The 144,179-nt window shown below is 41.8% G+C and overlaps 2 protein-coding genes across 3 annotated transcripts in view; both read right to left on the bottom strand.

The window, feature by feature from the left end:
• Positions 1 to 14,631: 14,631 nt before the first annotated feature.
• LOC147611420 (Flavin containing amine oxidoreductase family) lies at positions 14,632 to 81,771 on the bottom strand. The gene is made up of 9 exons (XM_086784517.1): positions 80,993 to 81,771; positions 51,309 to 51,494; positions 51,091 to 51,175; positions 50,722 to 50,869; positions 32,119 to 32,199; positions 31,830 to 32,001; positions 15,882 to 16,041; positions 15,379 to 15,482; positions 14,632 to 15,157 (listed from the first exon to the last, which is right to left on the bottom strand). The coding sequence occupies exons 1-9, from the start codon at positions 81,500 to 81,502 to the stop codon at positions 14,855 to 14,857; spliced, it is 1,749 nt and encodes a 582-aa protein (XP_086640643.1). The 5' UTR covers positions 81,503 to 81,771; the 3' UTR covers positions 14,632 to 14,854.
• Positions 81,772 to 142,385: 60,614 nt separating this feature from the next.
• Positions 142,386 to 144,179, bottom strand: part of LOC147611421 (cation/calcium exchanger 4-like) — a 2,727-nt gene continuing 933 nt past the window's right edge. Inside the window, exons 1-2 of one of the 2 annotated variants that reach the window (XM_086784520.1) lie at positions 144,101 to 144,179; positions 142,386 to 143,452 (exon numbers count right to left, since the gene is read on the bottom strand). The exon at positions 144,101 to 144,179 is cut by the window's right edge and continues 933 nt beyond it. In XM_086784520.1, coding sequence (XP_086640646.1) covers positions 142,527 to 143,452; positions 144,101 to 144,179 — 1,005 coding nt within the window. In that variant the 3' untranslated portion in view covers positions 142,386 to 142,526. Of the gene's footprint in view, positions 143,459 to 144,100 lie in introns of both variants that reach the window. The other variant, XM_086784519.1, reaches the window with a different exon arrangement.

Genomic DNA, 144,179 nt, shown 5'->3' on the forward strand with positions numbered 1-144,179 from the left:
ATGAGGAACTTGGCATACCAGTCTTAAGCACACCAGTACAAAGCAAGAGAGATATGTACCTCCACATGCTAGAGTGATAGGTGTACAAAGTGATCCACAAGATTTGCAAAGATCAAAGAGAGTCAGGTATCCAGTTGTTGACAGGTTGACATACCATGGTTTTGCTATGCACTATGCATATATGACATCTTTGGTAAAGCATATGGAGCCTACATGCTATGCATAAGTTATTGGAAAGCATGTATGGGAAAAGGCAATGGATGAGGAGATGGACGCATTGGTTCATAATGATACTTGGGATTTGGTTACCTTACCAACAAGAAGGCAAGAATGTCATTCGCTATGTAAATGGGTTTATAAGGTGGAATGCAAGTCAGATGACTCGATTGAGCATCATAAAGCACACCTGGTTACTAAGGGTTATGCACAGACCCAAGGCTTGGATTATGATGAGACTTTTATTCCAGTGGGCAAAGATGGGAACTGTGAAGTCAGTTATTGCCATGGCTACGGTGGCAAATGGTTGGAAAATGCATCAAATGGATGTCAAGAATGCATTTCTAAATGGTGATTTGTAAGAGGAAGTCTTTATGGAGTAGCCATAAGGTTATGTACACCCAAGGTACCCCGCTCATGTATGCAGATTGAAGAAAGCACTTTATGGGTTGAAACAAGCACCTTGTGCTTGGAGTGATAAGATAAGCCGATATCTTATCTCTATTGGGTTTCAAGTTTCTGTGGTAGATTCTTCACTATATATGAAGAAGGCAGATCATGGGATTGTTGTGGTTTTCATCTATGTGGATGACTTAATTCTGACAAGTGATTATGCTACAGATATTATGCATGTCAAGAAGGCATTGAGTGGGCAGTTTGATATGAAAGACGGGTGATTTGATGTATTTTCTTGGCATTGAAGTGGTCAAAGATCATGCAGGAATATGGCTAGTTGAGCATCAATATACATTGGATATGCTGGTTAGATATGGCATGACTGGGTGTAAACTCATGAGTACACCATTGGAGCAAAATGTGAAGTTGAGGGATGATTTTGGTGGTGTTAGAAGATCCATCTATGTACAGGAAGATGGTTGGTAGCCTCATTTACATGACTATTGCATGGCCATACTTGAGTTATGATGTGGGGCTAGTGAGTCATTTTATGCAAAGCCCACGAAAGCCTCATTTGGACGCAGTGAGATGGACCATGCGTTATGTAAAGATCACTGCACATTATGGTCTTCTTTAATGAGCATGGTAACGTCACCTTTTTTGGGGGGGGGGTTGCGTGTTGCATTTTTTGCATATTAGCAATCTGTATTTTGATGCTTCGGGGACATAATAATGTCCAAAATGTCACATTTGGCCTCGAAATTGTGTCCAAATCGTGTCCTATCCATGGGGGCATGTTCTAGGCACTTCTGGGCGCCTGTAAGGTCTCAAAATTAGGTCCAAATTTGTACATATACTTGCTAGGAAAGATAAGCATGTCCATGAGCATCGGGATTAATGGATGCACATGACATCCCCTCTTGGGAGCATTGGGGTACTCCATACACCTTTGCTCTGATTCTGTTGCGGTTCAATTGAAAACTCCACTTTATATCCTTTGGCTCGATCCCCAAGCTCTCTGACTTGGTCTTCAAGTTCTTTGGCTCGGTATTTGGATCTTCTGAACCACATGTAGTCTGAAACGCTTAGATGTATATGGCTACATAGATGCAGATTGGGCAGGTAGCTCTTATGACACGAGATCTACTAGTGGTTATGCCTTCACATTTGGGAGTGCAGTGGTGAGTTGGAGTAGCAAGAAGCAACCCACTGTTGTTTTATCTAGTACTATAGAGGAGCAGCCATAGTTGCATGTGGAGTATGGTTAAAGAAACTCCTGGCTAATTTGGGTGAACCTATTAAGGGCAAGGTTGTCATACATTGTGACAACATGAGCAGCATACAGTTGGCCAATAATCCAATTTTTCATGCACGGACCAAGAATATAGAGGTCCACTATCACTTTATTTGGGAGAAAGTATTGGATGGTACAATGGATTTGAAGTATGTGAAGACTGAAGAGCAGGTTGCTGACATATTTATGAAGCCACTTGGGAGAGAGAAGTTTGAGTACTTCCGTACCATGTTGGGAGTACATGCGATGAGCTCAAGGAGGAGTTTTTATAGCCCAAGCTCATCTTGTAAATCCTAGATTACCACACCTATATTCCAAGCCTTATACGCCTAATGTTATAAAGGCATCTTATGTCCAATACCACCTATTCCATTCTTTCATAGTTGGTATTGAGGGGGGGTATTAAGAGACTAAGGTTATGTAGAAGGGTGAGAGAAGGGTGTGAGTGTGAATGGACTTGAGGTCCACTTGTTCACCTATTTAAAGGTGAGGCCATGAGGCATTTTGTATGAGAGCAAGGCCTAGTTGTATGTATAAGCAACTTAATAAGCAAGATATTATTCTTGTATTTTGTGAGTCTCTCCTCTCCACACACTTGATCTATCATGAGATAGGTACAATATGATGGTGCTATCCACCCGTGCACTCTAGTGTAGAGCTTAGATGGTAATCTAGGTGCTATCCACCCATGCGCTCTAGTGTAGAGCTTAGATGGTAATCTAGACAGACTCTAGATGGAGGGCATACTAAGAGTATAGGGAATATATGCTCACAAGCATTGGATGCCTTTGCTTGTGCTGCCAACTATGTCTATTTATAGTGCCATAGGTAGTGCGATGGACACATCCAAGATGTGGGCGGCTACACTACATTGACACGGCTCACTGCTGCCCGTGTATTCATAACGCGTCCTCACCGACCATCGGCCACTAATGATGAACTTAGTACCTAAGGGAATATTCCTTATACTACCCCGGACCCCACCTAATGCTTGTACCCCTCATCATCTCCTAACCATCAAACGGTCACAACTATGACCTCATTCAGCATCTAAGCTGGGGTTCCCACTAAAGATATGTGTACCAATTGCTTCTCCTCATAATAGGGGCCGTACAAATGTGCACCACACACATCAATGTGAGATACATGCTGAGAGGCAGGATATAAACATATACTTACACCACCCCTCATCAATGTCCACCCGAAGATGAATTAAGAGTTTCTTGGCGGCCTAATACCGAGCCCTCCATGAAGATGTCGAGTGAGCTGGTCCTTCCCAAGAGCTTTGGTGAAGATGTCGTCCCGCAAATCTACTCCGTAGTAGAACAATACTCTAGCTCCACAATCTCATCCTCGATCAACTCCCACACATAATGATACTGAATCTCAATGTGCTTTGTGTGAGCATGAAACATAGGTATCTTTGCAGTGGCCATGCAACTCTGATTGTCGCATCGTAAGGTCGTGGTGGCTAACCTCACTGGAACTCCCATATCTACTAGAATCCTCCTTAACCATACTGCCTCATAGGCAGCAAAACAAGCGGCCTTGTACTCTGCTTCAGTTGAAGAAATTGCCACTGCGGATTGCTTCTTACTAATCCAAGAGAACACACCGGATCCAAGTGAGAAGAAATATCCATAAACTGACTTTCTGGTGTCACAATCTCCAGCCCAATCTCGGATTCACAATATCCCACTAAGGAGTTACCAGATATGTATGTAATTCCATACTCAAGAGTACCTTTGATGTATCTGAGCACAGGCATTGCTGCATTCCAATGACTTTCCCTTAGTTTGTTGGAGAACTTGCTCAACACACCAACTGCATAGAAAATGTTTAGTCTAGTATTCCATAAGAAAATCAAACTCCCAACTAGCTTCCTGTACATCTTGAGAATCAGCGCACAATGCCGGCGCGGCAGCACGTTTCGCAGGCACCACTTTTCAAAAGGAGATTTGAGATTTCTTCCAGCTCAATTGCAATGGCTCTAATTCCTCTTAGCCCAAGGTGTTTTCAAGCATGCTCTAAAGGCTGTTGAAGACAGAATTCAATTTCATCAAGTCTACAGTGAGATCCAAGCTCTTCATCAAATCTGCAGGTGACTTTGGTAAAACAGAGATTAAGCTTTCAATATTTGGTAAAATCTTATGTTTCTTGGCTTAATCCTCTACTAGACCATTGCTATTGATGGTTTTGAAAGCATTTGAGCTCATTTGAAGTCTAAGGCACCAGATCTGGACTCCCCGCATACTCTGTTTTTTGCACACAAAACATTAGATTAATTTGCTAATCAGTGACTAATCAGTGCTAATCACTATATTTTGGTGCAATTGAGGGTTCAAATTAACCATTAGGTATTTGATACAGATCCCTATAACTTCAGATTACAATTCAGAGTTGGTTTGATACTCCAACCATTCCGTACAAATTGGTTACCCTTGATTTAATGTAATTTTTGGTGATTTTATGCTAATAAATTTGTTGTAATCATCTCTTAAACACCAGATTGAGTTGTAAAAGGGTAGACACTACCCTTGAATCTTATCGGATCAAGAAGCACTCAAAAGCCAAGGAAGAAAAAAGTACTCCACAACACCGTCCATAGGAAATAGCCAAATTTAATGGGGAGCAATTTTACACATCATCATGAGTACAGCACAGGAAATAGCCAAATTTAATGGGGAGCAATTTTACACATGGCAGACAAAAACCATGTATTTGCTCATGAGGAAAAATCTGTGGGGGCTAGTTGAGGGAAGAGAGGAATGTCCAGAGAGAGGAAAAAATGAGTGCAAGAGCAGGAATGAAAAAGCATTGGGACTTATTGCACTCAGTTTAAATGATGAAATCATTCATCACATCACAGGGATACAATGGGCAAAAGATGCATGGGATGAACTCAATAAATTATTTGGCACACAAGCAAAAAATTCAAAGATAAATCTGTTAATGCAATTCTACAAATTGAACATGAAGGAAAGTGAACCTTTAATCACACACTTAAACAGATATAAAAGCATTAAGCAACAACTGGCAGCTACTATTGGCAAAAAGGTAGAAGATGATGAGGCACTAGCAATGCTTCTGAAGAGTGTGGACAAAGGTGAATATGAAAATATTATAGCAACACTAAAGAATGTACCTGAATTGAAGCTACACGAGATAAAAGCAGCTCTACTAGAGCAAGAGAGCAGAGGCAAAGAGAAGAAATGGCTCGACTCAACAGTAGGAGAAGAAAAAGCATTCTTCACCCGAGGAGAATTCTCTCGAGGAAGGACGAGGACGAGGAAGAGGCAGAGTAGGAGGAAGGACCTTCACTTGCCACAAATGTGGAAAGCCAGGACACATGGCAAGAGACTGCTACACCAAACCCAGTGGAGAAAGCAAGGTTGCTTTCAAAGACGTGAAACGGATTTCACGTCGTTAATTTATTTTTTTTATTTTTTTTTTTACGTGAGCATGTTTCACGATGTGAAAGTGTAGGGTTTCACGACTAAAAGTGCAAGGTTTTATGACGTGAAATGGGTGTTTCATGTTTTTTTAATTTACGGAGGGGCTTGTTTCACACCGTGAAGCAAGTGTTTCACATATTTTTTTAATTTGTATTTTTTGCCTACGGACCTGTTTCACGCCTATAAAAGTTCACGCCGTGAAATGGATCTCATAGATTTATATAATTTATTTATTTATTTTTCTTGTTTCATGACATGAAACAGGTGTTTGACAAAAGTTAGTTCACGACATGAAACAGGTGATTTGCAAAAAAGTTTCTTTTTAAGTCTAATCCATAATTAGAGATTAATTAAACTCTTGATTTTAGTCTCTTCTCTTTATGCAAAATTAAGCAAAAGAGATAAATTCCTCCAATTGATAAAAAAATTGATATAATTAGGTGTTTTGACACATTTAGATGCTCTCAAAACACTAAAAATACTAATTTCGACCTCTTACATGATCAATTTTGACCCTCAAAAACACATTTTCTAATTTTTACCTCTTAAGCTCGATTAATCACCCTCAACAATCAATTAAGAAAGATTAGTCAATTTTAAGAGTCTTTTAATGTTCCTAAGAAATTTTTTAAATGATTAAGCTATTCCTAATACTTGCTAATACTCTAATGCATACAAATCAAACAAAAAAACACACAAATTAAATAAAAAATAATGATTTTAGCTCTATGTTTAACCCTAAAGAGAGCTAAAAGTCACTATGCAATGGAAGCAAACAAAGCCTGATACACTCTATGTGCATACTTAACAAACACTAAAAACTAGATTAAAACTAACAAAGCAACACATTTAAGATAAAAATTTATTCTTTCAAAAACAAAAAAGAGAGCTATTGTTCACAAAATCACACACAAATCTCCATCAAAAGTACATCTTTTTCATGGGAAACCACTAATCCAAGAAATGGGCAATGGGTATGCGTAGATTAGAGAGCAAACAGTGGAAAAAGCCGACGCGGACAGCGGTGCCAAAAATGTTATAACTCACTCAAACCCCCTTCAAAACACATCCAACAAGAAGATTACCTCTGGTGAATCCGCAACTATCATGAGGATCTTTCCATTGGCTAAGCTCGTAACCCTTGAAGTCTCCAAGCTCCACAACTCCTTGAAAAGCAATTCCATTGCACCTCCCACGAGCGTTGTCACTCCGCCGCGTTGTACTACATGTACTCGTCCCTTGAAGTCTCCAAGCTCCACAACTCCTTGAAAAGCAATTCCATTGCACCTCCCACGAGCGTTGTCACTCCGCCGCGTTGTACTACATGTACTCGTCCCTCCTTTCACCTCACTTTACTCAGACACACTCACTAGCATAGATTAGAGAGAGATTAGTAAGAGGATTAGCAAGAGCAAGAATCTATTGCACAATGGGAGAGTTCTTTGTATTATGAGAGATTCACTTATATACATAGCCATAAGTGGTCACACTCACTTAAACTCTGGCCAACCAGACACTTTAGGCTTATAAGAGGCCTAATGTAATTACAATGACTACTCTCATAACATATCCATGAAGTACATCACTTGGGACTTCATCCTAACCTACTACCATACGCTCTTACATATTCCATCGGACCATTACGGGCACCCGTCCAAGTTGTAGATTTGGACACCGTTACTTCATATCTTGAATGTATGAGCTTTTGGTGTGTCTACCTTGACTCCTTGATGTAAGATAATGGCAGTAGATCTTGTTAACCCCCTAGGAATGGGTTAACACTATGCTGCTGAAGGTGATGCTAAAAGATGGTTGTAGGCATGGAGAGCCCAGCTAACCCAAGGACTAACATATGAGGAAATTAAGGTGATTCAAACTACAAGCACTACAAGCACAGTGATTCCCGTGATGTCTTATGGTGGCGGGAGATTCAAAACATAAAGCATAAATTATTTGATTTTTTTGACAGGTTTGTAGATCACTTTGAAGATTTGTGGGGAAGATGAGACAAGTCCCTAAGAACATAGCACCCACTAGTTCTTCTAAAAAAGGGTATGTCCATTCAATCTTTTCATGATGATGCAGGCCTAAGAGAGAAGGTGGAACTAAAGAGGCCAGTGACTTTTGAAGAAGCTTTGAGGATTGCCAAGGAAAAAGAATGGAAGTTGCAGAGGATGGCTCAGAAGTAAAGAGAGGTCCAAGCAGGAGGAAGACCAATCATGGTGGCGGGGAGAAAGAGCAATCATGGTGGCGGGGAGAGAAGAGCAAAAGAAGGAAGAGCTGCTCCAGTGGTTCCAGTAGTCAAACAGACCAGCTCATGCAGGGAATCACTCATCTAACTCAGTAGATGAACAATCTGAATTTGAATCTTATGCAAGGGGGTAAGAATGCTCCCAGGGTAGGAGACATGGATGGTCCGACAACAAGGAAAGAGGAGGAACTAATCTGAATATATAATGCTTCTTCCAACTGCATGGAGAGAGGCCATATTTCTCCTCACTGCCCATATCCCAAGAGGATGGGAGGTGACATTTACCCTTTTCCACCTAGGAGAGAGGGAGGAGGAGATTTCAAACAAATAGGTACCACAAGCTCCACAACAGCCAGGGAATGGTCCTAGATAGGGAGAGATGAACCTGATTGGGGTGGATGTAGAGGCAGATATCTTAGCTAATAAGAGGACTAGAGGGACAGAGGTTGAGGATGAGCCAGGACCTTTTAAAAGGAAGAAGGGGAAACATGTGGGAAGATCATCCCAAGGAGGGGAAAAGACCAGAGCCAAGAGATATATTGGTATGCAAGACTTCCCCTTAGGTGCTCAAGAGGAGGCTTATGATCTGATGAGAGATCTTCAGAAAGGACCTACTTTGACCTGGCCCCATCTCTTACAATTATGTCCGGACTTAGGAGAATGTGGAGTAATTTAGTCAGCACTAGAAGCTCCATGAAAGATAAGAAGGGAGGAAGCCAGATTAATGTGGTGAGAGTGAAATGAGATAAAGACTATTTGCCAATGATGGATGCTTGGGTGAATAACCAGAGAGTTCCAAAAGTGTATATAGATGGTGGTGCAGAGGTATGTGTAATGACACAGCAGACAATTGAAGCCTTGAGATTGAAGGTAGATACACCTTCTAAATTCAGAGTCAGAATGGCTAACATTGCTAAGGTCAGATATCTAGGGATTGTGAAAAAACTATAAGTGAATGTACTGGGACGACAAGAGGCTAAATTAGATGTACATGTGATGCCAGCCAAAAGTCAGAAGCTTACCCACTTATCCTTGGGAGGCTATGGCTAATTTCTATGAGGGCAGGACAAGACTGGTGGAGAGGGAACTTGATTTTGGGGCTGGACCACCCTAAGGAGGCAGATTAGGTATGATATGGCCAAGGGAAGAGATCTGATTCAGGACAGCAATACATCAGAGAAAGAGGATGAGGAAACAAGCTCTACAGAAGATTCAAGAACTAAGGAGAGTAGCTCAGAAGATGATGGGGAAGAGGTCCAATTACTAGAGCCAGATTCAGACTTTTTGTGCATGATTGTGTAGCTATGTGAAGAGGTGGGGCTAGAGGAGCCTTATGTGTGTCTATCGAAAGAGATGCCCATGGAGATGAAAAGCCAAGTGATGTTGTCAGATTATTTATCAGGGAGTGGTAACCATGAGATCAGTGAGAAAGATAGTGAGGAGATGCATCTTAAGGCTATGTACAAGAATTTGTACACATGCTATGAGGATGTTTATACAGGTGTTCCAGGCGACCAAGACACATATGAGAAGTTAAACATACTTTTGGATAATGCAGTGTCAGAAGAGTCTCCTGGGATTATGAGCCATCAGCCTTCACAGGTTGATGTTGTTTTTATGCATTTGGATAGGATTATGTGTGACGAAAGTATGGTGGAATAGGTGAGGGATGCAATATGTGGATGTGATGTATGGATTGCACTCTTGTTTTGTGTTTGATCCGGGTGGAGGGTCATATTAAAGCAGATGATTGTAAGAAAAAGCGAGTAGGAGAGCTGGAGCTGATTGCCGTGTCCGAATAAGTTTTTTGCCACATTGTGGTTGAGCATGAATGCTCTAACAACCAAGGGGGGTTGGGCAAACTATAATGCATCCAGTCCTCCCTAGTGCCCAAGATGCATTCCCACTAAAACCCAGAAATGAGAATAAGTCCATCGGGTATGGGTAGAACCTTAGAAAATAAGTGGTTGTTGCATGGCCGTCTTCTAAATAGAACTAATTGGTCAAATTCAGTTAAGTGAAGAAGAAGCTTTTACATGCATGGGAAAATCGAGAGTAGTTGTTGGGAGCAATTGAGACGAAGATAGCAGGGAGTGTGCATGGAGAATAGGAGCCAAGATGGAGCATGGCGACCAAGAGAGAACATAGGAGAATAGAGGAGAATTGCAAAGAATAGTAGAGAGGGAGACGAGCGATTGTAAAGAAGCTCTGTGAAAGCTTGCGGGTAGAGTTTTGTTTGGGAAGAAGATACAAGAATAGAGTGAGAAAGCTTGGGTCTGTCGTCCAGAGAAGAGGGTGCAAGGGAAACAGAAGATCTTGTAGGAGGTTTAGATGCCCTAGGATCTCTGAGAGTGCAGCTATGTTAGAACTTGGATAAATCCAATGTTTGTCTAATTGTGTCAGCTAAAGGACAGATCAGCTGAGTAGACTGGTACTCTGGATTTGTGTTTTTTTTGGTGTAGTCTATAGTGTCCCCCCTACGATGGTGTGTTCGGACGAGCTATACAGGCAGACTTCCCCGACACATCAACATCACATCAAAGCCACGGGCCCATGTCCCAACGAGAGACACTAGTCAGACACAGCGATCAGAGTCGCACAGCGAGCAACACACCGTCACCAGGAATCAGTCGATGGGAACAGTGACAGCAGACGACCTGACGCACACCGTAACTAAGCAGCACTCGACAGCAACAACGACAACGACAAGCAACGGACGCCGACCATCGACAGCCCCAACGGCACAACTCACGACCGTCACCGAGGCATGGGCGTCTCCTCAAGAGATGTAAGTAAATAGCAGGCCTTTTTTCCCCTTATATCCCTCTCGCCAAGAGATAAAAATGCTATGTGAGATTAAGCAAAGGCTACGTGGCAGCTTGTGGTGAGTGCGAGAGAAAGAAAAAAAAAAGAGAACAAGAAGAAGAAGAAAGAAGAAAAAGAGAAAGAAGAAGAAGAGAAAAGAAGGAAAAAGAAGAAGAAGAGAGGAGAAGAAGAAGAAGAAGAAGAAAAGGAAAAGAAGCAGAATAAGAAGAGAAAGAAAGTAAGTAAGTAAGAAGGAAAAAGAATAAGAAGAGAAAGAAAGTAAGTAAGTCAGAAGAGAAAGAAATTTATTTTATTTTACTTTTTTTTAAAGAAAAAGAAAAGAAAGAAAAAGTGATTATCATCAATGTCGAATACATACTCTGACCCTCTCGTTGATAGATATGTGGGTCGCTCTGGTGGCATCATACCAAGATCCACCCAAGCGTCGTTATCCTCTCATCATTTAAACGTTGGACTTAATGACTCCATGTGCCAATAGATATGCATGGATTCGAGACTTAAGTAAATGTCATAATTTATGAAGACAATAGTCTTGAATTTGTGCATGAGAATAAGCATGTTGTTATGTGTGGTGTAAGCATGATGTGTAGGTTATATCAATGATCCCTACCATGGAGCCATGTTGAGTTTCCACGACAATTATCATCTCAACTTACACACGATAAGTCCTCATCTTTGTCGAATAATTACGCTTTCAATTATTCAAAAAAAATTAAATTCTCCATTTTTCTTAACTTTCTCATTTTGTAGCCAACAACACATCAAGGTAACACTCTCTTACTTTTGGATTTTATTTTACATCATCGAGTTTTATTTAATATGTCATTTAAGTTTATTTCACTTGGACTCTTATGATCGATGATTATTAAAAAACAAAGACTACCACAAGACGACAAAGGATAACATATTTATTTAATTATCTTTACAATAAATTTTATTTAAAACTTTTGTAAATTTCAAGCAAAGTTCTTATGCATCAAAGGTAAAACTTCTTGGAGGAACTACCCCTTCCATCTTGAACTATATTTTATAAATTTTTCACTATGTATTAGTCTTGTGGTATGAGAAGATTAATCCTGTGTGAAGTACTCTGATGCATACTTATCTCTAGATTTGTGTGGAATAATCTCTAATAGTATGAGACACTAAGATTTATTACATATAGAAGTCCTTGATACAATGTCTCTTTTACATACCTGTGATATTTATCTGTGACAGATAACTTAACACAATTAAGTATTGAAAGGGTGACCCAAGTTGGTTGTGAGTGAATCCAACCAACTGTGACATGTGTGACACATGTTAAAAATGTGAGTTTGATTCTGAGTCAATCAAACTCACACATGTAAGAAATGTATGAGTTTGATTCTGAGTGTAAGAAAGGGTGACCCAAGTTGGTTGTGAGTGAATCCGACCAACTGTGACATGTGTAACACATGTAAGAAATGTGTGAGTTTGATTCTGAGTGAATCAAACACACATGTAAAAAATATGTGAGTTTGATTATTCTGAGTGTAAGAAAGGATGACCCAAGTTGGTTATGAGTGAATCCAACCAACTGTGACATGTGTGACACATGTAAGAAATGTGTGAGTTTGATTCTGAGTGAATCCGATCAACTCTTTCTTCATGAGGATGACCTAATATGGTATAAGAATTAAGAGTGAATTTGATTTTTTAGAGGATAATCTAGTTGGTTGTGAGTAAATCCAACCAACTGTGCCACATGAGGATGACGTGAGTTTTTTATTGTGACTAAATCCGATCAACTCTAGGACATGTGCGACGCGTGTAAAGATTATGAAAGTTTGATTTAAAGTGAATCCGATCATCTCTAAGACATGTGTGATGCGTGTAAGGGTTCTGAGTTTTATTGTGAATGAATCCAATGAACTCTAAGACACATGCGATGCGTGTGAGCACATAAGGAGTGAATCCAAAGTGAGAGTGAATCCAATTAATTATTGTGAGTGAATCCAATATGGAGTTAATCCAATAAATTCTGTAAAGACATTGTGAGTGAATCCAATGTGGGAACGATTAAAGTGTTTATTCTCCTGTGTGTGTTGATAGTTACAACCAAGGACGATTGTCCCCTCAACCGAGAGAACCTTCACGAGAGTAAGATTTTTGAAATATTTTATTATCCAATTTTTTGTGAAAAGAAAGCTTGTAGAGCAAGCTTGGGCTAAAAATAGCCATGTAACCTATTTTTGAGGTAATAAAATCTATACATACTCAAGCAGAGATGCTTTTGGCACACACTTGGAGAGGCAATTAGGACCAAATTTGATGGTTCTCTCGTGCCTGCATTTTTCTATTCCACACGCTTCTCGAGGTCTTGCATCTTCCCGTTTCAAGATGATTTTGATGAAGTAAATGGAGAGGTATAACATTGAATAGACTTGTTGAAAATTCTTGAAAATTCATTGTTTTCAATTGATATGTCTATGTAGTACGCACAATGGTTGTTATGAGCTTTGGGAAAGGCATGTACTTCCATGGAGCAAAGACAAGGAGCTGATTTGGGAAGAAAAGAAAGCCATGCAAGAGTTGCATACTATTTTGGAAGATCTTATCCTCTGCATGCTACATTCGCATTTGGATGTAAGGAGACGACGTGTTCTCCATTATGTTGCACCCAACCCTTAAGATTATGTGATTCTAATCAAAGGTTTTGAAACCATCCGAGTGGAGACTGTTTGTATGAAGAGACAATAATTGGACAATTAGCCGTGGACTGAACATGTATATAAATAATGGACCCTAAGGCCATGTGAACACAACATGGACAACATACTTGAGATAGGGGAGATGGGCACTTACCTTTTTGACAATCATTAATACAAATCTTGAGCCCAAGCTCTTGGCTATGGTGGTATTCTCATTGAGTGCATGTGTTGCACTCCACTCGAGTGCATCTCTTAACCTAACCCTAATGTCTTTCTTGCAATACTACCTAGGAGTAGAGCTCTCCAAGGTCCGCAAAATAATTAGCAAAGCACATCGTATCTAATTTCAATACTCTCATTTTCTCCAAAAGTATGGCAAATACTAGATGTTGACACAAGCAATTAGTTCACTTTAGGAAGAAATAGCTAAAGTGTACCTTATCAAACAGAGTAACAATCATGCCAAAGATATATACCTTATCTAGAATAAGAAAAAGGGGGGTGGGGAGGTGGGGAGGCGAGGGGGAAAGGGGAGGGAGAAGGGGAGCGGCCATAATATGCCACTTGTGTATCATCCATGTAGATTTAGATGGAGAAGTACTATTATAGCTTAGTGCTATAGACTCGTTCAGATACCAAAAAATCATTAACTTCAAAAAGTTTTGAGGATAATCATTTACTTTTTTAAATTGAAAAATCATTAACTTCAAATAGTTTTGAGGATAATAATTTACTTTTTTAAATTGAAAGTCAATCACAACATCATGAGTATCACTCATTCACTTATATCATAAGTATTCATGTTTTACCTTCTACAATATACAACCCTTCAAAGGAACATGCATTGCATCTATTTCACGAATTGTGTTATGCCTTCAAAGAATCAAAACTTTGTGAAATGTATATGACTTCTTTTGGATGCAAAACATGAGTTACAATGTGAAATGGTTATGACTTCTTTTGGATGCAAAACATGAGTTACAATTTTATGTTGGACATAACAATAGCATTTCCATTGCCACCCACTCAAATTTCATGACCTACCCAAGGGCACTTGTGTCCAGAAACAATAGCACTTCAGAAATAAACCTCAGTTTTACTTTTGATCAAGATGAGGTGGAAATTTGACAACCATCCCAAAATGTGGACCATAGCCCTGCTATGCAGTGGTAACAAGGGTGAAGAGCACACACATAACGTTTCGTTTGGCCTTCCCACTGTCAAGATTTCAAGTAAGAATCGGATAGACTTTCTTTCAGTCTACTAAAGCTGCTCCAATACTACTCCCCATTCCATCATGGTCAAGGACCATGGGTCATGGGGGGTAAAATCTGGGCCATGCAATTGACAAGTCTTCTTCTATGGCAGATCCATACACATCAGCAAAGCTGGATTGCCTTACAAGGTCACTTACATGGCAGAGCTGCAGCACATCACAAGTTGGCGCTGGGTTGGTGCTTGTTCTTACATAAGAGCATTTCTGCCCTCCACACTTTCCATTCCATAACTATGTGCATAATTAGGCTTCAAATAAAGATTTTGATTGATTAGATACCAATGCAAGCATCTCTTTCCAATCCTCCCATGATAACGACTATGCCGCTGCATGACAGGAAGGGGAACATTTTTATTTCCCCTCCTTTTCCTTCCCATCATACATAAACAATGGTGAACTAAGCTGGAAACCATGGCAAAGGCACCAGGGTTGAGTTGGATCATGATCCATTTATTCAGAAATTTATTATCATATATTTACAGATGCCTTCTTGAAGTATTGAGAAACGGAATCAGCACACTCATATGCACCTTCAACACAGCGGCCAAGGGCAACGCCCACAACATAATTTCCACCTAGAAACAGTCCCTCTAAACCTGCATTATCTAATGCCTTGCGTGCATCATTTAAGATATCTAGATGACCTACTTCAAATTGTGGAATAGCTCGAGGCCACACTCTCACACCCAGCACCTCTGGACTCGGGGCATCAGGTTTGATCAACATCTTCCGGACATCCTTGTCAACCTGGCTGACAATCTCCGCTTCGCCCTGCAGTTCCAACACTAACAATAAGCTTCAACAAAGCCAAGTTGCCATTTTCAAGCCTTCATGTGTATTGAAACTTGTCACCTGCCAAGAGCAAAAGTACCCCCAATTTCTCTTCACGAAGATTCACACGATGCTTTGTTATGCTACAATTTTGAATGTGTTGACATAAGAGGAAACAAAGAGGGTTATTTCTTGTGTAAGAGTTTTTTTTTTAAGCGTACTTTGTCAGTGATCTCTGGGTTGGTAGCGCCACCAATATAGTTCAGTAACAACACACGGCCAGCAGGAGCACGGCCAGGAAACAAAGATGAAGAGTAGATGGTTCCTGCAAAATTAGTCCACATTTGAGTCTAGATCAGATTCGCAATTTATCTGATTGATTTCAGTTGCAAAATCTGTTGAAAACCTCAACAATGCATTGTTTAACATAACGTGCCCGCGCGCACACGTGTGCCCATGCCCATGTGCACTACTGTAAAGTTATAAATATGCTCACTTGTGTGTATGCATGATCTAGCATGATTCACACATGTGGATATATCAACCATGCCTGCAGACTGAGTACATGAGTGGCATGGGCATGGGCATGTGCCCCAGCATGTAAAATTACAAATATGCTCGCTTGGCATAACCTCCAGTATATAGCTCTGGAAATCTTGTGTTGAACAAGAATCCCCATCTTATTTTCCTCTCAAGAAAAAACTTAAATCTTTGAGTTGCTAACCTAAGGTCTGAATTCCTTGACTGCGAGGATGCAGCTGTCCAAACCCTTTGAGGTCACCATCAACAAGACGGTCTTCCCGTATTGCAGACTTGGGGTACGAGATGGTAACAGCTGCAACTGGAGGATAATAGAACTTCGCAAGAGAATCAGCTGCACTTTGCTGCACCATCCATCAGCAGAGCCCGGAAAAAGAAACATTACTCTCTCTCTCTCTCTCTCTCTCTCTCTCTCTCTCTCTCTGGCTGAGTTTTGGATAGAACTTAGGTTTTAGATGCAATGTTTCAGACCAACACATAAATATACCATCTACAGCCTTGACAGAGATCGCCTCCCGCCCGAGACTCGCACTGGAGTCCTCCAGACAGCTTGCACAGTGGGGACAGCGGAGCTTCTGGTACCCCCACATCACTAGATTCACAAGGCCTTCAGATGGACAGTTTCCCCCCATTTGATTACAGCTTCGGCAGACCACTCTTAGATCTCTCACATCAGGTAATCGAACATATCATCCACCTTGACCTGACTCGGCTTCACACATATCGGGCCCTACCAGTATTTTACAGAGAACACATCCTACGAGTCATTAAGGATGGGTTCATTGAGAGACCTGGCTATCTCCACCGACACAAAGTTAAGGGTGCCCTCTTATCAACTTTGGATTGAGACAGGGAGGGCAGAGAGTATTCCACGGGAGGAGCACATTTGCCGATTCTTTACATCTGGGAAGATAGAGATGGTTGTCCCTACAAGCGCTCCCCACAGAACTCCGGTAAACAGAGAGCATTTCTTACAAGTCACTGAGGATGGGTTTATTGAGAGAGCTGGCTATCTCTGCCGACACACATCTCATGCCATAGTTGAGGGTGTCCTCTCATTGCCTTCTGATGGAGGGAAGAGGGTATTCCACAGGAGGAGCACATTTGCAGATTATGTACATCTTGGAAGGTAGAGACAGAGGAGCAGTACCTACTGAGATGCTCAATCTACTATACAATCCACTGCCACTCCAGGGAGGGTGTGCACCACAGACCAGAGATGCCTAGGTCTTCACTTGCTAAAGATGCATCGCTACAGAGAGACTCTACTGAGCTTGCAGAGAGGGCAGCAAAGTCCAGCATGATATTTACCCAGACAGCTATTATTCATTTCTTCAGCTCCCATCTGATGACAGTCAACACTCCTGGGCTACACCCAGCTCTTGAGAGCCTCCCTTGACCCCAATGGGAGAGTACTCTCTACAACCTGATAGGCGCTCACATGAGGAATCCTCAGAGAGAGAGAGAGAGAGAGAGAGAGAGAGAGCGCACATATTCTTCAGAGGGCTAGACGCCCTTGGTCCTGAGATCCGGACCCTCCTCTTGCTAACTCCAGATCAAGGATATACTACAGCGTGATAGAGAGGCACTGCCACAAGTGACAAGAGGTCATTGTACATGCAGGGCTCACATAGTACATCAGCCCTGTTTTTGGGATACTTAGCTTTCTTACTTTCATGTTTTGTTGACATTTAGTCTACTCGTGGAACACATGTACTACCTTTAGGTCTCATAGAACCTTTGGATATTTAGTAGATGTTAATAAATGAAGAATGCAAAATTAGCCAAAATTCGAACAGCTCTAGCCAAAGTTCAGGCAGCTCAAAAAAAGGCAAATGGCTAGTCTGTTGGTAGGGCAGAGCCCTCGTGAAGGATTTCTGCAAACCCAAACTGAAACCTGTCATGTGCACAGTGGGTATCTACCGTGTGCTATACGCATGCAAGACTAGTTTCGAGGCTTGGGGAAGCTTGGAACTAGTCAGGCTGATTGACGAGCTGAGTTAGGGATATACTAACCTTGACAAAAATGGCTAGATTTTTACCAACCCGGAAGACTATTACAGCTACGCAATTAGCTCGGCAGTTTATCGAGCAATTGTTTAGACTGTACGGGTTACCGCAGGACATAGTCAGTGATAGGGACTCTAAGTTTACGAGTGATTTTTGGAAACTTGTTTTTGAGAAGTTGGAAATAACTTTGATTTTGAGTTCCTCAGATCATCCTCAATCTGATGGCCAGACTGAAAGAGTGAATCAGATTTTGGAAGATATGCTTCGAGCATATGTATCCAAAAGACAAAGTTCATGGGAGGATTATCTTCCTATGTTAGAATTTGCATATAACAGTACTAAGCATATGAGTACAAGGTTTAGTCCTTTCATGCTTATGTACAGTTTTCAACCAAGATCACCTGTTACAGTAGGATTCTCAGGACTTAAGCATGATGCAGCACGTAATTTTTTGCAAGATATGGAGGAAATGGTACAAGTTGCAAAGGAATCTATAAGAAGTGCTCAAGACCAAGACAGGTTTTATTCTAATAGACATCGTTCACCTAGAGAGTTCTCTGAAGGAACGATGGTGTATTTGCGAGTTCCGAAAGATTCTGAGACTTTACGGACAGGTAGATCTCCGAAATTATCCCCTAGATACTGTGGACCATTTCGTGTTACACGACGGATTGGTTCAGTTGCATATGAATTGGATTTGCCTTCTCATGTGAAAGTTCATCCTGTATTTCATGTCAGTAGACTTAAGGAAGTACTGGGTGGAGCAGATTAGTTAGTTACTCCTCAAGAAATTATAGATGTCCAGGATATGACATTTGTTCCACACGAACCTGAAAAGATTCTTGGATTTCGTGAACGAAGATTGCGTCGTACGCTTATCACAGAATACAAGATCAAGTGGAAGGATCGTGTTGAGAAGGACGCTACATGGGAGACATTGACTTCTCTTCAGAGAGATTACCCTGGCTTTTTAGTGAGCTCAGGAGTGAGCTCTTAGAGGAAGGGGAGTATGTCATGTGCACAGTGGGTATCTACCGTGTGCTATATGCATGCAAGACTAGTTTCGAGGCTTGGGGAAGCTTGGAACTAGGCAGGCTGATTGACGAGCTGAGTTAGGGATATACTAACGGATGGGCACCCAAGTATGGACGAGCGGGCGGCCAAGTGTGGACACCCGATGACCGGCCAAGAGCCTATAAAAGGGTGGCCAAGGTTAGTTATTGGAATATAGAGAGTCTCGCGAGTTTGTGAGAGCTCTATGGTCTTGGAGCCTGGATCTAGTGCAGACGTGCACCTGCTTTATGCAGCCGAGACCGGCAGCAATCTCGAGGCCCGCGAGGACAGCTTCGCGGCGGTATGGGACGTCGCGAGGAGGAGATTGGTCGGTACGTCATCCTAGTTAGCTAAGCTCGTGGCTCGGTGGGGACAGCCAAGACTGTGGGCTCGCCCACGGCTGTCATGGTTGGGAGGTGAGTCAGGCATGCATCCCCTTTGTTGTTTGTTGTTCGTTTGTTTGCAGGATTCGAGTTTCGAACCAAGATCGATCACAAGGGAAGATCCGTGGGGTTTTGACAAAACCCAAAACAAATTCCTTTTGAGGTGAATGTCTTTGATGCCCGCCATCACAGCCCACCTAGCTCATTGGTAGGTTCTTTCTTTTTTTGAATCATTTCCTTTGCTAGCTCAAGACCTTCATGGCCTTCATGTTATGTCTTTGGTCTCATGGGTCATTTTGGCCTTTCACAGACGTACTATAGTTCTCTCTCTCTCTCTCTCTCTCTCTCTCTCTCTCTCTCTCTCTCTCTTCCAGTTCCAGTTTCATTTTCCAGGTGCCAGTAGTATCATCTTTATTTTTTCATTTTCTGGTTTTTTATCCAGACATTGTATCAGATCCACCATGATGCCTCATAGGTCATTATGGCCTTTTGAAGACGTTAATATAACATTTCTCATCCTCTCTCTCTCTCTCTCTCTCTCTCTCTCTCTCTCTCTCTCCACCTCCCCCTTCCTTGACCTTTCACTGCAGGAGATCAACCGCATCATCTGTCTTGCTCTGACTAGACTCCATATAGACTGGACATGGATATCCCTGGCTAAGCTTTCTCCGCACCTTCAGTCCTACAGAGAGCATTTCTTGAGGGTCACTGGAGATGGTTTCATTGAGAGACCCAGTTACCTCCATTTGAATATTTCCATTGGTCAGTTGAGGGTGTCGTCACACCGCCTTCGGATTGAGACAGGGAGAGCAGAGGGCATCACACGAGACAGACACATAGTAACCTGGACCGGCAGAAACGGTCGGTTCGGACCGGGTTGGAAACGGTGTTTCCGAGTTTCCGCGAGGTCGGAAACGGCAAGAAACGGAGTTTCTTTTGAATTTATTTTAGACATGTAAAAAACATGCATAGAGACATCCTATTAAATAAACTTATGTCAAGAGATGCAAAAAAACATCCATAGAGACCTCAAACAAGACACATCAAAGACTCAAGTGGACATTAGAATCATAACACCGAATCATAACACTTGAAGCCTTGAAGAATGGGCTGCCCGGCAGCCACCTGTGAGACTGGAGAGCAGGCTGCTGCAGAGTACAGGCCTTGGGGCCTTGTGGGGGCAAAGGCTTGAGCCTTAGGGCCTTGGCCTTGAGCCTTGGGCCCTTGTGGTGATAGGCGCAGGGTTCGCAGAAGCGCAGGAAAGGAGGAGCGAAATGAAAAAATCGCACGCAGCCCCCCTGTTCAACCTGCCAAAAAAAAATGTACGGAAACGGCGTTTCCGCCGGTCTGCCGTTTCCGGAAACGGCCGAACCGTTTCCAGGGGGCGAAAACGCCGTTTCTGGTTACTATGGACAGACAGGTATGCAAGCTATGTAGAACTGGGGAGATCGAGTCTGAGAAGCAATACATACTTAGATGCTCAGTTTACTACGAGGTATGCACACACTGCTACTTTCTGTTTAGGCAGGGATTTAGGCCCTTGTCACGCGTGAGTCATGATGCATTACAGAAATCAGAAATGCTTGGGACTATACCTACTGGAGCTCAGGCACCACAGAGACAAGCTATTTGACGCAGAAGCCCGAGATGCAGGATACTGCACAGACATCTATCACTGACTTCTTTGACCCCCAGCAAAGAACCCCAACTAACACTTAGCTTGCATGAGGTTCGCCAAGACACATAGACTTGGACAGAGCTAGCCATTCCCAGCCAGTGAGCACCCTCCAGAGTCCAAATCTGAGGCAGGATGGCATCATGCACCCTTTGCAAGAACACACAGTCCCTCCACAGAGCCAGATGCCCCTGCTCCCGGCGACCCAGACCCTCCAGTGAAACAAATCCCGTCAAGTGGGAATAGACTCCGTTGGACACCCACACGCGTAATAGCACAACTTAATATCACAATTTGAAATGGACAACTTAATAACAACTAGAATTTGAAATGAAATAGATGGACACCAGCACTGGGGCCGGAACTGGCCGACCCCCCCTCAATATATGATACATTTATTGGAAGTATTTAACAAATACAATGCTCCATGGGTTCAAAGAACCAGATGATGTCCATGTACAAATGAATACAGTACCAAACAAAAGGCTCGAAGTCAACGTTCGAAGTAGAACGACCACTAGCGTGGTCTAGTCTCTACGGTCCTGTGCCTTCACTGGACTCCGCGGAGAGCGCCCCACTGGTGTTCCAAGACCACGCACAAATAGGCGCTCTCGTACTAACGCCTGGCTCTCCCAATCTCAGCACCTTTGACCGAGGTTCTCCAAGAGCTTGGACTACCCGGCACCGAACGGGTGTTGCCGTGGAGAGAGTCCCTTATCAGATTTATCACAAAGTACTCTACTTAAATCTGAAAATTCACTTACTTGTGGATGGCGGATGGAAGACTAATACCCAAGGTATCTGTGTGCAGTTACTTGAGAGGAGCACCAGGGCGCAGCAGCCTATCGAGGAGAAGGAGGAGAAGCTACCTGTGTAGATGGTGTAGCCACCTAGGAGGTGCAAAATCCACTTGTAGCCGCCTCTGGAAAGAAAATGCAACCTCTTGCAAAAAGGGGATGGAGCAACCACCTTGGAAGAGGTAACGTCTGGCTGTAGGAACACAGCCGCCAGATGAAGAGGAGAAGGAGGCGCCTGCAGTAGACAAGTGCAGCCTGCTAGAGTTGGCACATGCCGCCTCTGGAGAGCAACAACGCAGCCTTGTGGAGGTGGCAGCCGCTTGCTGACTCGGCAGCACCGGTGCCGCCTGTATGGGAGAGCACACAGCTGCCTGTGGAGACAGCGCACAGCCACCTGCAAGTGGCAGCCGCCTGCTGATTAGTCAGCGCAGCCTACTGAAGGTGGCAGCCGCCTTGTTGAGAGGTGTGATGCCTGGCTGCAGCCTGCGCAGCTGCCTGCTGTGTAGCGGGCAGCCCACTGGATAACCTGCACAACCACCAGCAGAGGGTGCAGCCGCCTGGGAGCAGAAGCGTAGTCTGTTCAGCAGCCGCCTAGGAAAACACGCCCAGCCAGTTCAGCAGCTGCCTCGGAAAACAGGCGCAAAGATGGTCGCCTGATTGTCCTCCTCACGTTAGAGGTGATGGCTCCTTTTTGTAAACGTTGGAGTGGAGTTTAAACTATTTGATTTGGCTGGCTCCCCACGTTTGCATGTGGGCGGCCAGTTCCATGGTGGTGTGGGTAGGTGACCATGCACCCACCCCCACACACACACAAGATAAGTGAGGCTCCCCACCTTGGCCCCTAAGTGGGTGCCCACTTTTAAGTGAGTGTGAACATATAACCTTATAAAATGAAAGGTTAGAGATTAAAGTATTAAACCAACATGTGCAATACACTTACCACTTGTTCACATGCACCAAAACTCGTCAGAAGATAGAGCAATCTTCACGACTCACTGGCAAGCGTCCCCGCTCAGTAAGTAACAAGTCAAACAGGCAAACACAAAAATACATGTCATGCGAAAACAGTTTCAAACATGCAGAACATGAGTGCATGTGCAAATAGTATCATGGACATATCTCCCGTTCATGTAACAAGTACAAAATATCTGTCGGCACAAAAATGGCACGACATAAAACATAAATCCTGGTCTTCCTATGGAGTGACAGTCCCATAGGTAAAACACAGTTCCAGGCACGAGCCTCCCTATGGAGTGACAGTCTCATAGGCAAGACACGGCACGAATACCGGCTCTTCCATGGCGTGACAATCCCATGGATAGAACACAGTCCAGGTCATACACGGGTGGCACCAATCTGGCTCCCGTCCATACAACACCTTCCTGCTAACACACGGGTGGCACCAATCTGGCTCCCGTCCATGTCAAGCAAAAATACTCGCCTCTTAACATGGCCTCAAGTGAACGAGACACAAAAACTGGAGATGGACCAAATGGTCGGCCAATTGGTGACATCCCCCCGAGCTTCTAAAGAGTTGTCCTCAACTGACAAGCCTCAAGATATGCCTGCAACAACCATGGGTAATCAACAAAATAATCCTCATTTACTCACTTTGCATCAATAGGCAAATAATTCTTAAACTTCACAAGGTATCTCTTGGAAAGCTTTCCTGCAGGTAGCTTTCGCTCCTTGTGAAAAACAATCTGTTCTGGCTGGAGGATCTCCTCAAGCTCATCACTCTCGGGCGGATCTTCTCTAACAGGCTCGTCAGGATCTGGCCCCACATATTTCCGAAATAGACATACATGAAAAGCATTGTGAATCTTCCAGTGACTAGGTAAAGCAAGCCTGTAGGACACTTCATTGATCTTGTGAATCACCTTGAAGGGTCCATAATAGCGAGGAGAAAGCTTAGGATATGATCCTTCTCGTCCTGGTCTCTTCCGAAGCCTGGCCTTCTCAAATTTCAGCAAAACCCAATCACCTTCTTTGACTTGCATGTCCCGTCTATGCTTGTTAGCAGCCATTTTATGCTTATCTTGAGACCTTGCAATGGCTGTCCGTACCTGACCAAAGGCTACATCCAAGTCACGAACATATTCATCAGCTACAAAAATCTCATCCTTTGTACGAAGAATGGGTGGCAATACCACTCTGCCATAAATAATCTCAAACGGAGCCTTTCCCATGGAGGCATGGATTATATTGTTGTAGGCAAACTCAACAAGTGGAAGATACTTCTCCCATGCAGTCTTTTGATCTGCCACATAACACTTCAATAAATCCAACACGGCTGAATTTACAGCTTCACTTTGGCCATCCGTTTGGGGATGATAAGCTGATGAAAACTCAAGTTTAGTACCCATGTTATCAAATAAAGCCCTCCAAAAGAGGCTTGTAGTCCTGGGATCTCTATCCCCAACAATGGATTTAGGCATGCCATGATGCTTAAAGATATTAGCAAGAAAAAGCTTTACCATATGATCAGCTTTAATGGTTTTCTTGACGGGCAAGAAATGAGCTTGCTTGCTAAACCTGTCCACAATGGTCCAAATAGCATCATTCCCATGCTGGGATCTAGGCAAATCCATAATAAAATCCATAGTAATACTTTCCGAAGGTTGCGAGGGAATAGGCAATGGCTGAAGCAAACCTGGAGGTTTTTGCCTGTCAAATTTCACCTTTTGGCAAATAATACATGCACGTACATAAGCCTCAATGTCTTTACGCATGCTTGGCCAAAAGAAATATCTTTGAATCATGCGTATAGTAGGCATGATACCTCTATGACCAGCATAAGGTGGAGCATGACATTCCTCCATAACCTTTGGTCGCAAATCCTTCACCACACATAGGCAATTATCCTCCATAAGATAACCCTCGTTGATAACATAAGAGGCATGTGAATGACCAGCCATCAAATCAGTCCATATATGGCAAAAATCAGCATCAAAATGATACAAATCTCCCATAGAGCAGATAAGTCCCCATGAGAGGCCACTGAGACTGCAGCTACATAAGGCCTCTTGGATAATGCATCGGCCACCACATTTTTCTTTCCTGGAGTATGCACAATCTGAAAATGAAACATGGAAAGAAAGTTTGCCATTCTCATTTGAAGCTTTGTTCGAGATAGAAAGTATCTCAAGCTTTGATGATCTCTTGACTACAAATTCAGCCCCAAGAAGATAATGTTTCCATATCTTTAAAGCATGAATTACAGCCAAGAGCTCTTTCTCATAGATATCCATATGAAGCTCTTTCTCATAGATATCCATATGAAGCTCAACATCATGCAAACGACGGCTCTCGTATGCAACTGCATGCCCTTCTTGATTTAGGACAGCTCCTATACAATCACCACACGCATCACATTCAACTACGAATGACTTATGCAAGTCAGGAACAATCAATACTGGACCACATATGATAGCTTGCTTGAGCTGCAAGAAAGCATCTTGTTCTTTTGAAGTCCATTTGAAAGTGATTTTCTTCTTTGTGAGATCATGTAGAGGAGTGGCAATCATAGCAAAATGCCTTATGAAACGCCTATAATACGAACATAATCCCAGAAAACTACGTACTTGATGTACGTTTTGCAATTCGGGCCAATTCTGAATGGTCTCTATCTTTGCAGGATCCATTGTTACTCCATCTTTGGATACAATATGACCCAGATAATGAATCTCTGAAAGGAAAAACTCACTTTTCTTGGCATTAATGAAAAGTTTATGCTTCCACAACTACAAAATGAGTTCTCTGTTCCTGCTCATTCTTGGAGAAAACCAAGATATCATCAAAGAATACTCCTGTGAATTTGCAATGGGGTCGGAATATCCTATCCATCATACGATTAAACATGGCAGGAGCATTGGTGAGACCAAAAGGCATTACCAAAAATTCATATCTTGTGGCACCACTCGTATTTGGTGATAACCACTCTTCAAATCAAGTCGACTGAAACAAGCCGAACCATCAAGCTTATCCAAAATATCATCAATACGCGAAATTGGGAATCTGCTCTTGATGGTAAGCTTGTTTAAAGCTCTATAGTCCACACACATGTGGAATGATCCGTCCTTCTTTTGAACAAGAAGTACAGGAACGCAATAAGGTGAGGAACTGGGCTGAACCAAACCTTTCTCTAAAAGCTCATTCACCTACTTCATGATCTCTTCTTGTTGTGCAGCACTCACTCGGTATGCGGGTTTGTTGGGTGGAGAACTACCTGGCACAAGATCTATGCGATGATCTTTGGGCCTTTGGGGAGGTAATTCTCCTCGCAAAGTATCAACAAAACAGTCATTGAATGCATGAAGAAAATTCAGCCTATCATTAGTCATAGCATCTACATTTTGATGATTTGGCACAAGGCTATCACGAACAAAAACTAAGTACGCAGAAAGACTCTTTTTGATTGCTTTATTGATTTGGATGTGTGATACAAGTGGGATGGAATCCCCTTCTTTGCCAACATCAATAAAATGCATGCGGCCTTTATGCATAAAAGAAATCATATTGGTCTTGTATTCTTTGCGGGGCTCAAGCCTATGATGCCATGGCTTGCCCAACAATACATCACATCCATTTAATGGTGCAACTAGGAAATGTTCATTATCAAGGTAGCCCTGGATATGTATGCGCAATTTTCCTATCAATGGGATAACCTGCACCTCTTTACCAACAAATGCAGCTTCAGCTTCAATCTGAGGTCCCATGTTCTCAACCTCAATACCCAATGCAGCTGTCGTTTGCATAGAGATGAAGTTATCGGTTGCACAGTCATCAAACATGAATAGGGCGGACTGATCCTTGATTTGACCCCAAGCTTTGCATACCATTCGCTCTTTTGCATCATGTTCAGTGTTTCCCTGCACATCGGGAACTGCATGTATATTAGCCTTGGTCTGCTTGTTCTCGTGCTTTGGTTTGCGGTCAAGGCATTGTCGAAACATGTGGTCTTTGCTACCACAAGAAAAACATTTTCCCTCTTTGGCATATTGCTCTCTTTACTCCGGGGTCAAGCCGAATTTGTTCTTCTTTGGGCCCTGATCTTTAGATGAGGTATTTTCAGCTCTACCTCCCTTGTGGGTCTCCCGGAAGTTCTTTTTAGGTGGTTGTCCACCTTTTTGCAGATTTGGGACAGCCTTGTCTTTTCCCTTTGAACCGCCTTGATCCTGCTTAATTTTGAGCACCAATTGCTCCGTAGCAAGAGCAGAAGCTGTGAGCTGTTGCAAAGTATGTTTCGGATGCAATTCAATGCCCGAACAATATGCTGGTTGCAGTCCAGAGCGAAACTTCCTCTTTCTTTCATCCTCCGTGATTTGCATAAAAGGAGTTACTTCCAGGAACACTTTCTAGAACTTGTTAACATACTGTTGCACACTTTCTTTATCTCTTTGCTCAAGTCTGTCCCACTTTTGAGTGAGAGTTTACTCCGCATTTGGTGGCAAAAACTGAGCATAGAATCTGTCCTTAAACTCCTTCGAGGTGCAAATAGGATCCTTGGTGATCTTTTCAGTGATCCACCAATGAGCAGCAGTCCCTTTCAAAAACATGCTAGCATGGCGTACTTTTGGCTTCTCAGTGAAGTTCTCATCGCTAAAAGCAATGTCAAATTGTGCCACAAATGCTAACACTTTGAAAGCATCATGCTCTTCATGAAAAACATCAAACTTAACAGATTTGTCACCTGCTTTAAATTCCTTGAGCTTTCTGGCATGAGGCTCATGGTCTTCTCTTTTTCTTTTCCCCTTATCCAACGGGGCAGCCCTATCTGCATGGGCTCCATGGGTCATCATAGAAGTTTCATGAGGCACGGTGGCATGTGCTCCACGAACTTGAGAGTCAGATACATGTGACTTCCTGCATAAGGCAATGTCTCTCCATGAGACAATTCAGTGGACAAAGCTCTTCTAGTTGCAGACCTGTCACCCCTACCATGGGATACATGTCTTGAATGCATGTGACTTTCATGCCCTCCATGAGCACTAGCATACATATACCTGTCAGGCTTTGTGTCTTGTGGAGAAGATGCATGTCGAGAGGTGACTGTCACCTCTTCCTTTTGCATAAAAGACCTCAAACCTTTGAGATGCGAGATCTCCATGCTTCAAGCGAGGTGGATTTCTGAATTTCAGCTCTCCGTCGTCCCCCTCTTTGATGTCACCTTTGCGGAGGAGGTAGGCAAGTGCCAACTCCCTTGGCTTCTTGCCCACTTCCCGTGCCATGGACTCAAAAGTTACATCTACCATTGCATCAGCTTTCCTTGCTTCAATGGCACTTTGACATGGGGATCTTCATGCAAAAATTTTAGCTCTTGCTCTTGTGCCTGCAAAAGCTTTCTCATATGTTCCATTTCAACCCTCATTGCATCAGGCTCTTGTTCTAGCATGACTGTCTTTCCTCGAGACAGATGTTCCTTTGATTCACTATCATTTACCCTTTCGTTTCTCCACCAAGGTTCTCCATGTTTGGAATTTGTTGAAAGTTTCATTTTTGGATTTGAGAAAATAGGCCGAGGCATACCAACTAAAATCATCAACCAAGAGAACAACTTAACTAGAAGAACCAAGAGACGGACTGTGCATCAGGCCGCACAATTCTCTATGAACAAACTCTAGAGATGCTGTAGCTCACCGTGTAGCCTTCTTTCGAAAGGCCTCTCGATGTTGTTTCCCATTGAGACGAGTGACATGGACCCTCACGTGTGCCAACATCTAGTAATCCCTAGCTGCTTTGGAAAAGCCTTCCGCAAGGCCTCCAAATGAAGATCTCCAAATTTAGCCTGCCAGAGATCACCTGTGCAAGTACCTATGTGAGAGTAAAGCGCCATGAGTTTGTAGAGGCCATGGTCCTCGATGCCTTGCCAAAGGATCTTGTCAATGAGAGGGTCCCAAATGATCACTGACTCCTCCATAAATTCCACCTTAGTGCCCAATTTGCAAATCTCGTGTACAGAAAGAAGATGAAATCCTAAATCTGGCACATATAACTGTCCAAAATCCACCGAGGAAAGTGGGAACAAGAAGGAAGAGCCTACTCAACCATTGGAGGGGGAGCCTCGAACTTGAGATCAATCAAGGTGACGAGAGGTGAGTCCTCCACAACTTTGGCCAATGAGCTTGCCCCTTAGTCCTTTGACTTCCCTTCCAAATCCCACATGCAACTCCGGCATTGTCGCCATAAGTACCCTAGTTTGGAGCAATAATCACAAGCCTTCTGGTTGCCAAAAGAATTAGAAGTTGAAGACCCCTTCGGCTTTGCGTCCTTGGAGACCTTAGAGTCCTTAGAAGGAGGTGCCCCACCTTTGCCTTCATTAGGCTGCCCCCCCTCTGTCCAGTGAAAGCCTAGTTACCTTTCTTTGAAGAAGAATTCCTAAATCTGCTCTCATGATCATGGACTATAGACACCAACTCATCCCAGGTAATGGTTTCCATCCGTCTTGGGGTAAGAAGTGAAGAATAGAAGCTCTCATATGTCAAGGGCAACTGAGCAACTCATCCGAGGTAATGGTTTCCATCCGTCTTGGGGTAAGAAGTGAAGAATAGAAGCTCTCATATGTCAAGGGCAACTGAGCAAGTAGCCGGATGGCCATATCCTCAGTGGAAATCTCCTTCCCCCACCCAGATATCTCAGATCGCAATGACTCCAGTTTGTTGATGTGATCCCGCATGGAAGTAGAATCAATGGGTGAAAGCTTCAACATTTGAAGCTCCAAGGAAACTCTCTTCATGGGTGTCTTCCGGTCGTAGATGTCGGAAAGTCTCTTTCAAGCAACATGTCTGCCCCTCTAGAGAAGAAAACGCAAATATGAACCACTACGGACAGCCACCAAGGTAAGTGAAAACACAAGAAATCAGCTCCAATCAGCGATACCAAGTCTAGACGTCGTTGAGCTCTGATACCATGTCAGAGGGCAGCGGAAAGATGTAGACAAATGACAAAAACATTGAAGCTCAAAGAGAGATGAGAGAAAACAGCAAAACGCTGATGCACTAATCCTCAAGAAAAGAGTGGATACAACCAGCCCGTAGGCGAGGAGTGGACTCTGCAGGCAGAGGGTTGAAGGTGCTCACCAAAGTGATCAAGAATGATCAAGGAATGAATGAATGTGAGGAAAAGGGCAGCACATATATATACTTCTATATGAGCTGGCCGATTGCATCCTAGTCCCTCACACGACCTGAAAACAGGTGAAAACTCCATAAAAGGGTGGGCAACCCACAGCAAAGACCCATAAAATAGGGGAAAAATAGGGGGAAAGAAATGGCCCCCGTAAACACCAGAAAAGCCACCAACAAGAGATGATATATGCTAACAGCCAGACCCTATGCCAACTACTTGGCAGCCTGTCAGACACGTGTCAAGGCCGCACAGCCTTCATGCGCTGCTGCCCGAGGCGTGACGCACTACCATGGACTAAGATGCCCGAGCTTTGGAAGAAAGGTGCCAAGTGCACAAGACAGCTACCATAGCTTGTAGAATTGTGGAATGCGAACACAAGATGCTCAAGCAATGAGTAAAAATGTCAATTCCAATGAAAGCACAATTGATCACTATTATTTATTAGGTCCAAGGCCTGGAGATTTCATAATGAAGCTGCCAGGTCATCAACACCAGCACCATGTAGCAGCTAAAACAACACTTTGCATGGTAAAGGGAAGGATAGCTTGGCCAAACACCTCACAAAGGTGATTGGTAAGTCACAACCAACAAAAGCAGCCCTTCCCCTCATAAATGGCATCTGGATAACCAGCCTCAGCACAGCCAACACTTCTCTACCAAATCTCCTCGCGTCTATGACTCCTGTCTAGAGTCGCATCAAGATTTAATACCAAGAGTTTCCAATCAAGAATATATTGAAGACCAGCTTGCTCACAGCTTGTACATTGCCTAAAATATATAGAAGCAATAGTGCACCCTCCTCTCTCAAGCATTCTTTTGTTCTATCCTATCTTGAGAGTAGGTGAGGTTGTTGATCACATTTGACAAGTGACAATAGTGCCTCTCCACAAACTTCACAAGGGGGGAGAAAGGGGAAAAGGGGGGTGGCAGTCATCTCCTGTCTGTACCATATTACACTGTAGGGAGTGACGGCCAGTGTTGTGGGTTTGCCCGCCCCGTGTGAGTGTTTCTCCATTTTTCCGATTGTCCATATTTTCCCCAGTTTTTGCTAATCATGGGGTGATGTTTGTTTCCCTGGTCGGCCGTAGGAGCTTGCTAGCCAGGAGGGCCCGACTATTTGCTGGCTAACCAGGTGGTGCTGGTCATGGGCCAGCGGACTAGGCTTTTTTTTGCTGACCGACTAGGCCAGGCCTAGTCGTGGGCCTACAGAAGGGCTGTCGGCCCATTTCCTACTGGCCAGCTGGCTGCCCCTTCATGTATATATAGCACATCTTCCCCCCACACCAGTTTGTACCGGATATCATGTATATAGCAGAGTTTATACAACGCTTCTCTCTCCAGCACTTTTGGGTTTTTCTCTCTCAGGTGTTTTGTCTCATTTCCGCTGCTCATTCCGACAGTTTTATCCTGTCTTGAGGGTAAGTGAGGTTGGTCACATTTGACAACTGACAGTAGTGCCTTCCCACAAACTTCACAAGGGGGACGAGAGGGGAGAAGGGGGCCCGGGGGGACCAGCATGTACTTCAGATTAGAGTAGAGAACTTTATCTTTTAAGATATAATAAAAGAGGATCATCTAACGCGTCTAGAATAGTGGTAAGATACAATATCAGATCCACTTTAATGGTTTTTACATGTACACCAAAGGACTGGCCATTATTCACAATCATGCCAAAGATGTTTTTAGACTTTTTCCCGGGTAGAGGTCTTGCTAATCACTCGGCCATAGTGCTCCTCTCCCAGCTCAGCCCACTGTGGCCAACACCTAATGAAGGACTAGGTGTCCATCAGCTGAGGCGAGTGGGAATCGAACTTGAGACCTCTGCTCAAAAGTTCAGCTACTTCACCAACTCGCCTACAAAGCCATGGGCATATAATTTTTAACTTTAGTCTTTTGTTTTCTATTTTTTTCTTGGCAAAGATCGGAGTACCGTTAAGGCCTTCACATTAAAAATGCAAGCCAAAAACCAGCATTTTGACCTCAACCTTCAACCTTCGGCCTCAACAACAATTACTAATGCATATCATGCAGCTTTCTTCTCATTAACAATTCCAATAGAAAAGTTTAAAAGAACTAGAAGTACCTACCGATAATGGGCGTAAGATGTTACTTGCAACATAAGAGGGTACAGTGAGCAAAACAGACTTTGTCAGAACTGATTTCAGTCCCTCAGGAGTTAGATAAACCAATTCATATCCACCTCCAGAGGCCCTTTGCATAGACTCCAGCTTCCAATTGAGCTTGACACTGCTTCCTAATCTGATGGAGACAAGCAAAAGATGCTATCACAGAACAGAGTAGCAATCAAAACAAAAATAAAAATAAAAATCAATAGGAGAAAGGGATTTTATGAGTGCTTTGGAAAACTCTCCGTACTTCTCTGCAATCGCTTTGGGTAGCGTCATCAATCCTTCGCGAAATGATCCCACCGTTTGCCCCTTAGGTTTCGGTAGCCTCCTGTGTAAAAGCTATTGATGTGTCAAATGTCTCTTCATGTTCACATTAGGCATCCGAACATAAAACAAGCAGACAGAGTAAACCCCTTCGTAACATCAAACAGACTGGATCCTGCAGTTTACCCTTTAGATTCAAATAGCCAACCGTAGACAAGAGAACATTACATAATGAAGGTAGACCAATTATGAGCTATAAACATGAGAACACTGGAGAGGCCATCTGGTATCATTCCCTCTAAACTATAGTCACCTCTATAAATGAGAACAGTAGAAAACCTGTGCACCCCCATGTACAAGCAAATTTCACCACAGCATCAGCATGACTGTTACAGATCGACCATATAGTTATGAGAAATGGAGACAGACACAGCAATTTTAAAGGGGCTGAAACTCCATGTTGGTTGTAAGGGTACTAGTCCGGTGAAAGTATAAACAGAAATGATTAATGCAAGACTTGACACACAACACAAACACAGGCTAATAACCTACAAGTTAGTACTGATTTGTATTACCAACAAATAAAATTACAACAGAAATGTTTGTATATTCGATATGAACATTAACCCCAAAGGGTGACCAATACTTGAGTAACCCGAGTTGGCAAAAAAGCCAAACTTCTCCCCAAATGCTAACTGCTCCCGGCTGTCTTCTTCTTCCAATATTGCACTGTCTAGCTGCTCAATTGCTGAAGATGAAGCCCAATTGATTGATTGATGACTAATTGGAGGGCTGATAGATCCATTTAGCTGAGCCCTCATGTTTGATTCAGGTCGGGCTGGTCAGCTGCTTGCACACAAGTCGTGGGCTGGACAATTAACTGAAAAGGCAGGCCCAAATCTGTCTGCCCAATCCTGACTACACTGTCCGCCAACTGTTGCTTGCTCGGGATGACAACATACAAGGGATGCTAAAAATTAAAATTTTATGGAACCCTAGGCTTCTACTAATACAAATCTAAATTTCCCAAAACCCAAGTGCGCTATCATAACCCTACGGGCTCCTTCCTTATCCAGCAACCTATTACACATCATCATCCCCTTGCTGCCGACTTCCTTTGTGGTGTCCTATTTTAGCCTTTAGGGCTGACCATGTTAGCTAGAGGGGCTGGGCACCCCTCACATCATATTCCCATTTTTCCCATTTAATGGAGTCTTGGTTTTTTCCCTGGTTGTGAGAGAGCTGGTCGGCTGCCCCTACTTTGGCATATATATAGCCGGGCCATTCCCTCCTCACTTGACTTGGGTATTTGCTTCTTGCATGCCTTAGTGCCTTTGCATATTGGCTTGCTGCAGTCCCCCACATACGAGATCATCTTTCCCTCTTGCTCGGGACTTGTACCAGCTTGTGCTTGTTTGGTGATATTGAGAGCAGGTATACACCTGTGTTTTCTCTCCATCTCTCTCTCTCTCACTCTCTCTCTCTCCTGTGTTTCCACTTTCCATCTTCCGCTGTGCATTCTTTCATGGTGTCAGAGCGCCAATGACTTGCAGTGTTAGTTGCTCCCTCCTCTTTCCTGCATTTTTTTTTCAGATCTGCTGCTGGTCAGTTTGCCCTCTGCCTGGTGCTACACCATTGCAGTTTTGTTGTCAATCTTCATCAGCATCGACAAGGACTTCTGTAGTGCTGTCGGCCTGCTTTGTGCAGGGCAGCAGCAGTGTATGTGCTGCATTTTTCCTCCTACAGGCTTGTTTGCTAATGCTGATTGGTTGATCTCTCAGCATTTTCAGATTTGCAGCCCTGTTTTGCTGCGTTTTCTGGACTGTTTCTGTTGGTACCTCTACCTTCACCTGGGCTTCATCAGTTAGAGACCCGAAGGTACCTTCTCTTCAGCGTTTTTCCTTATATGAGGTGTGGAAGCTGGTCGGCCTGTATTTTCAGGTTTGCAGCTGGGTTGGCTGCGTTTTCTTCTCCAATGGAGACATATCACTTGCAGAAGGAGTCTTGTGTGGATTGTGGCTTTGGTGACAGTTTGGTACCTCGGGAGGACACTCAATTTCTGATTTCAGTCAGCGTTTTGTTGATTTTTTGGAGCATCTATAGTTGTGTTTTGTTCCTGAACCCTGACCTACACAGTTCCCCGGTTTCTTCATGTTCCTTGCGTTCTATTGGCAGTGGAGTGCTGTTTTTTGCTGGACAGCAGTGTTTTGGCTGCGTTTTGCTTCCCAAAGGAGTTTTCTGCACTCAGAAAGGGCCATCTCCAGCTACTTCACTTGAGGATCAGTTTTCGGGAGTTGTTTTGTATCTATGGAGACTTTCTTTTGTGACAGGAGTTTACAAATTTTGGATGAGAGTAGTTCTTTCTTGTCGAGTGTAGTGATCTTTTCAGAGATCCTGAGCAGAGTTCTTTGCAATGTTTGCAGAGAAAGGAGGGTGTTTTGCCTATGAGATGTGATCCTTTCATAGGGATCATTTGTTTGTTGCTGATTCTTGGGATCTGATTCTATGGAAGAGTCTTCTGCTCTCACTCATGCTTTTGAGAACTTTGTTACCACTGCAATGTATATTCTTGCTTCCCTTCCTCATTGTGAGGAGTCTTCCTCTGCCTCTCTTTGTAATGCTTAAAAGGATGCCCCTCCCTCTGCTAGTCCTGCATTTGGTTTGATGTGGCGTGCAAGGTTGTTTTGAAGGATGGACTTTCAAACCCGGTGGGATGCTTTGGATCTGTGGTTGTTAGCCGTGCCTGAGGCACAGTGGTACTTCTAAGGTTTTTTTTTCGACGACGTCATTTTACAGAGGGAGATATGGAGTCCTTTCATCTGGCAATGCCCACCTGAGTGGAGTGTGCTTATGTACAGCATTGGGCAACTCATGGTACGGAGTTTGAGCAGATGGGCTCCATTTTTCCTACAAAGACTTTACATCTTGCGATGCCGACCCTTTCATAGGATACTTCTTTTCAACATTTGGCAACTCTTGTTACAGAGTTTGAGCAAATGGACTCAAATGGTTCCAGTGAGGAGCAACCTACTTCTCCCAGGATTAATTATCTACAAGATTTAATCTTGGTTGGTTATGAGGTTTTACAGACCTTCTCCAAGCTCGAAACACGTCATTCGACTTCAAGGAGTGTTCTTACACTTGGGTTTGGCACCATTATTTGGAGCAACACGATGCAACGTACATGGTTGTTTTCTTCCAAAGGAGCGGTGTACCTGGCAGCTTGTTTTGTTGCTTTTGTAGCTGAGTTGCTGAGGAGATTGCTTGTGGAGCTTTCCTGGTACCTGTTGCTGCAGTCTTTCATCTTTGATCGAGGACGGCATGTCTGGCTTCTTGGAGTTCACTCAACATCTTGTGCTGAGAGGGGGTGTTAGACATCATCATCCCCTTGCTGCTTGGTTTCTTTGTGATGTCCTATTTTAGCCTTTAGAGCTGACCATGTTAGCTAGAGAGGTGACCACTCCTCACATCCTATTCCTATTTTTCCCCATCTTATGAAGTCTTGGTTTTTTCCCTAGTCGTGAGAGAGCTAGTCAGCTGCCCCTCACACTTGACTTGGGTATTTGCCTCTTGCACGCCTTAGTGCCTCTACATATTGGCTTGTTGCAGTCTCTCACATATGCGGTCATCTTTTCCTCTTGATTGGGACTTGTACCAACTCGTGCTTCTTGTTTGGTGATATTGACAGCAAGTATACACCTATGTTTTCTTTTCATATTTAGGCATCAATATTTTTATAAGACTAAGGCCTCATACCTTTGTACATACTGAATAGTATTTTATACTTTTTGTAAGTCCAAGACTTCAAATTATTGCTTGCAATATTTTTATAGAGCTTGTACACTCATAAACTCAAAAGCATTGGAGTTTCGAAAGTTTTTGAAAAGCAAGATTTTTCTAATACATATAAATATGGGTGAGTGGTACAAGGACCACACTCATCCCAAGGAATATTTAACCCAATCTTTTGTCGATAGTCACTTCTACTCTATTCTCCATCTCTCTTTGTTTATTTAATTTTGTTTATTAAGGTTTATGTCTTTAATTTGTGTAAATATATGTTATGAGATAAATTTATTGAGAATTAGAATTCCTTCTCCATGTGTCTTAAAGGTCTTGACAATGGTATCAGAGCTTTGGGAACCATTCAAAGAGAAGAATTTTTTAAGAAACAAGATTTCAAAGATAATTTTAGACTCTCGCTTCTTCAACCAACTTCTTCAAAGCTTCTACAAAGACTAAATCAAGGCTTCAAGGATTTCATCACGGCTTACTTTTTCCAACGACTCAACCATGAGAATGACGACTTCTCTCTCGAGCAAGAGGATAATTTCGAACATAAAAATATTTTTGATGATTCGGCTATGTCTAAACCTATTGAAAATAAAGTCTCACTTCATATGCTTCTAAAATAATAATAATAATAATAATAGTTAATTATAATAATAGTTAATTAAAATAATAATTATTATTATTAAAACTAATTAAGGACAAGGAAGTAACATATGCTAAAATTAGCTCCTAGATTTTATAGACCTTTCAAGATTATACAAGAAGAACATCTTATGCCTAAGATTATTAACACATAATAGTTAATTATTAACACATAATTAACTATTATGTGTTAATAATAGTTAATTAAAATAATTATTATTATTATTAAAACTAATTAAGGACAAGGAAGTAACATATGCTAAAATTAGCTCCTAGATTTTATAGACCTTTCAAGATTATACAAGAAGAACATCTTATGTCTAAGATTATCATTGACCATGAAACTATCACTACACACACATGCAACACTTATGTTAAATATCTTATAACTGTCAAGAATCATCCTATTAAAGATACCAAATGGATGCCAGAAAAGTTTTTCCAATCTTTACCAAAATCTCACTCACTCTTGAGTCTTACTATCCATGCAACTGAGATCAATTGCAACCAAATGTGTGTACTGAATAATATTACTTTAAATTAAGGTGATGACTAAGTGACGGATTGTGTTAATCGCAAGTGGAACATGTGTTGAACCACAATGAGATATTCTGAAAGACATGTGAACATCTTTTATGGTTTCGTATTTAGACATCAATATTTTTGTAAGACTAAGGCCCCATACATTTGTACATACCAAATAGTATTTTATACTTTTGGTAGGCCCAAGACTTTATATTATTACTTGCTATTATTTTGTAGAGCTTTTACGCTCATAGACTCAAAAGCACTTGTGCTTTGTTTTTGAAAGTTGTCTTTTTGAAAAGCAAGCTTTTTCTAATACATATAAATATAGGTGAATGGTACAAGGGCCACACTCATCCTAGGAAAGATTCAACCCACTCATGTGTCGACAATGACTTCTACTCTATTCTCCATCTCTCTTTGTTTATTTAATTTTGTTTATTAAGATTTATGCCTTTAATTTATGCAAATATATGTTATGCTCTAATTTTTGTATTGAGAATTAGAATTCCTTCTCCAAGTGTCTTAAAGGTCCTGACATATTGTGAAGCCTATCATTCACATGTTAAGGATTGCGGATAGCAAGCACCCTTGCATTGACAAGGTTTATGAGAACATGGACAAGATGATAGAGCACATTAGAGAGGTGAAGCCTAATGAGGGAAGGCAACAGGAGTTGAGAGCACTTTCCCAAACTCAATGGGATAACTATCATTCACCCTTGCATGCAACTAATTTTGTGCTAGATCCAGAGTTCTAGAGATGCGGCCATGAGCAGGTCGTAGATAGCTGGGAGAAAGTAATGAAAAAATTAGTGGCCAATCTTTCCTAAAGGAGGTCTATCAAAGATCAATTATCAATTCATAGAGGCAGGCAAGGAAGATTTGGTTCGGCAGATGTACAGAGAAACAGATGCAATATGGGTACTGTCTTATGGTGGGAGGATTATGGAGCAGAGACTCCTGAGCTTCAGCATCTTGCCATTCGTATTTTGAGCCAACAAGCTAGTTCTTCTCCTATTGAGCAATTGTTGAGTGTATTTAGCCACATTGCCTTAGAAAAGCAAAACCGACTTGCTACACAAAGAACCAATGATTTGGTTTGTCTCTGCAACTACTTAGTCAACTCTACAATCCGAAGGCACAGAGTTTCGTTGATGCCCACCCTTCTTCAGATTCAGATGATGATGCAATGCAAATGGACATGGGCCATGATGATGAGATTGGGAGCTCTTCCAGAGCAGTTGATGATGATTTAGTTGCTAATCTTGACATTTAATATGTTACACTTCATCTTTTAGTTTACTGTCATTTGATATTTGGGATTTTCTCATGCGCAATGCGTCTATCTTTGTAGCTCCTTTGCATTGCGCCTCTCTTTGTATTGTTTGAAGTTTCAGAAGTTGATTGTAGAATTTGGATCTATTTCTATTTTTCTTGAGTACTCCAAGTCTCATGATCAATGGCTATGTATAATGTATCGTGTTTGACGTGTTCTAAATGAAAGATTAATAGATATGTATGTGTGTGTGTGTGTGTGTGTGTGTGTGTGTGTGTGTGTGTGTGTGTGTGTGTGTGTGTGTGTGTGAGAGAGAGATTAGTGTGTGTGTGTGTGTGTGTGTAGTGGTGGGTCGCCCTTATGCTCGCCTGCTCGCCTGGCTCACCTGCTCCCTCGACCTGCTCGCCTGCTGGTCTGCTCGACCTGCTCGCCCCTTGTGTGTGAGCACGTCTGGTAAGGCGCGCCTGCTTCCTGGTCTGTGTCGGGCCTACAACCCTCTTCGCGACCTTCTGAGGGTCCCTTCTTAGCGCACAAAAACACTGTATTATCATCGTCAATCTGCCCTATCTTCCTCTCTTCCGCGACCTGTCTGCGTGTGTAGGAGTGTGTGTGTGTGTGTGTGTGTGTGTGTGTGTGTGTGTGTGTGTGTGTGTGTGGAGTGTGTGTGTGTGTGTGTGCGGGTGTGTGTGTGCGCGCGCGCGCCTCGCTACAGGTCTCTGTTTTCCCTTCTGTGTAAGATAGTATTCCAATAGCCCTATCCCCCTTTTTTTCTGATCTGTGTCTTCCTGCTAAATCGAATAGTCTAGATGGCAGAAACAAGCAAGTATTATGTCAAGAGAGCTCTTTCTCCTGAACCTAAAAGACAATCAAGGGAAACTCTGCCCCCCATAGCTCCTTCATCTGAAGATGCTTTCTATGTGTTTGACATGTTGAATGAGGATTTTCAACAAAGTAGAAGAGAATGGATACTACCTGCTCGGGAACTCACTTACAAGATGAAGTTGCCTTCTCTTGTGCATCCTCTGAAGAAGCTCTCTCAAACTGCAGTCATCATGTTTTTTCCGGGTAAAATACCCTCGGCTAATGATGTGGGACAATGGGTGAATTCTCTCCTAGGTGGATGCTATGTAGAAGGAGTCTATTTTGCCTCCAGAGTATTTTATGAAGTTCATCTCTTGAATGCATTGACAAAACAAAAGATGCTGGAAATGTCCCCTTTATTTTTTGGTTGTCAAATGGTGCACATCATGCCTTGGTCTCCTAATAAGGATTGTCAGAGTCTCATTAAACATCACTGCCCTGTATGGGTTGAAGTCGTTGATTTTCCAGATTACATGAGAACAGAGCTTCCAGGCTTAGCGATGACATTGGGACAAGTGATCTGTCCCCCTCGTCCCACAGGTAATAAAAATCGTTTTTGCATCTTATGGGATACTGATAGACCAACCCCCTCTTCTATTGCAGTTGAGATTGAGGGTGTTAATTTGGGAAAGAAATATTTTACTTTGAAATGGGGCATTTTTGCTGGAGCTTGTTTCTCTTGTCACAAGTTCGAGCATCTAGCTTCTGAGTGTCCCTCAATCCTTCATCCGCCTCCTCCAGCTGCCATTCCTCAGCCATCTAATAAAGGAGGTCAAAAGACTTATGTGGAAAAGACTGAAGCTAAAGGAGCAAAGCCTTCAGTTCATACAGGGAACCAAGCCAATTCAGCACAAAACAAGGATAAAGGAAAAAGCAAGCTACTGGAAAATAATTCATCTTCTCACGAGGGTTGGCAGAATGCAAAGAAGACGGTGCCTCTCAAACAAAGACCTCTCCAATCTCGTAATTGGGATGCTTCTGCTCCATCTCTTGGTCAACCTTCTACCTCTTCGGACAGCCCCATCTCAAAGGCAGTTAAGAAGGGTATTCCACTTTGTGAAGAAGATGATCTAGTCAGGGAATTGGATTCTGAGGGTCAGCAAGACCCTGTGGCAATGGCAGAGGCCTGATGCCTCCCTTTCTCTTTGAGGACTGCTCATCTCTTGTACATATTTTCATGCGTACTTCTCTTAAATGTTTTTCTTATAACATACAGGGCCTCTGCAATCAGCATAAATGGAGGCTCCTATGGCATTATATAAATAATACTCATCCAGATGTTGTGTGTTTGCAAGAGCATAATCAGCATTCTTTTGCTGGCCAGCATGGGTTCTTTTCAGGATATGGTATATTTTATGCAGGATCTGGACACTTCTCTGGGTTGTGTATTTTAGCCAGACATGATCTGCAGCCCTGTGTAGCATATAATGATCTTTGTGGTCGATGGATGATTATCCAATGTATGATCAATGGAGAGATTTTTGCAATAGGCTCCTTGTATGCCTCTCAAATTTCAGCTTCCAGAGCTCAAATGTGGGACTCCATAAACCAATATCCTTGGTCCTCAAATGCTCTACTTTGTGGTGACTTTAATAATTCTCCTCACTGGAAGGACAATACCACACATAAATCCCATATGCTTCCCTCTGAAATCCAGCAATGGGAACATATGACTTCATCACTTCATACTGCAGATTTATGGACAGCAACTCACCCTTCGGTTTTGGGATTCACATATCATCATAATGCTTTTACAGAATATTGGGCCAGGCTTGATAGATGGTATCTTATTCATGCTCAGCAATATGATGATTATACATGTCAAATGTGGACTGATTATTCTCAACAACTATCTGATCACACTCCACTTTGGCTCAACCTTTCATTTGGTATGCCTCTGGATAATATTCAGCTCTCTTTAGTCAGACATTTGCAGGTTAATCAATTATATCTTTCTCATGAAAAATTCCAGCAAATGATCAGATTGGCTTGTAAGCCGTTGTTATCCCATGCTCAGGAGGATCTAGATTTTGCTTGGAACTCTTTTGTACATCGTATTCAAAATGTCATTAAGGAATATGGAAGATGGTACATGGCAGAAACCAGACAGCATATCCAATGGGCAAAATCATACAAGCAGTCCTTGGTATAGATTAGCCATCAAAGGTCTCTTTCTGCTTCTGAACAGAATTCATTCACATGTGCTTCTTCCATAATTGATGCTAATGATAAACGCAAGCTTTCCAAATGGCAGACAAGGGCTAGAGTTAAACCTATGCTAGATAAGGCTTGCTCCTCGAAATCTTTCTTTCGAAATTTACACACGTACAGACAAAGTCAATCTATTATGAGAGTCAGGAAACCCGATGGTCTTTGGACCCAGACTTTATCGCAATTAGAAAAACAATGTCTGGATCATTTTCAGCTTCTTTTTTCTCTACCATCTTCTTCTACACCTCAGGCTGCATTGGCTCGGAGCAGATTTATTGAGCTTGTTTCTCCTATTGTTTTCTTTGCAAAAAGCTTCAATGCTGGAAATGTCCTTTTCAGATACTGAATTGGATGAAGCCCTCAAGCATTTGGGTAAACATAAATCCCCAGGTTGGGATGGTTTGACGGTTGAATTTTTTGTAGCCTTTTGGGCTGACTTGAAGGGTCCAATCTTGAAGCTCATTAATGTAGCCTGGCAGCATCAACATCTTCCCTCAGCTTGGAAGCATGGTCTAGTTAAGCTTTTGTCCAAAAAACCTCTGTGTGAGACAATGGATGACTGGAGGCCTATCACTTTGATGCCTGTTATATATAAACTTATTGCTAAAATGTTGGTACATCGGATAAAGGATATCCTTCATGATGGACTTCATCCCAGGCAATATGGTTTTGTCCCGAGAAGGCATATACATGATAATATCTCCAATACTCTCATTGCAATGGAATATGCAAAATACTCTGCTCAAGATGTCTTGGTCATGCAGGTGGATGTGGCAAAAGCATTTGATACGGTACAGTGGGATTATGTTTCTCAAATCATGTCTAAACTTGGTTTTGGGCCAAAGCTAGTTAATGTCATATATTGGCTTTACTCAGATTCCACTGCTCAATGCTTTATAGGGAAACATTTGTCTGAGTCTTGGACTCTAGAACGATCAGTTCGACAGGGATGCCCTCTCAGTGCTTTGTTCTATGCTATTGCTTCACATCCTTTGCTTCTTTATATGGATCATCTGGTTGATCCTAGACAGTTAGAGGGGCTTCAGATTTCTGGTACACGGCCTTTCATTGCATAGGCTTATGCAGATGATTCATTCTTCATGCCAAAGAACAGTCCTCTGGAGCTTCGCCTATTGATGGATACTCTTTCAGATTTCGGGTTGGCAGTTGGTCTAAAAATTAATTTTCAAAAATCAAAACTCTTACCTCTCAAGCATTGTGACTGGCATGCTATCCTGTGGCCCGGCCAGATTATTTATCCGGAAAGCATAGTAAGACATTTGGGTTATCCTATTGGCTGGAAAATCAGAAATAAGCAACAAATATCTTGGGTGCTAAACAAAATTCATGACAAATTAGAATATTGGAAGATCTCCACTTGGCCATTGCATGTACGGCTTCGAATTGTTCAGTCCATTGTTCTGGCTTATGTCCAGTTCTACCTTCCTCTCTTACATTGGTCATCTCGAGATCTTTCTTCTTTTATGTCTCAAGCCATGGAGATTTTTTGGAAAACTAAGCTTCATAAAAAAGCTTTAAGGTTGCTCAAAATGGACCTGCTTTGCTCACCAAGAATGCATGGTGGTTTGAATATTATAAACATCAAATTTCATGTGCTGGCAAGAAAGATCACTATGCTCAAAACCTTTTTTCAACAAGAGCAGCCTTGGTCTATCATGTTGGCAATTTTGTGTGGTCAGATGCGCACAAATGCTTATGGTCGTTGGTTAGTTGATCCATCGGAAGTAGTACTTGGCAAATTTCAAGGTAAAATCCCTAGTTGTCCATTTTCTACTTCCTTGATTCAGGATTGGAAGAAAGTGCTCTCTCGCATCAAATGGTCTCCCCATCCTGCTTCTATAGCTTCCTCGGTTTGAATGGAAAGCATACATTGGAGTGCTGTTTTTTACTCTCCCCTTGCTGTACAACAACCAATCAGAGCTTACAATCTTATGAAGTTGGGCATCCGGTTCATTCACGACGTGGTAGATACTCGAGGGCAAATTCTTTCTTTTCCGCCAACATGCCAACAATACAATCTTGGGATGCATCATAGATCTATATGGAAAGCTATTGCAGATCTCTTACACCCTTTCATTCCGATTCCAACATTGGATGTAAGAGACAGGCTTCAAGATTGGCATCTTCAGTCTTCAAGTTCAAGATTATCCTCTCAACCTTTGCATTTATTGACTTCTATGCAGGCTTATCGATTGATATTACCTCCTCCATAGATTGCTCATCATGCTAATTCTCTTTGGCATCTGGATAAGTCTTTAGCTTGGTGGAAAGGAAAACTGACATTGATATGGAAGTTGAAAATGCCATTGAAGCAGAGACTCTTTCTTTGGAGATGCATTGTCGGTAGATGCATTGTCGGTATTCTTCCAGTGGGAGTGAAATTGGCTCAAAGAAGGATTGACTCTCCTCTTTGTCCAAGATGTCGTCATACTACTGAGAGTATTCTGCATTTATTGTGGTCTTGTTCATATTCCAGAGACCTTCTGGACAAGATCTCCTATTTTTTATCTCTCAGATTTCCTGCACACACGTTCTATAGGTTTTTCTCGATGTTTGGCACGTTATCAGCTTCTTTGTCACAGTATTCTCTTTTCTTCCATTGGATCAGATACTGGGCCTTATGGACCCTCTGGCTATAGCGAAATCATGCATATCTGAATTCACCCCTTCAGCACCCTTATGAGTTCTTCCGAGCCTCTTTACGGCAGTCCTTATATGATGCCGTACATGAGGAAGATTTGGATGTTTCTTGTGTTCAGCTTTTCTTTTACTGTTTCTGATGGATAGAGCATAGGCTCTCTTCTTGAGCACTGTCCTGTTCTTGCATAGAACTTTTTTACTACTTTTTTAAGTTCTGGGGTTTAAACATCCTCTTGATGTCAAACCCATTTGTACATTTATGATATAATGCAATTTCAATTGGTTTTACAAAAAAAAAAGTGTGTGTGTGTGTGTGTGCTGCTGCTGCTGCTTGTGCCGATTGCCCCGCAGACCTGTGCGCCCTCCCTGCTCCTGCCTGTGCTAGCTGCCCCGCAGACCTGTGCGCCCGCCTGTGAAGCGCGACCTGCTTCCCTAGTTGCCCCATCATCAACCGCCACCTTCACTTTTGTTGTATCTAATTGCGCTCTCCTCCACGTTCCCCACCTTCATTTGCCCTCTGATCTTTTTCCCTCGCCGGCCTTTTTCCAGCCTGTCTACTGCGCTTACTGCCCCACCTATTGCCTTCCTTTACCCGCTACCTTTGCCTCTCTCCTGGCTCTTCTACACTCTGGTACTGCTGCTCTTTTTTTCCTTCTTGTCTTGTCGTATTTCAATCATGGCTTCAGGCTTGGATTTTTGTACATATGCTCGAAAAGAAAGACCTACAGATGCTAAGCGCCACCTATCAGAGCCTGCATCACAAGATGATGAACTCACTATGGAAGCTTAGTACGTCTTTGACACCCTTAAGGATGACTTTCAGCAGTCACGACAGGAATGGGGCAAACCGGTTCCAGAGGCCACGTACAAATTGAAATTGCCGTCCCTCGTGAATTCTCTCGGGAAGTTGTCTCAAACTGCAGTTATAATTTTCTTTCCAGGAAGAATCCCAACGGCCAGTGATGTCGTGGCAGTGGATTAAGTCCATCCTTGGAGGATGCTTTGTAGAGGGAGTGTATTTTGCTTCCAGAGGCTTTTATGAGGTGCATTTATCAGATGCTTCGTGCAAGCAGAGGCTTCTTGAGTTCTCTCCCCTGTTTTACGAGAAGCAGATGGTACATGCTATGCCCTGGTCCCCAAACAAGGACTATCAAAGTCTTATACGACATCATTGTCCTGATGGGTTGAGGTTCCCGGACTATATGCGTGAAGAGTTGCCTGGCCTGGCTGCTTCTTTGGGACAGGTCATTTGTCCTCCACGCCCCATGGGAAACCGTAACAGGTTCTGCATTCTCTGGGACACTGATACACCTACCCCTCCTTCTATTGCAGTGGAAGTGGAGGGAGTGCAATTGGGAAAAAAGTATTTTGAATTGAAGTGGTGTGTGTTTGCAAGAGCTTGTTTTGCCTGCCCCACAAGTTTGGGCATCTAGCCTCTGAATGCCCAATGGTTCTGCATCAGCCCCCTCCCAATGCCTTGCCGCCCCAAACACGGGAAAAGAATGAGAATTTGCAAGCTAAGACAGCAAATAGAAATGGAGCAAAGAATGCCAAACCAATCAATCAGGTGCAGTCACTTGCTAGAAAAGGAAAAGATAAAGGAAAAGAGAAGATGAAGGAATCTGCAAGGATTGATCAGGATGGTTTTCAACAACCTAAGAAAGTGGTTGTATTGAAGCAACGCCCCCTTCAATCTCGTCAATGGGATGCTTCTTCTCCCTCACCAGGACAGGCTTCTACTTCAGCTCCTGTCCTTCAAAATTGGGTGGGGGTTTTGAAGAAGGGCATCCCCATATGTGATTCAGAAGAAGGGGAGAATGCTATGTCTTTCAAGGGTCATGAAGGAATGCAGCCCATGCAGGCAGAGGCTTTGCCTCTCTGATGTCTTGTTTTTTATATCTGATACTTTGCTGTATATACCTCTTTCATGCCTCAAACACTTAAAGTGCTTTACCTACAATGTACAGAGCCTCTCCAATGTCTCAAAGTGGAGGCTTTTATGGAATTATGTACATAAAATGCAGCCAGATATTGTTTGTTTGCAAGAGCATAATCAACACTCCATGGTTGGTCATCATGTTTATTTTGGCGGTTATGATATATATTATGCTGGTACCACAACCTACTCAAGTGTATGCATACTGGTTAGACATGAGCTGTGGAGCCTCTGTTAGCCTTCAATGACAGCAGTGGCAGATGGATGGTCATACAATGTAATGTCAATGGTGATATTCTTGAGTTTGCATCAGTCTATGCTTCCCAGACCTCTGCCATGAGGGCTTCATTATGGGATTCTTTATGCAGATATCCATGGAGATCCAATGCATTCATCTGTGGAGATTTTAATAATTCCCCTCTGCCAAGAGATAACACCACTTCAAGATCTCATATGCTATCATTGGAAAGGCAGAAATGGGACAGCATGCTTCTTTCTGTGCAGGCTGAAGATTTATGGGTGCTTCTCCAAGGGTCAGTGCCTGGATATACTTTTCCAAGGGTGCTTCTCCAAGGGTCAGTGCCTGGATATACTTTTCATCATAATGCACTTACTACATACTGGGCAAGGCTTGACAGATGGTATTTGTTTTACCCTCAACAATTTGCAGATTTTAGCCCTCATCTCCTTATAGATTATCATGCCCCATTGTGGATGAATTTGCAGCTTGGCATGCCTCTGGATGATTTGCCACCCCTCTCCAATAGATTATTGCATGTTAATCAGGCTAATTTCCGACATCACTATTTCCAGCAAATGATCAGACTTGCAATTCATCCCTTGCCTTTGCATGCCCAAGAGGACATGAATTATGCTTGGGACAACTTTGAATGTCATTAGGGAGTATGGCAACTGGCATATGACTGAATGGAGGAATGAGGTTAAATGGGCAAAAAGGACAGCACAACAATTGACTGAATTTTCTCAGTTAACGCCTCTCTCTGATTCAGAAAAGGATTCCCTTTCACATGCTCAATCTAAATTGACTGTTAATGATCATAGGAAATTGCACAAATGGCAGATTAGGGCAAGAATGAAGCCCCTCATGAATAAGGGCTGCTCATCAAAAGCCTTTTTTCAAGGCTTGCATGATACTCGAAAGAAAAACTCATGCCTAAGGGTAAGGAAGCTAGATGGCTCTTGGACGCACTCTTTCTCTGATCTCCAAGATGAATGCCAAAATTATTTCCAGAAATTATTCTCCGCTCCTAGTTCCCCATCAAATCAAATGACTGAGGCTAGGACTGAATTTCTCCAATATGTTTCTGGAATAGTGGAAATGGATGATGCTCTTACCTTGGAGAGACCTTTTACTGACACAGAACTTGATAATGCATTGTTCCACCTCAGCAAATACAAGTCCCCTGGCTGGGATGGCCTTACGGTGGAATTTTATATTTCTTTTTGGGATGATTTGAAAGAAGTCCTCTTGCAAATGATCAATGTTGCCTGGCAAGAAAATCAGTTTGCCGCACTCTTGGAAGCATGGCATAGTCATACTTGTGCCCAAAAAACATCTGTGTGACCATATGTCAGTTTGGAGGCCTATTACTTTGATGCCTGTAGTTTACAAACTCATTACCAAAATGATTGTGCACAGGCTTCACAGGATACTGGATGCGGGACTTCATCCTCATCAGTATGGGTTTGTGCCGCGAAGACAAATCCATGACAATATATCCAATGCCTTGACTGCAATTGAATATGCTAAGTATTCGCATCAAGATGTGCTTATATTGCAGGTGGATATTGCTAAGGCATTTGACACTGTTCAATGGGATTTTATCTCTCAAATCATGACCAAGTTGGGCTTTGGTCCCAAGATGGCAAATGCAATTTACTGGCTTTATTCTGGCTCTACTTCTCAGTGCATTCTTGGGGGTTATCTGTCTCGGTAATGCCATGGACTCGTATGCTAGCATCCATGTGTGTCAACATGAGGACTTGTGCTTATGGTCATTGGATTACTGATCATTGGGAGGTTGTCATTGGGAGATTTGTAGGGAAGATACCTGGCTGTCCTTTCTCTACTGCTCTGATACTTGACTAGAAACAAGTACTTTCTAAGGTCAAATGGGCTCCTGATAATTGCTCGGGGACAAACTCAATGAGGAAAGAAAGTATTCATTGAAGTGCCATCTTTGACATTCCACTCGCTATACAATCTCATGAAATTGGGAATTAGATACATACATGACGTGGAGATGATCAGGGCTATGTCTTATCTTATCTTTTCCTCAGGCCACTGCTTCCTATGCATTGGGAATGCATCATAGGTCTATATGGAAGAAAATTGTTGATTTATTACATCCTTTTCTACCTGTTCCTCCTGTGGCTGACACAGACAGGCTTACGGATTGGCAATTGCAACCCTCTGCTACATGCACTCATCCTGTTCCTCCTCCCGCCTTAACCTCCATCAAAGCCTACAGGCTTCTTCAGCCTGCTCCATGGATTCAGCAACATGCTAATTCTCTGTGGCATATAAGGAAGCCCCTCTCATGGTGGCGGAAGAATCTCGGGATTTTATGGAAGTGTAAAATGCCATTGAAACAAAGACTTTTTCTTTGGAGATGTATGACAAGCACATTGTCAGTGGGGGTCACACTTGCTAAACGTCGCATTGCACCATCCACATGTTTAAGATGTCAGGCTCCTTCAGAGACTGTTCTTCATTTGCTTTGGCACTACCCGTGTTCTAGGACCCTCCTCAGGAGAATTTCAGATTATCTTCGGCTTCGTTTCCCGAGTCACAGATTTGGGAAACATTTCTGGCTCTTTGGCAGATTTGAGGTCTTTGTCTCAATATTCACTATTTTTCTCTTGGGTGAGATATTGGGCTCTTTGGACAATCTGGAGTGAACATAATTTGGCATACTTGGGTCGGCAGATTCACAAGTCATATGAATCTTTCCGAGCCTCATTGCGGCAATCCTTATATGATGCCTGCCATGAGGGTGATATGGATGCTTCTTGCATAGAGCTTTTCTTTTTATGTTTCTGATCTTTGGGATACTCTCCATTTCGGAGACCTCCCATCATGTAAATTTATGAGTATATAAATATACTGCATTGGATATTACCAAAAAAAAAGGGGGTGTGTGTGTGTGTGTGTGTGTGTTGACGTGGCGTGCCCGTTCCCTATCCCTAATCCCTATATATGACGTTCTCGTTCCGGACAGCATGGTTCATTTCCATTAATGTTCTAGTTGCGTTGTTACTATGCCATCAGATCCACCACTCTCTCTCGAGCCAAGGCTAGGATTCCTAAACAATTCCACGGGCCCATGTCTAGCTCCAGCTTCGGTGTCCCTTACCACCGAAGCCTGCCCGAAGACCTTCAACACGCCAACCTACGTACTCAGTATGAGCATGTCTACTCCCCTGGTCCAAGCCAAACCTTCAGTGGTGCATCCACACAACTGTGTCTCATAATAACCCAATCTCTCACTTATATAGTGATAACGACAAAAATAGCTAACATACTATAAACAACCATTAAGCCTATTTTACCAATCCATGAACCCTAGCCTAGTATCTACTTGCTAATCCCTAATCCCTAGGCCTACTAACCCCGTTGGATAAGGTCCCTAATCCGTAGATTAGTGTTCAAGTACATAACATACTTCCTCTCTTTAAACAGTTACTCTTAACATTAAATTAGGAAAGCACTTACTCAAACTAGCATGCAGACTCCCAAGTTGAGTCCTCCTCCACCCTATCTATCCACCTACTCTAATATTTAAGAATCAACTTGTTCCTAAGTTGCCTTTCCTTGAGATCTTTTGCCCTCTCAAGTTCATGTGGAACATGAGAGGGTTAACAAGGTTATCCTCAACTCCCAACGTCTCTTTCAATCGACAGACATGAAAGATTGGATGAACTTTCACATTCAAAGGTAACTCTAGTCTATAAGAAACCTCACCAATCTTTTTCAAGATCTTGTAAGGTCCACTATACCTAGGGGATAACTTCCCAACCTTCCCCATACATAACATCTACTATGCACAATAATATAGATGTCAAAACTTGGACTTCACAACGTCCCAATCCCATTCTCGTGTTTTCGCTTGGGTGGAGCTATTGCCAACCCTTTTGAAACGTTAACATCCCACCTTGCCGACTAAATCTTTCCAAAACCATTGACAACACTGTTGAAAAGTGTCGGTTGTCAAGTTGGGAAGGCAACATTGGTTGCTAGCTATAATGCCACATCGCTATCTCGTAGTCAATGAAGAGATAGTGAACACCCATGTTAAGTGCAGCTATGCCATTGCCATTGTGGTGCGCCTTCACCCAACTCATGTCACATGCACCCCGCACTAGAGTGCTATGTGACAACTCGTCCTCCCATTGAGAGCTTGCACATTCATCACCAAGCCATGTGTCAACACAACTAGCCCTATGACATGGAAATCCATTTTGTGTTTTCTTTCTTTTTCATTTTGAAAACATTTTGAGGGTTGCCGTTTTTAATCCAATGGGAAGTGTTGACAACTACGCTTCAAATCATAAAATGCACCAGTTGACCCAAGACATAAAAGATAATGACACTTGTTGGCCACTTTTCAAAATCCTATACAACATGTTTATTTTATTTTATTTTTATCAGGAGCATACGGGTCTCTTGGTGGAGCAGGGTTGTTTTTCTTCTCTTGAATTAGCTTGAAAGTTCCTCCGATAATACTCCCTCCCATCTCTTCCAGCCTCCAAACTCTTCCAAATGCAGCTTTCATGCTCAACTTGGCAGGGTTTCCAGCATACACACCTGTAAACAAGAAAAACATAAGGTGATGGTAAAACGCCACTCCAAAATAAGAAGCAGCTTTGCATTCAAACAATTCAGTTGGCTATAGGGTGGGTTTCTCCTTCTTTAGGTTTGATGCGGGGTTCAATGCTGCAATTGGAATCGGCTGGACATTGATGAACTTTTAGAAGGTTACTCACAATATATACATACTAAGCTGCCCACACATTGAGAAATCTTACCTGAACAAAAGGGCTCAATCAATCTCTCAAAAACCTCGGCTCCAAGGTTACGGCGCACAAACTCCTCCACCGATTCCTCATATCCCTGCCATTCTCAAAACCCGTCTTCATAATCTTAGTGGAACAGCCATTTACACACCACATGCAGGGATAATCTAGCAAAGCAGCACGTTCAGCATCATCACAACACAAAGCTACCTTGTTATCAATTCACTTACTGGCGCAGGAGGGCGTATGCCAAGGGCACCTAGACCAGCTCTTAGCTTCCCTTGAATGCTCATCAAATCAAAAAAAGGCAAGTCTGTAGGCCCTGCAGGCACTGGTCTCAATTTTCCTTGCCAAAAGACAAACCGTGGGGCAGTTGGATCTCCAAGAACCAGTTCATCCTTCAAGCCACTATCAACCTGTTTCAGTAGAGAAGTAACATTATAAGTAGAAGTAGCCAGGAATATAAATAGCTGAAGCCTCCAGAAACAAGTTTATCTTTTACTAATCATATCTTAAACAGCAAATTTTGAATAACATTCCTTTGTCAATCTGAAGATATAGTAAGTAGACTTATAGGTCTCTATCTAAGCCAAGGCACAACCTAATAAATCTCAATCAACTTCATCGCAAGCTATCCCTTCTCTGTTGCCTAAACATACTGACCCAAAGATGTGAGGCGTCCCCATCACTAAACACACATTGCAAGACTCCATAATGAAAACGAGCTATATCCGAGGTCATACATAGGATCCAAATCAACCTTTGCACCTACAGTCTCCTTTCTTCTGTATTCCACTATGAAGCATTTGTGATCAAGGCATTTGGCACCACTATAGAATCTAGATATATTCCTTGAAGGCAAAGACCACTATAGAATCTAGATATATTCCTTGAAGGTGGTACTCCCTACTCACATAATTTCAAACAAACCCCACTTCATAACAACTCCATTACCCACCCATATAGAAGCACTCTTCCACCCCAACCCACCATCATACATACAACAAATATATATCCACCATCATATGTGGGGTGTCAACATACCATAGCAAATACCATCATCCTCACCGCCAAGGCACCCACTTCCACAATAGCGACCATAGCATCCCCATCCATACCTCCATCATTAGTCTCTAATGCCGTTCATTGCCCGCTTTGAACTCAATGCCACCGGTGGTATTTGATGATAAGCAAGAGGGTGAGACTGAGGACCAAAAGAAGGCTCTCATCCGAGCCTATGGCACTGCGAGGGACCAGCAATTCAGTGTCCTCTTAGACATAGGCAGTTCTAAGGATGCCATGTCACCGCAGTTGGCAAACAAAATGAGCTGTACCTTGGTTCCTTATGATTTAGATGTGGGCAGGTTTACACATGGTCTACGTACACATATCTCTCATAAAGCTCAACACTTTGAGTTTCAAATGCAAAAGGCAACATTCTAGCGGGATTTCATTGTCTCCCCTTTTTTAGGGTGTGACATGATCCTTAGATCCAGTGGTTCGGACAATATACACCCATTGCTAAGTGGAGGAACAATACTTTCACCATTGTTGAAGGTTTTCTTGAGCCTATCGTGATTCGCAGGGATCATAACATTCCTGGAATACCACTCATTTCCCACATTCATGCCCAACGAGCCATAAGAAAAGGAGTAGAGTGTGCGTTGATTTATGTCTGCTCTCAACCTAATGCAATTCAGACATCACTCGCGTTGGAGCAAAGGATGGCTAGTCTCCTACCTCAATACAGTAACATTATGTTGCGAGACGACCTCCCACCCAATAGACCTAAGGATCGTCACATAGAGTTGGTTCCTAGTTCTCAGCCTCCCAACAAGTTCCCCTCCGCCATTCTAAGACATTGGAGAGCAAGCTCGAGCATCAATTATCCCAGCTACTTTGGGCTGGATTTATCCAGCCTTCCTCCTCCCCATATGCCGCTCCCATCCTATTTGTACAAAAGAAGGATAAGACCGCACGCTTCTGTCATGTGCATGCACATGTACATGCTAATCCTAGTGTTAATCCCTAAAAGGACAACATATACAAACCAAATTTTCGAGCTTCAGCAACTATAAAAGGAGATAAATATAGGGTGTTGGACCAAGTGCCTATCAGCTACCAAATGATGGACTTAGTTGTAGGAAGATGATTTTATGTCCAAGGACTTGGCTAACAACAGGTCGGCCAATCCACATGCTCTTCAAAGGCCTATTTAAGGCACCCGCTTGGCTCATTGCGATGATCGGACATCTCTTTGGGCGCCGGGCCTTAGAATAGGTTAGGTAGTAAAGAGTTCAACCTTTTCAAGGTATACTGAAAATACAACTCTCTCTCTCTCTCTCTCTCTCTCTCTCTCTCTCTCTCTCTGCTTTGCGTTTTGCATCTATGTTCCTAGAAAGGTGTTTAGGATTGAAAGAAGACACAGCTTCTGCGCATGTGATATCGGTATCAGAGCTTCAGGTTCAACAATGCTAAACACTAATGGTGTCCTAGAAGAAGCTACAGTGTCCAAGGAGAGTAACACGACATGGAAGAAGTTCCCATGAGGTTGGTTGGCGGTGTTCCACAAGACCCAAGGGGAACGGCAGCCCTGTGAAGTTGGATGCCACTTGGGGCAATACCAATAAAGGCTTTCGGGAAAACGGTTCCAAGGGATGATGATCATCCAAGGGTGGAGTGAGAATGCTAGATTCCATACTCAGGAAAAGAAGACCAAAGAAGGTGTTCAGGGACAGGGTTAGAAGGCAAGAGGACAGAGTGGAATAGATGCATGAATTTACATGAGATTTGGAGTGGAATTGGAAACAGGGCAAGGTTTTCAGTAAAAAGGTTGCCAAGAAGGAAGGGATGACAAGTCGGGGAGTCCATGTGGAGACAAAGGGATGATGACTATAACTATTTGGCCCTCCTAGCTCTATTTCACATGATGAAACCCATGCCTGGATATCAGATAGGTGGAAGAAGACATGGGGATTTGATTAAGAAAAAGCACCATTCTTGGTCAAAAAAAAAAGCAAGAAAAAGCAAAAAGTCAAATAGGGTTGACCGCGAGCCAAGGGCACCATTGGAAAGAGGAGATTGAGCCGGACCAAAAAGCTAAAAGGTGCTTTCTCAATAAGCAACTCTAAGGCCTTAAAGCCAAAACAGCAAAGCACCAACAGTTGAGTAATATTTTATAAATAAAAGTAAAAAGAGCAAAAGCAAAGGCAAAAAGGAAAATGCAAAGCATAAAAAGACAAAGCAAAAGCATGGACAAGCTTTTGGCAAAAAGCAAAGCCCTTTTCAAGTATAAGAAGGCTTGAACCTCTCTTGTAGCATCATGAAGGAGATCGTGGAGTGTATGTGTGGGCATCATAATGATCATGGAGAGCTTCTTCTTCGCCATCAACACCTTCTCCAACTTGCTTTTCAGATGTACGGTTAGCCCTAAACTTATATGGGCATAAGCATGATGGCGATACGGACACATGTACGGAGCTGTATGGACAAAAATTTTAAAAACCCTAAAACTGCTCCAAAAACCTTTAAAATTTACTTTTTGGATGTTTTTATCACCCAAAAACCTTAAAACAGGTTTTATATTAGTTTTCTTGCCAAAAAGACGCTTTTCCATGGTTTTCTTCATCGACAAGGTTGTAGGAGTTGTGAAGATTACTCATGGAAACTTGGACTACTTGAACTTGAATTTGAACTTGGACATAGAGCTTGGATATGAAACATAGAGCTGGGACATGGAGACCTTGGACATAGAGCTTGGGCATGGAACTTGGACATGAACATGGAACTTGGACATGAACATGGAACTTAGACATATAGCTTGGACTTGGATCTGGACTTGGTTTTGGATTTGATTTGGACTTGAAACTTGGACTTGGATTCATTGGATTTGGATATTGGATTTGATACTAGCCCGGTGAGAGATAATTGTGGGTCATCGACTCATCCACATGGTGTGCACGGCACAGAGATCTCATGCCTCGACATCGACATCGACTTGGATATCCTACATCGGCATATCTATCTGTTTTGTATTCATTGATTTTATTGATCCTGGCCAACGTGCCCGTGGATTGTTCCTAAATAAATTCCTGAAAAGAGGCAGGGCATGTTCCCTGCTCAATGTGGTGTATTGTGCAAGATCCCTATTCCCTTCTCTCTCCCCCCTCTCTATATCTTTATCTCTTGGACACGGCACGGCACGGCACGGCACACCCCGTTCGGCTTTCAGTGATATTAGACAAGATTTCTCTTGAAGAAACTTTCTTGGGGTGACAAAGCCATGTCGCGACGAGCAGAGGGAGACCAAGGACCTAATGAAGGGAAAAACTATAAGGCCGATACAAGACTTCAAAATGGGACCCAAGACCATGGTTGTTAGAGGCGTCAGAGGCATTTGGTACAAGGCGATATATTATGCGCCTCGAAAGACTTGTATTTTTTAGAGACGTTAGAGGCATGTTAGAGACGTCTGTTATATATATATATATATATAGTGAAAGTTGAGAGAGAGAGAGAGAGACTAGAGTGTGTATGTATGAGCCTTGAGAAAGGGAGAGAGAGGGTATGTATGAGAGAGGGAGAGAGACTGTGTGTGTAAAAGAAAGAAAGCTGTATTAAATGTCTGCAAAAGACCAAAACGACCTATGAGACCAAAAAAGTCCATCCTCATCATCAAGATTCAAGGGTACAAAGTAAAATGAAATGAACCAGTAGAGTATAGAGATAGCTCCAAAAGTGGGTATTAAAAACATCATCATCCTAGTGTGTCTGAAGTTTGAACTTTGAACTTTGGGTCTTGAGAAAGGCTTAAGGGAGGGAGGGAGAGAATGAGGGAGAGAGAGAGTGTTGTGAGAGGGGCTGCCTTGGGCCCTTAAAGCCCCCCTCTAAAGACTCAAACCAGCCCAAAAAAAAAAATGTGGACACCTCGATCAGGCAATCGAACGTCTCGTATGCCTTGAACGCCTCGAACTGTAGGCGCGCCTCATAACAACTATGCCCAAGACCGTCAATCTATTTATCATGAAACCGCGGCCATGACATCAGAAGAGTACCATGACTTTCAACAGTTCATATGATTTTTTAGAAAATTCCTTGCTTGGAGAACCAAGAGAGAACTGGACCAAAGAAGGGCTCAGATATTTGAAGACTTTATCAAAGAACAAGCCACTGAGCCTGAAGAAGTGGAATCTGCCAAAGCTTATCTACGAACCAAAGGAGTTACCATTGCAAAAGGATCTAGAGCTACCCGGTCTATTTCTCGTGGTGAAAACAGGGAGGCTATTCCCAAGCCAAGTTATGCAACTTCTTCGAAACAGGTGAGGGAAAGGAAGGCAAAGAAAATTACATCAACCGGCAAGATGGACTTCAAGCCGGGAGGGAACAATGTGAATTTTGATGCTTTTTATGGAAAGTAATATACCCATAAAGCTTTATCCTTTGTCAAGCAATTTGATGCTGCTTTTGGAGGTGACGACTACTCCGAAAAGCTAAAGCTTCGCATGGTTCATATGCATTTGAGGGATGCCGCCTTGAATTGGTGGCTAAAAGTAATACAAGAAGGGACTGAGTCGAAGACGTGGAGCAACTTCAAGACTTAGTTCAACAAGATGCGTTTACCCACAAACTTTGAAGCTAATGTGCAAAAGGAATGGGATGCGATAAAGCAGAAAGTTAGTGAGAATGCGGCATCATACCTTAGCAACTTTTCAGCAATCATTTTTGAAGTTTACTTCTTATACCCATTCCATCACTAATGGAAATGCGTAAGTCTGTCAATGGATTGCAACCTAAGCTTATGCAAGCAGTTTACATGGCGGGACCAAAGACATTGGAAGAAGCTCAAGACAAGGCTTTGCAAAGCCAAGGCCTTGTACGTGCCTTGGATGGACAGCAAGACAAAGAAAGACAATCGGAATCCATCTCAAAAGAAAAAGTTTAAATACCGATCCCCATCAAGAAGCCGATTCTCTCAAGAAGAAGGATGGAAGTGGAGACAAACCCCCACTCTTTCAAAGTAGATTGTCCCTCGAGCAACATGAAGAATATACCAAAGAAGGGAAGTGTTTTCAATGTGGAAATAAGGGACATATGGTTACAAATTGTCCTGTCAAGCCAAAGCAAGAAGCCAGAGAGATCAAAAGATCACCAGATTGACATCATGCTAGGAAGTTTCACGAGTGGTTTGCAATGGTGCTTAGCCCATTGCATGTTTCGACATATAAAGCCGTGGAATCTTTCTGAACCAAAGCTGAATCAGAACTCTTTTGAAGCATTGAGACTTCATGCAAGATCAGTGTTGGTGCCAATGAGGTGATAGCTCAAGTGGTGAAGATGTTTGCCTAGAACCAAGAGGTCCTAGGTTCAAAACTCTCCTTGATGCTTCCTCGATGGCATCGCCTCCAGGTGGATAAATAAGGGCCTACGAGCGGCTGTCTGCGGACGGTGAAATTTGGTAACTATGGGAGAATCTTGGGCCAAAGGCAAGTTGGAAAAAAAAAATCAATGTTGGTTATTCTAAATCTTTTTGTGGTTGAACATGACGAGATTGCATCGAAGCAGTCTTGAACCAAGAAGGCCATGCTATGGCCTATGAATGTCAAAGACAACAAGGAAGCAGATGCATTATCTTGGAGACCCTTGAGCCATGCGGTTTCTTTGGGTTACAAGTGGATAAATAAGGGCCTACGAACGGCTCTTTGCAGACGATGAAATTTGGTAACTATGGGAGAATCTTGGGCCAAAGGCAAGTTGAAAAAAAAAATCAATGTTGGTTATTCTAAATCTTTTTGTGGTTGAACATGATGAGATTGCATCGGAGCAGTCTTGAACCAAGAAGGCCATGCTATGGCCTTCTTATGTCAAAGACAACAAGGAAGCAGATGCATTATCTTGGAGACCCTTGAGCCATGCGGTCTCTTTGGGTTACCATATGGACTTCACTTTTATGAAGGATCTTTATGCTACCAAAGAGGATTTCAAACATGTGTTGGAACAGATTGCAGAATAGAGATTTGGTGACTTCTTATGTCATCAATGAAAGAAAGTGAAACAAATAGAAAACACAGATGTAGGCTCAAGTACAAGACCTATAAATGCTGAAAACTAAGCACGGGGAAGCCCGTAGGTGTTGTACAATGATAAGAAGCAGAAGCAACTGCTAATGACCTCAACTGGATGCAAAAGAATGAGATAAACTAGGGGAAAGGGAGTCAACCCTTATAAACTCCCCCAAAGTGCTGGTCGGCCAATTGTGGACAGTAGCATAAAATGCTATAAAAATGCTGTAAAATACCTTTAAAATGGTAGAAAAATGCTGAATAATATCTGCTAAGATATGCCAATGCAAGGCCTCATAAATGGCCAATACAAGCATGAAAATGGTGATGTAGACCATCTGGAGATGATATAATCCAACACCACCTCTTCAGTGCCAGAGGGACAGTCCAATACCAACACGTTGAAGTAACACCTCCATAGTAGCTCTCGAAAGTGGTTTGGTGAAGAGATCAGCCACATTGTCCTTGGTAGAATAGTAGGCCAGTCGAAGAAGTCCCAACTCGATCCAGTCACGTACAAAATGTTAATGCACTTCAATATGTTTGGATCGTCCCCGTATCACGGGATTCTGAGCTAGAGCAATAGCACTCTGAGAATCCGAGAAGATCGTAACCGGGGAAGTATCGACCCAGTACAAATGCTCCAAAATCTCATGAATCCAAAGTACTTCAGTGGAGGAGAGAAGGTATGATTTATACTCAGCCTCAGTGGAAGAAGCAGAAACAGTCCTCTGCTTTTGAGACTTCCAAGAAACCAATCCAGAACCAAGCATGAAGCGATATCCAGATGTAGACCTCCGAGTATCAATACAGCCTGCCCAATCAGAATCTGTGAAGCCAACTAAATCAACACCACAAGAGTAGGTGATGCCATAATGTGAAGTACCTCAAAGATAACGAAGAACTCTCAAAGCTGCCTGCCAATGAGACCTTTGAGCGGCTGACGGAAACTAGTTGAGGACACTCATAGCATAGGAGATGTCTAGACGAGTGTTGGCAAGGTAAAGCAATGAGCCAACAATCTACCAGTACTCTGTGGAATCCACCAAGGGTGTATCATCCTCCTTGGATAACTTGGCATTGGGATCCATGGGACGAGAGAGGTGTACAATCTGACAACCCATAAAGCGAGAGCAACTTCTTCACATACTTCTACCGAGAAATGAAGATACGGTCATCTTTCTACCAAACCTCCAGCCCAAGAAAATAATGTAAAAGGCCAAGATCAGTCATCTCAAATGTCTGAAAGCTTGGACTGAACCTATCTGACCAACCCAGTATCTGAGCTAGAAAGAATGAGGTCATCAACATACAAAACAATGACACAAATATCTCCATCAGAAAGAAGCACATAGAGATTGTTGTCAGCATATGCCCTCTCAAAGCCAAGAGATAACAAGAAGGCATCAATCGCCTGATACCAGGCACGGGGTGCCTGTTCGAGACCATTAAGAGCCTTCTGCAAAAGATACACATGGGTGTCTTGTCCCTGAAACACAAAACCAGAAGGCTACTCAACATAAACTTCCTCCTCTAAATCTCCATTCAGAAAAGCGGATTTGACATCCATCTGGAACACAGGCCATTTGAAGTGTGCAGCCAGAGCCAAAACAATCCTGATGGTGGTATACCTGGCTCTAGGAGCAAATATCTCATCAAAGTCTTTACCTGCCTTCTAAGCATATCCTCGAGCAACAAGACAAGCTTTGTACTTGTCCAAAGTACCATCTGCATGAAACTTGACTTTGAAAATCCATTTTACACCAATAACACGACGATGCAAAGACCGTGGCAGCAAAGACCAAGTGTCATTCCTCTCAATAGAGGCCATCTCTGCTTCCATGGCTTGCCGCCACTGCAGCTGTGAAAGAGCCTCCTCTGGACTCTCAGGCTCATCGATCTCCTAGAGTGAACTCATGAGAGCATAATTCACTGTGATGAGATGTGGAAGCCCGAGATGAACAGCGAGGTCTAAGGCTGATGGTAGAGATCTAGTTATGGAGTTGTGCATCAGTGAGACCAGAATCTCATTCTCAAGCTCATCAATCTCCTAGAGAGAGCTCATTAGAGCATAATTCACTGTGTGATGATATGTGGAAGCCCGAGATGAACGACGAGGTCCAGGGGTGGTGGTAGAGATCTGGTTATGAAGTTGTGCATTAGTGAGACCAGAATCTCTGAAGAGTTGTTGAACCCATCGGGGTAGACCAGCCTTCCTCTCAAAGCGTGAAGAAGAAGATCCAGCTGCAGTAGAGGACTCATGCGATACTACTGGAAGTGGTGATGAAGTAAGCACTGTTGAGGGTAATCCCGGAGTCAAAGCAGGACTCGTAAAGGGACTTGGAGGTGCAAAAGCTGGTGCAACACGAATGGGTGGCTGTAAAGTAGAAGCTGGCACCGGGGTTGCACCAAGTGGAGGAGGAGGAGGAGCTGGACGTGGAAGTGGTATAAGATCACTAGCATCTGTCGAGAATGGATCATCCAGAAAGTCAAAAGATGCATCAAATGGAGGGGAATCAATGCCAAACAAGCTCTCATCAAACCGAATATCACGAGAAATGATGATGTCATCAACCTCCGGATCCCAAAAGCGGTACCCTTTGGATCTCAGACTGTAGCCTGTGAAGATCATCCTATTTGACTTTGGTGCAAGTGTGGTCCTTTTCTTATCTAGGACATGCACATAAGCAACACAACCGAAAACACAAAGATAAGAAACAAAAGCCTTGTGTCCTGTAAAAGCCTCCTCCGGAGTCATCCCCTCGACCGCTTTTGTGAGAAAGCGGTTAATGAGATAAACTGAGGTAGCCACAACTTCACCCCAGAAAGCAAGAGGGATACCTGCATGATGCAACAAGCACGAGCCAGGTCCGGTTCTTTCATTCCACAACTCCATTCTGCTAAGGAGTGTAAGGAACTGTAGTCTATCGATGAATGCCCTTCGAAGCAAGGAAGTCATCAAATAGTACAGACTTGCCACCATTATCAGTCCAGAGGAATGAAACTCTACCCCCAGACTAATTTTTCCCATCATCGCGAGATCCAAGTCTTGAAACTGACAAAAGCATCTAACTTGCGAGCCAGACAACATACCCAAACTTTGTGAGTGAAATCATCCACAAGAAGAAGAAAATATCGAGCCCCGCCAAGAGACTCAACCTCCATAGGTCTTGCAAGATCTGCATGTATAAGCTCCATTCTTCGGGTTGCTCGATGAGTGGCCTCCTCTAGAAATGCATCTCAATGATGCTTGCCCATCATGTAGGATGAGCAGATGTGAGAGAGACCTGAGCTGAGGTGTTCCACTGACAACCTGCTTAGAATGGAACTTTTGTAAGACAACCTGCTTAGAATGTTAAAATCATATATATGTGCGTCTATGTGTGAGAGATTGGTCAAGAAAGCTCGAAGTCTATATCTAATATCCTTTGATAGACAAGGAGTGATGTGTCAACACATGTCACACTCTAGCATTTCAACCTATCTAAGAATTTCAAAATTAGCACTCACAACATAAACATTGTCTAGACATACCCAAATACACCATAATTGGAAATTGACAATTAAAGTAGATAGTAGAAACAAATGATAAATCAAAATCAAATGACAATGTCACATCTGTCTGAGGTCATGAGCGCAAACAATCTATACAAAGCGATCGCCGAACATAATAAATAGAAAAAAGAACACGAGGAAAGAAACCAAAACCTTGGACCGAAGCGAGAATGCCACATAGAAGTATCTGCCTCAGAAACCAAAGCCATCAAGGGGGAGAAAAGCTAATGAATATGGGAATCAGTGCGAGGGATTTGGGAAGAAAAATTGGTGATCTTGTAGAGACCCCCATCAAGGAATCCATTGGCAACAGCCGAGAGAGTCTTCTTGTCAATTACTTTGATGACCTCCCTTCTGAGAAGCTTTGTATACTGAAAACAAATTTTTGGAAATCCGTGGTACATGTAGAACATCATGTAAGGTGATAGAAGAATCCAAAGAAACATTACCAACACCGGTGACAAGAAGCAAAGAGTTGTCGCCAATACGAACTAAAGAAGAGAGTCCAGTAGTCCTCCAAGACATGGGCCTGATTGGTCATGTAGGCAGAGGCACCACTATCACCAACCCATTCCACCAGTTTAGGTGTGTCACTAACCTCTTCACGAGAAGTCATATCTACAATCAAGAGGAATGAATCCTGTGAAGAAGTGGATGAATCTGTGAGACTGCCATGCCATGTAGGCAAATTTAGCAGATCCCTCCTCTAAAACTTTGCCTTTATCTTTGGTGTTGTCCTTGTCACATGCTTTAGAAGCATCCTGGGCTTTATACTTGGCTTTGGCTGCTAGAGAATCATCACGAAGAGCAAAGCAGCGAGCCTCAGTATGACCTGACTTGCCACAGTAATCAATTTCATTGCTTTTGTCCTTGGATTCCTTAGAATCCTATTTACCCTTGCCTTTGTTGTTGTTGTTGTTGTTGTTGTTGTTGTTGTTCCCTTTTTCGCCCTTGTCTTTGCCCTTGTCAGAGGCAACAAAGGCAAACTCCGACTTGCCTTTTCTACGAAGCATGCACTTGTCATGGAGATAACTCACGACTTCCTCAAAACAAGGGAGAGGATCACGGAAATAAATATTATCCCTGAAAGAGTCAAAGAAAGCAAGCAACTTACCAAGAAGTTTATGGATGGGATTGTTGATGGTGCTCCCGTACTCCTCAAGCTACAGATTGATACGGGTGAACTCTCCAATCTTCTCAATCAAGTTATCTAACTCGTTGATTGTAAGCTTCTGCAGATCTGACTCCAATTTGGCAATCTTCACTGTCGAAACTCTACCATAACTCCTCTGGATCTCTGTCCACATCTGATGAGCATTACTCCGGGTAGAGACAAACTGTGCCTGTATAGATGGAGTCATGCAATGGATGATGATAAGATGAGCCCGAGCATCCAATATGCTTCTCAAAGCAAGGTCCACCAAGCGAGAGGTGGAGATAGCCATCCACACACCGGCTCCTTCCAGCAACAACAGAGTGTAGAAAGACCAAGTATGATAGTTGGTTGCTGTAAACTTCCTGGAGTCACTGACTTGGGGAGGATTATAGGATGGTATGTGGGTAGAGGTGGAAGCAAGACCTAGATGAGAGAAACTCAGAGAGGAAAGATTGAGAATAGGAACCACCTGTGGAGCGAAGGGAGCAAGAGATCCAGGTTGTGATGGTGTGCTAGAGAATCAACATGAGAATGAGCAACAGTAGAGAAACCTCGTGAAGCCATGTCCTCTGCCAAGAATCCTTCTCTGAAGAAAGGGGCTGAAAAAATCAGCAAGTCCTCCTCTTAGGCTGTGCACAACAAGAAGAAAGGGAGGGAGGCTGGGAAATTGAAAGAAGAGAAAGAAGGAAGATCTCTCCAAGATGTGGATCCCTATCCTCAGTACCTAGAGGAGGGCTTCAGCAATCCAATCAGCATAAAAATCAGCAATCTTTACTGAAAATTCAGAAATACAACAGTCCCATGCGTCAGATGAAGAAAACGCAGCAATCTTGAGGAAGCCTCTACTCCCGGAAGAAAACGCAGCACCTTCTACGCTGAAATCTGCAGAAAACGCAGCAAACTGTCGAAGCCTTTGCTCCAAAACAGAAAACGCAGCTCTCTTCTGCTTACAGGTCAGCGTTTTGCTCTGATACCATGAAAGAAAGTGAAGCAAATAGAAAACACAGATGTAGGCCCATGTACTGCCACCGCAGCCAGGTGCCGACGCCACCGCTGAGTACTGCTGCTGCCACCGGGTATAGGATCCGCCGTCGGGTACAGTACTGCTGCCGTCGAGTACAAGTGCCGCCGCCGTAGACTGCCGCCGACGCCGGGTACCGTTGCCGCCGACACCGCCAGGTGCTAATGTTGGGCGCTGACAGGTGCAGATGCACATAGCCTACAGCAGGACGCAGCTGCACATGGGCAGCCAGGTAGGTGATTAGGTGGTTGAGCATGGGCTACTACCAAGTAAAAAGCGACCAAGTAACTACATCTATGGGCAACCAGCAATGGGCTACAGCCAGGCAGGCGTCAAGCAGGAATTTCTCTGCAGATAGTTGGGCAGCCAGACGAGTGTCAGATGGGAGGCTCTGGATTCATGTGAACAGGTTATAGTTTCCTCGAGGTTACATGCAAGCTGTGACTATAGGAAGGACATGTGGTTTGGTACAACCCTACTGCTATTTGGGAAAGGGTTGTGGGATCCATGATAGAGATGGAGAAGACCTTTTCAAGCAGGGAGGTGTTGTACAAATGTGCCTTCTCTATGGAAGGCTTTGCTGTAATAGCGAGAGATCTTATTTGGAAAGTCCTGGGTGAAAAGCTACAAGGGATCCTATTGGTAAAGGATTCGACAAGTTGTACTTTGTACTCATATCTGATCAAGTAAAGAAATACCGCAAGGGACGCCACTGCGTTTTGGGGCCAATCAGTGTACTTGTACTATTTGCAGGAGCATTCTAGCTCCCCTGCTTGTTTTCCTTTTCCAAGTTCTCATGGGTGATGAAGTGTTTTTGTGTGCGAGTGTTTGTTCCACTGCCTGTCAAGTTTTTTTGAAGGCCTGTTACACTGTCACCCTTGGAAAGAGAGTTATATCCCACAAAGACAAGCTTTTGGGACTTTGAGTCGAGCTTCCTCCTCTGCCTCTTTGGGATGTCAACATATGCATCACTCCCAAACACACGAAAATGGGAGACATCTGGTTTCTTGCCAAAATACGCCTCAAAGGGAGTCATGTTCGGTGCTGAAGTCGTCGGAGAACGGTTGAGGATATGGAAGATCATGATGCTCTAGCATCGTCCTCGCCATCTCCACCACAGTCTTGTTCTTTTGCTCAACTACTCCATTCTCAGAAGGCGAACCTATATTGGCCAGCTCCCGCTTGATGCCATGTTCCGCACAAAACCGCACAAATGCATTGGAAGAAAACTCTCCTCCTTTGTCAGCCCTAAGAGTCTTTATCTACAAGCCAGACTCTTTCTCCACCATCACATGCCACTCCTTGAACCAAGCAAAAGCTTGGTCCTTCTGTGAAAGAAAATAAACCCATGTGAATCTACTACAATCATCAACAAGCAGCATAAAGTACAAAGAACCTCCCAACGATGTTGTCTGCATAGGCCCACACAAGTCAGTGTGTACCAACTCCAAAGGTTTTGAAGCCCACCTAGTGTTGGGGTAAAGGCGTTATGCCCACCCTTATAGTGTGTACAAGCCCATAAGTTATAGTACATAGTACACTTAGTACTTTTAATGTACTAAGTGCACTATGTGTACTAGTGCAATATACATGTGTTATGAGTTGACTTATCCCCACAACTCTCTCTCTCTCTCTCTCTCCCTTGTGCTTCTCTGTGTATGTCTCCCACACAAGTGAAACCCTAACTGTTTCTCCCCATCAATTGGTATCAGAGCTGGTTATTTTTTCTAGGGTTTTGTCGCTGCAGAGAACAGGCGTGTGCTGCTGTACGGATCTGCGTGCTGCATCAGAATTTGTCTCTGGTCGCCTTTGTGCAGTGCTGGTTACTGGTCGACTGTGTGACCAGTCGCAGGCAGGTGGGTTGAGAGAGCAACAGCAGATGTGCCATAGCCCAAGCCAGAGGTACCATTGCGGGTACCATAGTTGTCCTCAGTTCTCCCAGGCGAAGGTGGAGAAGATAGCGTAGAGCTATCAGGCGAAGACGGCTACAAGCGTTTGACGGCGTAAAACAATCAGGCGAAACGTAAGCGAAGGCAACTGGGCGTTAGTCGTCGGCTGGTACACGCAGGCGTGAGCGTTGGGCGAAGACGCTGGCTATTGCAGTCGGCTTCAATCATCACGCAACCGTGACATCGTGAACAGCGCCTGGCCATTAGCGAAGGGGGCGCCCGTCAACAGCACATTCACGGGCAGCGCACCTGCTTCACTGCCACAACTGGGCTGCCATGCAGCCAGCACAGCCAGAGCAACAGCGCCCACAGCAGCAGCAGCAGCACTAGGCGCAGCCAGCGCCTGCAAAGCAACGTGCCTACAGCCGCCAGGTGTTGAGCGTGGAGGGCTGGTCGTGGGAGTCAGCCAGGTGCAGCCACCCTGCCCAGCAGTTGGTCTCTCTCAACAAAGCAGCACACGAATTCTGCAGCACGCCTGAAGAGCCCTCCAATAGCATCAATCTTTCTGCAGCAGCACCAAATTCATCAACCCGCCTGCAAATCAGAGTAAATCAAAAAATTACAAGGTATTCTGCTTCAATTTTTTTTTGGGATTTGCAATTGAGCAAGTACAGTAATCAATTGAGCAGGTACAGGTGCCCAATTGCTCAATTTTTGAGCAAAATTGGCAAAATTGGGTGACATTGGTCACAATCAGGATCAATTTGCAGGAAATTGGATGTCAAAATTTGGGGCTTTTGATGTAATTGTGCAATTAAGCACTCATACATGCTGTATGATGTAAAAAATCGCACATTTGGGCAAAATTGCAGCAAATTGCAGTGCAAATCAAGGGGCTTTTGTACCGATTTGGTTGATTTGCATGCAGGCAATCGCATTTGATGCTGTGGATAATGTGCTGATGCCTTACAAGCACTCAATGTGCCTGTAAATCAAGGGGCTTTCATGTATTTGATGTGTATGTGGCCAGGGGGAAGCATCGTGAACACTCTGGATGCCTTCATGTGCGTCAATGTACCATGTATGATCAGAAATTGATCTCAAATCAAGGGACTTTTCAAGTTTGTATGCTTGTTGAGCTTGGCAAAGCAGCAGGCAAGACATTTATGCCTTGAATCCTCAAAAATCAGCTTGCAGTCAAGGGGCTTTTGCCCAATTTCTGTTCGGGACTGTTGTATGCAGTGTACGAGACTGTAAAAGTCTGATTTTCACTCATTTAGACAGCCAGGAGAGCATTTATTGCTATTGTACCTGCTGGTACAGATTTGGCACAGCTTTGTGCATGTTTTGGCATGGCTGTACACTGTTTTGAGTGACCAAAAGGTTCAATTTCAGCTGCTGTACTTGCCGGGACAGGTTTGGTACATCATTGGTGAGCACTTGGTACTGCTGTACAGTACTTTGGAAGGGCAAAAGAGCACATTTAAGGTGCTGTCCAAAATCTGCAGCAACCAGATTTTGGTGTTTTCATCACATAAAGTGGGAGAAAAGTTGCATTCTTGCTTCCGCAGTGGGAGATAAACTTTGGGAGAAAAACTGTGAGCACTTTGTGTGCTTTTGGTGCAGTGTTTGCACATTTGCAGGGAGTCAGGCATTAAAGGTTGCATATTGCTATGGCAACCACAGGTGAGAGCTCTTCATTGCTTCACATCAAGAAGCTTGAAGGCTCGCATAATTATGATATTTGGCAAACCCAGTGCTACAATGTGTTGCTCCAGAAAAAGCAGCACAAGCCTATCAAAGAAAGGGGTGTAATGCCCGCTTCTCTTACTGCTAAAGAGTGGGAAGATATGGATGAGCTGGCAAGATCTACTATCATGTTGTCTGTGTCAGACTCATTACTTTTCAGCATTCGTGAAGAGAAGACAGCTTGGGGAATGTGGCAGAGATTGCAGGACTTGTATGCCCAACAAAGTGCCTCAAGCAAAGTGTATTGGTTGAAGAAACTCATAGGTCTTCAGATGAAGGAAGGGGCATCTATGACAGCCCATCTCAATGAGTTTAATGGTATTGTCAGCCAGGTCATCAATCAAAAGTTGGCAATGGACGATGAGTTCAAAGCCACTTTTCTGTTATGCACTTTGCCAGAGAGTTGGGACACATTTAGGACAGCCACTAGCAATTCGCATGCTATGCTGTCATATGCAGATGTTGAGGGTGCTCTTCTTCAAGAAGAGATGAACAGGAAGAACAACTCTGTTGGAAAGTCCAATGCAATGAATGCACGTGGGAGATCCCAGCAAAGGGGGAAAAGCCAAGAAAGGGGAAGGAGCAAGTCTCGCTCCAAAAAGGATTTGGAATGCCATTATTGTGGCAAGAAGGGACACATTAAAAAGCAATGCTACAAATGGAAAAATGATCAAAAAGAAAAGGGAAAAGGCAAAGACAAAGACAAGGATGAAGCCAAAGATGTAAAGCCGAAGGGCAAAAGTGGAGTCAAAATTGAAGAAATCAATGTGTCACATGCAGGTGGCAGTGAGGATGAGGTCCTCTTTACGTCTTCACTTGATGCCCATTCACTTCTTACAGGTGGTCATGGTATGCACTCATGGATCATTGATTCAGGTGCCTCCTTTCATGTCACAGGTTGCAGAGACTTGTTTGTCAGGTACACTGCTGGCAATGAAGGAGTGGTTTATTTGGGTGATAACCATGCATGCAAGATTCTTGGCAGAGGTGATGTGAGGCTTGTATTTTCAGATGGCTCACAGCTTATGCTCCATGATGTCAGGCATGTGCCTGAGATCAAGAAGAATCTGCTTTCTACTGGACAGCTTGATGATGCTGATTTTGTTACCACATTTGGTAGTGGAAAGTGGAAAATTAGTAAGGGCTCACTGGTTGTTGCCAGAGGCTCTAAGGTGGACACTCTTTATTTCATGCATGCAGGTGTTTGTCACCATGCTAATGTAAATGCAACCGAGCTGCCGGAAATTTCTATGTGGCATAGCCGGTTGGGACACGTGAGTGTCAAGGGAATGGAGCAATTGTCTCGTTTGGGTTACTTGCCTTCTCTAAAGTTTTCAAGTTTTCAATTTTGTGAGCATTGTATATATGGTAGGCAACTACAGTGCCCCCACAAGAAAGCTCTTGGACAGAAAGATGCTCAATTAGAGCTTGTGCATACAGATGTATGTGAGATGCCTCAGCTTTCTTTGGGAGGGGCAAAATATTTTGTGTCTTTCATTGATGATGCCACACGCAAGGTGTGGGTTTATCCTCTTCGTTTGAAGAGTGATACATTCTCAGTGTTTGAGAAGTTTGTTGCTCTTGTTGAGAATCAAACTGGTAAAACACTGAAAGCTTTGCGTTCCGACAATGGTGGAGAGTATATGTCCAAACAGTTTCAGGACTTTTGTGATGCTAAAGGCATCAAGAGGGAGCTCTCTACTCCTTATGATCCTCCACAAAACGGAACAGCAGAGAGGATGAACAGGACCATACAGGAGAAGGTCCGTTCTATGTTGTCACATGCTGCATTACCTCATGGTTTTTGGGCTGAAGCTGTTATGACAGCCGTTCACCTTATAAATAGGTCACCTAACACGAGGCTTGGTGGGAAAGTGCCAGAAGAAGTATGGACAGGGAAGCCTCCGTCATACAAGCACTTGAGAGTGTTTGGTTGCGTTGCGTACGTGCACATACGCAGGGAAATGCGCACCAAACTTGATCCTAAGTCTCATAAATGCATATTCCTAGGATATGGTGATAGAGGTGAAATGGGGTATAGACTTTGGGATCCCATGAATAGAAAGATCATACGTAGCAATGATGTCATTTTTTATGAAACATGCATGTATAAGGAGCCTGCAAGGCAACAGGAGCCTGGCAGAGTCGTCTTTGATGATGATGGACATCATGGACAACAACAAAGGGCTGTAAATCAGCCATTACAGCAGGAAAACCAGCCCTTAAATGGTGCTGAAAATGGTCCAAATGGACAGCCAGAGATGGCAGAAGATATCCCTATGGATATACCACAGTTGGAGGAGATACCGGGCATGATTTTTCAGCCTTATGGCATGGAACAGGAGCCACCAATGGGTGATATGCAGGCTGGACAGCAACCTGCAAATGATGGTCATTGGGTACGGAGGTCCACTAGACCCTCCAGAGCCCCTGACAGGTTTGTTCCAGAGGTTGACTACTTGATGCTTACTGACTGTGGGGAGCCCTCATGTTATAAGGAGGCTTTACAGAGGGCAGACAAAGCTCTTTGGGAGCGTGCCATGAAGTCAGAGATGGATTCTCTGCATAAAAATGGAACTTGGAAGTTGGTGCATTTGCCTGCAGGCAAGAAGGTTTTGCCTTGCAAGTGGGTATACAGGCTCAAAGTTGCACCTGATGCAAAGCCAAGATACAAAGCCAGGTTAGTGGCTAAGGGCTTCAAGCAGGAATATGGTGTGGACTTTGAAGAGATCTTCTCTCCAGTGGTCAAAATGACCACACTTAGAGCTGTGTTAGCTTTGGTTGCGCATGATGATCTGGACTTGATTCAGATGGATGTGAAGACTGCTTTTCTTCACGGTGATCTCCATGAGGAGATATATATGCAGCAGCCAGAAGGTTATGCAGTAAATGGAAAGGAGAAGCTTGTATGCAAGCTGAAAAAGAGTCTTTATGGGCTCAAACAGGCACCAAGAGAATGGTATCATAAATTTGATACATTCATGAAATCACAGAAATTCAGGAGAAGTGACATAGATCACTGCTTGTACACCAAGAAAGCTTTGGATGGCAGTCTATTGATCCTCATCTTGTATGTTGATGATATGTTGATTGCCGGGAAATCTCGTAAAGAGATGGATGCCTTGAAGAAGAGGCTGCATGAGACCTTTGATATGAAGGATCTGGGTGATGCAAATCACATCTTGGGTATGCGGATACTTCGGGACAGAAATCAGCATGTGTTGTATTTGTCTCAGAAGGAATATATTGGCAAAGTTTTGCAGAGGTTCAATATGGACGGGGGGAAGAAGGCTAGTACTCCTTTGCCTCCATATGTGAAACTCAGTGCTATGGACAGCCCACAGTCAGATAGAGACAGGGCTGATATGGCCAAGATTCCGTATGCTTCAGCTTGTGGCAGTCTCATGTATGCCATGGTTGCTACTAGGCCGGACATTGCATTTGCAGTGGGAGTGGTTTCTAGATACATGGCCAACCCTGGCAAGAAGCATTGGGAAGCAGTGAAAGGTGTCATGAGATACCTGAAGGACACACAGGATTTGTGCATTTGCTTTGGCAAACAGGATGCATTAGTGCATGGTTACACGGATTCGGATTATGCCGGTCATCCAGATAACCGGAAGTCTACTACCGGTTATGTGTTTACATTCACAGGAGGTGCTGTGTCATGGATATCCAGGATGCAGAAGTGCACAGCCTTATCTACTACAGAGGCCGAGTATATTGCAGCCACAGAGGCTTGCAAGGAGGCATTATGGCTATCTCGGTTAGTGGTTGATTTGGGTTATACAGGGGATATACCATTGTTGCATTGTGACAGTCAGAGTGCCATCCAGTTGGCAAAGAATCCTGTCTTTCATGCAAAGACGAAGCATGTGGATGTGAAGTATCACTTCATCAAAGAGGTGATAGAGAACAAGCAAATTCAGCTTGTTAAAATTCACACGGATCACAACCCGGCTGATCTGTTGACAAAGAGTTTGCCTCCGGAGCGGTTTGCTCATTGCAGACACTTGATGGGCATTGGATGAGGCCAGTTTCAGCCTTGATATGGCCTTGTATATTATCATGTACATGCTGATTTTTTCTTTTCCTTTACTTTAGGGCACTTTGCCTTTAAGTGGGAGGTTGTTGGAGTAAAGGCGTTATGCCCACCCTTATAGTGTGTACAAGCCCATAAGTTATAGTACATAGTACACTTAGTACTTTTAATGTACTAAGTGCACTATGTGTACTAGTGCAATATACATGTGTGATAGGGGAGTCACACACTCATGCCTTATGAGTTGACTTATCCCCACAACTCTCTCTCTCTCTCTCTCTCTCCCTTGTGCTTCTCTGTGTATGTCTCCCACACAAGTGAAACCCTAACTGTTTCTCCCCATCACCTAGAAGCCTGCTTTGGAAAAGATTCCTTGTGCTACTTACCACTAATGAAAGAACTACAGCATCCTTGCCTGCTGCCAACATCTAGCAAGCCAACCACCATTTGGTCTCGAAAAGCTCGCCGCAATGCATCCACATTTAAGTGGCCAAACCCAAAGTGCCACAAATCACCAATCTGAGAACCTGTCAAAGAGGAGAGTGCAGAGAGTTTGTATATATCATTCTCCACGCCGCCTTCCCGAACAACCTGGCCAGTCTCGCGGTCTTGTAGAGCAACAGAATGCTCCTCAAACTCCACCTGGAAGCCAGTCTTACACACCTTATGCACTGACAACGGATGAAAACCAAGTGCGAAGACGTAAGGAACACAAGGAATGCTTCCTCTCTCTGCCATCGGGAATGATCTCCATCCGGCCCTCACTGTGAATCGGTATGGTGGAATTATCGCCAATGAAAATGCGACCTGACTGCCGTTTTAGATCCTAAAAGAAGTCACGGGAAAGAATCATGTGCCTGGAAGCACCACTATCAAGAATCCATTCCCAAGTATCCTTGGCGGTGAAGCCAACTGCCTCCTCGCTCGAAGAAGATGAAGCATCGATGTCCAACATCTTCAAGTGCACAAAGACTGGAGTCTTTGCAGCTGAAGTTGAAGAATCAACACTCTTCCCAGTCCGCTTGGGACACTTTCTCCAATGATGGCCTTTCTTGCCACAATCATTACAGGTCCTCTCGGCCTTCAGTTTCTCTCAGTCTGAATCGGGCTTCGAGAAGACTTCTTTGATGAAGACTTCCCTTTACCCTTGTTGTTACGGCCTTTCAACCGTTGGCCAATCGAGGCCTCAGAACCTCCGCCTTGTGGAGGGTTCGTGAATCGCTCTTCTTGGTCCAAGACCATGGACACAAGCTTCTCCCATGTGATGGTGCTCAGCCTGCCACCCACTGGTGATCAAAGAGGAGTAAAAGGCTGAGTACTGAGAGGGTAAATGTGACAACAACGTTATGGCCATATCCTCTGTCGATATCTCTTTCCCTGCCTGGAGAACTTCTTGCTGAAGAGCCTGCAGCTTGTTGATGTGCTCCCGCATCGTAGACGACTTTGCAAGATTCATCACCTGCATCTGAACTTCCGAGGAGATTCTCTTTATAGGTGTTACCCTGTTCTAAAGAGAAGCCAAATGCTACCAAATCCCTCTAGCCAACGTCATATGCTTTATGTGATTGATCACCTGTGGTGTGCAATTGAGGAAGATGAAAGAACGGACTCGAGCGTTAACACGATCCCATAACTACGCATGTGCCTCCAGTTCCTTCTGAATAGAGGATAACTCCCCATCTTCCTAATAGAATGTGGAGCGGAAGAAGGGAAAGTGGAAACACAAGAGGGGGAGAGAGAGAGAGAGAGAGAGAGATGGAGAGGAAACACAGGTGAGAACCTGCTCTCAATATCATCATCAAAAGGAATACATGTCCTGAGCAAGAGGGGAGAACCTCGTAAGTGAGAGACTTCAACTAGGCAAGTAGTGCAAGCAGTAAAATATGAGGGAGGCATGCCGACTATATATACCTCTACATGAAGGCAACCGACTAGTGATAAATACCTCCACGACTAGGGAAAATCCCACGACCATAAAATGGGGAATAAATATGGGTAAAATATGAGTGAGGGTGACCATCCCCTGTGACTAACATGGTCAGCCCTAGAGGCTAAAATAGGACACCAAATAGGAAGCCAGCAAGTGTATGTCTGTATCCAGCCTAGAGAAGGTATGAAAAACCTCATAACCAACCAAGATCAGATCCTGTATATAACCAATCCTGGGAGAAGCAAGGTGCTCCTCACTGGAACCCTCAAAAGAAAGAGTCAATCTGCTCCAACTCTGTACTAAGAGTAGCCAAATGCTATATAAAAGCATCCTCTGAAAAGGTCGGCATCGCAAGATTTAAAGACTCTGTAGAAAATATGGGGTCCATCTGCTCAAACTCCATAACATAAGTTGCCCAATGCTGTACATAAGTACACACCACTGAGGTGGGCATCGCAAGATGAAAGGACTCCACATCCTCCTCTGAAAAATGATATCGTCGAACTGGTACAAGCCTAACCTGATTCTGATCCAAATCCAAAAAACTCTGGAAGCACCACGGTGCCCCAGGCACGGTTAGCAACCACAAATCCAAAGCATCCCACCGGGTCCAAAAAACCATCCTCCAAAACAACAAGCCATCAAAACTGGCAGGGAGAGGGGCATCCTCAGAAGCATCACAAAGAGAGGCAGAGATAGACTCCTCACAATGAGGAAGGGAAGCAGAAATATAAACTGCAGTGGCAACAAAGTCCTCAAAAGCACGACGGATAGCAGAAGACTGTTCCAGAAGTAGAACCAGATCCCAAGAATCAGCACCAGATAAAAGATCCATGTGAAAGGATCACACCGCAAAAGGACAAAACACCCTCCTTGTTCTGCAAATACTGCAAAGAACACAAGCTCGGACAAAATAAACTCTGCTCATGATCTCTGAAAAGATCACTACTCTCCTCCAAATAACTGTAAACTCCTGTCAAAGAAGAATGTCTCCACAGATACAACACAGCTTCCGAAACTGATCCTCAAGTGAAGTAGCTAGAGATAGGCCCCCTCTGAGTTACTATCCAGCAAAAAACACCACTCCACCGCCAACAGAAGGCAAGGAACATGGAGAAACCGGGAAACTGTGTAAGCCAAGAACAAAACATAGGTATGGATGCTCCAAAATCAGCAAAACGCTGATTGAAATCTGAAATTCAGAATCCTCCTCAAGTACCAAACTGCCTCCAAAGCCACAATCCAATCAAGAAACCCCCTCTGCAAGTGATCTGTGTCCACTGGAGAAGAAAACGCAACCAAACAAGGGCTACAAACTTGAAAATTCAGGCCAACCAGTGTCCACACCTCCTATTGAGGAAAAACGCTGAAGAGAAGGTACCTTCGGGTCCAACAGATGAAGCCCAATTGAAGGTAGAGCTACCAGCAAGATCGGTTCAGAAAAAACGCAGCAACCATGGCTGCAAATCTGAAAACGCAGAGGTATAAGGGGCTGAATATGGAAACGCTGAAGAGATAGGTACACCCAAGCCTCAGATCAGCAAATCAGCATCAGAAACCTGTAGAAGAAAAAAACAGCAAACATGCTCCTGCTGGCCTGTACAAAACAGGCGACCAGCACTAGGGGGGGGGGGTAGGAATGTCGAGAACTGTTGAAAACTGCTGTAGACAGCCACCTGAAGAAAAACGCAGCAACCTATGTGCTGCTGCCCTTGCTGAAAACGCAAATCATCATCAAAAGGAATACATGTCCCGAGCAAGAGGAGAGAACCTCGTAAGTGAGGGACTGCAACTAGGCAAGCAGTGCAAGCAGTAAAATATGAGGGAGGCATGCCGGCTATATATACCTCTACATGAAGGCAGCCGACTAGTGATAAATACCTCCACGACTGGGGAAAATCCCACGACCATAAAATGGGGAATAAATAAGGGTAAAATATGAGTGAGGGGTGACCAGCCCCTCTGACTAACATGGTCAGCCCTAGAGGCTAAAATAGGACACCAAATAGGAAGCCAGCAAGTAGGGGATGATGTCTAACACTTCCAACTCCGGTCGTGGAACCCCAACAACAATGAAATCAACCAAGTCATAGGACTCCAAAACAAATTCCATCATTACCTTCCATATGCCGTAGTTGTTCCCATCCAACTGTCAGTCCACCAAGAACGTGGGGAGTGTCAGGACCTTCACGTGCTTCTTAACCATCTCAAGCAAATCTACCATCTCAAGGGTTTACAAGGTCTTGTGAAGGGAGGGTCGGTGGGAAAAAAGAAGAAGTGGCTGCAAATAGAATGCAAGGTGGCTATCCAACGATGATGGCCGCCTTCTACCCGATCTCCAAGTCCCGTACAGCCCAAACAATCTCCAATCAGCACCTCAATCAGCAAACCCTCGACATCCCACTGTCTCCAAGCTTCAAGCCACCTGGGGCTCTGATACCATGTCAAAATGCACAGCATAAATGAAGACAACTACTATAGAGAGCCGCAGATGAAAGAGAGAGAGAAGCTAGTGTAACTCTGCTATATACACCAATAAAATCCCGGAATAATACATGGAAGAGTGTGGGGGCAAGGAGCCATTTTATATGGCCCCTGGCTGCTGGTCGACCAACCCACAGTCAACCAATAGCAGCCCACGACCAACATATGTACAGTCTACCAGCAAAAAGGCAATCGGCTAGCACAAAAATACAGTCATGCATCACTTGATCAGTTGAGGAGCACAAACACAGTCGGCCAGGCATCTAGGGGCAACCGACAACCCACACAGCTCTAGAAAAATAGGAAAAAATTCCTTGAGTGAGGAAAAATGGAAAGAGACCAAATACGGGCGAGCACACTGTCACCAATTGGCCGACCATTTGGTCCATCTCCAGATTTGTGTCTCGTTCACTTGAGGCTAGGCCGGTGTCTCATGTGAAGAGGCCAGTGTTTTTGCATAACATGGACGGGAGCCAGACTGGTGCCACCTGTGTATGACGTGGACTGTGTTCTATCCATGGAATTGTCACGCCATGGAAGAGCCAGTATTTGTGCCGTGTCTTGCCTATGGGACTGTCACTCCATAGGGAGGCTCGTGCCTGGATCTGTGTCTTATCTATGGGATTGTCACTCCATAGGAAGACCGGGATTTATGTTTTCTGTCGTGCCATCATTGTGCTCGACAAATGTTTAGTACTGAACGGGAGATATGTCCATGATACTGTTTGCACATGCATTCATGTTTTGCATGTTTGGAACTGTGTTCACATGACTTGCATTTTTGTGTTTGCCTGTTTGACGTGCCACTTACTGAGCGGGGACGCCTGCCAGTGAGTCGTGAAGTTTGCTCTGTCTTCTGACGAGTTTTGTTGCGTGTGAGCAGGTGGTAAGTGTATTGCACTTGTTTACTTTATAGCATTCTTTTTAACCTTTGTTTTTATAAGGTGGCAAGTTCACATTCATTAAAGAGTGGGCACCCACGTTTTAATCATGAAGGGTAAAGGGAACCCTTTATGTGTGGGGTGGGTGTATGGCCACCTACCCACCCCCCACCTTGGAACTGGCCGCCTCCATGCAAGCTAGGGGGGCCGGCCATCTCTTGGACGTGTTCTCTCTCCAACACCTACAAAGGAGCGACCACCTCACCAGCTTGGGGACGACTGGCAGGCGATCATCTCTTCTCCGCTTGCCCTCAGGTTGCTGCGCTCTCCACAGCAAGCGTCTGCGCTCCTCCCCTCCACAGCAGGCGACTGCGCTCCCCTCCACAGCAGGCTGCGTGGGGCTACATTTCCCTCCTCCACCACAGGCGGCTGTACAGGTGGTTGCGCTCCTCTCCACAGGCGGTTGCTCTCTCTCTACACAAGCGGCTGCCCACTCTGCAAGCGGCTACGGCCAGGCTTCTTCTGCCCTCCTCAGGCGGCTGCGTTTCCCTCTACAGGCGGCTACGCCCCCAGACCTCCACAGGTGGCTGCGCCCAGCCTCCTCTCCATTCAACAGGCGGCTACGCTCAGATCTCTAGGCGGCTGCACTTAGACGCCTCGGGTATTTGTCTTCCACTAGCGAGCTACAAGTAAGTGGATTGAGATTAAAGTAAAGGATTTTGAAGTAAATCTGATAAGGGATACTCTCTAGCCCTAACACCCGTTCGGTGCCGGGTAGTCCAAGCTTCTGGAGAACCACGGTCCATGGGTGCCAAGATCGGTAGAGCCAGGCGTTAGTACGGGAGCGCTTGTTTGTGCGTGGTCTTAGAACACCAGTGGGGCGCTCTCCGCGGATTCCAGTGAAGGCACAGACCGTAGAGACTTGACTACCCAAGTGGGTTGCTCTCCTTCTAGCGTCTACTTCAAGTCACTTGTTTGGTAACTGTATTCATCTCAATTGTACATGGGCATCATCTGGTTCTTTGAACCCATGGAGCATTGTATCTTTTAAATACTCCCAATAGTTTGAGGGGGAGGTCGGCCCGTTCCGGCCCCAATGCTGGTGTCCATTGATCAACATTTCATTTCATTTCAATTTTCAGTTGTTATTAAGTTGTCCATTCAAATTGTGATATTTAAGTTGTGCTATTACGTGTGTGGGTGTCCAACGGAGTCGATTCCCATTGGACGGGATCGGTTTCACAAACCCACAACAAAGGCCCTGACATAGTGTACAGACAGGAGATGACTGCTAACAGATTCTTCTACTAAACCCTAACCCTAACTAGTAGCCTAGCATGGCACATGCATTTGACCGTTGGACCTGATGTGTGGCATACGGCATTATCATTTAGCCACCATCACTATGCACACTAAATAGTGATCGATTTAGCCACCATCACTATGCACACTCGATTTGGGTGTTCCACAAGGTTCCTCTTAGAAAAAACTCCAATGATCCATGCAAATAAGTTAATGACCCCTAAAATGTGAACCCTGAACCCTGTGAAGTGCATGTGGATAGCCCCTATGACCAAATAACCAAATAACCAAACTGAGGCTAACAACCTTAGAACTTGTGTGTATTACAGGCATAGTTACCGCGGAACGGGAACGTTCCGGGAACGTCGGATGCTAGAACGGGAGCGGGAACGGGAACGGGAGCGGATCGGGAACGGGAGCGGAACGCCACGTCATATGACATATCAGCATATGGCACAAAAAAATGTAACTTTTTGTATACGGATAGCCATATGCTTCATAATATTTGCTCCCCCAAGACATGAACATACATTTTTGCAAGCAAAACTTTAAAAAAAAAAATCCCAGAACGTCGCTTCGCCCGGAACGGCGTTCCGGCGTTCCAAGAAGGCGGAACGACGTTCCGTGGTAACTATGATTACAGGTAAATCCCATGCCAGCACAGCAAAAGCAGCTAGCAATTGCACCAGTTACTCATATTCTGAGGCAACAGCTGACAGAACTCCAATTTGTGGCACTGTCAGCTGGTAGCAACATCTAGGATTACATATTATTTCGATAAGACTTCACCACATTGGTAACCACCCAAAGACATCATCCCAAGACAGCACCAGCATCGACCTCAATAGAGGTTTATCCAGGCAACGACTAGCATTGCTCACAGTAAAGAAAGGTTTGACAACTTCTCATGCAGGTATAATTATAGCAGGATCTTCATAGGTTACCCCCAGTCATGTTCCACCATCAAACAGTCGTCAACCTTGTTTGCACCCTTTGCATACATCACCACCTTGCTACCAATCTGAGACTCAGAAGAAAGACAGTCGGTAGTCTTTGTACATTCAGCGAAAATGCAAGGCATCTCTATGTCAGCCTTCCTTCTTTATCTAGAGATGAGATAGATCTCTACTACAGCCTCCTAACCCCCTAGTAACCATCTGGTCTAACCAATTCACACAAAATATAAGGTCAAATTTTGACTTAACACATCTCTCATCCAAACCAACAATGTCTCGCAAGACACTCAAAACCTATTTATAGCGTGCACCATCTTTGCTTGGAAAAGACCTTTGAGCCATGATACTCACATCAACACAATCAATCTCGATCTTAGATAGAAGACTTGAACACAACTAGATCACAGCTTGGATAATCCAGACCCTTTGTCGGACGCAAGTTGAAAATGCGCAAAACTGTTGCAGCTGTGTTAAGGAAAAAAACAGCATGGAGCAAGCAGAGGAGGCCTTAAGGGTGAAATCCCATAATGTTAGGGCCCTTTAGCTAGCCAACAAGTAAGAGGAGTGGGAATCTTCTCCTAAAAATAGGTCCCCAATCACCATCATCCTCCAATCCAGCATAAATGCAGCCCTCAGGAGCGGCCTTCAGAATCCAGATTTGGCTCAAAGAGCAGAAAATCAGATTACCATTCCATCGGTGGGCATTTTCATAAAAACACATGTTGAAGTTGACAGTAGGAGCAAAAAGTTGCTCAGATTCCCTTCTGTCTATGCACAGAGAACACAAAGAGGAGGTTCGATTTTTCAGCCAAGTTTTGCCTTGTACCTTTCATTCTCATATCAGTAATGCAAATACCAAGGAGGGCCCTGTGGAAGTGGATGAGTGTTCAGTTGCAACTTGCATGCTATCTGAACAATTCGGCACCTAATTTAATTGTGTTAAAATAGATCACTTCCTCATAACTATCTGGCATTAGTATTGAAGGACAGCTAATCCCAGTTGATCCAGATCCAAGATGAAATCCATATTGTCAAATGACGAAAAGTGTAAGTAGGTCCCATTGTCATTATCATCAAAAGGAAAAACATGGAGTCCAGCTGTAGCATCATCCCCCTCCAAGTGAAATTCATTCCCAACTTTCTGTACTCTCTGTAAGAAATGATCCCTGTTTCTCATGCGTCATCTATTTGGAGCACACCAAAACTGAATTCCAAATTTGTGAGCCATTAATTTGAAACCTTACTCACCTCATTAGCACCCACAAGTGTGTGACCTTTGTATGATTAGCATAGACTTGTCATTACATCCTTAGTCATGTCAAACACCCAAGACTAGATGTAGCATATGTGTAGAAAAATATTGACCATGTGGCAATTTCAAAGAGTACCTCAACACCCTTGCAGCTAATCAAGATGTATAATCTGAATGGATTATGACCAATTCCTGTCCCAATTCCAACCAAGTCTTGAGCCTTTTGAACCATCTAAACTACCCACATTTTGTTTGCAAGACTACATTGTAGGCCTACATTTTTTTGCAGGTGTCCAGAGTCCCAAAATGGAGTAAGCAATGCTTTGCTTCTTTCAATCACCCATGCAGCCCCGGTCCACCTTATTTTGACAGGCGTGAAATGTGAGGTATTACCAAAAAGATTTGCATTGTTTATTGCTGTAGCTCATCATCGTTCAACAAAATACTTCATTCATCCACATACAGTGCCACGCAGAAGAACAAGATTCATCCTGATGCATTTCCATACAAAACATCGCATACCATAGCTAAGCTTCACATAAGATCAAATACAATACTTCATTTCATCCTCATGCATTGGCACACTAAAATCACATGCATTGCCATACATAAGCTGAAAACCCACGACATGGCACATACCACCATTGTGAGCATTGGATCATTAGGCTGGAAACTGTTAGGCCCTTCCTCCCATAGATAGTCACCTCTTTGCACAGTAGTGATGTTGCCACCGACCCTATCTCTTGCTTCAGTAACGAGAACATTGCTCACATCAGAGGCGTGCTTAGTGGCGAGGGCTTGTGCAGTGCACAAGCCAGAAATACCAGCACCAACAATCACACAGTCATAGAGCTCCTTTTTCTGGGTCTTCTCTGCAGTTGAGGGGGGAGGAGCGGCGGCTTGTTTATCAAAAACCTGGACACAGTGAGCCTTGTGGTGTTTATCTGTGCCAGAAGAAGGGTTTCTGTGGGCAGGGTTAGGGTTTCTGCGGCCCAAGTTAGGGTTTCTCTCGCCCCAAGCAGGAAACCTGAGCGCGGAGATGTTGTGCGGCGGGCTGAGGATGGAGTAGGGTGAAAGAGAAGCCTGGAAAGCTGGGAGAGAGAGAGGGGAAGAAGACGAGGAGGCTAAGAGGGTAGCGCCCACGTCCATGGTAGATGGACTTTCAAAGTGGGCAGTGGGGTAAGATGAAGAAGGGGGCAGATGACGAGATGGGCTGTAACAGTATTCTGCGAACTCGACAGCCTGCAGCTATCACTACTAAGACTTCATCTGTTTGCAAAGCGGGCTTCATCATGCACACCAAGCTTTCAAAGCTCGTTGTGGCATTCAAATTTCGATCTTGTTACTTTGCCCTCCTCTCTACTCTACGAGGTGAAATGCATTTGTGGATAGAAATCTGATCGTTCATCGAGATTCTAACAGTTATAGATAAGCATTCTACCCTATATGGCCCTACCTACAGGCATCTCCCCTTTACATTGTTTCCACACCTTTACACTACGGCCCTCCCTGAGGGCACCTTCGCTTTAGACTATGTCCACACCTTTGAGCCCTCTTTTTTATCCTACCTAACACAGGATATATTGGAGCAAGCGGGTTTAGCGCTCGTCACATAAATTTTGTCAAATGTCTCACGATCGAAGGCATTACGATGGTTGAATATTTTAACTTAATATTCGTTTCAAACAAATCCCTCGTATTTATTCCATGAATGCACTGTTGATCATTCTCTAGTTCCTATTTTTTGGTTTGAATTTGCTATCTCTACCATCTCACACATGATGAAATGACTCTCGTAGAGTTAATGATCACATGCTTCTAAAATATGTACACTGTCCAGTCTAGCGAGCGAGAACTTTAGACGAACAAAGAACCTATACCTTTACAACCTTTTGGTTCACGTTCAATGAAAGCTCGTGCACCATAACCTGATCGCTAGTAAATGTATTATCCTATCTTAGTTAGCACACCACACTCGAATCGATCCATTACAACAACACTCATGGCCCCACCTAGTGCCATGCCAACCAAAAGACCCCTATCTCCTGAGTCTAGTTTCTCCATATGTGTTAACCACTTCGTTGGTTAACATGGTTTCACTCACACATCCTATTGTAAGGCACTTTGCCATCTTACCTGCATGTAACAAAGCCCATTCCTCATAAGACGGCGCTAGAATCTATGCAGCGGCCTGAGCATAATGCCAAATAGGGAAGTCACAAACTTCATGTGTATATTTATTACTTAAGACTAGTAGTACTAATGCCAATGGACCTTTTTTTAGTTTTGTATGACCTAGTGTGAAAGTTATATATAAGTCATCTTTAACATTAAGCAATACACATTCATTCCCTTGTATTATAATACTTGTGTGCTTTCCCTCTTCTTCTCTACTCTCTTACTTGCTTCTTTCCTCGTGGATCTATGTAAAGCTTGACGGTTTGCTTGCTTAGATAGGATTGAGTGTAGGTTTCTCCTTGCTTGAGCTTCTTCTCTACTGCCTCTAGTTGGGTTGCTTCATTATTACTTGTGGCATCTTAGTGGGGTGAGGTTTTTGTTGTGATGGTGAAGATAGTCAAAAAGAGGCAAATGGTCCATTGGAGATCGCAAGGTGATGAGGTTTTTGTTGTGATGGTGAAGATAGTCAAAGAAGACGCAAATGATGCAAATGATCCAATGGACACTACAAGGAGTTGTTTTCTTTAAAGATCTTTGGAGGTTCCTGATCCAAATGGATCATACCATGGGCCATGCTTTCACCCACCATGGCCCCCTTATCCAGAGATGTACCTAAATGGCTATTGAAGACAAGGTTTAGTGTGCATGTACTAGCTATTATGAGTACCCATGTGTGCAAGACGTGCTCGTGAAGTGTAAAGCCCTTAGTGATATTTATAGGTATCGTACATGGGGCAGTGGGGACTGAAAGTGCACACTCATGTGTGTTCTCCTCCATATAAAAGCTCTAACTCCCTACTTTCTTTGACTTGTATTTCTGCTTTCTTCAACATTGTTTCACTTTGGTTGAGAGAATATTACAAGGTTTATTCATTCATGAGAACACATGTGTGTTCTCCTCCGTATAAAAGCTCTAACTCCCTACTTTCTTTGACTTGTATTTCTACTTTCTTCAACATTGTTTCACTTTGGTTGAGAGAAGATTACAGGGTCTAGTCATGAGAAGGTTGGTGTGTTTGAAGGGGTTGGTTTGTTAATGGTGCAATTGGGTTGTTAAAAAGAATGGTAGTTGTGTGTGCACCCTTCAAGGGAATCCAAACGATGGTGGGTTGTACCATGGACTAGGCTTTTTCCCACCATGGTCTCCTTGTCCATAAAATGTACTTGGATAGATATCGATAATGAGGGTATGGTATATGCACTCTTCATAAAGTCAAGCAAGCAACCATGTTGACATATTGATTAAGGGGAACCTATGAGCTTCTTCATTGAAACGTGTGTTTGGTTGAGAGGTTGTTGACATCTATCGTGTCCTTGTGTACCTTATGTAGGGGTTATGTCCTTAATTTTAGGTCAATGCTCGTGTTTGTGAAGTGCTATGCTCAATTGAGAAATGAGAAATGTGTTTGGTTGAGAGGCTATTGGCATCTATGATGTCCTTGTGTTCCTTGTGCAAGGGTTATGTCCTTAATTTAAGGTCAATGCTCATGTGTTTGTGATTTGCTCAACTAAGAATATGCTCAACTGAAAAATGGGATGACTCAAGCATAAACAAGGACTCTATAAATGGACAAAAAGAGAAGAGTAGCAATGTGTACCGATGGAAAAGGAAATTTGCCTTAGTTTGTGCACATCGGTAAAAAAATTTGCTATGTTGAGTGCTAATGGAACCATTTGCCCCATTTTTGCCACTATGGCCCCATTTTTGTTGCAATAGCTGCTATATCACTACTTGGTTAAGGTCCTTGTTGCAATAGCTGCTATATCACTACTTGGTTAAGGTCCTTGTTGCTAGCCAAAGTCGTTAAAGTGCACCATTGAGCTACTCCCATCCACCACCTGCCACCTATAAGTGTACCATGCTTGCCACTGTCTACACTACCCCATGCCTCAATTTGTGCCTACAAGTGTACCGTGCTCATTGCTATCTATTGTCTACCGCCCTATGCTTTAGTTTGTATCTACTCGCTTGTACCTGTACTTGTGACTACATGGTGTAGACCTCCTTACCTATGTGGGTAGCTCACCCATGAGCCCTAACTGTGGGCTTGGGTGCCTGTTGGGCTATGCCTAACCCTAGCTGTGAGCCCATTGGCTCACATGGCCACATGACCCTAGCTAGGTGGCTACGTGGCAATGCATCCCCATCATTGCCCAAGCTCATGCCTCTTTTTTTGAAATTGATTAATTCATTAATTAGACATGAATCCAATCCTTGTGATCGTTAGGCTCTAGAGGAGGCTCATAGCATGGGTTCTCATCCTTACTATCCAATAGCTTGTTGCAAGATATTCGCAAATGGAGCAATTTAAACAGTTGTGTTAGTCTCATTGGTGAGAATGCCTTGACTTATGGGATAAGTCTTCCCTATTTTCAAGTGTATCTTCAAGGACTGGTTACCCTTATGTAAATGTGATTGGCTTCCCAATCGTGAACCCACTTTGCTTCTCTCATGTCTCTCTTGTGTAAGGCCTTCCTAGTCGTGAACCAGCCTCACATCTTGCTTGTAAGGCCTTCCAATGATTATGGTGTGTGACCCTCTTCTCTATAAATCCATCACTATAAATGAGTGGTGGAAGCTTAGCCCAAATGTCTTGGATTTTACATCTTAAAGGGTGCCCAATGGTTTTGTTGTGTTTCCATTGGCAAGCTTAACCATGAGGCTTGTGCCTACAAGTGGTGGGCTTCCCTACGCCTATTAATAATCTTTGGTGATCATGCTGACACACTAGTATGCGAGGTTTGGTTATATTGGTTTCAAGGCAAGAGGCTTTGGAAATGTCTCTTTTTTAGGCCTTTTGAGAAAGGTTAAAGATCCAAGGTCCTTGGAAGGATCTAAGGTTTCCTTACTAGTTCTATGATTGGTTATACTGTCTAGGATATGCTTAGGTGGGGTCAGTGGTCCACTTGCTCAAGGATAGGCTCTAGTTGAGCATGCACCTTCCTCATAAGCTCTTGGGATTGTTTCATCCACTCCTTCAACCTAGGGTTGGGGTACTCTTTCAGTTTCTTGGGAAGGTTTGCATAGTCAATGGGCTTCTTTTCTCTGTGAATAGCTAGTTTGAGTGGGAGATAATTTGTTGTTTTTGCAAGAGCGACAGCTTTGAAGCTCTCATCCAAACCACTTTTCAATAGATGTTAGCGGATATCCAACACAAAAATATTAACATATTAATTAAATAATTTATAAATTAATAGATAGATAATTAATAGCCCTTATGTATGAGTGCGCAGATCACCAGTTGGCTAAGCAGTTTCGGGAATAGAAGAAGTTGGTTTTCAATGTGATCATGATAAACCTTCTTAGTAGCCAGAACATGAGGTTGTTTGACAATAGGCTGCACATCCTTTCTAAAAAAGGTGAACTATCATTTCTATGGTATTCTAATTAGGTGGAAACTCTAAATTATGAGGTAATAAAAGTATAGCACAATGTTGAATGAATGTGCAATATGTGTTTATTTCCCACTCTAAAACTAACTGCGTTAGAAAGTGAATCTGCCCATCTCTTGTAACAACTTTCTATATTTCCTGACCATCCCAATTTTTTTCATGTTCTTCTTTCCTTTTATTCATATGAATTTTATATGGATTTAAATTTAGTGATGACTGTAGCATGGATCTCTTCATTTATATGGATTTAAATTTAGTGATGCCTGTAGCATGGATCTCTTCATTTAGTGTGATGACTGTAGCATGGATCTCTTCATTTAAATTTAGTGTGTTTGCGGCATGGATCTCTTCATTTAAATTTAGTGTTTGCAGCATGGATCTCTACACTTAAATTTAGTGTTTGAAGCATGGATCTCAACACTAATAGTGTTTCTTTGGTAAAATGAATATGTTTTATATTTATATATCTTTTGTTGCTCCACCATTTTAGCTTGGCCTCGAGCTACTGATAGGCAAACCTTAACCGAATTGTAGGCGAACTTGTCTATTTAGCTTGGGCCATCTATAATTGATTCTACAGAGCTTCATTCCAACTCTGCAGAGTTGAGTTTTTATTATGTTGAGTAGCTGACTGTGGACCCAGCTTCCAAAGCACATCAGCTAATGTACCAACAAGCAACATGCAACAAATCTACATTTAAACCTTTCGAAAAGGTAAAAAAGCAAGCTACCAAATCCAGCTACCTTATCTACATACTCCACAACATTTGTATTTGGTAAAGTGGCATGAGAGAGCTCCTCAGCAATTTCACCCACCATGTCCTTGGGTTCTACCTACTACTCTGCTATCTTTATCTTTTAGTAAAATGAGGTAGACCTTGGTGGCCCAAAGCAGTTGTGATTGGGGGAACATGGCTCGGTCTAGTAGGCATTCCTCAAATACAAGTAAGGGGCTATGCTACTTTGGGGTTGAGGTCAAAGTGATGCCCACAGCAATTTTCACCTAAGGGAGCATAAAAGTACCTAGAATGAGTTTGAAAAGGAGGAGCACTATAACCCCCGCGATGTTCAGGTTGAGTACTATCAGGGTCAATGCATGGTGGACATGTATCTCGCCAAGTATCCATCAGGAGGTATCTGGTCATAGAACAGTGAAATTTAGAAACTTCAAACTTTATGCACTCATATCCATCATTACAATCCCAATCAAAAATATTAAATGTGAAACTATTCAAACACTGATCTACCAAAGAGCTTCAATTGTAGTGTTAATGCCTTACCTTTGGTTTTGGGTATGTCCTTCTTAAGAGGTGGGAAGGTTAGCAATTGTCGAGGAATTTGAGCAAGATAAGAGGATTTAGGCATTGAAGTGCTAGAATCTATGCTCAAAGGAGACTCATGTAAAGTTGGATTTGTCTTAGGTACACAAGTTGATGGTGGAATTGTGTAATAAGGAGAAATTGGGACAACTGGTGATTGAATACATGTTTTGGGAAGGTCAACACAAGGAGATTTGTAGGTGCTATCACAACCACCTATCCTATCTTGAAGAGGTTGTGTTGATTTCCTTTGCACCCTCTTATTGATACACTCTTTTACCTCTAGTAAACCATGGCATTTGGGAAGCTAAAGTACTGTTGCACCCTCATAATAGCCTTGTGCTTTAAGAACATGCTTTGGGACCCAATGAGTAACAATCTGAGGTTTAGGCTTGAAAAAGATGTGCTTTTTAGGAGGCAACTAGGCTAAGATGGTACAAGTTTGTATGCATCTTTGGGTAGCCAAATTGATAATTCCTTCTTGCCTGGCCTTCTTTGAGCAGTGACTAGAGTAGTTGGAACATGCCAGCTTTCACTTGAGGACTCATCGATTATCCACATCATTTGTGTTAGAGCTTCAAGAGCAGATTTTGAAAGTGGGTTGTGTAAGGTAGAAACACCACCCTTTTGACATGATAAAGCTCGTGGAGTAGCAGATCCCAAGATGCAAATCAGAATCAATTTGCAATTTGTATTGTCTATTCTTCCAATCTAATGATTGGTAGCACTTAACTATGATCGACCAAGAACAGCCTCTACCACTGCCTTGGACTTACTTGCCACATAAAAGGGAACTGACATCTGGTGATCCTAAATGGACATCTGGTGATCCTAAATGGACTTTCCCTCTATAGGGTTATCTTCACCTGAGAAGCTTCGTAAGTCAATAGGAATGTTCACAAGTGTTGGTTGTCCCAAGGCTATCCATGTGTTAAACGAGAGAACATTATAATCTACACCAGAGTCAATTAAGGCAGAGACAAAGTAGGTAGTCTCATAAAGATGAAGACACACTTGAATATTGAAAGGATCGACATATTGTTCATCAGTAGCCAACTATAAGGCCAACATAGAAGCCTTGCGACGCTCCTTGGCTTTTGCAACTCTAGCTTTAGCCTCTTCTTGAGCCTGACGTTTAAGTAGGTCATGTGCTTCTTTCTGTGTGTGTGCAACATGTATTTGTTGAAGCATGGATTTCTTGAGACGACTTCCATTAATGAAGTTAGGCATTTGCTTACCTTCTAGTGTCTCTAAACGCACTGCACCACTTGGAGTAAGCTCATTAATCACAAACAGTCCTAGGCCACGTTTCTTGAGCTTTCTCTTATGCTTCTTAAGTGTGTACAAGAGCACAAGGTCCCCTTTTTTGAATCGGCCAGTTGTTACATTTCTATCATACCATTGCTTTTGTCTCCTCTTCTCGGCATACATCCCCATTACCGCCAATAAGCGGGTCTCATCAAGCTTTTCTAATTCATCAATGCATTGTGAAAGCTCATGACCAGTCCAGTCCAATTGTTTAGCAACTCGTAGAGTAGGTATAAGAAATTCAATGGGAAGAATTGCATCTAGCCCAAAAGCAAGCTCAAATGGGGTTGTGCCCACAGATGTTTTATAGGCTGTCCTATATGCCCAAAGAACTGAGTGCAACTTTTGCTCCCAATCAGTCCTATGTCCCTCAACAATCTTTGTGAGTGCTGTGCAAAGAATCTTGTTAGTACTCTTAGCTTGTCCATTGGTCTGGGGATGATAGGGTGCAGAACGCTTGTGAATTACCATAAATTCTTGAAGCAAAAACTCTGACCTCATTCACAAAGTGCACACCTTGATCACTAACGATTTCAATAGGTAAGCCATAGCGTGTAAACACGTACTCATACAAGAACTTGGCTGTGGTTCTGGCATCATTTTTAACTGGAGTCTTTGCCTTTACCCATTTGGTCAAATAGTCAGTTGCGACTATAATATATTCGGCATGCGTGTGACAAGCTGGAGGTTTAATGGGACCGACAAAATCAATACCCCATTTTGCAAAAGCACGTGTGCTTAACATAGGCCGCAATGGCATATTATCCTTTGTGATGGGAGGTTTGGTTCTTTGAAAATCGTCACAACATTTTACATATTCTTTGGCATCCATTTGTAAGGTTGGCCACCAAAGCCCAGACCACCTAATCAACTTAGCTATGGTATTGCCCGAAAAGTGTCCATGTGCATGAGTCAAGATTTTCAAGTAGTCAGCTTCACATACACACATGCGTAAGTTGCCATCCTTGCCCCTCTTGTAGAGTTGGCCCTCTATCAGCATATAGTTTGCCGCTTCAACTTCAATAGCATGCTTTCGATATTTAGGAATTTTTTGATCAGTATGACCATGGTGAAGATAGTCCACAATATACTTACTCCAACTTGGTGTAGTTGAAATTTGGAATAATATGACATTATGAATTGGCTGTTGAATTTGACATGAAGCACAGTTACGAACAAATTTTTCAGCATCCGCATGCATGGTAGGCCACCATCCGCATGCATGGTAGGCCACCATTGCCCATCTGCATGCATGGTAGGCCACCATCCGCATGCATGGTAGGCCACCATTGCCCATCCTGAGATATACGTCGCACACAAGTAGTAGCTAATGCATGGATTCCACCAATACTCGCATGTGCCCATTCCAAGATCTCCTCATATTGGTCAGGGTTAGGTATAAGCCGCAACACTCCATCATTACCCTGACGATATAATCTCCTTGAGATTAACTTGAATGGTCGCCATAGGTCCACATTAGGACTCGCTAGTTGTATCTGCCCACTTGTCAAAATTTCTAAGATGGATTCAGACCATTTAGGAGCTGTCTCTATAAGGAAAAGTGTTGAATCTAACATATCATCATCCACACCCACAAGAGCTTTGCCAGAGGTGATTCGAGACAAATGATCTGCCATAAGATGAGTTGTTCCTTTTCGGATTGCCACTTCAAAATCAAACTCAAGAAGGATGACAAACCACCTCACAATCCTTCCAGTTGCACAAGGCTTATTCACCAAATATAGCAATGCTTGATGGTCCACAAAAAATATGAATTTGTTTGCCAAAAGGTAATGGCGAAACTTTTTCACTGCATATATCATGGACAAACCTTCTCTTTCTGTTGTGGTATAATTCTTCTCAGCATTGTTCAACTGTCGACTAGCATATGAGATTGGGAAATCCTTATTATGTTCTCCCGATTGAGCCAAAATACATCCAATTGCAAAGTTTGAAGCATCAATATGGACATGAAAGATTTGGTTCCAATCTGGTGCCTGTAAGATGGGTGCAGTCACTAATGCTTGCTTCAACTTTTCAAAGGATTCCTCACACTCATCAGTCCAATTAAACTTTACAAGAAGAGCATATAATGGTCTGGCTAGGATAGCGTACATGTAGATGAATCGATGATAATAGCCACAATGTCCCATGAATATTTGTACCCCTTTAGGGTTGATAGGCCGAGGTAATGAGACAATGACATCAATTTTATCCATATCTGTTGAAATCCCATTGCGAGAAACAATATGGCCCAAAATTTTCCCTTGTCTTACCATGAATTTGCACTTGTCAGGATTCAAGCATATACGATAAACTTGACACTTTTGAAACACAAGTCTGAGGTGTTCTATATGATCATCACGCTCTTGTGAGTGAACACATAAATCATCCATGAAGTTCTCAAGAAATTGCCTAAGGTACTCCTTGAATACATGACTCATTAACCGTTGAAAGGTTGCTGGTGCATTTGTTAGACCAAATGGCATAACACGTAGGCAAAGATGCCATCTTCAGTAGCAAAGGCTGTCTTGTGTTGATTCTTTGGATCAATTGACACTTGATTGTAACCGGAGAATCCATCCAAGAAACTATATGCCTTTTTCCCTGCAACTCGTTCCAGAACATGATCCGTGATTGGAAGTGGGTAATGATCACGTACAGTAGCTGCATTTACCTTCTTGAGGTTTACACATACTCGAAGTTTTCCATTTTTCTTGGGCACCACTACAATAGGGGAGACCCATTCAGTGTGTTCAATCTCATAGATAAATTTTGCCTCTAAGAGCTTGTCTATTTCTTCTTTTATCTTTCGTGCAAAATTCTCATTGTAAGTATAAGGACGTTGCTTCGAAGGCTTTGCATCCTCTCGCAATGGAATTGTATGCTGACATATGCTTGGATCAACTCCTTTGAGGTCTTTAAAACTCTAAGCAAAAACATCGCGATACTCCTTTATTGTTTGAATTAATAACTTCTCCTCATCTAAGGACAAGTTTGTGGCAATCCACACATAGCGAGGCTCTTCTCCTGGCTTAGCGATATCAAATTTTTTTGCATCTTCCGGACCATCATATGAAACCCCTGGCATGCTTGGCTTTTGTCGTATGGGCTGTTGAAGAACAATCTTCCGATCTTGAAGAGTGTACTGTGTGAAGTTGGGGGGAACATTGAGACCTTGTTCTTGTCCACTTGAGTCGTCACTCATTGAAGACCATGCAGTTTTGAGCTCTCCTTTGCAATCTTGCATCAGATTTTTTTGTTCAACCGTTATCTTTGCACTTCCGACATTCTCTTTTGAATCGGTTTTAGACTTGAGTTTTGGTTTTTGTTTCTTCGTTTTTTTGCGATTTTTGCTAACAGTTTTTAGCTTTTCTCCTGGTTGGAATCCATCTGATCGTTTTACTTGGTCTTTGATACTATCTTGTGCTTGGACATAGTATAGATATCCATTCTTTCCTGAGAAGTGAGGTGGTGGGTCGAGAGTGTTCATTCTTAAACTCCTCCTTTTCTTTTTGTAGTCTCTCACGTCGTTCCCTCTCATCGTGTTTACGGATTCTCTTATGGCTCTTACAGCATTTACGTTTAGGTCAGCTTCGAGGGATCTCTACTTGAACCACCTCCCTTCCTCTCAAGAGCAGGCGTGCCTTTCCTAACTCTTCCTCAGGGATTATCACATCATTATCAAAATCAGAGTCCCATCCATCTTCCTTATCAGCATCATTAGCAGATTCGAGTGTTAAATCATCCACTGAGACTTCCTCTACATGCAGTGCTGTTGTGGATGCATCCCCATAGTACAAAACAGCTAGAAGGTCACGTGGTTGTACCATTCGTATAGGAATAATGTCATATCCATCCGAGTCACAAAATTGAATTGGCTTAGGTAAAGCACATGTCGATAATGTTGCAAGGACATGACTCCATTCTAGTGGATCAATTAAGTGCTCAGGGAAGGGTTGTGGAATGTATGCCTCATCTGATACACTTCGATTACCCTTAAGTCTCTCAGTGTTGAAATCCCTACATGAGGCTCCACACATCCACAGATCTTCTCGCCCATCAGACAATGTAACTCTTGAGCCCTCAGATGAAGCAGAATCAAACTCATCTATTGGAGACCTTGTTACATCACGATATGAGTGATTCTTTAGGTTGACCCTTGTGATGACAGAATCATGTCGGAGGTACAAATAATTGTATCCCCAATCTTGAATCATTTGAAATTGTTGCATGAATGGTCTACCCAATATCACTTCATAGTTTGGATGTTTTCCAAAATCCACTACTGCAAAGGTGTGCTCATATTCAATCCCACATGTGGTGACCAATATGTTCTCAAGCAGCCCAAGGGGATGTTCTAAGCTTCCATCTGCTAGCTGCAAGCGCATCCTGGTACTCCTAATAGCTAGTTTGCTCCACTTTTTCCAAATGGACCTTGTCACAATGCCCACTCCTGCACCACTATCAAGTATTGCAGTTGAAGCTACTTTTCGCACTTCTAATGGGAGGGTAGCATTTCCCTGATCGTCCTCACAAAATTTTCCTACTTTGGTAATAGGAACTGGCATAACATACTTTGTCTCAGGGTGTATAGTACAATGATGGTGACCCTTTTGTAGTAATACATGCTCTGACAAACATGTGGCAATATCATTCCACAACTCAGGTCGAAGCTTTATCAAATCAAGCAAAGGTATGGTACAAGCCACTGGTGCTGACAAAATAGCTTGCATGATACCCATATCCATCTCCTTTGTCAACCTTCTATGTATGGAGGGTATCCTTAAGGTTTGAGAATAGTTCTCATATTCTCCCAAATATGATGGTAAGGTTTTCATTGTATGCTTACTTCTGGGAGAAACAATTGTTTGAACTTCCTCCTGGATGCTTGGGCGTCTAAAGTTGTTTTTTGTGCCCCTGGTAAAATCCACCTCAAAGAATGGAGGTGAAATAATAGAGGACATATTCTCATTAACTTTCTCATGAACTGCTCCCCACATCTCATTTGCCATGTCCTCGTTAGCATCAATAACTTCATCATTGCATGGGAAGGCAAGGCTAGGTGGTGGCAGAATACCTTCTTTCAATGGGGTGGCAATTGGTGCAGACTTCTCGCTATGAGATTGTGAGATGAGCTCACTTTTCATTTCCCAACTTGATGACACTTCTGGTATGGTTTCTAATGTTGGCTTAAGAGAGGTTGGAACCCGAGGGATAGGTGGAGGTGGTCCCTCAAGTATTGATTGAGCTTCCCTAATGAGTTGCTGATGTACAACTAGATTGATCTTCTCCTCAATCACGAGGGTTTGGGTATTCTTGAAGCTTCTTGGGTAGCTCAGATAAAGCTGCAATGCGACTTCTATGAGCATCAATGATGGCATCTAGAGTCTCATTCACCTTATCCACAAAAACAGAACCCCCAGAACTATCCTCGGTCGTACTAGCCTCATCTTGTTTAGCAATAGGCCCAGGTTGAGGTTGATGCTCCTCATGCACTTCTTGGGATGTAAACGCTTGATCCTTCATGTTTTGTTTAGAGACTTCTTGAGAACTAGTGGATGCACTTTTAGTTCGCTTGTTGCGGTTCTTTTTCCTCCTAGTGGTCCTTTTTCTATTGGAATGTAGGGTCTTGTCCACTAGATGTGTCTTTGCATCCCTAGTTCGAGGTGTCTCATCAGTTTGCATTTCGGCATTTCGTGTCTGTGATCTAGTCATGACTCTAAGTGGCATGACATCCTCATTCTCTGATGAAGGTGGCGATGGAACTGCCCCTACAAAGTTGAGTGAGACCTTTGGTTGAGAGGTGCCTTCCTCATGTGGTTTCAGTAAACAATCCTTTGGGAAGTGTTCTACACAACACCCTAGACAATATCTTTCAATTGGTGGAAACTGTGGTACTGTTGTATTGGATCGAGCTGCTTGCCTTGAGCGATGTGGACAGTCACGAGCCCAATGGGGTTCTCCACACTCATAACAGGGGCCCATTAGTTTGGCTTCTACTTTCCTTTGCTGCCATTGACCTAAGGGGCCTGGAGTCCTAGGTTGGTAGCCGCCTAGCAACATCAAAGAATTTTGTTCCCCTGGTTGAGCCTCCAGTGCTTGGCTTGGATATGCGGGACTTTCAAAAAGATTTTCCTTGGATGAATATGATGCATATTCCTCCTCCACATAGCCTGGGTTTACCAAGTCTCTACACATATTTGAATTGTCATAGTCAACAACCCTCACAAGAGCAGTCCCAGGAGTAGGAGGTTGAGCTCCAAGAATAGGTCGTGCTTGCTCTTGTGCCATCGGTGGCTTACGTTCAAAATTAGTATACTATTGATGCATTTGTGGAGCCACTCCACCCCTTTGCTGCTCACGCTCTTATCTCATTCTTGCAATGCGAGTACATTCCTGTGTGGTGTGGGTAAAATTCCAAGCACAAGCCTGGCACCACTTTTTTGTGGGTTGGTTTGTGACTAGAGGAGAAAAGGTATTACATTCTTCGGTTTTATGGTTACCGCCACGTGCTCCATAAAGATGAGGACCTGTAGGTAGTACACTCCTCATTCGCTATTGTTGTTGTTGTGGCTGCATGGGTGGGCGATAGGTTTGTCCCAATCTCCTTAGTACTAGGTTAGCTATCTGGTCTGGATTTACTAGCGCGCTAGACCCTGAACTTTGGTCATCACTCCACTGTTCTCTAGGTTTCACCTCAGGGCGAGAACCACCTCAGTTGGCTCCCCTACCCTCCGATTGTCATAATGAGAGAAACGTTGTTGTGGTGTGATCTGTGGTCGCACTTTTGGTGTAGGATAATATCTTGGTGCTAGAGTTGGGCTACGTGCAGTGGTCCACTTTGATGTTGAGGGTCCCTCTCTAATGAACTCTCGTAGGGGAGGAGCAGCAGTTTCTCCAAGAAAGGCTGTCTCTCCTGGTTTAGCTGTATTTGTTGAGAACACTTCCATGAATAATGGTTGTCCTTTCCATGTGAGCTCCCGAATCTCCTTCCAATCTAAGGTTCGGTATTCATTGGCCCATTTATCAACGATTCGGTTCTTGTATTCTGCAAGCTTCTCGACTACCACCACAAGTGCTAGAGGAAGATCTAGATCTGGCAATCTAGCTATGGCATAATATCCTTCTAAAGAGTCCTTATAGACTTCTTGAAGTGGGTCATCCTGTAAGACCTTTGTCACTGGAATTTGTCGTACAAACTCCCATTGGTTCTCAGTCCCCTAATCCATTTTGCTCTTGCCTTTCCTATCCCTTTCCAAATTTAGATCTACAAGAAGTAAATCATTTATGGATGGCTTTGAGGACTGGGCATTGGATGGTCCAAGCATGTCCGGCTCAATGAGCCAATCATCTCTAGACTCCCTTGCTCTGGAAAGCTTTGATAAGTCTAAGAACTCGCTTTTAGAGAGCTCCCCTAATTTGTCTACATTCTCTGGATGATAGGTGACTTCGTAGCGAACACCATCTCCACCCATGTACATGTTACCCTGGTCATTGACTAGAGGTGCTCTATCAAGTTTTGAGAAAAAGTCTGCGATCTTAACAAGATACCGTTATTGTGGATCCCTAAAGATCTCAGCTCCTTGAGCATTCGTGTAGACATATTGAAGTCTCACATTGAGTGGTAACCCCATGGTGTCGGCTTTAAATGGATTAAAAGATCTTGTGGGTGTCCTATTTGGGGCCAAGGGATGACTATTTGACAGGTTTCAGCAATATCTACCAAATTTCCTACCGATTGGGTCCCACTTTCCTGCGCAAGTACTCTAGAAGGTGCCCTAGGCCCTATGGCAGTGTCTATATGACATCCCAACCGCAAGTGCATAAGGTCAAATTTTAAGGTTTTTTTAATATTTTTTTTAATGAATCCTACCTAACCACTAAATGCAACTAACATGAATATGTGTGTAACTCTCTATCTTTTTTAAATTTTTATTTTTTACTAATTACACAAAAATACTAATTGTGCATAAAATTATAAAAATTTAAAAAAATACAAGTTACACTAATTATGCAAAAAAAATTATAAAAAATACAGATTATGCAAAAAATATGGACTCGAAATAAAACACATAATTTACAAAAAAAATTTCTTTTCTTTTCTTTTAATTATTTTATTATTTTTTCTTTTTATTTTTATTTATTTTTTAAAAAAATGTAAAAAAACTGAAAATTACCTAGTATGCAAAAATTGCAGATAAAAAAAAAAACTAAAGACTAACACAACAAAAAAAAAATAATTAAAAAAATAGAACACTTACCTTTTCCGGCCCTTATCGTCTTCCGATTTCCTCGCCGACCACCTCGCTTCCACAGTTGGCTTGCTCCTTCTTCGGCCCCTCACAGCTGGCACCTTATCCTCAACTCCTTCTCTGTAGCCTCCTTCGCCAGCTGCTTCACCTCCTCGCCCTATGCCATCGGCCTTCTTGTCTTCTTCTTCGGTTGAAGTAGAGACAGCCACCTCCTCGCTCTCGCCTTCTTCACCGCCGGCCACCACCTCTGTTGCGGCCCTTCTGCAGCTCTGGAGCCGCCTTAGCTTCTCCTCATGGTTGGCCAGTCTACCACAGCTTCGCCGCCAGCTTTTCCTTCGCCCGTGCCCAGCTACAGTCGCCTTCACTCTGCTGCAGTACCGCCTTCACCTCCTTGCGTTCGCCTCACCACCGCCGTCAACGCTTGCTTCGTCTTCTCTTCCTTCACCGCCAGAAGCTCTAGCTCGGCTGCTTCGCCGGCCACTTCTGTTTCTTTTGCTTACAGCCAGCCGCCTCTGCTTCGCCGGCCTCTCCTCACCACCCGCTTGGCTCTTCGCACGCTCGGCCAGCATTTCGCCTCCTCAGCTCATAGGCTTCGGCCACTTCACCTCCTCACTCTCTTTTGCTGCTGCGCCTCACCTTCTTCCACCAGCTACCGGTCGCCTCCACGCAGCCCTTCAGTGTCCAGGTGGCCTTTTTTTTTATTTTTTACAACGGCCGGCTTCTTCACGAGTCACGCCTCCTCTTCTTCGGGTGAGGCGCCTCCTCACTCACCTTCTTCAAAAGCCATTTTATAAGGTTTTTAGTAAGGCTTTAATATGCCTTACTATTTAAATAAAACACAGGCACAGTAACCGTCACAATGCATGGTCTCTTTGCATTTTTTATAAAAAATATAACAAAAATAATTTCTCCTCCTCCTCTTTTTTTCCTCTCTCCCTTAAGCGGCCTTCACACTTGAGATCCTATGGAGCTTGCATAAGCTATGGAAGAGCTTAGCAACGCACCCAATAGCATTCTGCAATGCTCCATGAGAGCTACAACCCGTCACAATGCATGGTCTCTTTGTGTGTTTTTTTTAAATATAACAGAAATTTAAAAAAAAATTTGCTACCTTATCCGGCCCCTTCTTTGTCTTTGTAATCTACCTTTTTTCTCTTCTAATCACTAGCTCTAAGATTCCACACTCGTGCTAACCCTAAACCTAAAACAAAAAGAAATAGTGGTAGTAATGCAAGCTTCTCAACCGGTTTTGAGTCTTCTCCCCGGCAGCGGCGCCAATGGAGAGACGGATACTCTCTCACTTGTAGCATGAGTAGTATGATCCGTGTGTAGCTCAATCCAATGGGATTTGCATCCCTTTCGGAGCTAGGGATTCAACCCGTACCGGTGCACAAAAGCTTATCCACAAATGGAGAGAATGCTAAGAACACCACTACCTTGACATAGACTTAACACACACAGAAGCTCAATCTTGCCATTGCTCATTCATTCATCATCCCTCTCATTCATGCATCCAATACAAGAAGAAAGCTAAGCTAATGCATACACAAGCTCAAAGCATACTTCATTCTCAAGCACTTACTTCCCTAGCATGCATACAAACCTTGAAGCTATCAACAAAGAAACATGCACACTAGAGAATAGGCATGAGAAGAGAGACAAACATCATCTCATTGCATTGAATTAAAAAAAGAGCATTGCTCATACAATAATGTAGATGGGGAGAGAGAAGAGCTTGCACCTCTATGAACAAGAGGGAGAGCTAGTCTCAAGAGACCTCAAGTATAAGTTTAGCCCAATGTGTCCATAAGCTCTCAAATGAGCCACTTTTTATACAAAAACTCTAAAACTCCCAAAACTTCCCATGTGGGATTATTCTTAAGCCCACTCCCACACTCATCTACAACTTGGAACTCTTTACAAAAGCCCTAAATAAGAATGTCACTTGTTTTCCTGCTTGCATCTTTGTGTTGCATCCTTGCATTGATCACCACTCGTCACTTGTTTTCCTGCTTGCATCTTTGTGTTGCATCCTTGCATTGATCACTCATCACGCAACACATCCCAATAAGATTGTTCTAATAAAATGATGCCCCACAACATTTTTGCACATCCCATACATCTCTGAAGCTAAACTAGGAACATGATTTGTGCACTAAACCAATTTAGGGTAAGTTTGTTCTCTCTATAGACATTCGGTTACCTCCCTTTTTGTCAAAATTTCAAAATTGGTTGGTGGATAAACATATTTTCATTTTGGCTCAATCCCATGACTCTCATGTACACAAAGTACAAGTGCTTGCATGCTAAGTAGGAGTTTTTGCTAAAAGTGTTATTCTTATTAAATTTGATTTTTATGCATAGAAAGATGCATAAAGGATTTTTTTTATATAAAAGTGTTATTCTTGTTAAAATTGATTTCTATGCATAGAAAGATGCATAAAGGAAATTTTTTTAATTACAAAAGTGTTATTCTTATTAAATTCGATTTCTTTGCATAAAAAGCATAATGGAATTTTTTTAATTATAAAAGTTTTATTGTTATTAAAATTGATTTTTATGCATAGAAAGATGCATAAAGTAATTTTATTGCCACCAAGAAAACGGTAAAAACGCCAGAGTTGGCAAAACTCTTTATTGAACATCTCTACAAGCTATATGGCTTGCCCGCAGATATAGTGTCAGATAGAGATAGAAAGTTCAACAGCCACTTTTGGAGGGAAGTCTTCAAAAAGCTGGATACTACTCTGAGTATGAGTACGACGGACCATACGGAGTCTGATGGTCAAACAAAAAGGGTTAACCAAATACTCGAGCATATGATATTGGAGTTTGCTTATAACAGCTCCAAGCATTCAACAACTGGCTTTACACCATTCATGTTGATGTATGGTTTTCAACCGAGGTCTTCGTTGGCTGTAGGCCTAGATAAGAAGAAGATTCAATCTGTCAAGGAGTTCCTTGAAGATATGAATGATATGCTCAAAGCTGCACGTGAGAGCATTCGTAGCGCACAGGATCGTGCTAAAACATTTGCCGATAAAGGACGCAGACAAGTGACCTTTGCAGAAGGTGACTTTGTATTTTTAAAGGTTCCTGCGCAGTCAGCAACCATGAAAACGGGAAAGTGTGATAAACTTTCTCCTAGATATTGCGGTCCTTTCAAGGTCCTTAAGAAGATTAGGGACGTAGCCTACAAACTTGAGTTACTGGAGAGTTCTCAAGTTCATCCTGTCTTCCATGTTAGTAAACTGAAGAAATCAGTTCACGGGTTAAAGAACGTAGTTTCTCTAGATATTTTGGTGGAATTGATCACTCCACCAAAGATACCACATGAACCGGAAAGGATTCTTGGGTATCGAGATCGACAAAACCCGCCATACACTTTACCCTGAGGTACTAGTTAAATGGAAGGACAGAGACAAGGAATCAGCTACTTGGGAATGCCGTAGTGCAATTTCCAAGCGATTTCCCCTGTTTGTTTTCGAGGACGAAAACTCTTCTTAAGGGGGGGTAATGTCACGTAGGCTGTAATGCTTGTGTGACCGACGGCAGACCGGATGGCCATTTCCGGGGTTCTGTGGGAGAGGACGCCCATGCGGAGTCATGGGCGGCCAGGCTAATGTGGACGGCATGCCACACACTATATAGCCTGGGGGATGAGGGGAAATCCTCATTCTTCCTCTATGGCTAGGTGGTGAGCCAGAGGCCGTCCCCTCTTGTGGTAACGCCTGTAGCGGCGTTACGGAGATCTAACATGGGGTAAGCTCTTTGCTTAACTGGTCTCGCTCCATCAACCATAGGAATGGTGTGTTTGACCACTTCGGGAGGTACACCCTTCATATCTGTGTACTTTCCAAGCAAAGAAATCTTGGAATTCAGTGAGGAGAGCGATGAGTTTGGTTTCTTCCTTAGTCGAGAGGGAATCCCCAATGTAGGCCTTAGGTCTTTGCCTGGGCCCGCCAGGTTAACTTCCTTCACCTTGGCTATACCATCATACGAGGTTATTATATGCACATTATGTGTGCATATACTAGGAGGCTAACCCACATTAGGCTTGTGAGCATGGGAGCATGGGAACAAGCTCTATTGGAGCATGGATTAGGACTAACCTTAAGGGTTAAGGTTAGGGTTAGGCATCCGAGGGTCACACATGGAAAATGGAGAGTCAAGAGTCACTTGAGGGCCCTCCTATATAATAGGGACATGGGGCACACTCAAGGGATGGTCTCTTGATAATATCTTAAGGCTAGGTTATGTTATGCTTTCTTGTGTAGAGGATCATAACTACTCACCTACCATTTCACACTATAGCTATGCTACTGGATTGGAGTTATACCTCTTGATAATATCTTGAGGCTAGGTTATGTTATGCTTTCTTGTGTAGAGGATCATAACTACTCACCTACCATTTCACACTATAGCTACATGCTACTGGATTGGAGTTATACCTCTTGATGGTATGGGACATCAAGGTAAAGGTATGATGTACTTCATTATAATTCATGTGTGCATCCCCTTGGGCTGGTCGGGTGGATGAGTTTATGCTTGATTTATGCATGTTTATGTATAACAATTATCTAGAGAGATCTTAGGGTTTTAACAGTGGTATCAGAGCAATCTCTAGTTAATTGTTGTTATTTATTCTTTCTTATTGTAATTTTTAGCATTTTTAAAAGTAAATTTTAATATTTACTAAATAAAAATATTATTTTATTGATTTGTGTTGATGATTATCATGTGGATCATCAATATCACAATTGGAACACGTGTTTCTTCTATTGAATGGATGAATTGACGTTGCGGGGGAATTTCGTGAGTTTAAGTGCTATTTTTTTCTATTTTTTATGGTTTAAAATAAGCATTAATGGAAATATTTACCAAAATACCACATATTTTATTACAAACATTTTTGGTAGAATGGATTCCCTAAATTTTTAGAAATTTTTTCTAATTTAAAAAAAAATTAGAGCATTTCTACTAAAATGCAGAGTGGGGTAGTAAATTGATGCATGGAATGCTCTCCCATAAGCGTGGGTTCCTCTTTGCCTCTCAATTCTGAATTTTCCTTCTTTTTTCCTCTCCCACGTGTGAATGCCTCTTGCTAGGCACAATTTGATTAAGTTTAATCATAATTAAATTATAATTATGATTAATTAAAAGATTAATCAAATGTTAACCCCTCAATTAACAGAAAGAGAAAGAGGGAGTGGAGAAGAATATTGAAGAAGTTGTTTGGTAGAGAGGAGAGAGGAGAGAGGAGAGGGATCCTCCCTCTCCATCATTCATAATCGCGCACGGGGAGGGGGCACGCTACAGACTGCGGGGCAAAATTCGCGCTGTTGTGTGTAAGTGGGAAAGCACCCTAGAGGTGCAAGATATTGTGGCAAGATAAGAATGCCACATGTAATATTGAATGGTGTGTGAGTGTTGACCAAAACAGTGGAAAAGGGAGTGTCAATTGGATAATGACATGTAATAGAGCAATAGAACTTGTATTGGGTGGGATAAGGCTAGAGGGCCTATATCATTGTATGGTTCATTGTGAATGCAATAGAGCAATAGAACTTGTGTTGAGTGTGCAATCTCTCTCTCTCTCTTATGGAGTTCTTAGTGTGGTTTAATCCACCTTAATTATGTTGCTTAATCTATGTCCTTCACCATAATCAATCCCATTTTTGGATTGTTAACATGGTATCAGAGCTTGGGTGGGCTCTTGGTCATGGTGGATATTTATGTATAGTTATTCTTGGTTATGAGTTCTTTGATTAAGCATTATTTTCAGTTATTATGAAAAAAAATGCACAGTCATATTATCATTTGGATTTGCATTTGTGAGGATTTGAGAGGAGATTTGCAACAAGGAGGTTGCATAGAAGCTGCCCAAGAGAGTTGCAAATGGGAGTTTTGCAACATGAAGAGCCTGCTCATCATCAAAGAAGCTAAAAATAGAGATTTCAGCATTATGAAGGCTATGGAGTCTTCATCATCGTCAAAGGAGAAGCTGCCAAGAGAAGATATGCTGTTGATTATGCCTCAAGAAGGTTGGTTTTGTGAAGTTTTGCCTCAAAGTTTTTGGTTTGAGCATGGAAGAATGCTCAATGTAAAGAAGGGTTGCTGATTTTTGGGATGAGTGAATCCCATGGCTCTTGCAAGTTGGCAAAGAGCATTTGTAGAGGTGCATGCTTGTCTATGTGAGAGGCAAGCAGTAATGGGCTGATTTGCAGCTCATGTTGGAGCATGTTGAAAGGGCATGGCTCACAGAGTTGCTTATGGAAGATGGGCAACAATTGTGGAAGCACTTAATAGCTTTCACATGTTTGGCACCTAGAGATTTCTTGAGAAATCTAGTTGAAGGCAAGTGGTTTCCTTGTGAGAGAAGCTACATGGAAAGCTTGCTTGTCAAAGATGGAAGAGGCAAGCAGTTATGGAGCTCATGTGTGAGCTCAACATGGCCATGTAAATGGCTATGATGAAACCTTATGAAAGAAGTCGAGGAGGCAAATCATTTTTGGCAACAAGGAGTGCATGCTTTGTCAAGAAGAATGCATGCGAGTTGGAAAACTCACATTAGAGCTTATGTTTGCCATGTCAATGGCTACAAGAAAATCAGAAGAAAGCTTACAGAGATGAGAAGTAAGCTTTATGGAAATTAAAGCTTGAGGTGAGAACAAGCAAATGGAAGCTCAAGATTAGAGCTCTGGCAACTAAAAGCAGGTCAAATACAAGTGAAAGAAGAGAAGGATAACACAGGTAATGGGGAGTTGAGCTATGAGAGACAACATCCTAGGAGAACCTCGAATCAGCATGCCATGGTCATCACCGCTCATAGAGAGCCTATCGCACAGCTATAAAAATAAAATTAAAAAATAATATGCCATCAAGTAGATTCATGAAAGCTGAAAGAAATCAGGTATGGCAACTACAAGTATAAGGGATTGGACAGGGAACAGTTCGGCAAACTCAAGCTAAGGCAGAGTTCCCAAGGTGGACTGAAGAGGTGGACTGAAGGAGAACTGGCAAGAGAAGGGAGCAGAGAATTGATGTAAAGAATTATTAACTCTACGTAGCTCAAAGCAGCAGAGAAGGGCTGCAACCAATCAAATGTTGATCTTAGAGATGGTATCTCAGACAACACCTTCAGTAGTAGCAAAACAGCACGGTAAGCAAGCCATGGAATCTCATTGTGAAGGGCTTGAAGCGTAGCAAGACAAAAGCAGTGCAGGTAGATTGAGCAACAAGGTCGCCATGGAAGGTCGGCACCACAGGTAGCTCACAAAGAAGAAGACCCTAGTGGGGTCAAGGTTTGCCAAAGGAAGAAAAAGCCTGTAGACTTAGCGCACAGAGAAACGGCCCGATCGGCACATCGAAGGAATGCTAGGCTCCCAAGCGGTGGATAAAGTCGATTCTTTTTTTAGAAAAAAGATTTAATTGAAGGTTTAACCCTTAATGTTGTAAGGGGTCTTTCACACCCACAAAAAAGTCATTGTTCATATAGAATCTTGCAAGCTATTCATGTATATGGAAAAGTTTCCACATAAAAATTGTTAAGAGGTTGTTCACACATAGGATTCACTGCCCGACTTTCGCCAAAATGCTTTGTATGTGTATTTCACCCATGGCATCATTGGTATGAGGGTTGTCCTGCCGAGCTCACCTAGAAGCTCGAAATGATTGTCACGTGATGGGTGCATGAGCGATGCACGTGTGAGGTGCATGCGCATGGGTTGGTTCCCACCCGACCTTCTACGTTCAAATTGGACTCAGTGGTTCCGCTGTGAGCGACGAGTCGGCTCAAAATGGACTTGGTGTCTAAGATGGTAGACACGCGCACACATGTTTGGTTGATGGACACTCCAATGTATCATTGAGGGGGAGTGTTGTGAGAGGTAGCGATTGCGCTTGTGCAATGCTACATTGATATGGGTGATGGATGATGGGTGAGTTGTGGAACACCTCGATTAAGAGGGGGTGTTGAGAGTTGTAATCGCAGTGTTGTGTGTATGTGGGAAAGCACCCTAGAGGTGCAAGATATTGTGGCAAGATAAGAATGCCACATGTAATATTGAATGGTGTGTGAGTGTTGACCAAAAGAGTGGAAAAGGGAGTGCCACATGGATAATGACATGTAAAGTGGGATAAGGCTAGACGGCCTATATCATTGTATGGTTCATTGTGAATGCAATAAAGCAATAGAACTTGTGTTGAGTGTGCAATAGTAGAACTTGTGTTGAGTGTGCAATAGAACTTGTGTTGAGTTTGCAATCTCTCTCTCTCTCTCTCTCTCTCTCTTATGGAGTTCTTAGTGTGGTTTAATCCACCTTAATTATGTTGCTTAATCTATGTCCTTCACAATGATCAATCCCATTTTTTGATTGTTAACACCCCCCCCCAGATATTCATTTTTTTAAGGGTTAAAAAAAAAACCTTAGGTATAAAAGCTTTTTTTAAAAGCTTACAAAAGCTTTTTTTTAAAGCTTTAAAATATATTAAAAAAAGAGTTTTTTTCAAAAAAATATTCTCAATGCTTTTCAAAAAAGCTTGAAAAAAAGGAAAAAAAGAGATGTTATTTGAATTTTTTTTCATTCAATTTTTTTTTTCTGGAATCTCTTGGCTTTCTGCTTTCCCGAAACCTTTTGGCTTTCCGAATTTCGGAAAATCTTTTGACCTTTCGGATTCTGAAAACTTTTGACCTTTCACATTCTGATTTTTTTTTTGTCTTTTCATTTTCCCGAAATTATTGGCTTTCCGTATTGCGGGAAGACCATTGGGATTCTGAAATTTTTGATCGTTCATATTCTTATGCATTCGCGGTAAACTACAAATTTTAAAAAGTTCCTAAAAATTAGTAAAAAAAATTAGACAAAGGTTATTTTAAATTTCTGGAAAATGTGGGGTTGGTGATTGGCATGTGGTGTGCCCATTCAGGTGCCCATGACCATTCAAATTTCTTTTAAAATGTATTTTTTGACCCAAAAAATTAGAAAATCCATTAAAATTATAAATTTTCATTGGATTTGAGAATTATCGGGTGGAATTGGAAATTTCGTGAATGATAGGATTCTCAAGAGAAATTACGAATATTCTAGAAATTATTTTTAGAAATCCTAGAAATTGGTAATTTTAAAATATCAATGGTATTTTGGCAAATTTAATTGCTAAAAAATTTCTTAAAAAATATAGGTTTGGAATGCCATAAGATAGGTTTGGTGGAATTTAAAATTATCGTATTTTGAGGCCCTATAAAATTAGAGAAAACTAGGAAAAAACCATGATAATTTTTTTTTCTCAAGAATTTAATATTTTTGAGGGTTATTTAATGTTGAAGTACGTTTTCTCGTGTGCTGACATTAGATAGATGTGGGATATTTGCATATTATTAATACAATTACACCTCGTATTAGTAGATATTTCTGTTTGGATTAATTCTAAACGATGTTTTCATGATTTTTTGCCATTCTTTTTTGACATTTTCCATACTTTTTGATGGCTATAATCAACGTTCAAAGTGTGTTTCACCTTTGACACTTTTTCATGATAATTTATTTTGCACTTATTTAAGTGTGGTCTATGCTTAATTTCTTAAGCCTAAGACAAATTCATTCATGGGTTAGTTGATCGGTTTGTTTTGGTGGATTTTATTAGATGTTTTCCAAGTTTTATTTGGACTCATCAGGTTCTGCCTAGATCACTTGTGTTTAGGGGTTTTTTAATGTGTTACACACATGTGTTTCACTTGCTTACTTTGGAGTTTTGCTTGAAACGACACTACGTTCATATAATTCGGATTGATGAGTTGGCTACCAATTTTAAATGCTTCTTTTGGCATAATTAATGATCATTAGATGGCATGGATTGATTTTTATGATCAACTATGGTTTTCATGGATTTGAGGAGCTTCTATGCTTTTATCCATGGTTTTATTAGGATCTTTTGATCTTTTGGATAATTTCATGTGCTTTGAAGGTAGCATTTGCCTTCGTTTTTTTGCACGTAATTTTGGAGTATATTCCTTGTACTCTTGTACATATTCAAACTTGGATACCTAGTTGCTTATGTATCTAGGTGAGTTATTTTTCTACCCTAGCTTTATTGTGTTTATTGGGTAGTTATCATTAGAAAGGTGCTAATAATTCAATTTCTTTTCTAATGATATACTCGAAAAGAGTTATTCCTTGATTTGGTCTCAGGTATATAGAGACAGGTTTTAGTATGTGAAAGTCTAGGATAAGGCCATCTTATTCCTTTTATACAGGATTTTATTCATATTTCCTAGACGGCATAATAGGGAGTTTCAGATTGTTAAGGTATGTATGGGTGGTATCATGGTGGTATGGGACGCTAGCGATCCCTCACATATATTATCTTATGGGATAATTTGGGCTCAAGATTGTTGCTTTGCAAACATCACTTAGCATGTTGACCTAAACATTCAAAGATAATCTCATTTTTTCAATTCATTTAAAGTTGTTTTGTGGGCATTCTCTAGATAAATTTCTTTTATCTATAGCCTGCATGTATTATGAGTGTAATCTCATCAGCTTTTTCACTTGTTGAAATCTATTTATTTAGAGTTCAACGAGTTTATCTTGTTGTGTTCGGATTAAGAAAATTTGGATTTTTCCTTTGTTAGCATTTCTTTCTCTAGTTCCGTACTTTAGGTGATTTATACAATCAACTTGATGGTTTACGGATGGACATATGTGACTCATCGAGATGTTGATGACTCTCTATGTTGAAATGGGTAACTCGGGACGCCGATCATTCCTGTTGAGATTTAAGCTCGATGTCAGCTTGTGCCAAATGCACCATGTGCTGGCATGTTAGGTAGCAGCATGTGTGAGACATAAATGACCGCGTCCAGTTGGTTAGCTGTGTGTGGACATTAGCTAGGGTTAGCTGTGTGTGGACACAACACATAGTGTGTGTTGTGTATTATGGATTATGGCTTTATGCATTGTGTGAGTAGGGAGATGGCTTCCCTCTATGGTTAGGGTTTGCAATATACATTAGGGTTTGCTCCTCTGTGTGTGTCTCCTCTCCCTCTACCTATTTTTCATCATGGTATCAGAGCCTGGTGCCCTCTAGTGAGAGAAGAGGGAGAAGAAGCTGTGAAGAAAAGCTGTGAAGCTTGCCATTGATGCTGTGAGGCTTGGAGCACATCGATTTCTATTAGATCTGAGATCTTGGCCTACCGCGTAAGGACTACTAAACACCCTTGAGCAGATTGCAGGTGATTCAAGCACAAACAAGGCAAATTAGGGTTGCCCAAAGCAAAAGAAAATTTTGGTTTTTTGCAAGCTTTCCATTGGAGCTTGGAAGCGGTGATGTATGGTGAAAATAGATGCAATCTGGCAAAGAAACATGTATGTGACAAGGATTAATGTATTGGCAATTCATGTGCAAGACCTACAGTGAATTTGGAGCAAGTATGATGCATTTGAGTGATTAAAAAATTACTGTTTTTGAAGCTCTCACAAAACAGAGAAAAAGAGTCACTTGGTGGATGAAATTAGAGCAAGTTTTTGGCAAAAATCAAACAATTGATGGGTTACACAACACATGCCTTGGAGTGTTAGTTAGGCAACTACACATGGTCTCAATTACCACAACAATCATCCCAAATCCCCTCTACAGCAGGCGGCGCAGATTCTACAGAGAAACAGAGTACTTTTTCACATACTTTTGATAAGTGGAGGCCAAATTCCACTTGTGTGGTTGATTAATTTCAAATTTTACTTAGCAATTGGGTAATACACAAACCCAAGGAGGTTGCTACATGGTTGGTTAGAGAAATTATGATCTATGGAGTGTAATTTGAAGCCTTGGAAAGTGCGCTAAGACAGGGTACCTTGGACTGCATATGCCAGTTCATTTTGGATGCAATCAGTTTGATTTTCTACATCAAAAGTGAAGTTCATTGTGTACTTTGGAGTATCTGGAACACTTATAGGAGTGTGGTCGAGCTGAGGAAGGTACAGATTTGGACGTGTGCAGAAGGTGCATTTGCATTGAGCAAATATGTCAGACAACCCAGTACAAATTGTGGGTGAAAAGTTGGATAGGAAGAACTTCTAGGCATGGAAGTACAGGATCAAAAGCTTTCTGAAGGGAAAAGGTTTTTGGAATCTTATTACAGGTGCGGAGCTAGAGCCGGAAGACAACCTACACAGCAACAACAGGTTGTAGCTCATAAAGCAATGGTCAGAAAGAGCATACAAAGTTTTGCATTACCTGTCTATATGTATCTCGGATGCTATACTCATACATATACATGATGCTGAGAATCCCAAGGATGCATGGGATACATTGGTAAAAGTTGTTTGATATAGACACTAGTGCTCGCAAGTCCCAATTGCGACAACAGATTCATAATGTGAAACAAAAAGGAAGGAGCATCCATGATTATGTATAAGAGATAAAGAAGTATGCAGATGCATTGGCAACAATCAATGCCCCCATACCTGATGATGATTTGGTAGACATCACCTTGCGTGGTCTTGGCAAAAGGAGTATAAATCTTTTGATACATCCATCTCAGTTCGGAGTACAAGTTTACCAGACTTTGATGAGTTGGTTTCACTCTTGCTTGTTGAGGAAATCAGACTCAGTGATTCTTTTCATGATGCATCTACTAGCCATGATGACAATGGCAGAAATCAGGCTTTCTATTCACAAAGAGGATTTAGAGGCAGGGGGAGATTTGCATCACGTGGTCGTGGATGGCAGGGCAGGTCACCACAACAAAATTTTCAGCCCAACAAACATCTATGCAAAATGTGGAATGCCATTAATGTGGGGAATTTGGTCATATGGCACGTGATTGTTTCCACAAACAAAATGATTTGAGAGGGGGTAGAGCACAACAACATGGTGGAAATTATGCATCAAGCAGATGATGGCAGTGCAAATCACTTTTTTGCCATGAAACATGTTGTGGGATCTATGATGACAAATGCTGAAAGTGATGAGCAGGCAAGAGGCATTGTTAGTGGGCTGCCTAGATTCAAGTATGATGGGAATATGCATGTTTGTGATGCCTGTCAGTTTGGAAAGCAGGCAAGGTTGCCGTTTCCTAGAGAAGGCAACATGAGTAGCAGGCCACTTGAAATAGTTCATATTTATATATGGGATCCTGCACAAAACCCATCCATTAAAGGCAGCTTATATTATGTGACATTCATTGATGATTTTAGCAGAATGACTTGGATTTACTTTCTCAGAGAGAAAAGTGAAGTGTTGGGAAAGTTTATGGACTTCAAAGCTTTTGCAGAGAAGCAATATGGTTCTTGGATAAAATGTTTGAGGACAGATGGAGGTGGTGAATACACCTCACATGCTTTTGAGCATTTCTTGAGAAAGCATGGCATAAGAAAACAGTTAACTTGCAGGTACACACCTCAGCAAAATGGTGTTGCTGAGAGAAAGAATAGAGTCATTTGTGAGGTGGCCAGGGCGATGCTCAATGAAAAGAGCATGCCAGATTATTATTGGGCAGAAGCGTGTGTCACTACAGTGTATATACTTATTAATAAGACACCCACAGCAGCCATACATGGAAGTACGCCAGAGATGCGGCTTACAGGTTTTAGGCCAGACATTGGACACCTCAAAGTGTTTGGGTGTATAGCTTATGTACATGTGCCTGACGAGAGAAGGACGAAGTTGGATCCTAAGGCAAAAAAGTGTGTGTTTGTTGGATATGCACAGGATCGCAAGGCATATAAATGTTACAATCCACAAACTAGGCAAGTGGTTATCTCACGAGATGTGGTGTTTGATGAACTTGCTAGTTGGTACAAAGCAAAGGATGAGGGTGTCATTGATTCACTTGATGCTGATGTGCATGTGAACTTGCCACAAGCAAGTTCCATTTCTATGTCTGGGCCAGCAGAGTCTGAGAGTAGCACTATACGTCCATGGTCAGGACGCTTGAGACATGAGAGTGTGAGCACTGGGAGTAGTGTTGTGGATAAAGGGAAAAAGAAAGTTGAAGGAATTGGAATTACAGGTTATGAGTCGTCAAGTTCAGAGAGTTTGGATGAGGAACTTGGCATACCTGTTTTACGCACACCTGGTGCAAGGCAGGATAGATATGTGCCTCCACATGCTAGAGTGACTGGTGTTCAGAGTGATCCACAGGCATTGCGGAGATCCCAAAGGGTCAGGTATCTAGTTGACAGTTGACATATGGTGATTTTGCTATGCATTACGCATATATGACCTCTTTGGTGAAGCATGTGGAACCTACATGCTAATCAAAATGTATTGGAATCTTTTTCAGCTGCATAGTACAAAAGCCTAATCCGAGCAGGGAACCCACTCTTAAAGACAAAATTGATGTTCCAAGTACTCATGCACATTACCCCTTTGAGCCAACACGTAGGATCTTGTCGAAAGCCTACTCTACAATAGGTTCAAGCGGCAAGCGGCTGTATGTTCGATACCCTCTTCGATCCCCAATGCCATACATGGAAGAATTGATGCTAATGGGTGGAGAAGGAACCTTGTGGGAGAATGTGGCGCACCACACCAAGCTAGCGAATCCACACCTAGATGATCTATTGGAAATTAGAATGGTAACATTTATGATAAGTTATTATTTTCGTAGGTGGAGAAAGCAAAATCCAATGTATACAAGGGGTGGGTATTATGTAATAGATGGTGACAACCCCCACCTGGAAAATTTCGGCCATACAACCTAATTGGCACAAGGAGTACCTCACCATACCAGAATACAGTTGGGAATACCAATGCTCTGCACCAACCAAAAAAGTCGACCCACTGTACATGCCAATTAAGCGGAGACTCATGCCTTACCAATTCAAAGAAGCTCTACACCAACCAAAAGAGTCGATCCATTGTACATGCCAATCAAGTGGAGACTCATGCCTTACCAATTCAAAGAAGAAAACCAGAGGGACTCCCATGTATGCTACAAATTTCCAAAATTCTCACCCCCTCAGAATTTTTGGATATCTCCAATCAAAGGAATCAGATGCTCACATCATGGATTCGATCATGGCTTAGAGTCTAGGATCTGGACATAGTGGCTATAGTTCGATTTCTAAAGTTGCTCATAGTTCTAATCGACCAAAAAGAAAGATACGATGGGCATGATGCTGAATAACTTTTGTTCGACAACATGAACAGAGGCCCGGAGGAACAAGGGATGACACTACCATCGCCTTAGGTGTACCAGGATACATGCATGTCACATTTGAAGATATGATAGACACTGGGTTCTGAACTTCCCACTCAGCATTCATAAGGACCCTCAAAAAGCTTCACTCATGCCGCAACTTCTATAGTCATGAGTTCGGTGACCAAGTCTTTCGACCTAGGTAAGAGGTTCTGATGAGGACAGAACCTACATCAGGTAGGGGGGGATGTTAATCCCATTTTGGATTAACAAAGATGCTCCTCCCATTGAGGACATTAATAAGCGTTATGTAACGGCACTATAAAGGTTGTAAATTATGAGATACTGGCCAGCCAAGGCTTTAGTTAGTAAGTTTTGGGCACCCAAGTCTGAATAAGGGCCAGTTGTATATAAGACAATTTCTCATAATGGAAAGACACAATCCCCCTTTGTGCTATGAGAGATCTTGTCTTATCTTGTGTGTGTGTGTGTGTGTGTGTGTGTGTGAGAGAGAGAGAGAGAGAGAGAGAGAGAGAGAGAGAGAGAGAGAGAGAGAGAGAGAGAGAGAGAGAGAGAGAGTGTGTGTACTCTAGTGCATGTGCCTCTTCTATGCTTGAGTGTGGGAGAGTGAGATTCCGGGCATTGTGGTGTGAGCAACTCCACGGTGACAGAGTGGAGGGTGGAGATTTGAGGATTGGAGCTTCTACAAGCAAGCTTGGAGAGCCTCAAGGGACATGAGCTTAGAACATGGTAAGAACCCTATGATGGTTGATGCCTACTATTTGTTCCATTGGTGAATGTGTGGAGTTCTCTTGGGAGGTGCAGTAGGCCATAACAATCTTTGACACAAAGGGCATCACTTAGGTAATCATAATGTCCTGCATAAGTGGGACCATGAATGTTATCAACACCACATGAGTCGTCATTGTCATCTGATGTATCAGCGTCATTAGAATCATCATCCGCTATGGGGGACCAAAGTGTGAATTGCCACATCTCTACATGCGACCTACTCTTGCATTTTCTCCATTTACCCTCCATACAAAGAGCACAAAAGGATGACAATCTCCTTGACCACAATGCAATAGTATCAATTTTAGAATATCCATTTACACAGTGCATAGACCATGAACCTTTTACTATCATACAATTCCACTTGTGGATTCTATTAATATCACCTTCCTTTACTTCCCAAAAAACTTTGCTTACTTCCCTTCTTTGCTCATAAACTATTGTGGCTCCATTACTGAGGTGGACCCTCAAGAAAGACACAACTTCAGCTGCACATGTAAGCCATAACTTCAGCTGCACATGTAAGGATGACACTATCTATCTTTAATTACTCATGTGTTAGAGCTCTTTTTACAATTGCCCCAGCGCCACCATGCTCCCCCTTTCCATGGCCTGAACAAAAGAAATTCCATGTCATTTCCATACCTTTGAGCTCCCAATTTTTGTTGGTGGTCTTTAAATAACTGTAGAAGATATCTAGGAAACATTTTCTTGTGAACAATATCTTTACGTTTTTTCTTCTTCCCTTCCTCACCTTGTCCCATTTCTTTATCTTCAAAAACCTTAACAAATAGCTGCAAATTCAGGTACACACCCTCTCTATGATGACACAAGCTCAATTGTGTCACACCACATGTATCACATTTTCCCATTACACATTTGTATGCATGAAAGTCAGACCCATCAGGCATGGGACACAATATAGTCTCCCAAAGAGATGTAACACTCGTATATGTATATTGCATGAGGTGGAACAACCATGAGTGGCTCTTGCTACTGTAAGACATATCAAGCAAGTACATCCACATGATGCCCCCGTGGATTCCAAAAAACTAGTGACGGAGCATTTTATTGACTACATCCTTTAAAAAAATAATTTGTACATGTGAAATACAACAAGTGTAGCGGTCTTTCAGTTTTAAAACAAAAAAAGGCTTTAACCTTTCAAAATAGTGTTGTGAGATTTTCAATCCTGGATATATTGCCTTGAATCTTAGGAGAATTTCAACATGAAATATCCATATATAAATTAAAGCCCTTGAAAACCATAAAATGAATATAAAGTAGCATATTCAACACAACTTAAGTTGAAAACACAAATAGAAATCGGCATGTACTGACTACTTCTAATTAGATGCCAATAGATAATTTTCTCACCTGAGGCTCATCAAGAAGATGAATTGGATGTTTCACATATGCAGATCTAGCTAATCTTTTACAACAAACATCTTTCTTATTGGGGGAGACCCTTGTCTCACTTGACTAAAAAGCATATACAAGGTCCTTGACCTCTTGAGTGATATGGGTGTTGAGTCCATGTTTTTGGCATGCCGATAAAGGCATTAATCCATCTTCATCAATTAATAATCGAGATTTTTTTGAATATAAATTTCTCTTTTGGACTCCTAAAACCTTTGTAGCTTGTGGAAGACTCATGTCATATGCTTCACTACCTTCACCGTTCACCACCATCATGAGGGCTGATTTCTTCATGAAAAGCTCAGTTTTGACGACCTTGGCACCTTCACTTGGTTCAAGGTGTTGTGAACATTACTTGGAATCGTAGCTTTAATTTTTGAAGCTTTATCTCGCAAAGCAAGGTTGACAAGGAAGTTGCTGTAAAATCTCCTTTTGAATACTTGTGTCCATTCCCATAGTCTCTTGATCAAAGCATTGCACCATAGCCCGGCATATCTTATGTCTTCTTTGCTCATCTACCACACCATTGCCTTGAGTCACCATATTGTTAAATCTTGCTCATTGCTTTCATTTGCGTTCTACCCAATATGCTCTCAAAGTCTTCCTTTTAGATGTAGAAGCCTCATGGTTACATTCTTCTGCAAGTTCTTGAGAAATACCCATATTTGTAGTAGTTGCACAGGTTGTATCTTTGTGCAGTTGTTGTGATGGAGATGTTTCCATTTCCTTGTGCCAATACATAACCATTTTAAAAAGAGTTAATATTTCCTCTAAGTATCCACCGCAACTCCCTAGTAATTATGTAATTAAAATATGGATACCTTTTGGGAAGTCATATATGTAGCTACACAGTTTGTCTCCATGAGGAACGCTAAATAGAAGAGGGTTATAGAGAAGACCTTCACAAAAGGGCTTGCTTGCGTAAGTAGAGGGGCCTACATAGGTGCATATCTAAGAAAAGTGAATCCTAAATGCACAAAGAGAGGGAGAAAGGGGGGATTAAGAGGGCGTAGGAGCAAGTAGTTGGATGGCGGGTGACAAGTCATTAATGCTTACCAGTGTTTATTAGTTGGCAATTTAAAATGCTAATAATATACTTAAATTTTAAATTGCCGTCCTTGACACTAGGGCCACCTATACGTGATTTCACCCTTTTACAGTCATTGTTCTGATGAGGATAGTGAGATGCACTAGGTCAAAGTGCATCCTTAACTGTGACATAGTGGATGAGCATGGTTTTCACTTAGATGGCCATAACATGATTATGGCACGGTGTTTCTACCAGGTCGACCATATCCAAGAAGATTCATTCACTTCTAGTAGTGGAAGTGAGATTTAGAGATCTTTCAGTTTTCCTATAATATAGTTGTTGTGGCCAAGCTTTGATCTTACTTGGTCAAGCTTAAGCTTGACCAAGTACATAGCACTAAACGTGGATCTTAGCCACCTTGGTGTCTTATAGTAGTTGATCATGAGATCATATTAGATACTTTGAGAGCACAAGAGGTTGGTAATGGCTAGGTTCCTTGGAGATGGTTTATCAGTTATGATTTTTACTTAGAGAGATCTATTGGCTAAACTTAAACTGGTTGGGTTAGCTTAAATTATGATTTTTATATTACTCCTTTTATGCTTTATGTAATCCCCACCATAGCTTAGATATTTCACATTGTATATGGCTAAAGGCCCATCTTTGTAAAATGAAAGCTGACCATATAAGGCTTGCATATGTAAAGAGAACATGTTTTAGGCACCCTATAAGTGTGGACGACTGGGCAAAACCCACATGTATGTATGCGATTTACAAGGGTGTGAAAGGTCACTTTTGATAATACAATATACTATTGAGATCAAGCTTGGGAGCTCCTTCCTTCTTGCTTGTCTTGTTCTCTTTATGGTTCTTGTACGCTTTCCATATTGATGTATATTTTAGCTATAGAGTGTTATAGAGTTTTCTTGCTTGCATATGTGTGTGTGTGTGTGTGTGTGTGTGTGTGTGTGTGTGTGTGTGTGAGAGAGAGAGAGAGAGAGAGAGAGAGAGAGAGAGAGAGAGAGAGAGAGAGAGAGAGAGAGGAAGCTTGTTAGCTTCTCTCCCTTGTGTGATTAAATTACTAAGGTCCAAACATTGGATCGGTAGAGCTTGAGGGCTTGACCACCCTTCCTTTTGAGGTTTCTATTCCTAGAGAAATGTGTTGTCAACGGTATGTTAACGACTGTAGACAGGTTTGTAATCCTTAGTGTTAACATGCTTGTTATGAGGCTACATCTTCTCTATATAAGAGGTGACATCAGGAAGTAGAACTAGTGCTAGAGTGAAACAGAGACACTCTATTGATCCATTGTTTGTCATGAGTTGTAAAACTTATAATAGAGTGATTGTATGTTGAGATTGGGGTGTGTTTGAGTGATTAGGAGTGAAGTATGTGTGATTAGATTAAGCTTTTCCTAACCCATAGTCCTTATTTTGTGTTTTTTATCGTTTTTGCTTCATTGGTGAAAGATCCCTGCCCCCTTCGTGCAACGAATTCAGGGGTGCTAGCAGCGGAAGTAGCACTTCTTGCGCGGGACAGAGCCTCTCACTTGGGCCTTGCTTACAGATATCTAGAGGACAAGAGACTAATCCCTCGGTTCTTCCATTTCTCGACGGCTATTTCCATATTCTTTCTCAATTTCTCAAATGAATTATATTCAATATTCCTCTTTTGAATAAAAGAATTCATGGGATTTACAAAAATCAATTCTACCCATATTTCCACTTGTGACAAATATTCATAAATTTAATTATACTAAAAATTTCTCTTTTTCCCATTTAATTTCTTGGATCTCAAATATCATGGGAATTCCTCTTTTTACATTTAATTGCTTGAATTCTAAATGTCATGGTAATTCCTCTTTTATCATTTAAATATTTCTCATGCATAAAATAAATTTATCTAAAATTTCTCTTTGAATTTAAATAAAATATCCATTAATTCCAATATGCTAAGAATTCTACTTTTACTATTTAAATGATTGAATTCCAAATGTCATGGGAATTTCTCTTTTATCATTTAAATATTTCTCATGCATAAAATAAATTTATCTAAAATTTCTCTTTGAATTTAAATAAAATATCCATTAATTTCAATATGCTAAGAATTCCACTTTTACTATTTAAATTATTGAATTCCAAATGTCATGGGAATTCCTCTTTTATCATTTAAAGAAATTACCATAATTTTCTCTTTTCTTAATCATTTAATTATACATAAATCTTAAAAATTAGTTTTCCATTGAATGTGATGAAAATAGTTCTTTTAGCCTAGGATATTCAATCCTATAATATGGTAGGAAGTCCTCTTTTCACATTATGCATAAGAATGAATTATGTATCAATTTCTTAAAAATTTTGCCATAGCTTCGCTACTGCTGCTATTACTGACAACCTTCAATATTTTTGAAAAGAATAAGACTTAGTAATGTAATTATGATAGTATAACTATCTTTTAACCTTAAATCCAATTTATGGATTTAACTCATAAGATTACCATAATTTACTAGCATATAAGTATAAAAAACCATTTTCTTAACCTCTAGCTTCACAAGCCTAGAGTTCAATTTTTGAATTGAGAACTTCTCCATGAGAAGCATCAATTGAATAGAGAATTGGTCATAGGAATGAACATTCTTTGGGGGAGAGAGAGATAAACATAAAAAAGCATCCTAATTAAGCATAAATGTAAACTTTTCTTAATTATTCATTACAACTCTTAAGAAAAGCTTGATTTGCATTATAAACACTTAATTCAGAAACTTCTCAAGCTTGAGAGGGGTTGAGAAGTGAAAACATTGAGAATAGTAGAGAAAAAACCATAAAATTATACTTTACCTCTTGTTTTTGCTTGCTTCTCTATCTTAGGAGAAGCCCCCAACCAATCAATTGTTTAGTTGTCGAAAGGAAAGCTCCAAGGATGGTTGAAGAGAGAGAGAGAGGCTGCACTCTCTCCAAAAGTAGAGGATTTTTAAGGGATAATAAAAAATATCATTATTTTAATGTAATACTAGCATGGTATAGTTCACATATTTTTTTACAAAAGACTAAGGATCTATTTATAGGTGAGGGAGGCCTCTAACCAAGTCCAACTAGGTTCTAGAATTTTCCAGGTTCAGTTTGGCTAAATTTGGACAAGATTTGGACCTAGTTTGGCTCCCTTTTGATCCAGGAGAGAGGAGAGATAAAAATATCACAATTTTTTTTGAGTTAAAAACTCCACCACATGTGTGAAATAGGTGCCTCCTTAAAGTCTCCCCCCCTTCTTATTACCAAGGTGCCAAAAATGTATCATTATACCAAAATATCTCATTTTTTTAGTAATATCTCATAGTTTTTAACTAATAAACCTTGTACTCAATCAACTCTTCATCTTATGTGGGCATTTACTCATTTTTGGGTATTTTCTTTTATTCATTGGATTTATCTCCTCCCCACACTTGGATATATCCTATTGGCCCCCCATAGGAACCTTAATTGGACCATAATCCAAAAAATTCTGAAAATCTAGACCCTTAGGCTAAGGTCCTTTATACACATTTTCAATTAATTCCAATTGCAAAGTTCTTTTTGAGTTTATGTTTCAGGGGGAAACCATTTTAGACACTAGGAGGATTTTTATATCCAAAAATATCTCAAATTTGGATTATCTCTCTCTAGACATTTTCTCTCTCCAAGCCAAAACAGGGTAAAACAAGATCTTTCCTCTATTTCAGAAAGGGGAATAATTACAAGATCAGAAGGGGAGGTTCTTACACCTGTACACCTCAAAGCTGGAGGGAGGAATCTTACAATTGGTAAAGAGGAATGGTTGAGTTGAACTCCCCCTTGTTGCAAGATTAAGGTTAGAAATCTCTCTTGTTAGGCTTTTCCATGGACATGAGTTGAACTCCCCCTTGCAAGATTAAGGTTAGAAATCTCTCTTGTTAGGCTTTTCCATGGACATGATAAGCATTAGGTTAGGTTAAATAGGCTAAATTAAGAATTGTCACCACACTATACAAAGGGGTAAATTTTTGGATGTTCACATGGTAGAATAACCATTTTGGAACCATTGCTAAGCTAGGAACCAAGCAAAAAACCAAAAAAAAAACCATGAAAAAGCAAGGAAACAACTCGCTCTATAAAGTGGACTCGTTTCTTAGTCGAATCATTTTGATCCTAGAAGTAGGATTGTAAGATTCCTCCCTCTAGATTTTGAGGTGTAAAGGAGTAAGAACCTCTCCTTCTGATCTTATAATTATTCCCCTCTCTAAAATAAAAGAAAGATCCTGTTTTACCCTGTTTTGGCTTGGAGAGAGAAAATGTCTAGAGGGAGGTAATCCAAAATTGAGATATTTTTGGATATAAAAATCCTCTTAGTGTCTAAAATGGTTTCCCGTGAAACAGAAATTCAAAAAGAACTTTCCAATGTGCAATTGGAATTGAAAATGTGTATAAAGGACCTTAGCCTAAGGGTCTAGATTTTCAAAAAAAATTAGATTATGGTCCAATTAAGGTTCCTATATGGGCCAATAGGATCAATCCAAGTGTGGGGAGGAGATAAATCCAATGAATAAAAGAAAATACCCAAAAATGAGTAAATGCCCACATAAGATGAAGAGTTGACTGAGTACAAGGTTTATTAGTTAAAAACTATGAGATATTACTAAAAAAATGAGATATTTTGGTATAATGATACATTTTTGACACCTTGGTAAGGAGAAGGGGGGACTTAAAGGAGGCACCTATTTCACACATGTGGTGGAGTTTTCAACTCAAAAAAATTGTGATTTTTTTTTATCTCTCCTCTCTCCTAGATCAAACCAAATCAAAAGGGAGCCAAACTAGGTCCAAATCTTGTCCAAATTCAGCCAAACTAAACCTGGAAAATTTTAAAACCTAGTTGGACTTGGTTAGAGGCCTCCCTCACCTATAAATAGATCCTTAGTCCTTTGTAAAAAAATCTTTGAACTATACCATGCCAGTATTATACTAAAATAATGATATTTTGTATCATCCCTTAAAAATCCTCTACTTTTGGAGAAAGTGGAGCCTCTCTCTCTCTCTTCAACCATCCTTGGAGCTTTCCTTTCAACACACAACCCAATTGATTGGTTGGGGGCTTCTTCTATGATAGAGAAGCAAGCAAAAACAAGAGGTAAAGTGTAATTTTATGGTTTTTCTCTACTATTCTTAATGTTTTCACTTCTCAACTCCTCTTAAGCTTGAGAAGTTTCTTAATTAAGTGTTTATAATGCAAATCAAGCTTTCTTAAGTGTTGTAATGAATAATTAAAAAAAGTTTACATTTATGCTTAAATTAGAATGCTTTTATGTTTATCTCATTTGAGAAATTGAGAAAGAATATGGAAATAGTCGTCCAAAAAAGAACTTTTATCTAGGCCAAGCAATTGGCAAAAATTTAGAAAAAGTCCCATTATCGGTATATCGAAGTAGAAAAAGCTACTAAATGGGAATAGGAGGTGAATGGATGTGATAAGATGTAAATGGGACGTGATAGGATGTGAATGGATGTGATAAGATGTGAATGGATGCGATAAGATGAAAATGGGATGTGATAGGATGTGCATAGATGTGATAAGATGAAAATAGGATACGAATGGGATGTGATAGGATGTGGTATGATAAAAATGAATGGGGATGAGATGTGAAGGAAATGGATGTGGATGAGAATGATGATGAGAATGAGATGAGAGGATATGTGAAAGGGTGAGATGGGAAGTAAATGGATGTGGATGTGCATGTGAAAGAATGGATGTGGATGTGTATGTGAAAGAATATAATGTGATGTAAGGGGATGTGGATGTGAATGTGATGTAGATGTGGATGAGATGTGGTGTAATGTAAAGAAGGTGATGTGGATGTGGATGAGATGTGATGTGATGTAAAGAGATGATGTGATGTGAATATATGTGGATGTGAAGTGATAGATGTGAATGTATGGATAGATGTGGATAGTCGTGCATGTGAATGATTGGATGGATGTGGATGGATGAGACGGGAAGTGTATGAATGAGATATGATGTGGACGTGATGTAATGTGGATAGAATGTATGTGATGGAATGGGGATACAATGAATGTGATGAATGTGAATGAATGTGATGTGAGTCGGATAAGTATGAATGGATGATATGTGATGTGAATGAATGAGATGTGATGTGAATGGATGAGATGTGATGGGGATACAATGAATGTGATGAATGTGATGTGATGTGAGTCAGATAAGTATGAATGGATGATATGTGATGTGAATGAATGAGATGTGATGTGAATGGATGAGATGTGATGGGATGTGAATCGGGATAGATGTTAATGAATGAGATGTGAGGTGAAATGGATGTGATGTGATGAGATGTGATGTGGATCAGGGTAGATATGAATGGATGAGATGTGAATGAATGTGATGTGATGAGATGTGGATATGGGTAGATGCGAGTGGATCAGATGAGATGAGATGAGTATAAATGTGGAAAGATGGAAAATGATGTGATTGGATGAGAATGGATAAAGGATGATGGGAAAATGATATGATTGGATGAGAATGGATAAAGGATGATGGGAATACATATGAATTGGACGTGGACTAAGTAATGTGGACGGATGTGGAACAATGTGGAAAGACGAGAGTTCGTTATAGAAACTGTATTTATAACCTGTTTTTAAATGACCGTTTTATGTCAATAATGCTGGGGAAGCATTTTGACAGTCTTATGAATGAGGTCATGGGAGACCTAACTAATAAAGTTGCAATAGCTGACGGAGAGTCAACAGAGGACGTCTCGCATACAAGGTTCGGCTGAGGTTTTGACCAGCCTCGGTTCAATTTAAATGGTGAGCTTTCGGTACGATGGATGAGGGACCAAGGAAGCGGCCTATGAGTGAAGCGCTAGGTGACCTGCGAAGGATCCTAGAGGGTGCTGACCATACGGTGCTCGGGCTCTGGGTCACCAAAGATACCCACACGTGCATCGAGGAAGATATTGGAACAAGGAGTAAGAGTTGTTTTCTGAATTTGGGCATGGATCTGGTTGATTGACCTTGCTGGTCCTCAACGGATGAGTCCATGGCTCTTTTATATGGATCTGTTGGTTGATCTTGCTGATCTTCAATGGAGAGTCCATCTGGATTTTTATAAGTGAATATATTGCCGGGTACTATGAGCTGGGAACTATTGAAAAGTCTCCTAAGTGGACAGGTGGTGAGCGTTCTGGTTGTTGCCAATGATGCTGTAGGTACACCGATGAAGGGAATGATTGGAAATTAGAATTCAATCAAATATTTTGGAGAATTATGATCAATGATAATATGGTTTCATTAAAAGATTGTTTTAAAGTCAGCTGAATCTATGAAACAGGCATTTAAAGATTGTTTTAAAGTCAACTGAATCTATGAAACAGGCAATTTCATATTGGGTGTGTAAGTGGTGTGACTATCTTGAAGTTTGCATGAAGCGCCGGCTAGGGGACCTGGGAACTCTTTTCCCTGATACCCTAGGACAAAACCTAACCAAATTCCTAATTGGATCCCATCACTACAGTGGTTGGGCGGTTGGCTAGCCCATGGGGGGACTGGGGTTAGGCTGGACTGATGGATCCCTAAAATGAGACTCAATTCTCTTATGGTACGATAGATAAAGTAAATCCCGGATAGTAATTATTCTATGGAAAAGAATCAACGGCTGTGCCTCTCGATGGGAAAAAAGCGTTGGTCTCTATGATCCAAGTGCAAGTTTCTTCCTTGATCTGAACAAGTGACTTACAGGTTCGGTCAAATCAGTTTGGTTAGTGATGACCTTGACTACGTTAGAGTAAAAATATCCTGGAGGCATCGCCCGTGCTTTCCGGGCGAGGGAAGTTTTTCCGGGTTCGCTCGATTTGAACCGAGGGATTTGTCTCTTGTCTGGACATCTGTGGGCGAGGCCCCAAGTGAGAGGCCCTGCCCTGCGCAAGAGCCCTGCGCAAGAAGTGCTACTTCCGCTAGGGCTAGCACCCCCGAATTTGTTGCGCGGAGGGGGCAGGGATCTTTCAAGGATTGTTTGGGGTAGAATCACCCGATCTAGTCCCTTGTCAGATCGTTTTGACTAGCTAGCACGATGGAATCATCCTGCATGTGCATTGATGAGCTTTTAATTGGCAATAATGTCGTTTTGCGAGACCAAATCAATAGGGAATATTTATTAGACGTGCAATAATTGCACCACATTCAAGGTGTCACCTGGCTTTGACACTATTAGTTGGTAGATAGTCAAATCAGCTGATCCCAAAAAGTACAACATTGATTTTATAGTAGAATTGAAGGGTTGAATGGACTAAAACCTAGAATCATCGGGTCTGATCGTTCCGATCCCAAAAGTAGGATCGCCCAATTTTTGAATCATTCTATAGTTGAATTGTTTTGGTCGATTTTAGTCGAATCATTCTAACTAGAAGGATCGCTTTCAATCGAATTGTTTTCAACTGGGATCGTTTTTTATCAGAATTATTTTCAATGGAATCGTTACACAACAAGGATTGCCCCATCTAGAATCATTTTTAGGGGAACATTTTCTAGGAGGATCACTTTCTAGTAGAATCATTCAAAGGTGAATCACTCAAATAGGATCGTTGTCAATCCCTCCTAGAACAAAATTCTAGAGGTATTAAAAATTTAATAAAACTAGCAAGTGCACGGGCTTTTGACCATAACTTCAAACTTTGACCCGTTCAATCCAGGAGAAAAACCATAAAAAAATATAACCTTTGAAAAATACCAAAAACATTGAAAATTACAAAAAAAACCAAAATTGCCATAAACAATAGAAAAGGCATTAAAAACCCCAAAAACAACAAAAAATCAAGAAAAAACATAAAAAGAATCTCCGCAAAGTGATTAGGGCATTAGGCAAAGTGCTTATGCATTTACGTTTGAGCTGAATCATTATAGCTTCATTCTTGAACGCAATGTTTGAGTAGAAAAAGTTATCATATGCACCAACATTAGGGAGTGGGATAGGGCCAAAAATCGATTCAACCACCCTAAGAGCTCTAGATTCTAGTTCAGAGGAAGTAAACTAGGAATCCGTCACACCGAAGGATACTAGATCAGGAGTGTGTGGAATTAGTCCAATTCAATATCTGAACACAAAAATTGTTGAATGAGCTTTTATTGAAGGAGAGTCGCCTCAGAAGGAGCCAAAGGGGCTTAAACTATTGGAAGGTATGTAAGGGGACTAATAGGGGAAAGAGCTCAACATAGTGGAGCCAAGGGAACCTTTGTGATACAATACTATGGTTGCGACAAAAGTGCTAGTGTTCTAGTGTTCTACTTTACATTGATACAAATGGGACACTCTTAGAATGATGGAGACTGTGAGCCTTGCTAGCCTAAAGATGAAACAGTAACCTTAGATAACCCAATAGTGGTAATAATGATGTCACAGAATGACCAAGATTTCTATATAGACTTCCATGGAGCTATATATAATCATGTCCGAGCATTAGGTCACTAGCAATGGCACCTGAAGTCGAAAGACCACTAAGGGTGCAAGAGGCTACAAAGGGATCAAATTGAGCCAATTTATACTCAACCTCCTAGAATTATAGGTGACTTTGTTATGAGGAGAGTCCCCAATAACATGGGAGAACCGACGTAGTATGAGGATGCTTGTGGCAAAACCTCTGCAGCATGACAAGTACACAATGGGATTTGGATGGATCATGAAGTTTCCCCCAACTTCCCTTGGTTAGGAAGCATCACCATCAAGCCATTGACCAAACCACGTACTTTGGTGAAGAGGGTAACACCTATCACCCAAAGATTACCAAGGAAGCAAGGGGTATTGAAGGGTCTGGGAGTCTTCCCGACGATAAGAAGCTTTAAGAGATAATGAAGGAAGGATCTCCCATGCAGAGATAACTTCAAAACCTGGTAGTCTAGTGGCTAGACATGACTTCATGTTCTAATCCAATGAAGAACCTAGTAATCTAGTGGCTAGACACGACTTCTTGTTCCAATCCAATGAAGAACCTATCTATAAATAAGAAGGTGAGGTCAAAGTTGATCGGGGAGGAGCACCAAGTTTCATTAGGGACCAATTCCATGCAAAGGTGAGGTCTGACTTCCTTCCATTGAAGATCCACCAGGGACGGGAGAGCCGAAAATGAAGAAAACGTCCTCAAATGAAGCCACAATAGCACTAATCCAAGGCTTCAGTGTAGACATAAAGCCTAGTAGCACTTTTGGAAGCGAGCGTTGCTTGGATTTCCTCTTAAGAGCTAGACTTGCTTTATTGGTGGATATAGGAGCAGGAAGCAACTTAATATCATATGAGACTTAGGTCTCTGTATGTAATGAAGTGCTAAGGCATAACATGGCCCAATGTGGGGGCCAAGTAATAAGTGTGTGAACATGGGCAAGAGTATATAAGATAAGTATGAGCCCGAATTGTACATAACTCATAATCACTTTTGATATTACTACTAATAAGTCTTGCTTGGCAAGCTTTCATGAGAGAACTCTCCCATGTCATAGGCATCCATATAAATGAGGCCTACGTGTCTCTAGACTTCACGTTAATGAGTCTCTTTCTCTCTTCCTTCCTTTCATTGGTTTCAAAGCCTTGCCTTTGATCCGTTTTCTTTCACTTCTTGCAAAATTTTAAAAAAAGTTGTATGGTTTCTTGATTTTCTAGGTTTTTTCATCTTTCACAACGTTTTCTTGAAAATCTTGGTGCAAGCATGGAAAATGTTTCAAGTGGGTGCTAGGGCCATGGCTATGGTGATCTTAAATCAAACCAGATATCAAATAGGTGGAATTTGAGTCAAGTTTAAGCCAATTTTGTCACTAAATGGGCAATTATTGGGCATGGGAATTTTGGGTGTGGATGGTTCTTTTTTTTCCTATGTGGCATGTGAAATTGGGATTTTAAAAATGGGAAATCAGGGGTTATGCGTCAGTCATCGTGAGCTCGTCTTTGTGTTGCGCCTACATTTTTAGAGGTCTTATAATACCTTGCTAAGCTTTGCTTTCTTGCTAAGCCTTGTCATGCCAAGGAAGTGGATGAGAGCGGGAGCTAACAACGCTACACATTTTTTTTCTTCCATCTACAATTGTCAAAATGGCTGCCTCTTTCTTCTTAGTTGGGTGTCATTTCTTGTCCTTGCTTTACTCCATAGCTTTTCTATGAGATGATGTTACATTCCTTAAGAAAATTTCAACAAAATGTATCAAGAATTCGCGGTTTCCATGATCATTCAGCTTTCTTTTCATCATAATGTCCTTGCCTTCGGATTGTAAACCTTGGTAAGAAGGCAGGGAGTGCTTGGCCACCAAACAGGAGATCAATATCGATGCACTTCACCGAATTGGCATCAAAGTATCATGGATCTTGCATCTAGCAAGCAATGGGGCCCAAGTAATCACACCAATAGCAAGAACTGAAAACTTTTGGGATGCATTTGTACATTGGATCTTCAGATTGGAAATAATGATGTTATGATTAAATTGATGCTTTGGTAGATTGAGATTTGGTACTAAAGCAAAGGAGATGATGCCAAAAAATTTATAAAATATGCATGCTTGACACTTGGAGTTGATCTTGGATGTTCATAAGGATACTAATTACTTTTGTACATGATTGTGGATGACTCCAAGACATCGCCAATGCAATCAGAAGGATTGGATGGCAATTGGGGGCACTTTTGATAATTTTTACTGAAGCACAAAACCTTAATTCCGTCCGGAATGGTTGGTGCTGATTTTAAGGTGTTTGCATAGCTTCATAATACTCTCCAAGGGCTACGTTTGGAGCGCTCAAGTATCCAATTCCAATAACATTTTCTTGTCCAATCGGCAAGGTTCACCACAAAGACAAAAGTGGGTCCAGTCAAAAACATCATGTTGATTTTGGGATTTGAGAACCTGGTTAGGTAGTACATGCCATTAGCTTCCCAAAAAACCCAAAATCACTTGATTTGGACATCATAGCATAGTTGACTTTGTCCACAAAAGTAAAAAATAGAGTGTACCTAAACTTTGACTTTAACCAAACCTTTTGCATGTGGATAGTCCTAACCAATAGCTTCCCAACAAGCCAAAAAAATCAAGATTTAGACCAATATTCAAGGTTTTAGGGCCCAAAAAGTGAATTTCAACACTATCACATAAACCCTAAAATATAGAATATTAGGGCACTTCAGAATTTCACTATTTTTTCACACCTAGAGCTCTCTATAGAACCAAAAATATCCAAATTTTGATAAGTTTTGAGCTTTCTACTTCCATTTCCCATTTTCAACCATGCCTAAAGGGAGACCTTGCAAAGCACAAGAGGCAATACTTGAAGAGTTGGAAGTTATGGGCAAATGAGGATAATGTGCTCATGCCAAAAGTGGATACCAAAGTTGATGAAGGATTGGTGCATGCTATTGGGGAGCCATCCCCTAATACTGTGAATGCAAGTGGGCATGCTAGCTTGGGTATTACAAGAGGCACCAATGAATAATGAAATGAAATAAATGGTTGAGATGATGGGTGCCATCCTTCAAACCATAAAAAATGGTCAAGTTCAATAAGCTAATGCATTTGTTGAAAACTTGATTGAAAACATGAAACAAGAATCAAGCCACCTTGGTTGAAAGCATGAACCGGAATCATGCATCCTTGCTAAAGGCTTTCAAAGGGGAATCCATCCACAAGCAACAAACTCCGATGGAGGAGTCATTTACATAACTTGATACAAATGTGATGGTGGACGAAGGCAAAGTCTTGATGGACCATGGTAAAGGCTTGAGTCCTTCTTGACAACTTGAAAATTTCATGAATCAACATACAAATTCACGTGGCAATGTGCATGTGCAATTGGGCAACAAGGAAAATTTGCACTTAAGTCATTCTCTTTTGGGAGGAGTTTGCCTACAAATATTCTGCCTACATCAAGCAGTGATGCAAAAGGGAAGCATGTGGCATTTGATTTTATACATGTGGATGGGTCGTGGGATCGTTATGTTCCACCCATGGGGCCACACATGGGTAATGCCAACAAAGAGGATGATGAGTTCAAGGGTATCAAGGATAAGGTGGTCTTCTCAAGAAGGGAGGGATCAAGCAATGAAGAATATAATGAATGGGTTGATAAGTTGGATATGTACTTCGAAATGAACCCAAGAAGTGATTGTGCTAAGGTGTACTTGGCTTCACTCCACTTGGAGGGGTATGCACACACTTGGTCAAAAACACTTGGTCAAAACTTACATGACAATGGATATGAGATTACCACATGGGTTGCTTTAAAGGGTGATATACAGAATGCCTTTACTTCCAAGTTGAGAAATGACAAGTTGATTGGTGAATGGGATGACTTGGAACAAGGCTTTGGCAAGATCAAGGGCTACACATAAAAGTTCTTAAAGCCCATTCTCCATGTGGATGGATTTAGTGAAAAGTTCAAGATGATAAAATACATCAAGGGTCTTCAAGCGAACATTGGGGCGGATGTAAGAGCACAAAGGCCTTCTTCTCTCCAAGAAGCAATTATGTATGCTGAGATCTATGAAGACAAATATGCATATAGAGGGCCGGTAAAGAGTGGAGGTATGGCTGATTCAAATGCCTCACAACCTTTGGAAAGTTTGCAAGGGATGTGTCATCAACTCCCACCATTCCTAGGTATCCTACCATCTATGGTGGTGGTTCCAAGCCAAATTTGTTTTGATTTGACTCCTTTCTAAAGCTTTGAGTGGGGATGGAAAGCCACTCAATGATGGTGGTTTCAACAAAAGCAAGTTCATGAAGGAAGATCGAATCAATGAGTTGAGAAATAAGGGCCTTTGCTACTATAAATGTGGTGAGAAGTGGCATAAGGAGTATAATAAGGCTTGCAAATCACTATCAATATTGAAGATGAACATGAGGAAGACAATGAGGCCTTTGGTGATTGCAATGAGTTCATCAAGGGTGCTGATAAATCATATACTAGATGGGGAGTTCTCTTTTAACCCCAGTGATACATTGCAAGAGTGTGATGATGGGATTCCTATGTGTACTTTGGATTGAGCAAGCATGAAGCCTACCTTGTGCACCTTATCTCAATATTCTTATGTTGGGATGCAAGGGTGCAAATGCTTTGAGGGTCAAGTTCAATGTCAATATGGTAGAGTGGCTCATGTTTTGGTGGGTAGAGGAAGTACACATAGTTTTGTGAATAAGAAGTCACTGTGTAGTCTCAAATTACAGCCCATACCTTTGGCAACTTTTCATGAAGTTCACAGGTGGCTAATGGGGCTACAATGGATTATACAATGATGTGTCAAGATGTGAGATTGGAGCTATTAAAAGAATACACATGCAAATCTGATTTACTTGTTCTTCACATGGGACCCATTGACATGGTTCTTGGTTGTGTGATTGGCTCTCAAGCCTTGGATCCTTCACTAATCTTGAGCAAGGTTTTATGCGGTTTATGCATGGTGAACGGAGTATAACATTGATGGGGGAAAATGCATCAAATCTTACCTTGATCGATGCTACTCAACTTAAGAGAGAGCTCAAGAAGACAGGTTATGTATATGTATTACAGCTTTGCAAGGAGGAGGATGATGATGATGATGGCAACAAGAAGGATATGCACAAGGGTATGCAAAAGTTGTTGGATGAGTACAAGTATGTGTTCAATATTCCCAAATGTTTGCCATCAAAAAGATATATTGATCATGGGATAGAGCTTGAGCTGCCATATAGATTTTCCAAAGTGGAGAAAGATGAGGTGGTGAAACAAGGGCAAGAATTAATGGATATGGGATGGGTGGAGGCAAGTCAATCTCTTTTACATCTCCGGTGCTTCTTCTAAAGAATAATAATGGGACCTTTGGATGTGTGTGGATTACTAGGATTTGAACAAAGCTTCTATTAAGAATAGGTATCCCATACCTTGCATTGATGATCTTTTGGATGAGTTTAAGGGTGCATGTATCTTCAAAAGGATTGACTTGAGGTCCGCATACGAATGGAGGGATGCATGCAACCCCTATGGTAGGTCATTTGGGTCTCTATAAAACCTTAAATTGACAATATAAGGAACATTTTCTTTTAGTGGAAGGGGATGTGGAGAGATGTGCATGCATGTCATGAAGTGTTTAGCATGTCAATTGAAACACGTAAGCTAGGAGGTTTGCTTTAGCCCTTATCTATTTTTGAGGGGAAGTGGACACATAAATCTATGGATTTTGTCACGAGACTTCCTCGTATAAAGAAAGGTGGGATATCTTGTATGTAGTGGTGGATCGATTGACAAAAATGGCAGACTTCATTCCTACCAAGGTCACTTATACGGAATCTATGGTTGTAAGACAATTTTTGGAGCTGACGTTCAAATTGCATGGTATACCTCAACAAATTATAAGTGATCGAGATGCCAAGTTTATGGGTTCATTTTGGAGAACACTATTTGAGCTCATGGGGACCAAATTGACTCCTAGCACCACCTATCACCAGGAAATAGACGAGAAAATAGAGAGAGTCAACAAATGGGTGGGGACGTACTTGAGACACTTTTGTCATCACACTCAACATGAATGGGATGATTGGTTACCTTTGCTAGAATTTGCTTACAATAGTAAAAATAATGTAAGCATTGGCATGTCACCTTTTGAGGCCACGTATGGATACAAGGTTAATGTGCCAATGGTGTGGCAATGGTCAATAAAGAAGAGATTGTAAATCAAAATGCACAAGAGGAGGTTGAGAGAATGAAAACTCTCCTACAATAATGTAAGGATAATTTGAAGAGTGCTCAAAAAAGTATGAAGAAATATGTCGATTTCCATAGGAGATTTGTGGAGTAATGTGGGTAATTGGGTGCTTTTACACCTACCGAAGTCAAGATATGCATCTCTTAAGGGAAATACAAACACCAAATTGGCACATAGGTACTATGGTTCATATAAAATTGAGAGAATTGGGCAAGTGGCTTACAAACTACCAGGTACTACATGCATACATGATGTGCTCCATGTCTCTTAATTAAAGGCATATGTGGGGCCAATAGTGGAAGTGCAAGATGAGTTACCTCGCATGATCAAGGAAGGTATGGTAGAATATGTTCCCAAGCAAGTGTTAGGCACTAGAGAAAGGGTATTAAATAACCATTCTTTGGTGGAATATCTCATCAAATGGAGGGGTCTACCCAATGAAGAGGCTGCATGGCAACCTGCCTCCTCAGTCTTGGAAATTTTGGGTGAATTTGGTGGGGCAAATGGGGAGTAATAGTAGTGATTCTACTTTTCTATAAATCACTAGCATTTAAAGAGCTTCATACCACTTGAAAATCATGATACTTGCATTTGGGAGTGTTGGTACTTGAGTACTATCATGGGGACTAAGCTTGGGCTATTTTGAAGGCATGAGATGCAGTTTTCAACAATCGCAGACCATTTACAACCATGAATTAAATGTGGATGCTCTGCTATGTTGATCTGGCTAGGGATTCAATATTTACGTAATTACTTAAAATTTTAACATTATTAAAAAATGTTAATATCATGTTAACGTGATCACAACGATAATAGGCTATATTAGCGCCAAACATTGTTGCCTATTACACACATTATGACACCATAATATCAATGTCTTGCACCATGATTAAGAGTGTATAAAGCCCAATAGTAAGAATCAAAGTATGATGAGAGAACCTAGTGGGAGTTTTGAAGTGATCAAAAACTAATAGCACTAATAATAACATTAATTAATGTTAATAAGGGTTTTTGTGAATGTTATTAACAAACATTATTAACATGTTAATGTTTTCGTAATTATGTCAATGAAATCCTCGGATGGGGAGTCACGTCTAGACAGGAACGGCTCTTGATCTTGATTCCAAATCCTGATTCTAGATCCTAATTCAAGATCCTGATTCTAAACAAGAGTCACATCCAGATAGGAACGGCTCCTGATCCCGATTCCATACAAGAATGCAATTAACATAGACTGGACAAGGGATAGACAGAACTATGCAATGTAGAATAGAGATGAAATGGAGACCAACCCAAGAAACATTATTTAGTATTACTAACATGGGGGAAATCACATGCTCCTACACGCACAGCCATGGAGTACATATGTACACATGAGCATGGTGTAAGATACATGGATCAAGAACAAGATAAAAGATACAAGCAATACATCATAGTGTATTCCATATGTATCATACAATAGTCATGTCCAATTTGCATACAAGAGGGACTTAATATAGCCATCCAACCATGTGACTCTTGGGATACCCATGTGACTATTGGGCTACCCATGTGACTATTGATCTCCCATAACCTTTACAAGATCCTAACTCCTCACTAGCCCTCTTATAACCACTTCTTGATATGATATCTTATAATAACCAAATTCCACAATGCATTAGCCTAAGCTAATGCTACTAATGCTAGGAGATGTTCACACCCAAGCTAATGCCAAAATACTAGGGGGTGTACACACCCATTTTAACACCTCTCTTCCCCTTAGTTTGGTTGAGAGTGTACTATCTCCTATTAATTCCAAGTACATCATAAAAATCTATGAATAAGTAGTTGCTAGAAGGTACAATGCAAGCCATTTCAAGTCATACAATATATTATGTAGAACCATAAAAACTGATTGGTAGACTAAGGAGATGGTGGGAAGATGATTTCCACCAATCTGATGATGAAGAGTCCACAAGTACATGCTGATGAAGAATCTCATCCATGGGCACTCAAGTGTGTTACCATCTCTGTGTCGATGTAGCCACCTGCTTCTACTCCATGTATTTGGGAAGGCAGATTCATCTCCAAAAGTCCACAAGGTGAGTTCTCCCTTGGGTCCTGAAATTACAACACCCAACAAGTAACTGCATTCTAGAAATCATTACACCATTTTCTTATGCTTTGGTTTTTGTTTGTTCCTTCTCCTTACAAAAGCAACTCGGTAGGGATCTCAGTGAGATTTTCTTGGACCTCGTGTCTTCTCACTAGGCTGACATGGAGAGCTCCACATTGGGGCTCTAGCATAGATTCGTGCGACCATCGTGCTTGATGAGGAGGACCCCGACACTCCTATGGAGGGCATTAGGTAAACCCATGTCCCATGTTTTCAAATCTCATTTTCACATCTCTTTCTTGTTCCTTAAAGACTTAACCTTAAAGTGAAATTTTTGCATTCTAGGGATCCCACCGAGCCTCCACCCACTCTGCGACGTGATTTGATCATGGCGCGTGTGGAGAGGAGGTGGCAATGGATGCATAGACCTATCCATGGTCTTGTGGCCTTGTTGCATATCCCGCCTACAAAGTACCAAGGCTCTTCGCCAATGAGGAGATACTTTCCGATCGGGATGCCTACTTGCCAAGGATACCTCTCGTCCACGAGCAAAGAGACTTCCTCCAAGAGCTCATTCGGTATAATGATCAGAGAGGAGCTGCTTTCACGAACCCACTTTGCTCGAGTAGGGAGTCAATGGTCTTTGATGATGGAAGCACCTCTAGCGAGGGCATTCCTTCCCCTAGTGATTTCTCTGAGGAAGAGGACTAGAGTCTAGACTCTAGTCTCTAGACTCTAGAGTCTAGACTTTATACATTTCTATACTTAGTGTTGTGACAAGTCTGTAGTCACAACACACTTTTTTGTATTTCCTATTGTAGGTCGTGGGCCACGACTTATTTATGGCATGTTCAGAGTTCATTGTTCATGACTCTTGAGTTTTTGTACTAGTTTATGTCATATGACAAATTAAAACTTCTCTAGACTTTGCATCTCTAAATGTGTACAAATATCTTGTTTTCAAGTGTTTTTAAAAGTGGATCGTACCTCAATGGAACTTATTTTTCATAATTTAAAAGTCCTGTACCGGTACTGTTTTTTCGTACCTTCATTTCGTACCTGACAACTATGGTTTCAACCATATAATGTCCAACTTATCCAACACTAATCATGTCTAATCATTATGTGTGTGTGTGTACGTGCATGTGTGTATGCGTGTGTGCATGCACATGCGCGTGCGTGTGCATGATATATATATTATGTATACTTTTTAGGTTCAAATAAAGGTGAATTTCTTCTTGTCCTATATAGTATTATACAAAAAAGATATTGTAGTAAGAAAACTCCACTACCTTCATTTAGAAGTTTACTAGGAAATTTGTTAATTCTTTTTCCTAACATAATGCTTATGCAAATTACATTCAAGTTATCATATTTTTACTTTTCCACTTTTGAATGAATATTAATTTAGATATTTTAATGCTCCAGAATATTCAAAGCAATCATGGTCTAGGATGCTCAAGAAGCATATTAAATTAAAGCATGTGACATGACGTGGACAATGGAATTCCATTGCTTAGCTTAATAATGTGTTCTCTCATGATGTGGACACTGGAATGCCATCGCTTAGCTTGATAATGTGTTCTCTCATGATGTGGACACTGGAATTGCATCGCTTAGCTTGATAATGTGTTCTCTCATGCCCCTTTGGTGATTAAAAACATGCTTTTTCCAAATTTCCCATAAAGGGAACAAAAGCGGACTTTACATGAATTAGTTGGCAAGGCTCCACCAAAATAATACATAATTTCTTCACAATGTACATCATCTAGTGGACTCACACATTTCATTTCACTTTGGCTCTATGAATTTTAAAGCCAACAAGAGACTCAATAATAGAGGGTTTTTTCATGTTGGTTGTGACTTGTGCAATTTCTCTCTACTTGGACCTCTACTTGGGTGGAGAGTTACATGTAAACTTGCCATCATGTTTGGAGCTTCCAAGATTGATAATGAGACATAACAAATTATTTATAGGGAATCATCTCTAAATTGCATGCAATGTTAATGCCTAGATGAAAGATTGAGAATGGGTGGATGGAGCTTTTCTTTATGTCTCCCTATTAGTGATGGGGTCTGCAAGAGACTAAGGGTACATATCTCAAGAGTCTAGAGATGAAGCTGAAGCCTAGTTAGAAATATGTATTAAGATTCAAATCCATGTAAAGATCTTTTTGTGGAAAATAATGGCTAGTGCTTTACCCTTGCGCTGCAAGTGGGGGTGGCCAGGAGCATTTCTTCTAGAAGGTTTCATAGGTTAGCATGGTTTCACCTGCCTGACCTATGATAAGACACTTTGCCATCTTTCTTACTTAAACATGCACCTATCTTTTGTAACAACACTGGAACATATAAGCAGCCTTACCATGATCTTAAGGTTTTGTACATTAACATGGTTTCACCTGCTTGACCTATGATAAGACACTTTGCCATCTTTCTTGCTTAAACAGGCACCTATCTTTCGTAACAATGTTGGAACATATAAAGCAGCCTTACCACCCATGAGCTTAATGTCAAAATGAGAACATCTAAGGACTTTATGTATTTACTTACTTAAGATTACTCATAGTGGCTAGACCATTTTTAAGGCCTAGTGTGAACATTGGTCACTTGTATATAAGAATTTTGACACTAAGTAATACACATGCATTCCCTTGCTAGAATACTTGTGAGCTCTTCTCTTCTCTACTCTTGCTTATGTTTATGCTATTGAATCTTTTTTGTTTGATGGATGCATGCTATATAGGTTTATTTTTAGGTTTCCCTCTTCTCTTAGCTTCTCTCCTATCCATGTTTTGTGAGAAAGAACCATCGTGAAGGCTATCTCTTCTTGCATCCATCTAGACATAGAGAGCTCTTCCTTCACCCCCTTAGTAAGAAGCATTCTGGTGTGACAATGGAGTAGGGACATGATGGACGAGCTAGCACACCCACATGGGGAGTTGCATTATGGTTCAAAGTGAAGACTCAATGACACATGATTTGGAAAGGCTAAGGTAAGCCCTTGACTTGAAAATATTTGGCACCAGTGTCGAGGACTATAACCTAGGACTTTGCCTCATTCTTCCATCTGTTTCTAGCTATTTGGATCTCCTAATATTACCCAATGTCGATTAGGAGGTCACACTCTAAAAAATATATAATTTTGGAGCTTTAGATTTAGGTTGTTATTTTTTATGTTGGTTTGAACCTCTTGCATTAGGGTAATTTAATTTCATATCTTAGAAGGAGAAACCAGGGCCTGGTTTCTCGTTCTAATAAATTTTTTTATGTTGGTTTGAAGCTCTTGCATTAGGGCATTTTAATTTCATATCTTAGAAGGAGAAACCAAGTTTTCTTAGTGATTTGTATGATTTTGGAGCCCATAAGGTGTAAGCATGGTAAGGTGGCTAGCTTTTTTAACTACAAAGCATGAAAATATAGCGCACACATAGCACAAAAAAGAACACAAAAAAGAACTTTTATATATAAAAAGTACATTTCAAATACTCATAATTCAAAAATACATTTCAAATACTCATAATTCAAAAATACATTTCAAATACTCATTAGTCAAAAAAGGATGTTCCTAGTGCGACTACTTTGTAAAATTGAAAGTTTGACGTGTAGTTTTTACCAAGAGCTCCATTTGCACATGTCGAATTCGTTCATCCCGAACTTACTCACTCCTTCTGCTCCATTTTCACACAAGTGGAATTCGCTCATCTCAAACTTGCTCACTCCTTTTGGTCGTTCATGCGCTCTCATCACCTACTCTGTAGGTTAGTTTTTGATATGCCTTTCAAATCTCTCTATAGAGTGCTCTCTCTATCTCTCTGAGAGCACATTAAGTCTCTTTTTCTCCATCAATTGGCACTCTTTGATCGGCTCCTACTACATGTCATTTTTTGGTTTTCCCTTCAAATGCCTCTCTATCTGTCTCTTATGTACCACATGCATTTTATATCACATACAAGAGTTGACCCTTATTCTTTTCAATGTTAGTGCATATGCTTGTACACCTCTGGAATGGATGTAATGGTCAAGACCTTTTAGGTCTCTATGATGTAACTGTTCTCATGCCTTTTAGGCATTCTACAAATGTTAATATGACTTTCTTTCTTTGTTTCTCTAGAGCATGCTCTATCTCTCTTAGAGAGTAAACTAAGTTTGTTGTTATAGGAATGAATGACCTCATCAAAATTTCATTGTAACTAATGTTGCAGGCCTGAAAGGATTTGGGACATTTCACCACTATTGCACCCAATATCGTACACAAGGCTACAAAAAAGATCTCAATGCTAGAGGCATCTATCCAAAACACATTCTGTAGGTATGCCCATGAGTTCAATGAGGAGTGCGTGCTCAGCATGGTAGGATCCTAGGAATTACAATCAAGATCAAGTGACATCAGTGTGCAAGATTGGGACCCTGTCGTTTTACTGGTTCAAAAAAAGGGCCAAAGAAAGGTGGTCAAATCATGTGTGGGATGAGTTCGTTGAGTAACTAGTTTTGCACCATTACACTTTTTACCAAGAAGGACCACCTAATTACAAAATCAAATAGTCATTCATAAAAGCATTCACTTTGGAGAATTGCAAGTCATAACAAAGGGTTGTAAGCAACCTTACATGTTTGCATGGGCTCCATTCCCATAGAGAGTGCAATGGAGCATGCAAAGACTAGAGGACATCTAGCAGCAAAGTGAAATAGGTGGGAAAAATTATGAAATTAACACACAGAATGTTCTCTTCACTATGCGATGTATTCTGCTTCATATGTTTTCACCTACTTTGCCACCTTGGAGTACAAGTTCCAATCCTATCTCGGAGGAATATGGCCACATTTTGGTGTGTGTAAAATATAATATCTCTATTGGACATGAGCTACTATGCTTTTATAACTTCTAATGTAACTACTATAAAATGTAACTATGTACCTACATTTTTGTCATATATGAATGATCAAAAGTCTACAGGTCTATGATATAGCACAACAAATGTTCAACTATTATCTTTTCATGTTGTTTGTCTATGCTATGTTTGTCTATGCTATACATCACAACATAACATGTGGATTATATCCTTTGTTCATGTGTTATATATCACAATCTAACATGTGAATTTTTTTTGCGCAACATTATATTACATTGATATTTCATATAGCACTAAAATTTCATATACCACAACAAAATATGTGCTATATAGCACAATGTATGTGCTATATAGCACTCAAATTCTATTAATCTTTGATACACACCATGTAACATGTTGCTAGAAATCATTAAGATTTCTACTATATATGAACAAGGATTGTACATTGATCAGTATGCCAGTGTAGGCTGAATTTCATTTTGCTATTTAAATAAGTAATTCTCGATAAAATCTACTACAAACACAACGATATTTAAAGGGAAGTTCTTCAAATACTCCCTAAACTGATCCGCCTAAACTACCATCTGTATATGAAGCTGTGTGTGATGAACTTGGTTGTATAATCCATTAACATTGATAACAGACCATTGATTAGCATCTCTTTGTTCTCTTTGATAAAACTTTGTAGCTTTTCTTTTTTCCCTACTTGTTCAACCCAACACCAATATCCTCAAACACTTGCACAACTAAGTTATTACATTGTGGAAACCATAGTCCAATCTCATGTATTTATACTTAGTTTTTTTTTAAATAATAGATGCTAGCCCAAAACTAGCAAGTTGTAACTCTTATAAGGAGCATTTATAATATACAAACTTATTGTCTTCCTCTTTTTTTTGTGGTTATCATACATGGAAGCACTTTCCAAGTAATCATGTGAATTCTGTCCACTGAGAGGGAGATTAATAAATAAGTTGGATATTATATAGTTAAAAACATAGTCCACTCTCATGCATTTATATTAGGACTTTTAAGTTAAGAATAGATGCTAGTCCAATCTCGTGCCTTTATGTTTATGAATTTTTGGTAAGAATAGATCCTACCCTAAAACTATCAAAGTTTTGGTAAGAATAGATGCTAGCAAGTTTTAACTCCTATAAGGTGTTAAAATATGTGAATCTAATATGTTATGTGGGAACTAGGTCTTATGTACATCTAAATCTTTTATTAAGTTGGTGTAAGTCGGACTGGCTTGCAGGTGAACTACATAGTTTGAAAGAGGATGTAGATCAGTAACAACTTCTGCAAATGCCTGTAACAATTGCAATCAAATGTAGAGAAAGGTCAATGATGCAAAGTTATGTTACTTACATAATGTTTTCTTCTTCTATATGAACTGTCTATGCACAATCTATGTGTTATGTAGCACACAATTTGTGGTACACAGTAAATAATATATTAGCATGTACATGCTATGAATTAGAGAGTATACAATAGAAAATATACTTTATAGCACATAATGTATGTGTATATATAGCACACAATATTATGTTCATAGCAAATATACTATGTGTACCACAAAGCTAGAAGGTGTTATAACCAAAAGGTTCATGCATGAAGTTGGTGCATGAAGTTGAGCACTACATAAGATAGAGTGTGTGCTATATACCAACAATAACGTCGAAGTTGTGCGTAATTGTGCTATTTATGAAAGTATTATTGGAGCACATAACCTCTTGTAGTTAGCATATAATCTATGGTACTTGGTAACTCGAAGATTATGTGCTATATGTAGCATGGATAATGTCCTTTATAGCACATAATATGCTATATAGCATAAATAGCACATCATCTATGATATATAGCACAGCTAAACACATGTAGCACAGATTGGATGCTATGTAGCATGGATGATGTGCTTTATAGCATAGATTATGTGCTATAAAGCACATTATCCATGCTAAATAGCATACTTAAACACATGTAGCAAAGATTACGTGCTATATAGCACATTATCCATGCTACATGTGTTTTCATGTGCTATAAAGCACATAATCTTTGCTACATGTGTTTAACTATGCTATATAACATAGATAATGTGCTATATAGAATAGGTTATGTGTTATACAACATAGGTAATGTGTTGTATAATAGCACAATTTGTGCTACATAGCACAAATTATATGCCATGTAGCACAAATTATGCTATATAGCATATTATCTTTGCTATATAGCACCTTATCTGTGCTACAACATAGTTAAACATATAGCTTGTGATGAATAGCACATAATGTTTGGTTTATAGCACATAAATTATGGTACATGGCACAAACATTGTGTGGTACATTGTGAAGTGTGCTATGCATGAAGTTGTGTGCTGTGTAGCAAAGATTATGTGCTATGTAGCATGGATAATGTCCTTTATAGCACATAATTTGTGCTATTTATACCACAGATTGTGCTATATAGCATATCACCTATGCTATATAGCACATAATCTCTATGCTATATAGCATATAACCCATACTATATAACATATAACCCATACTATACTATATAGCAATGAATTTGAAATGCATTCAATCCATAGCTAGCAAAGATTATGTGCTTTATAGCACATGAAAACACATGTAGCATGGACAATGTGTTTTATAGCACATTGTCTATGCTACATAGCATGTAATCTTTGCTACATGTGTTTAACTATGCTATATAGCAGAACTCATTGCTATAATGTCCAACTTTGGTAGCTATGGATTGAATGCATTTCAAATTCATTGCTTGGTGTAGTAGAGATCTGGATGTGTTCCAAGTTCATTGTTTGAAGTTTTGGGACGTGATGTGTTCACGGTCCATGTTGGGAGATTATGGGTGTGGTATGTCTGTCAGCTCATCATTCTATACTTGGAGTTCACTCCACACTGGTGTGGGAATTTGGAGCCACGCATATTTCTTTGTTGTTTAGGGTGGCATTATGTTTTGAGGAGACAGATTGGCAGGTGCATTTTCCGTGGTGTATCCGCTATCTATAGTACTGGGGTGTCCATGGTCGCATCTTCTTCAACTTCAAACATTTGCTCACAATGAGCTGCAAAGGGGATGTTAAAATATGTGCATCTCATATGTTGTGTGGGAACTAGGTCTTATGTAGGTTTAAACCTTTTATTAATTTAGTGCAAGTGGGGATACATCTTTGTAGGCCATGATGCTTCATGGCATGCCTATTTAAAGGCCTCCCTCCCCACTCTTGATTATTATCCATTCACAAGCATATTACATGCTTGATCTGCTGGCTGAAGTATTGCCATTGTATAAACCTCTTGCTATAATCAAAGTTTGATTGTTGTCTGACATCTCTCTCTCTTTCTTTGCCTCTCTCTTTGTCTCTCTCTCTCTCTCTCCCTCTATCCTGTGTTTTGCTTGAGCGATCCGTGTACATGTTTTTTATAAAATAGAAACTTAGTTCCTCCCTCCCTCAATGTACATGTTTTTTCTAATATAGAAACTTAGTTTCTTCCTCTCTTGTGGTTCGTGGAGCTTTTCAAGTAGCCCTTTCAAGCTTTTTGTGTATGTTAACAAAACCAGCCGCATTGAAAGTAGGCCCTTGTGAAGTAGACATGATTTGCCAATCTACCACTTCAATTTTCAATCTGCCTTTACTTCCAGGTGCAATTTAACTAAAAGGAAAAAGTAATACTGTGTCCTCTCTCTCTCTCTCTCTCTCTCTCTCTCTCTCTTCAACGTCAATTAGCATTGCACACTGAGATAGGCACCCCTTATGAAGCAGGTAATGCTTTATTAATCTAATAGTTTAATTTTCATTTCACCTGATGATTTTACTCCCAAGTACAACTTAGCTAATAGGCTAAAGTACAAAGCTCACATAAATAGGCAGAGGCATGTATTTTCCTGCCTAAGCTAGAGGCTTAAGGCACACACAATGCTGAATTTCATGATTCATACAACCACCCACCAGCATTAAGTATAGGTGTCTCAACTACATGCCTGTAGGAAACGTAGAACAGTACCATAATGCTGTCACAAGGACACCACATCAGCCATCATTCTGAGGAAGATGACAATTTTTTCTTAGTTAGCATACAAAGCCAAGTCATAATTCATACAACCACCCACTAGCATTAAGCAGAGGTGTCTCAACTACACGACTGTAGAAATCGTAGAAGAGTACCATTGTGACATCGCAAGGACACCACATTAGCCATCATTCTGAGGAAGATTAGACACTTTTTTCTTAGTGAGCATGCAATGCCAAGTCTATTCGACATAAGCAATGCTTGGTCTTTTTTTATTGTTATACGCAAGCAAGGGTGCCTGCAGAAAAGATTTATGCAACCAATATTTCATCACAAGCTTTATATTGCAGACAAGGAATGAATCAATCCACACTTAACACACCCTGCTAACAATTCAAAATAGTCATCTGGTCATGTCACAGCATCGGGACAAAGTACTACGTTTCAGAAAACAATTTGCAAGCAGCAATTCGCCCTTAATTTTAATGTATCAAGCACAATGCTATCAATTATATGTACAGTGGTATATTACAATTTTGTGTGAATTTGATTCCACTGGAAGCAGAGATCTGCTCTGCAAATTCCACGTCATAATAAGAATGGAGGGATAGGGGTATTCTCCTGTTGTTACCGAAAGATCCAGCCCATGGCATAACACATCCCTGTAACTAAGAAACCACAGTAAAGCAACACTAGACCAGACCCAAAGCTTCTGCTAAGCCTCATACCCTTCAGAGGCATCATAACAAGTGCCCATGCAAGGCCTGCGGAAAGAAAGCCAATGATGAAGAACAAGCTCCCGTCATCATCTGCAATGAAAAGAGGTTCGGGGTATGAACTCCAGCAAGCTACGGCCAAAGAGAGACCCAAACCAACTACTGTGTTGAAGAGGGGTCCTGCATAGCAACCAGAGATGGCTATTTGTACACCATCTCTGCCACCACAAGCAAGAGCAAGATCGGCTACAAGGTCTCCAATGGAGTTGCCCCAAGCTAGCACTGTTAGCCCCAGAATTGCAGGGTTAATGCTGAAGATGGATCCTAGTGTTTCCAAAGATGCTACAAGCTGATCGGCAATAAGGTAAAACCAAACTATACTCATAAAGAAGCCTCCTGCTAGCCATAGCCACAGAAACCGATGTGGAGGCCTTGCATTTTCTGTGCTTATAAAAGCTAGAATTCCTAACCCTATGCCCAAGCTTCCACTTATCTCAAGTGTCACATGCATGGACTCTATGGAGCTGTTACGTTGGAGTATCCAAATTCCCCCTACAAACAGAGGGGCCAGAGTACAGCTGGCTATGGCTAGTGGGCGAGACCATCGTTCTTCTTCAACAACTGGGATTGTGAGTCGCCGGGGTACAGCAAAAGGCCACTCTATGCCATATTTGTAGATTAGTAGTGCACAGTCCTTGGATTTTGCAATAAAAGAATAATCATTCTTGCCTTCCAAAAAGTAATCCAACTCTGCCTCCAGCTCTTGGCTATGAAAATGATGATGACGGTGCTGCAATTGAGGAGAAGAGCTTGTCCATTGCGGCAGAGCACTCTCAACTGTAGCTGCAAAAAAAGGCATACATGGCATAAGAGCGCTCATTCACCGGGTTTGCTACAACATAACCACTGATCAGGATGACATACCAGAAAAGGTAAAATTACTTGGAGTGTAATACTTTCTTATGTCAATAAAACAGTACAAGGTTTGGGTTTCTGCTAAAGTGGACAGAAAGAGGATGCACGCCATCAGCATACTGTAATGCTTCAACCCAGCAAGTCTGTCACACCTAGCAGAAACTACAGGTACGTACATCTAACTAGTGCCGGAGTGTAAGATGTAATGCTTCAAATCTGCACCCCTACATAGGCTACAAGGCAAAAATATCCCATTACCTCCAAAGAGAGTAGGGAGTACATCTATGTACAGGGACATGTCAGCCATGGTAGTGTACCAAAGAATTGGCAAGCGTCATACATGTTAAATTACCCAAAAGGCAGTTAGTTGGCAAACTAGTTTTTGTTTTGCAAGATTGTTATGAAACTGTGTCACGGTATCAAGCGCAAGACCTCCCTTTAGGGAGGCAAGAGCTGTACCAATCAGGCTAGAGCCCATTGGCGTTGGCAACCTAGTTAAATGCAAGCTGACAAAAAGACGTTCTTCCCAAGCACTGCAAAATGAGTAAACAAATATGAAGGATGACTTACTTTGGGATAGGAGAGGATCCAGAACTGAGGATGCTCCTCTGTGTCGATTCTCCAACATTTCGGCCGCCCAGACTGACGC

The sequence above is a fragment of the Cibotium barometz genome, chromosome 47 (assembly GCF_041138505.1).
Source record: "Cibotium barometz isolate CiBa-2024 chromosome 47, ASM4113850v1, whole genome shotgun sequence".
NCBI classification, from domain to species: domain Eukaryota; kingdom Viridiplantae; phylum Streptophyta; class Polypodiopsida; order Cyatheales; family Cibotiaceae; genus Cibotium; species Cibotium barometz.

What these genes read in the sequence shown, in the direction of transcription:
- LOC147611420 (XM_086784517.1), bottom strand. Translation starts at nt 81,502, where the DNA reads ATGGACGTGGGCGCTACCCTCTTAGCCTCCTCGTCTTCTTCCCCTCTC. An exon ending in ATCCAATGCTCACAATGGTG is followed by an intron (nt 51,495 to 80,992) that starts GTATGTGCCATG and finishes CTACTGAAACAG; the next exon opens with GTTGATAGTGGCTTGAAGGA. An exon ending in CCTGCTCCACCAAGAGACCC is followed by an intron (nt 32,200 to 50,721) that starts GTATGCTCCTGA and finishes GCTTTTACACAG; the next exon opens with GAGGCTACCGAAACCTAAGG.